Source organism: Pleurodeles waltl, chromosome 10 (genome assembly GCF_031143425.1).
Source record: "Pleurodeles waltl isolate 20211129_DDA chromosome 10, aPleWal1.hap1.20221129, whole genome shotgun sequence".
Lineage (NCBI taxonomy): Eukaryota > Metazoa > Chordata > Amphibia > Caudata > Salamandridae > Pleurodeles > Pleurodeles waltl.
In genome coordinates, this window is record NC_090449.1 from 469,551,204 (window position 1) to 469,695,382 (window position 144,179).

Below are 144,179 nucleotides of genomic sequence, written 5' to 3' on the forward strand. Positions count from 1 at the left end.
CATTGGATGCAGGCTGGTTTTCGTCGTTGGATTCTGCCAACAAACCTTGGCTCACGCAAATGTAACGGTTGGTGGGAAAAGGCACTATCTGGGCTCAGGAGGGACCTGGGGGTCTCAACTTGGACTGACGAGACAGTGGGGGCTCTCAGCACTTCAGAGAGCCCTCAGAAGACCAGGCAGCACCCACAGGCATCCCAGGACATGGGGACAAAGGAGTTGCAAATTGCAGTTGTCGCAGCACTGCACAAAGGGATCCCACGCCACTGAAGAACAACTCAGGGAGCTAAGCATCACAGGATAGAGTGATGGGGACCTGGGCTACGCTGTGCATGAAGGATTTCTTGAAGAAGCACCCAGAAGCCCTAGGAGCTGCAAAACACACAGTGCACAGGGGTACTGTCTGGCTCAGGGGCAAGCCCTCATCTCCACCAAATTTGGACAGCTGGACCTTTGGACAGTCAGGATCACTTCAGTTCATCACCTGTGTTCTAGGGACCATGCTCGTTGCCAGGAGAGGAGACCAGAGTACTTGTTGTCGCTGCAGAGAGGTGCCTACTGAAGCAGTAAGACAAACCTTACACAGGACTGCCACTGCAACCTGAGTGAACTAACGCACACATTATTTCACAGCCATTTTCACTGCACTTAAGTAACTTATAGGTCACCTATATGTCTAACCTTCACTTGCTGAAGGTTAAGTGTAAAGTTACTAAGTGTTAGGGCACCCTTGCACTAGCAAAGGTGCCCCCACATTGTCCAAGGCCATTTCCCCGGACTTTGTGAGTGCGGGACACCATTACATGCGTGCACTAAATATAGGTCAAAACCTATATGTATCTTCACAATGGTAACTCCAAATATGGCCATGTAACATGTCTAGGATCATGGAATTGTCCCCCCAAGCTAAATCTGGTATTCGGGTGCCAATGCCATGCATGGAATGGGGCTCCACTATGGACCCCGGGTACTGCCAAACAAGCTCTCTGGGGTTTTCTCTGCAGCTACCGCTGCTGCCACCCCACAGATGGGGTTCTGCCCTCCTATGGTCTGGGCAGCACAGTCCCAGGAAGGCAGTACAAATAATTTCCTCGGAGAGAGGGTGTTATACCCTCTCCCTTTGGAAATAGGTGTTAAAGGCTGAGGATGGTTAGCCTCTCCCAGCCTCTGGAAATGCTTTGAAGGGCACACATGGTGCCCTTCTTGCATACGCCAGTCTACACCGGTTTAGGGAACCCCCAGTCACTGCTCTGGCGTGAAACTGGACAAAGGAAAGGGGAGTGACCACGTCCCTGTCCATCACCATCCCAGGGGTGGTGCCCAGAGCTCCTCCAGTGTGTCCCAGACCTTTGCCATCTTGGATCCAGAGGTGTGAGGGCACTCTGGAGGCCTCTGAGTGGCCAGTGCCAGCAGGTGACGTCAGAGACCCCTCCTGATAGGTGCTTACCTCACTAGGTGGCCAATCCTCCTCTGAGGGCTATTTAGGGTCTCTCCTGTTGGCTTTTCCTCAGATAACGACTTGCAAGAATTCACCAGAGTTCCTCTGCACCCCTCTCTTTGACTTATGTCAAGGATCCCCCACTGACTGCTCCATGAACTGCAACAAAGTAGCAAGAAGACTAACAGCAACATTGTAGCGCCTAATCCTGCTGGCTTTCTCAACTGTTTCCTGGTGGTGCATGCTTTGGGGGCTGCCTGCCTTCATCCTGCACCGGAAGCCACGAAGAAATCTCCTGTGGGTAGACAGAATCTTCCCCCTGCTTCAGCAGGCACCAAACGTCAACGTCACCAGTACTCTAGGACCCCTCTCATCCTGATGAGCGTGACCCCTGGAACACAGGTGGTGGACCCAAGTGACCCAGGCTGTCCAGTGGTCCAACTGTCCAAATTTGGATGAGGTAAGTCCTTGCCTTCCCTCTCCAGACAGTAATCCTGTGCTCCGCGTGACCTGCAGCTACAAGGGCTTCTGTGCACATTTCCACAAAATCCTTCGTGCACAGCCAAGCCTTGTCTCCAGCACTCTGTCCTGCAATGCTCAGCTCCCTGAGTTGATCTCTGGCTTTGTGGGACCCTCTTTTGCAGTGTTGAGATGACTGCTGTGTTCAGACTTCTTGAACCCATGTTCAAGTGCTTCTGTGGGTGCTACCTTCTTGTGCATGGGCTCTCTATATTGCTGAGGGCCCTCTCTGTCTCCTCTCCCAAGTGGCGACATTCTGGTCCTTCCTGGGCCCGGACAGCACCCTTTTCCTTCAACTGCAACTCTTACAGCTAGCAAGGCTTGTTTGTGGTCTTTTGCCAAAGAAACAACTCTGCGTCCTCCAGCACTCCGTGGGACATCTTCTGCATGACGGAGAAGTTCCTAGCACCTTTTGTTGTTGCATAATCTTCAGCCTCTTCCATCCAGAGGCAGCCGTTTGCACCTTCACCCAGGGTTTAGTGTGCTCCTGCCCCCCTGGACACTTTCATGACTCTTGAACTTGGCCCCCTTCCTTTGCAGGTCCTCAGGTCCAGGAATCCGTCTTCAGTGCTTTTCAGTCTGTTGTGGTCTTTGCTTTGCTTCTTGGCCTGGCTTATAGTGGGTACCTTGTGGTACTTACACCCTGTGCCAGGTCCAGTTATCCCTTATTAGTAGAATAGCGGTGTTTCTAGCAGATTAGGCTGATAGAAGGTAGCTATGGCAAAGCAGCTTAGGCTGAACTAGGAGACATGAAAAGCTCCTACAATACCACTTATATCATATAGCACAATGTCATAAGAAAACACAATACACAAAGTTACTAAAAATAAAGGTACTTTATTTTTATGACAATATGTCAAAAGTATCTCAGTGAGTACCCTCAGTTAGAAGGTAAGTAATATACACAAGTCATATGTACACAAACCCAAAACAGGTAAGTAATAGTAAGAAAAGTAATGCAAACAGTGTAGAATTACAATAGGATGCAATAGGTGAACATAGGTCCAGGGGCAACACAAACCATATACTCCAAAAGTGGAATGCGAACCACAAATGGAGCCCAGACCAATGGGAGCTTGTAGAGGGTCGCTGGGACTGTAAGAAAACAGTCAGGGTGTCCAAGATACCCCTCCCCAAGTCCCTAAAAAGTAGGAGTAAAGTACACCTACTACCCCAATAGGACACAATAGTAGTGATAGGGGGATTCTGCAAGAACCACAAACACCAGCAAAGCACTGAAGATGGATTCCTGGACCTGAGGGCCTGCAAGGCAAGGGGACCAAGTCCAAGAGTCGCGATAGTGTCCAGGGGGGGCAGGAGCCCAGGAAACCCCAGGTAAAGGTGCAAGAAGGCTGCCTCTGGGTGGAAGAAGCCAAGGATTCTGCAACAACGAAAAAGGCTAGGAACTTCTCCTTTGGATGGAAGATGTCCCACGGCGTTCTGGAGGATGCAGAAGTATTTTCACGCAAAAATACTGCAAACAAGCCTTGCTAGCTGCAAGGTTTGCAGTAGAGGTTTTTGGGTGCTGCTGGGGACCAGGAAGGACCAGGATGTCGCCCCTTGGAGGAGGAGACAGAGGGGCCGCTCAGCAACTCAGAGGTCCCCCACAGAAGCAGACAGCACCCGCAGAAGTACTGGAGCAGGCACTTAGAAGATTTGTGAACCGGAGTCTACACAGAGTCACAAAGGAGGGTCCCACGATGTCAGAGTCCAACTCAGAGGGCTGAGCACTGCAGGACGGAGTGCTGGGGACCCAGGCAAGGCTGTGCACAAAGGAATCCTTGGAGAAGTGCACAGAAGCCGGAGCAGCTGCAAATCACACAGTACACAGGTTTGCAGTCTAGCGTGGGGAAGCAAGGACTTACCTCCACCAAACTTGGACTGAAGGATCACTGGACTGCGGGGGTCACTTGGATATAGCTTCTGTGTTCCAGGGACCATGCTCGTTGAGATGAGAGGGGCCCCAGAGGACTGGTGATGCAGAAGTTTGGTTCCTGCGTTAGCAGGGGGAAGACTCCGTCAACCAACAGGAGATTTCTTTGGGATTTTCAGTGCAGGGTGAAGGCAGACAGCCCTCAGAGAATGCACCACCAGAAAGCAGTCAAGAAAGCCGGCAGGATTAGGCGCTACAAGGTTGCTGGTAGTCGTCTTGATACTTTGTTGCGGTTTTGCAGGTGTCCTGGAGCAGTCGGCGGTCGATCTTTGGCAGAAGTCGAACAGGGAAGTGCAGAGAAACTCTGGTGAGCTCTTGCATTCGTTATCTGAAGAATACCCCAGAGGAGAGGCCCTAAATAGCCAGAAAAGGAGGTTTGGCTTCCAAGAAAGGAGGATTGGCTACCAAGAAAGGTAAGAGCCTATCAGAGGCGGTCTCTGACGTCACCTGCTTGCACTGGCCACTCAGAGCAGTCCAGTGTGCCCCCAACACCTCTGTTTCCAAGATGGCAGAGGTCAGAGACACACTGAAGGAGCTCTGGGCACCTCCCCTGGGAGGTACTGGTCAGGGGAGTGGTCACTCCCCTTTCCTTTGTCCAGTTTCGCGCCAGACCAGGACTGGGGGATCCCTGAACCGGTGTTGGCTGGCTTATGCAGAGATGGGCACCATCTGTGCCCATCAAAGCATTTCCAGAGGCTGGGGGAGGCTTCTCCTCCCCAGCCCTTCAGACCTATTTCCAAAGGGAGAGGGTGTAACACCCTCCCTCAGAGGAAATCCTTTGTTCTGCCTTCCTGGGCTGGGGTTGCCCAGACCCCAGGAGGGCAGAATCCTGTCTGAGGGGTTGGCAGCCGCAGCAGCTGCAGTGGAAACCCCGGAAAGGCAGTTTGGCAGTACCCGGGTTCTGTGCTAAAGACCCAGGGGATCATGGAATTGTCCCCCCAATACCAGAATGGTATTGGGGTGACAATTCCATGATCTTAGACATGTTACATGGCCATGTTCGGAGTTACCATTGTGACGCTATACATAGGTAGTGACCTATGTATAGTGCACGCGTGTAATGGTGTCCCCGCACTCACAAAGTTCGGGGAATTTGCCCTGAACGATGTGAAGGCACCTTGGCTAGTGCCAGGGTGCCCACACACTAAGTAACTTGGCACCCAACCCTCACTAAGTGAGGGTTAGACACACAGGTGACTTATAAGTTACTTATGTACAGTGAAAAATGGCTGTGAAATAACATGGACGTTATTTCACTCAGGCTGCAGTGGCAGTCCTCTGTAAGAATTGCCTGAGCTCCCTATGGGTAGCAAAAGAAATGCTGCAGCCCATAGGGATCTCCTGGAACCCCAATACCCTGGGTACCTCAGACCCATATACAAGGGGACTATATGGGTGTACCAGTGTGCCAATGAGAATTGGTAAATTTAGTCACTAGCCTACAGTGACAAATTCAGAAAACAGAGAGAGCATAAACACTGAGGTTCTGGTTAGCAGAGCTTCAGTGATACAGTTAGGCACCACATAGGGAACACATACAGGGCACATACTATGAGCACTGGGGTCCTGCCTAGCAGGATCCCAGTGACGCAAGGGATAAAACAAACATACATACAGTAAAATTGGGGGTAACATGCCAGGCAAGATGGCACTTTCCTACACAACCTCACCCCCACAAACGAAGGACAATAAACTGGCCTTATCCAGATGAGTCTTCATTGTCTACGTGGAAATATCTGGAGAGTCCATCTGCATTGGAGTGGGTACTCCCAGGTCTATGTTCAACTGTATAGTCCATTCCCTGTAGAGATATGGACCACCTCAACAATTTAGGGTTTTCACCTTTCATTTGCTTTAGGCAAAGTAGAGGTTTGTGGTCTGTCTGAACAATAAAGTGAGTACCAAACAGGTATGGTCTCAACTTTTTCAGTGTCCAGACCACAGCAAAGGCCTCCCTCTCTATGGCAGACCAACTCTTTTCTCTAGGGGTCAACACTTCCGCTGATAAAAGCAACTGGTTGATCCTGGCCCTCAAAATTCAGTTGTGATAGTACTGCCCCTACCCCTAATTCAGATGCATCAGTTTGAACAATTAATTTCTTGGAGTAACATGGGGTTTTTAGGACAGGTGCAGAGCACATGGCCTGTTTGAGCTTCTCAGAAGCTTTCTGACAGCTAGCTGTCCATAATACCTTCATAGGCATTTTCTTGCTAGTGAGATCACTAGAGGGGCTGCTATAGAGCCATAATTCTTGATGAATCTCCTATTCCTGTGAGGCTTAAAAAGGCTCTCACCTGGGTCTGAGTTGTAGGGGGAACCCAATCCATGATAGTTTGGATTTTCCCCTGTAGTGGTGCAATCTGTTCTCCACCAACCAGGTGGCCCAGATAAACCACTTTCCCCTGCCCTATCTGGCACTTTGAGGCCTTGATAGTGAGGCCTGCCGTTTGCAGGGCCTCCAAAACTTTCCATAGGTGGACCAGGTGATCATACCAGGTGAGCTAAATACAGTAATATAATCTAGATATGCTGCACTGAAAGCCTCCAACCCTTGCAGGACTGTATTCACCAACCTCTGAAAAGTGGCAGGTGGATTTTTCAAACCAAAGGGCATTAGTGTGAATTGGTAGTGCCCTGCAATGGGAGAAAATGCAGTCTTGGGTTTAGCATCTTCTGACAATCTAATCTGCCAATACCCTGCAGTTAGATCAAAAGTGCAAAGACACTTGGCAGAAGCCAGTGTATCAATGAGCTCATCTGTCCTGGGTATAGGGTGAGCATCAGTTTTTGTTACCTGATTGAGCCCTCTGTAATCTACACAAAACCTCATCTCTCTCTTTCCATCTTTGGTGTGAGGTTTTGGTACAAGCACAACTGGGCTAGCCCAGGGGGTTTCAGAAGATTCAATCACCCCTAAATCCAACATTTTCTGCACCTCTTGTTTAATGCAGTCTCTGACATGGTCAGGCTGCCTATAAATTTTACTTTTGACAGGCAGGCTGTCTCCAGTGTCAATTGTATGTTCACTCCAGGATGTTGTAATTGGTACAAGTGAAAAGAGGTCTGAAAATTGGCTTGGGAGATTGATGCAGTTGTCTTTCTGTTCTGCAGTCAGATAATCTGCTAAAACTACTCCCTCCACTAAGGCATCTGCTTCAATGGCAGGGAAGAGATCAGGGAGAGGGTCACTCTCTTCTTCCTGTCCCTCATCTGTTTCCATGAGCAGGGTGAGATCAGCGCTGTCATAGTAGGGTTTTAGGCGGTTGACATGAATCACCCTAAGGGGACTCCTGGCAGCTCCCAGGTCTACCAAATAGGTAATTTCACCCTTCTTTTCAACTATGAGATAGGGTCCACTCCATTTGTCTTGGAGTGCTCTTGGGGCCACAGGCTCCAATACCCACACCTTCTGTCCTGGTTGGTTCTGGATCAGGACAGCCTTCTGGTCATGCCATTGCTTTTGCAGCTCCTGGCTGGCCTGAAGGTTTTTACTGGCCTTTTTCATATACTCAGCCATTCTGGATCTTATGCCAAGTACGTAGTCCACGATGTCCTGTTTAGGAGCTTTTAAAGGTTGTTCCCAACCCTCCTTCACAAGAGCAAGTGGACCTCTTGCAGAGTGGCCAAAGAGGAGTTCAAAGGGGCTGAAGCCCACTCCTTTCTGGGGTACCTCCCTGTAAGCAAAACGGATGCAAGGTAACAGGACATCCTATCTCCTCCGGAGTTTTTCAGGGAGTCGCATTATCATACCTTTGAGAGTTTTATCAAACCTCTCAACCAGACCATTTGTTTGTGGATGGTAAGGGGTGGTGAATTTGTAGGTAACACCACACTCCTTCCACATTGCTTTTAGGTATGCAGACCTGAAGTTGCTACCTCTGTCTGACACCACCTCTTTAGGAAAACCCACCCTGGAAAAGATTCCTAGGAGGGCCTTTGCCACTGCAGGAGCTGTAGTGGTCCTTAAAGGTATGGCTTCAGGATATCTTGTGGCATGGTCCACTACCACCAAGATAAATCTATTGCCTGAAGCAGTAGGAGGGTCAAGGGGGCCAACTATGTCAACCCCTACCCTTTCAAAGGGCACCACAAACACTGGAAGTGGAATTAGAGGGGCCTTTGGAGTGCCACCAATCTTGCCACTGGCTTGGCAGGTCACACAAGATTTACAAAAGTCTTTTGTGTCCTCTGACATATGAGGCCAGTGAAACAAGGGGACAAGCCTTTCCCAAGTTTTCGTCTGGCCCAAATGCCCAGCCAAAGGAATGTCATGTGCTAGGGTGGGAAGAAACTCTCTGTACTGCAGGGGAATTACCAATCTCCTGGCAGCTCCAGGTTTTGGGTCCCTTGACTCTGTGTACAGGAGGTTGTCTTCCCAGTACACCCTATGACTGTCACTGACATCCCCATTTTGCTGTTTGACAGCTTGCTGTCTGAGACCCTCTAATGTGGGACAGGTTTGTTGTGCCACACTCAGCTCTTCCCTGGCAGGCCCCCCTCCACCCAAAAGCTCAGCAGTGTCTGCTGCCAGCTCCTCTGGTGTAGGTTCTGCACAGGGAGAGAATTCCTCTTCCTCAAAACAGGAATCATCTGTAGAGGGAGGGATAATGGGTTGGGATTTACTCTTCTTAACCCTAGCTTTAGGGAGCACTTTGTCCATTGTTCCAGGATCCAAGTTACCCTGTCCTTTTTGCTTTTTGGCCTGAGCCCTTGTCAAAGCAAAAATATGCCCAGGAATGCCCAGCATTGCTGCATGGGCCTCCAACTCCACTTCTGCCCAAGTTGATGTCTCCAAATCATTTCCTAGTAGACAGTCTACAGGTACATCTGTGGCTACCACAACTTTCTTTGGACCAGTACCCCCCCCCAGTTGAGATTCACAACAGCCATGGGGTGGCTAAGAGTGTTGTTATGAGCGTCTGTCACTTGGTACTGCTGACCAAGTAGTTGTTGATCAGGGTGGACCAGTTTTTCTATCACCATAGTTACACTGGTTCCTGTGTCCCTGTAGGCCTCAACCTCAACACCATTGATTAGGGGAAGTTGCTTGTATTTACCCATATTAAGGGGACAAGCAACCAAGGTGGCAAAATGATTGCCACCATCAGAAACTAAAACTCTGTGGTCTCCCTAACAAGACCAACCCCAACTACATTGCCAATAGTGAGACCAGCTACACCCTTGGATTGGTTATTAGTAGTAGATTTCCCACCACCACTGCTATAGCTAGGGGCACTAGAATTTGCAGCAGGGGTTGTGGTGGTGGGAGGTTTGGTGTTTTTCTTTGGACAAGTGGAATCACTTGCCCAATGGCCTTTGACTTTACACAAATAACACCAAGGTTTTTTTGGTTGATTATTAGAAGAGGATCTGGACCCACTACCCCAGAGGATTTTTGTGGGCCTGATGAAGACTCAGAATGCTTACTTTTGTCCCCACCCTTCTCAGAAGACTTACCATCCTTCTTCTTGCCATCCTTGTCACCCCCTGTATGAACCTTTCTGTTCACCCTTGTTCTGAACCATTTGTCTACCTTTCCCAATTCTTGGGGAGAGGTCAGATCAGAGTCCACTAGGTATTGGTGCAACAAGTCAGACACACAATTGTTAAGAATATGCTCTCTCAGAATACGATTGTACAGGCTTTCATAGTCAGAAACTTTACTGCCATGCAACCACCCTTCCAAGGCCTTCACTGAACAGTCCACAAAATCTGTCCAGTCTTGAGAAGACTCTTTTCTGGTGTCTCTGAACTTAATCCTGTATTGTTCAGTGGTTACGCCAAATCCACCCAAGAGTGCATCTTTCAAAACGTTGTAGTTATTGGCATCACTTTCTCTGACAGTAAGGAGCCTATCCCTACCCTTTCCAGTGAAAGATAGCCACAAAATAGCAGCCCACCGCCTTTGAGGGACCAACTGTACCATACAGGCCCTCTCAAGTGCAGCAAACCACTTATTAATGTCATCCCCCTCCTTGTAAGGGGGGACTATCTTGTGCAGATTCCTGGAATCTTGATCTCTAATAGGATTGCTATCAGAAATACTGCTGCTGCCACCATGGGGAACTAACCCCAACCTCTGTCTTTCCCTCTCTATGTCTAGGGATTCCCTATCTAAGGCCATCTGCTGCTGTTTAAGCTTCAGTCTGGTCTCTTCAACCCTCAACTTTTTGAGTTCCCTTTCTAACTAGTTATCCTCAGGGTGGATGGGTTGGGAATGTTTGGACACAGAGGAAATGTGGGAAGTTTCAGAGGGAGACCTGTCCCTAACTATCTGGACCCTAGTAACCTGGCATCTAGGGGTGAAGGATGCCCTACTGTTGTGGGAGCCTCTATCACTACCAGTATCACTACGTGCCCTGCTAGGGGCAGGACCTGGTAAGAGCCCTCCCCAGCTTTCTCATGGAACTCCCCTGAGTCAGACTGGGTAGCTTCTCCATTTTCTAACCTTTCCTGAGATGGGCCAGACTGGTTCTGGTCATCTACAATGAGCATGTTAAAGAGAAACTCTTTTGTAGGATTCTTACCTATACTCAAACCTCTATACAGGCAGAGACCCCTACAACTTTTAAAGTTTAAACTTTCATATGTTGCATTAACAGTTTTGGGAGTGGGCTCTACAACAGACATGATAGCATAGGTTTAAGGATAGTGAGAAAGAAAAAACTTTTAGAACTTTTAGAAAGCACAGAAAACAAAACTTTTTCAAACTTTGGGAAAACTTTTAGAAGTTTTCACAACCTTTCAGAACTTTGTTTAAAGTTTTAGAATAGAAAAGTAAACTTTTTTGGTTAAGTGCACATATACTGATCTATTTGGTATATGATTGTCTTATGAAAAGTACCAAATGACAAAGTGGTAAAGCAGTTGCAAGTACTTATCCCACCGCTGCACCACCAATGTAGGAGGCTGGCCTGGCTTATAGTGGGTACCTTGTGGTACTTACACCCTGTGCCAGGTCCAGTTATCCCTTATTAGTAGAATAGAGGTGTTTCTAGCAGCTTAGGCTGATAGAAGGTAGCTATGACAAAGCAGCTTATGCTGAACTAGGAGACATGCAAAGCTCCTACTATACCACTTATATCATATAGCACAATATCATAAGAAAACGCAATACACAGAGTTACTAAAAATAAAGGTACTTTATTTTTATGACAATATGCCAAAAGTATCTCAGTGAGTACCCTCTGTTAGAAGGTAAGTAACATACACAAGTCATATGTACACAAACCCAAAACAGGTAAGTAATATTAAGAAAAGTAATGCAAACAGTGTGGAATTACAATAGGATGCAATAGGTGAACATAGGTCTAGGGGCAACACAAACCATATACTCCAAAAGTGGAATGCGAATCACGAATGGACCCCAGACCTATGGGAGCTTGTAGAGGGTCGCTGGGACTATAAGAAAATAGTCAGGGTGTCCAATATACCCCACCCCAAGACCCTGAAAAGTAGGAGTAAAGTACACCTACTACCCCAATAGGACACAATAGTCATGATAGGGGGATTCTGCAAGAACCACAAACACCAGCAAAGCACTGAAGACGGATTCCTGGACCTGAGGACCTGCATGGCAAGGGGACCAAGTAAAAGAGTTGCGATAGTGTCCGGGGGGGCAGGAGCCAGGAAACCCCGGGTAAAGGTGCAAGAAGGCTGCCTCTGGGTGGAAGAAGCCCAGGATTCTGCAACAACAAAAAAGGCTAGGAACATCTCATTTGGATGGAAGATGTCCCATGGCATGCTGGTGGTTGCAGAAGGGTTTCCACACAGAAATACCGCAAACAAGCCTTGCTAGCTGCAACGGTCGCAGGAAAGGTTTTTGGGTGCTGCTGGGGACCAGGAAGGACCAGGATGTCGCCCCTTGGAGGAGGAGACAGGGGTGGGGCTCAGCAACTCAGAGAGCCCACACAGAAGAAGGCAGCACCCGCAGAAGTACCAGAGCAGGCACTTAGAAGATTTGTGAACCAGAGTCCACGCAGAGTCACAAAGGAGGGTCCCACAACATCAGAGTCCAACTCAGAGGGTTGAGCACTGCAGGACGGAGTGCTGGGGACCCAGGCTAGGCTGTGCACAAAGGAATCCTTGGAGAAGTGCACAGAAGTTGGAGCAGCTGCAAATCACGCAGTACACAGGTTTGCAGTCTAGCGTGGGGAGGCTAGGACTTACCTCCACCAAACTTGGACTGAAGGATCACTGGACTGTGGGGGTCACTAGGATATAGCTTCTGTGTTCCAGGGACCAGGCTCGTTGAGATGAGAGGGGACCCAGAGAACTGGTGATGCAGAAGTTTGGTGCCTGGGTTGGCAGGGGGAAGACTCCGTCAACCCACAGGAGATTTCTTTGTGATTTCCAGTGCAGGGTGAAGGCAGACAGCCCTCAGAGCATACACCACCAGGAAGCAGTCGAGAAGGCCGGCAGGATTAGACGCTACAAGGTTGCTGGTAGTCGTCTTGCTACTTTGTTGCGGTTTTGCAGGCATCCTGGGGCAGTCAGTGGTCGATCCTTGGCAGATGTCGAAGAGGGAAGTGCAGAGGAACTCTGGTGAGCTCTTGCATTCGTTATCTGAAGAATACCCCAGAGGAGAGACCCTAAATAGCCAGAAAAGGAGGTTTGGCTACCAAGAAAGGACGCTTGGCTACCAAGAAAGGTAAGAGCCTATCAGAGGGGGTCTCTGATGTCACCTGCTTGCACTGGCCACTCAGAGCAGTCCATGAGCCCCCAACACCTCTGTTTCCAAGATGGCAGACGTCTGGGACACACTGGAGGAGCTCTGGGCACCTCCCCTGGGAGGTACTCGTCAGTGGAGTGGTCACTCCCCTTTTCTTTGTCCAGTTTTGCGCCAGAGCAGGGCTGCGGGATTCCCTAAACCAGTGTAGACTGGCTTATGCAGAGATGGGCACCATCTGTGCCCATTAAAGCATTTCCATAGGCTGGGGGAAGCTACTCCTCCCCAGCCCTTCACACCTATTTCCAAAGGGAGAGGGTGTAACACCCTCTCTCAGGTGAAATTATTTGTTCTGCCTTCCTGGGCCGGGGCTGCCTAGACCCCAGGAGGGTAGAATCCTGTCTGAGGGTTTGGCAGCAGCAGCAGCTGCAGTGGAAACCTCAGAAAGGCAGTTTGGCAGTACCCAGGATCTGTGCTAGAGACCTGGGGGATCATGGAATTGTCCCCCCAAAACCAGAATGGTATTGGGGTGACAATTCCATGATCTTAGACATGTTACATGGCCATGTTCGGAGTTACCATTGTGACGCTATACATAGGTAGTGACCTATGTATAGTGCACGTGTGTAATGGTGTCCCCGCATTCACAAAGTCTCGGGAATTTGCCCTGAACGATGTGGGGGCACCTTGGCTAGTGCCAGGGTGCCCACACACTAAGTAACTTCTCACCCAACCTTCACCAAGTGAGGGTTAGACATATAGGTGACTTATAAGTTACTTATGTGCAGTGGTAAATGGCTGTGAAATAACGTGGATGTTATTTCACGCAGGCTGCAGTGACAGGCCTGTGTAAGAATTGTCAGAGCTCCCTATGAGTGGCAAAAGAAATGCTGCAGCCCATAGGGATCTCCTGGAACCCCAATACACTGGGTGCCTCAGTACCATATACAAGGGAATTATATGGGTGTACCCGTGTGCCAATTAGAATTGGTAAATTTAGTCACTAGCCTGTTAGTGACAAATTTGGAAAGCAGAGAGAGCATAAACACTGAGGTTCTGGTTAGCAGACCCACAGTGATACAGCTAGGCACCACACAGGGAACACATACAGGGCACATACTATGAGCACTGGGGTCCTGCCTAGCAGGATCCCAGTGATACAAGGGCTAAAACAAACATTCATACGGTGAAATTGGGGGTAACATGCCAGGCAAGATGGTGCTTTCCTACAGCCCTCACTGGCAGTTTACCATGCTGCCATTTCTATTGATCCTTCCCCCTCAGACATCTGAGACTGGGGGTATGGCTCTTCAGAGGCTAGCTCTGTTCCCTTAGGGTTCATATGGGTAAGTTGTGGAGAACATTCAACACTCCAGGAGATCCTGTATGTTAAGATACTACAATCACCATTGGAGTAAATTTGAATCTTGGATTAGAGACAGAGATTTGTCTTCTACCTCAAGTGAACCAGTCAAGAATTTAGATTTTTTAGAGAGATGGCTTCAGGCCCGGTTTGGTGGTCTTCACTATTGGACCCCATTGGGCAGCAATACCAGCTTTCAGGGGCACTGTTATTTCTTTGATCACTCTTTTGGCTTCTTGTCTACTTAGAAGTTTTTTCATCCATAAACCGGTTGCTCGTTGTCCTATTTTGTTATGGGATCTCCCTTTAGTTCTACATGCATTGATGGGGCCCCCTTTTGAGCCCTTGGAGTCATCATATCTCAAGTTCCTCTCTACAGAGTACTATGCTTGGTTCCCATCTGGTTGGGCCATAGGATATGAGAGACTGGAGCTCTATCTTAATCCCCTGCCTTCTTGAGGTTTTGTGAAAACACAGTTATTCTAAGACCAAGTCTGCTTTTTCTCCCCAAGATAGCTTCAAAATTTCATATTAAGTAGGACATTATCTTTTCTCCTTTTTATCCCAGTATCTCTTTGGAATAGGAGAAAAAACTTCATACCCTGGACCTTTATAGAGCCATATATATGTATCTAAAAAGGAGAGATCCTTTTTAAAAGACATGTTCTCTGCTTTCACATTTGTCCTTTAAGGGAAAGGTATTTGCCCTACCACTTCTATCTTGTTGGATGAAGATGGTAATTGTTAAATCTTATGAAGTCTTGAATGTACATTTGCCAGGTCACATCTAGGGCAGATCAACTAGATGGATGGCATCCTCATGGAGGGTCTTCAAGAGAGCTTCACTGAAAGACATTTGTTTTTTGGTGACTTGTGCATCCCCCTTATACTTTTATGTTACATTACTGTCTCCATTGGGGGATTGGGTGATTGCAGTTTGGTTTGCAGGTATCATCTGTTCATCAACTTTAATTTTGCTGTTTTCAAACCCTTTAGTGAAATCATGGGTGTAGCATCAAGTTTTAAGTGGTCTCAGCTTCCTCCTAAATTTTGAGGGAAGAAATCAAATAATCAATTACTTTCAGCTTGGATATTGTCTCACTGTTGTAAGGACTGTGATAGGAAAATGAATGAGAAGGTAATGATCTGTTTACTTGCCGGTAATCTTCATTACTCCGAGCCCAGGTCTTCCACAGTCCGGTACCCCTTCCACCCTCACCCATCATTTAGTGATTCTTTGTTTCTTGTACTAACTCTATTTGCCTACCTTTGTATATCAGGAAGTAGTCATCCATAGTTCCTCCTTTTATGCATGATGTGGCCATGCATATTGGGGCCATATTGGAGGAACTTTTTTGTTGGGCTATGTTTTCAAGCTCTGTGAGGTAGGACAGCTCACTGGGTAAGGACAGTGAGAATGAATGCCTGGACTCAGATTACTGATGATTACAGATAAACAACCGGATCATTTACCTCACAGAGTGAAAAAATGCTACACAGAGAGAATCTGTCTCTTTGTGGACAGTCTTCGCTTGCAACTCTTGTGCGCTGCAGTACCCCAAGACACTTGTAAGTGTAAGCAATTCATGATGTAATCCTCCGCCACCAGGGCACAAGTCAGGGGTACACAGCGTCCACCCACTATTTTCACAGGGTGGACGGCATACACCCTGCAGGAAATGGGCCCTACTGAAATATGCTGAACTTGCCCCGATGTACTTTTCACACACCGAAACACCGGAACACATTCAGCAGCACCTGCATGTTGTTTGCTTTTGTTTCGAGCAGCAGCATGCAGGCGGTGAGGAGGCTTTCATATTTTAGACTCCAGCTGGGCCCATAACAAGGGCCGAATTTAAGGCGCCATTATGTCTCCTTTTGGTTCACTATCCTGACTTGGAGCTATCTGAGCCTCCCACCTAGATGCAAATGCAAGGGAAAGGAAACAAAGGCCATAGTTTGTTGTTATCACTTCACAGGTACTTGAGGGGCATGCTTTTTAGGTTATTCAATCACCATATATAAATTATGCATGCACTGTAAGAATGCCAGATGTGTTGGTCTGTTCCAGTCTTTACACAATTAACAATTTAAGTATCACTTTTTTGTTTCATTCTTTTTACAGCACTACTCATCCCAATGCAGGGTGTCAAAGTGCTTTACATCACACATACATAAAATACATTGACAGTAAATCATATAACTGTGTAAATAAACGTACAAAATGTGTTACATAAGACAGTGAGGGTTACAAGGTGTAGGAGTCACAGGTACTTTATAGCTCACTGTGCTATATTAGGATTACAATTTATGAACTGCGAGTAACAAAGGAGTCTCTGTGTTAAAAGCAGTAACTCTCTTACCTAGCTATATAAAATAAAAATCTATCATTTGCATGATGTGCTTTGCAGGAGACACTTTAAGTCTCTAAGTTTCTCTGATTCAAAATTGTGATGAAAGAAAACACAGGTCTCTCCAGCAAATGTGTTATCTTCAAGGGTTATCTTACTATTATTACTGTTACCGAGGATTTACTGGGCACTCAAAGATCTGTGCAGCAGGTGCCTTAACCCTGTGAGATATTTGAAAATGTAGACTTTGCAACCAATTTTGCAGAATAGATTTAGGGCCAGATGTTGCAAGATATGCTTTTGCGAGTCTGAAATTGAGAGTCGGTGCGACTCGCAATTTCAGACTCGTAAAAGCATATGCAGAATGTTGTCTCAGACACCTTCTGCGACTCGCTATGGGGTTGCAAAGACCCACCTCATTAATATTAATGAGGTGGGTCGCTTTTTGCAACCCCATAGCGAGTCCCTGCACTCACAGGGATGGTGGCCTGCTGAAGTCAGCAGACCTCTATGTCTGTGACTGCTTTTTAAATAAAGCTGTTTTAAAAAAAAAAAAAATGTGCAGCCCGTTTTCCTTAAAGGAAAACGAGTTGCAAAATGAAAAAAATACCCAAACCATTTGGTTTCGTTTTTTCAGAGTAACTGCCTGCTCTGAAAAAATATTTTTGTCGACATTCACAAAGGGGAAGGGGTCCCATGGGGACCCCTTCCCTTTTGCAAATGAGTTACCACCAAGTGTGACACTGGTGGTAACTGCGAGTTGCTTTGCGACCGCATTCGCGGTCACAAAGCAAGTCTGAACTGCGATGTGAGTCGCAAATAGGAAGGGAACACCCCTTCCTATTTGCGAGTCGCATTCCCAAACTGCGAGTCAGTACAGACTCGCAATTTGGGAATGAGCATCGCGGGAGGCCGTTTGCATGGCAGAAACTGCGTTTTTCGCAGTTTGCGACAAGCAAACAGGTTGTTACATCTGGCCCTTAGTGCTATATTTTTCAATGTTGCCAACTTATTTGTGGCAGAATTTCTAAAAATATATATAAATTCAGGCCCACATTTTTTGTCGGGGTTGCATCACTTTTTTGGCACAACCCAGACGCAAAATCTAATTTGTTAAATGTCATAATTTGCTCAATTGTACCCATGATAGACCTGCAAAACATGTGTGAAGTGTTAAGATGTATGTCAGTTTGCGTGAAGTCATAGGTTGTGATGTCACTTCCTGTGATGCTGTGACATCATGCTGTGATGACATGCAATATGATATCACTTGTATACTGCCTAACTTAGTTATTCCCCCAACTTCATTTTTTGTGACTTGTGCTCTGTCCTCTGCTCTAAAGATAGAACTAAGGTGTTGATTTTTAAATTATGATCTTTCGTGGCAATCGGATCCAGAACGTTTAAATGTGAAGGATTTATTAGCGCCACGCGCATCTGTAATGAAGCAAAGCCTCGTTATGTTTCTGGTAATCCTGGATAAACGCTCTACTCTGATCCTGTTCCCTGTAGCTGACATTAAAACAAACTAGGGGCCAGATGTAGAAAGATTCCAAATTGCGATTTGCAATTTGCGAGTCCCTGCGACTCGCAAATTGCAAGTCGCAATTTGGAATGCAGAAAGGTGTCTCAGACACCTTCTGCAACTCGCTATGGGGTCGCAAAGACCCACCTCATAAATATTTATGAGGTGGGTCGCAGTTTGCGACCCCATAGCGAGTCTAGGCACTCACGGGGATGGTGGCCTGCTGGAGACAGCAGACCACCATCTCCGTGACTGCTTTTAAATAAAGCAGTTTTCTTTTTCTCTTTGCAGCCCGTTTTCCTTAAAGGAAAACGAGCTGCAAATAGAAAAAAATACCGGAACCTTTTGTTTCGGTTTTTTTCAGAGTAGGCAGTGGTCCATAGGACCACTGCCTGCTCTGAAAAAATAATTTTGTGAGCATTCACAAAGGGGAAGGGGTCCCGTGGGGACCCCTTCCCCTTTGCGAATGAGTTACCATCCACTTCAAGTGGATGGTAACTGCGAGTTGATTTGCGACCGCTTTCGCGGTCACAAATCAACTTAAATCGCGGTGCGAGTCGCAAATAGGAAGGGAACACCCCTTCCTATTTGCGAGTCGGAAACACATTTTGCGAGTCGGTTCCGACTCGCAAAATGTGTTTCTGCATCGCTTGAGGGCTTTTGCACCTCGCAAACGGCGTTTTTCGCCGTTTGCGAGGTGCAAAAGCCTACCTACATCTGGCCCAAAATGCTTTAGGAATAAAAGTGGCCTCTCTCCTCTTCCCCCACAGAAGCTCGCTAATCCCCTGGGGCTACATGTGTTTTTCTTTTGGGAAAGGCCTTCAAAACAGAATGCGAGGGAAATGTAGGAGCCGTGATTAGGTGAACAGAGCTTCATTTCAGGGACTGCAATCACCAGAAGGGCGTGTCGCCGTGAGACAAAGAGCTCGGTAGACCGCTGCAGGTGAACCCTTCAAGAAGGTACGTACTAATCTAGTCTTTTTGGATGGGGCGAGGCGAGTTTGGTCTAATCTTGAGAATCTTACGTTTGTTTTATATATTTTGGCCCTATTTGAGTCACCCCGTTATTTGAGTCTTCATCGGGCCTCTCACATCACTGGCTTGGCTGTGTCGTGTGTTCCTCTGCCGCGAGCTGACATGGCTGCTTGTTAGCAGATGAAGGCGTTGATCGGGGATCTGTCACTGTCACTTCCCAAGGAGAGATTTTCCCGGTGCGTTTAGACTTGAGTAAAGAAACGCACACACACATTAAAATGTTCTGGTCCTTTACCACCACGGATTGCGCCGCAGGTGGAAGTGAGAAGCGGTTACAGTAACGCTATACAGCCGAAGGTCATTTTGGGGTACTTACGCTGTAAACCGATTCACTCTGCTCGGTACAGAGCTGTAATTGAAAACAAGCATTGGCATAGCCAATAGGTTTCGCCTGTACGAAATCTTTTGGTTTTGTCAATGTTTTTTTAGACATCTCACACAACAGCGCTAGCTGCTGTGCAGCATGTCTAAAAGTTTAAAAAAGAAAACGCTATAACGTGGCCAGCACTGGTCTCATTAAAGTTTTAAAGTTTAGCGGGGACCAAGTTATGGTGTTTCTTTTTGAACTTGTAAGACGTGTAGCGCAGCACCTATCACCGCTGTGTCACAGAACTAAAGAAACATTGACAAAACCAATAGATTTCGTAGAGGCAAAACACACACTAGAGTATCATCTTAGCTCGTAGATATGGTTGCCTTTGTACATTCCTTAACTAAAGCATCATTGTCGATGGGTTGAGCAGGGTAAAACCTGTGAGGCAAGAGAAAAAAGATGATGATGCTATCAAGAAGATGCAGATGGAAGGGGTTTCAAGATTTTATTTTTTATATTTGCAGTTTTACATAGCGCAAACTCAAACCCGAAGAAACTGAAGCACTTTACATGCCCGTCTGTTACGTTACACAAGAAAAATTTTTGGTAGGCACAGAGCGATTGAGGGCCATATGTAACATGCCTTTTTGCAGTTGCAAACGGCATTTGAGACTGCAAAAAATGCAATTTGGTATGTATGAATTCCAATTTGCGATTCAGTAACATGTTACAAATCTCAAGTTGGAATTGCAAATACATACCGATTCCGTGTTAGGAAGGGGCGTGTCAAGGGGGACCCTTCCTAATACCGAATCGCAGCAGTATGTAGGAATGCTATGTGACCGAAATGCGGTCGCAAAATATTCACATTTTACTACCCCTTTGAAAATGCATGCAAAAATATTTTTTAAGAGCAGGCAGTGATCCCAGGGTTCTCTGCCTACTCTTAAAAGATTAATGGAAAGCTTTTCATTTTTATTTTTTAAATGCATCCTGTTTTCCTTTACGGAAAATGGGCTGCGTTTTAAAAAATAGATTGCTTTATTTAAAAGCAATCACAGACATGGTGGTCTGCTGAGCCCAGCAAGCCACCATCCCTGTGATTTTAGCGTTTCCTAATGGGTCGCAAATTGCAACCTACCTCATGAATATTAATGAGGTAGGTCGATTTCGGAGCCATTCAGAAAAGCTAAATGAATCTCATGGAGTTTCATACATTTAAATAGCAATTACGTAATTGTGATTCCCAGAAAATTGCAATTAGGGAATCACTATTCAAAATAATGATACATCTGGCCCTAAGTGATTTGCCAAGAATCACAGGATGTTGAGCTGACGCTGAGACACTAACCTGGTTTCACAGCTACAAGGTCAGCAGCTCTAGCTGTTAAGCCACATCCTCTAATTATTGCTATACTGTAATCTTTAGTGCAGTTAAAAAAAAAAATAAAAAAACTCCAAAGTGCATTAATTATACATGTGGACCAGGTTATAAAATAGAACACAAAGCGGTGTTGTATCAATGTCAATGCCAACTTTATAGTTTAGTTAATAAAAAACAATACAGACAATATGTACAACTTGTTATAAATAGGGGGTTTAGAAAAGGAAGTTACTTTGCTGTAGACAGGCGTTAAAAAACTAAAAGACTAGAACACTGATCAAGTTAGAAACTAATAGAATCAAAATTCAGATATACCGCATCTACCTAAGGACTGACCAATCTATTAAGTGCTGCATGCAGAGGGTCACCTTTGTGGCATACAGTTTATGATCGCTAAGGGGGTTACAGCACAAGAGTGCAGTCACTAGAAAGGACTTAACCAGTAACTAAAGTGCTGCTTGCGGAGGTCCACCTGTGTATCAAGCTGATTGGTTGTTTTAACGATGCTTGGGGGCATAGTCTGTTATGAGTTTTGGGTGTAATTGATGGAGTTTGAGTTCCTTTTGTGAGTTTGAAGGAGAGCTCTAAGTTCCTTAACATATTTAGCGCATCCTGGCAGCGATGTTGAGTCAGTTTGGGAGATGCAGAGTGAGGAAGCCGCCAGGCAAGTGTTAGCCCCCTATGTGGAGAAAATAGGTTTCAGTAGGGTCCTCCTTGTGGCATCTAGGGAGGGGCAACCGCACAGAAGATGCAGCTATGATTCACATTTGAAGTTGCCCAGTCTGCAAGCCCCCTCATAGGCTGGGCTGGCCCAACCTGGGTTGAAATCTGTTATTAGTAGACCAGGCAGTCTCATGCGCAGGATGTCACTGCACACCCAGCTGTTAATTTGATCAGCAAGGCAGGGTTGAGGTCTCCCTTCCAAATATGAAGTGTTTAGTGGAAGGAGGATGTCTGAGGTGTTTAGAGAAGCAATGTCTTTCTGGTATGAAAATAGACACAGCTGCCTGTTGATTAACTTTTTCCAGGTTGAAAAATGGGTTGAGTTCATAGTAAGCACTGAGTCTTCGATTTGAAACGTTACTAGAGTCTTCTGAAGTTGCTCAGACCATGGGTTCCCAAGGCTTTCAAAGGTTTCCTTCAGGCAGGCCTTAAGTGGGTTCTTCTGTGCCTTCAGTACTCAGAGATAGTATTTCAAAAAGTCAGAGTCTCAGGTTAGCTCTTGAAGAGTCAGGCCAAATTCTAGACGAATTCGAAATCTATGAAGGGACCTGCCTAGGTGAAATATTCTTTTGTGGCCTGAGGACTGTTTGAGCTCCAGGCTGGAAGCACAGGCACCGGGAAAGGCCAAGAGCCCGTAATGAAGGGCAGGAAGAAGGGTGGCCTTAATAACTTTAAGTACTGGGACAGGGATGGACTTTTTAGTTTCATATTGAGGCAGGCAAGACCATATGTGATCTCTGCAGCTTTCTTCTTTAGGGACCATATAAGGGCTAGAGGGTTGGCGGTGTCTGTAAACCAGACCCTCAGATAGTTGTATTTTAATGCCGATTCGATTGTTAGTGGCCCCAAGTGCCAGGAGAGATATTTCTTGTACCTTTGTCGCCTGAAAATTACCATTTTGATATTATCCTGGTTTAACATTAGATGATTTTTAACATTGTATACATGAAGGCTGCTCAGAGCTCCCTGCATTCCGGTAGTGGTGTAGTCCATTATCACAATACCGTCTGCATATTCAAGGGTGTGCACAGACAAATGGCCTAAACGAGGGAGGGCCAGGCCACTGTTCGCCAGTGCGTTGCCCAGGTCTGTAATGTACTGGTTAAAGAGCAGGGGGCAAAGGATACAGCCTTGCTTCAGCCCTCCTTTAGTGATGATTTTTATGGTAACAGTGTGTGGCCCTTTTGTTATGCGTACCCATGTGTTTGAGTAAAGCGAGATAATGTCACCCAAGTGATTTCAGGGGATCCCCCACGTTGTTAACTTTCTCCATAACATGGGGCCGTCTACTTTATCAAAGGCTGCACAATAGTCAGTGAAGCAGCAGAAGAGTAGAAGTTGCTTGCTTGAGGCTGCATGAGGGCCAATAATGGCAAATAAGATGATGTAATCTATGGTCGATGAAGCAGCACGGAAGCCTGTCTGAAAAAATGGGACAATTTTGTTGTCCTGAATCCAGGCTTCTAGCCATTTCAGAAGTAGACAGGCATATGTTATAGCCTTGAGGTCCAGTAGGACGACCAGGCAATAGTTGGGTGGCTTTGTAGGTCTCTTTTCTAAATATGATGCACAGAATGGCGCCCCTCCATGCATCTGGAATTTGGGAGCAAAGGAAGGCGTGGTTAACGAGGGGAGTTAGTATTGTTGCGCAGTCCTCCAGGGCACATCTGAAGATCCCTTTGGGGAGTCCGTTTGGTCCTGGCGCACCAACTTCTTTCATTGCTTTGATGATTTTACTTATCTGGATCAGGGTGGTAAAGACCTGTTGATGCCTTGTGGGCTGGTCAGTATTCCCCTGACTGTTTGTGTAAACTAATGCAGGTGGATGGCCAGAGTACAGTGCAGTTACGTGGCTTACTCAGTCTCCTTCAGAAATGCCATTGCACCTGGTTGCACTTGGGACTTTTAATTTATTAATGTAATTCCAGAACTGGGCTAGACATCTTTCCTGGAGCATTTTGTGTATCATTAACCACTGCTTTTCTTCCAAAGTTCTTTTTGCTTCCCATGCAAGCTTTTTATGTTCTTTCAGCTGTTTGATGATCTCTTTTGCAGAGTTGAGTGGGGAGATGAGCTTATGACGACACACTGAGGTTTTTAGGATTCTCCTTGAAGAGATAATTACCTTGCTGTAATGCAGTTTGGGCTCCTTGTGCCATTTCCCACATGGATGTTGCGTATGGTCCCAGCTAATTTGCAAAGTGCCTGTTGATTCCATGACCAGTCTACTTCACCTGGTTCTGAGGTCCTCTCAGGTGGTATTGGGGTCTGTGATCGTTTTGCATAGCCATTTGGTCATCATTGAGGCATTCGTGAGCCTCCAATTAATCCTCCAGACTAAGTTGGATTCTTCGTCCTGTGTTGAGGACCTCACAGCTTGGTGCCTAGCCGCCAGGTGAGCTCCTAAGTTTACAGTTAGGATCAAGGGATTGTGATCGCTCTCACACCTGTTAGGGATATCAAGACTAACAAGATGGTTCACTAAGGATTCCTACAGGAAGATGTCGTTGATAGTTGAGATTCCTTTAAAGGTGGAGAGGAACTGATGGTGGGGCGTTTTGGCTTTAAGAACTTGCTCGTCTGAGGTTATTTTAAGGGTATTTAGGTGATTGTTCATTATTTCTTGTTCTTTAACAGTTCTTGTTCTGATGCAGGAGTTTTCCAGACCGCTGATGTTAAAGTCCTCCGTCAGCATGAGTTAGTGTGTGCCGTATTTGAGCAGTATGGTTTCAAGACAGTTACAAAGATTGATAGTTAGGTGTTAGGTTGCAGTGTGGAGAAGCAACATGGATAAGCTAGTGGATGACTGTCCATATATTGCGGCATACTAAAACTTCATAGGCATTGTAGTCAGGTAGGTAATGCATCATAATGCTATAGTCATCCCGTGTTTGGTGCAATGCAGACCATGCATAAGTGGACACAAATTGACTCACACAGTAAGAAATCACCATGCTTGTCCTGGCCAATCCTGCAAATAAAAAAAGAACGCATTTCTGAGTGAAGTGCACATTGTGCCTTTCTATATATAGAGTTACTTAGGAGAGTGGCAGGTGCTTACTAGTTCTAGCAAAACTGTCTGGTGTGTTCGCGCTTAACATTAATTTGTAGCCGTCAGAGAATGCGGAAATCATCTGAGTTATATGAGGTATAACAAGTAGGGGACTTACTATAGTCGACCATTGGGGGGGGGCGGACTATTACTAAACATTGGTATTGCACATGATTTTAAAAAACGCAGACCTAACCACAAGATTCAACAATGTTGTAGAGTGTGAGGAACTAGAGGGCTGACTCTATTTGGCCATAATAGTGGTATGCTGAGATCGGACTAACATCTCATATTGAAAAAACAGGGTCAAAGAACTCTCTTGTATGTCAAGGGAGCTGTTATTGTAGTTGTACATAATGAGTAAAGGGTAAATTAATAAGCAAATTAAGAAAAATAAAGAGGCGAGATTTTAGTGCCACTAGGGTGTGCTATATTAGTTGTAATAGGTAGAGTTAAGTATATATAATTTACAATGGGTGTTCACAGGAGAACTGTAGTGTAGAGGACCAGTGGGGCTGCAGAGCCACAGTGAATACTTCCTTAAAAGTCAGCAACTGCACCCCATGCTGGACAGCTTGCTCTTCAAAGCCTTCCGGGAAACAAGGTGCTGGCGTGTGAGTAGCTCCTGTAGCCTTTCAGGCAACAGACAGAAATGTAAAGCTACGAACAAACCCACACGAAAGGGAGGGGCTTCACACACCAGAGCGGGTGCAATAAAAAACATGCAGAGGACAAGCATGCTTCAAATGCATGCAAGCAGGGAGAGATTATTAGCACGCTTCAAATGCATGCAGGTGGGGATAGATTAAGTAAACCTAAACAAAAAAGGTAGTACAGAGGAAACCAAATAAAATAACTTCCACCCATCAATACAGATGACAAGGAGCACTTGAGCATCGAGACACTGATAAGAGCAAACAAAGGAGGAACAAACATTGGTAAATACCGGAAATAGTACTACAGCCAATAGAAACAGAGGAAAATTAAGTGGCAAGCACTGAAACCAAGAAAAAGCTAGGAAAGTAAGGGGGCGGGATGTAAGCCCCTTTTAAGGTTTATATTAAATGCAGTAGATTTCACAAGCACAGCACAAATGCTGTGCAGGCGAAACCTACAAAATTACTCTGGCAAACTACAAATTAAGTCAGGGTGTGGGAGAGGACAGGGGTGGAGTCATGAGGATCAGAGCTTGAAAAGCAGAATCTGACTGCCAATTTAAACATTTATTTTAAAATAATCTCCTTGTCTAAGCAGGTCAGCGCCATCTCCTCCTCCTGCTACAACACCCTCCACATTCTTCGCAGAGTTTACAAATGGATCCCAACAGAAACAAGAAAAACAGTAACCCAGAGCTTCATCAGCAGCAGACTCGACTACAGCATCGCCCTCTACACCGGTATCTCATCCATCTCCTCCAACGCCTCCAACGCATCCAAAACGCCTCCGCCCGACTCATCCTCAACATCCCTCGCCACTGCCACATAACCCCCCACCTAAGAGACCTTCACTGGCTCCCTGTCAACAAGAGGATCACCTTCAAGCTCCTCACCCACGCACACAAGGCACTCCACAACACCGGACCATCATACCTGAACAACAGACTCAGCTTCTACACCCCCACCCGGCATCTCCGCTCCGCTAACCTCACCCTTGCCTCCATCCCCCGCATCCGACGCAAATCTTCCGGCAGCAGATCATTTTCGTACCTCGCCGCCAAGACCTGGAACACCCTCCCGCCGGATCTACGACAGACCCAGGACCTTCTTTCCTTCAGAAAACTCCTCAAGACTTGAAACCCTCACGGGTATGTAGCGTGCTTTACAAATTGATTGATTGATTGATTGCAAATAATTTGCCAACCAGGTCAAATATGACGGTAAGTCTGTTGTAGCCTATTTGACTGGTCACAAAGAGGCTGCATTTTTAAAATGTCTTATAGGCTTAAGACAGCTTCTGCAGAGAGCATTGTGGGTGCAGCACTTTTGAGGGGATTATAATAGTAGTAAGATAACTCTGGTGGTTAGTGTGCCTCCTGCAAGTCACAGTGTGTAACATGCAGATCACCAATTTGTTTTTTATTCAGCTGGGGAAGTGGGTTACTGCTTTTGACTTGGAGATCATTCTCCTCCTTGCAATTCATAGGTTGTAATCCTTCTAATATGATGCAGTGGTCTATTTACCAGCATTATGGAGCTGCATGCAAACTACAAATCATTGCTTTCGATTCTTATTGTTTTTGCTTCACAGTCTGTTGTTATGATACGACTGCAAAGAAGGATTAATTTAGGAAGTAATAAAGTCTTGTTAGTACAAATAACCATCATCTCTGCATTAAGTTTTAAATCCTGACTTTTTGTTTTTCCACACTGTTCGCTCTTAACATATAGGTCATTATGACCCTGGTGGTCCTGCCCTGCCACGCCGGCAGTGGCGGCCAGACCGCCGGCAGCGTGGCAGTGCAGGACCGCAAAATTATGACAAAGGTAGCCGTTCACCACATGTACCACCAGGTGGGTAGGACCGCCTGGCCGAAGGTTGTCCACCTTCAACCCGGCAGTCCACCTAACAGCGCCTTCGGTATTTTGAGTATCCTTATTGACAGAGATTCAGTGGCAGCAGCCCTGCCACAAAATCCTCAGTGGTAAGGATACTGGCGACAGGAATACTCATTCCTGTCGCCACTACAAGACTCCCCAACCCCCCTCCATGTCGAAACCCCCTCCACCCTCTGACCCCATCAGAAGCCCCCACCCCCAAGCAGCGAAACCTCTCCTCCTCCATCCCCGTATTGTACCCCCATCCATGCATGCACACACCACATATACATACATGCACACATCCACGCTCACTCATTCACATACACGACCACAACACTCCCCCCAACCCCTGCATACAGGCAGTCTTACAGGCACACAGACACTTGCACACACACCCACAAACACCCACAACACCCCTCCCACTCCTGCCATTCACACACACACACACACCCCTATTCACGCACACAACACCCCCCCCTCCTCCCCTGTCAGTCGATCACCTTACCTTGAGGTGGTCCAGGAGGTAATGGGTTCCATGGAGCCTGCTCCGCCACCAGCACCCCACCAACACAACACTGCTATGGCATCTACAATGTAGAAATACGGAGGGGCAGTTGTGGTGACGTGGTAGTGGCGACGGAGCAGGCTCCACTAGACCGCCGACCGCCAGTATGGCTGCTGGCGGCTTCCCCGCCAAATAGTGGCGGAGAGCAGCCAGCAGCCATAATATCGCGGTCTGGTGTTGGCAGACAAGTGGCGGCGTGACTTTGGCGGTCTGCAAAACAGACCGCCGACTTCATAATGAGGGCCATCATGTCTACACATATAGATATTATGTGATTCCTACACCTTATAGGCTATAAACCTCTTTGTCTTCTGTAAGATTTCCTGTACATCGATTTACAAATATGTATGATTTATTGTGCTTGTGTGTGTGATGTAAAGAGCGCTGACACCCTACACTGCGGTGATTACTGCTACAAAACAAATAAATAAATATGTGTCATTTACGTAAATATTTGTGTACAGGCATATACATCTACATTGCTTGCATACCGAGTTGAACAAAATAAAAAACTTTCCTCCAAAATATAGTTTCTCCTAAGTACGTGTGATGTGAGAACACACTGTGGGGCAGATTTATGGAAAGCAGCGCCACTTTCCCTGCACCCCTTAGTGCCACCATGTGTGCGCTGTATTTAAAATACAGTGCACCATGGTGCAGGGTAGGGGGAAATAGCATAATTTTTAATTTCATTTTTGCTATTGATGTACTCTGCAGGAGTAGCACCAAAATATTGGCGCTATAGTACATAGGGGCCCATTGAAAATAAAGCAAGACCTCTTTTAACGCCTGCTCTGAACAGGCATTAAAAGTGCCGTAAAAAAATAGATTATACAGTAGATTTCCTTGCATCATTTTTTCCACCCCCCCCACCCTAACGGGGGAGTGCCCCCTTTGTATATATTATGCCTGGCATAATGTAGAGCAAAAGGTTACAAAGTGGCGCAATGCATGCATTGCGCCACTCTGTAAATATGGCACAGGGATTTCATCCTCGTTGGGCCACATTAATGTCAAATAACGTAAACGGGCAGAAATCCTACCTAAATTAAAATATGGCAGTCTTCGGACCACCAGCACTGGTGATTTTTTGGTGGCAGCGGCTTCGGTGTTTTTGGAAAAAGACCGCAGAAGTAGTAAGGACTACCTTAATCATCTGATTCTTTCAGATTTTGTTCTCTCAACCATGGGTGTAGAATCCCCTGGATTGCGTGTGTATGGATGGCATTCGCTTCCCTGAAGAGAGGGGACATTTTGTTTGATCCTTATTCCTTGTCCTCTTGAGAACTGAAAAGTATCAAGAGTTTGTCCCTTGAGCGAGCTTTGCTTTCCAGGGAACAGTGTGAGTTGCAGAAATGTTCAGTGAGGGGACACATGCTTGTAAAAACTGTACAGGGCATGGAGCCCTACATAAGCCTGGTACATAGCCTGCAAACCAGGATTTTATTGGCTAGTTTCAGATTTAACCAGCTACATTACCTTCTTGCCATACCTAGGGGTTGGACTAATATGGTGCTAAGACTGCCTTGTGATTGTGACAATAAGTCTCCACAGGACACCTTAAACTTTTTTATACTTTGTGATTATTGCAAAAGACCTTCGAAGACATTTTTAGCTCCCCTGCTAAAGTCTCTTAAATGTACACAAATACGCCCTGTCCTTGTTTACCTGCAGATGCTCCCCAATGAATTTGTATTATATGTCTTGTCATGTTTTTTACGTGCTGCATTAATGTCCAGGCAGTCTATGCCTGATTAATTTTAGGACTCTTATCAATGTACTGTTTTTATTCCAATTTTTATTGTAAACCTGGATTTTAAAGTTTTTTTTTGCATGTACGGCAACATGTTGTTAGGGTTTTTAAAATATATTTATTGTATTCTTTTATGGTTGTTGCTGCAACCGAATAGAGATTTTTTGATGATGATGATGAATGAGAGTGAGACCATTGTTGATGAGTTTTAGGAAAAATGAATGAGAATTTGGCGATGATAATTGAAAGAGTAGCATGGGAGTGTGACAAAACATATTGTGCTGTGTGACCTGTGACTCGATTTCGTTTTCATTTTAAGTGGATAACAGAGATATATTTTACACATGTTATTTTACATGAATTACAAAATTACTATTATCTTAATTAATCTTACGAAATAAAGAATCTTACAATTTTTCTATTAAGAGGCATCGTTTATCGAGGAAGGGAACTTAATCGCCAATATGGGACTACAACTACTATGGGTAGAACTCAGGCCCCACATCCAATATGAGGGCTCTGAAAGTTGTGTAGTCACATTCACCAAAGATTCCAACAGAAAAACTCTGTCTTAGGACCTCTCTGTGCCTTTTACTGCAGTCTACTTCTCTTGTACCACGCAGCTGTTGTCACTTTGTGTCAGAGACTGCATATCATTTCCAGGTCAGAAATGCCAGCTTAAGACTGTATTCCCAGAGCAACAGTTCAGAAATCACCTCTCAGAAATCCTAAAGGAGGGCTATTAAAGTGCTGTGGTATAAGAAGACCACCATTGCCTCTAATGAAAGCAAGTACTTTGGACCCCTAGTCCCTGCTTTGGTCATAAAAACAAACAATAATTCTGGTCAACTGAAACTCTTAAACCACTAGACGTGCTTTTGATAGCTACGCCCCGAACAAATGTGCAATCATTTTTTATCATGGAATGCTCCCAACTTGGCTCCTCATCACTCCTCTCCCAGCTGTTTTGACCCAGCTCTGTCAAGTACCACGCATCAGGTCTTCAACTAACGCATTTTAGTGTGGTGGTCCTTATCAACACACTAAAATGCAAAGTCACAGACGTATAGCACCTTCTGAAGTTGCTGACAAAGGGGAGATGTGAGCGCCGCTATTATCACTCATTGAACAAAGCACAGATTTGGGCTACTCTGGCAGCTGCAGAATGTGTGACAGACTGCTCTACACTGTGCAGTACACTGCTGCTGTGCCCTGGTGTTGAATTTGTAATTAAAAGTCTAGTGTAATGGCATCTGCCAGGTGAGTCCGGGTGCGCCAGTCAGACTCGCTGGTTGAAGCACCGTGGCGGCATTCACATGACATCATGGCATCACAGGACTGCAAAATTGTCCACGTGCCTTCGAGACAGGGCTTCGTGGGCAGGGCCAACAACGGTATGAGCGGAAGATATGTTTAGGTCGAGAGTTAGCATTCGGCCTGATGTATACTAAAGTATACAATGGAGTGAGTTCCAGCGTTCTGATTTGTTCGTTGCAATGTCCTTCAAAAATCCTTGCTTGCTAGTGGTCAGTTTGCCTCTTTGTCCTGCCTTTTTTCACTTTGGGAGCAGCACAAAGTACTGTGTAATTACGCTATGTCCTGTTTATCTCTTCTGTAAGGGACTTTGTTTTGGCATTTGCCTGTTTCACCTCAACAGTGTGGGTGCTTATTCAATCCCTCCTCCCTACCAGCTCCCTCTGTAAACATAAACCAACTGCAGAGGGGGGCTTTTCCAGGGCCAGTTCATCTTCGCTCTCTTCCTTTTGTTGTTTTCAGTCTGTCTGGAAATAAAAGTCCAGTCAGTAATTTACAACTCTATGAGCTCTAACTCGAGCAAACACAAGACTATTGCATTCCAAGAGCTGCAGTTTCTGTTGCAGCCGCTTAAGCTGCCTGTCTCCTGTGCGTGCTCCGCATTCGGACTCCTGTGACCGTACTGCGTGATCAGGACCGAGGATGGAGGCCCACGTCCTCCTGCTGCTGTCAACCTCCTGGCCCGACGAGCCCTGAATGAACGGGCATGGGGCGAGCGGCTGCCCCCTGCCCTCCCAGCGCTGACCGATACCCCAGCCCACTCCTCCTGCCGCTGCTGCTATTCCTTTGGCTCTGCTTGCTTGCGGCAGGTATGTGTAATTGTATTTATTTAGCGCTTACTGCCCATGACGGGGCTTCGAGGGCCGACTGATGAGCATTTATGGTCTAGGGCGGTAGTGTTTTTCTCATCGACGGGTGAAGTCTAAGTGGTGGTGTGTTGATGCATAGTTGGGGTGGCGTAGAGAGGTGGGATATCAGTACCAAGGTTTGTGGCCTGGGTGTCTTGCTCAGAGAGGCGCTTTGAAAGTGCCCTGCACCCCTTGCAGCTGCATCTCTGTGGTGTTTTTTTTGGGGGGAGCGGTGTATGCGCCTTCGACTGTGGGGGTGCATTGTTGATTTACTTGACGATTCAGGTGTGACACCAGGGCATGCTTGCAGATCCCCTTCACTCCGCTGTAATCCTCCAGAGCATGGATCCGGATCCTCCACTGGTAAAAGGCCTCTATGCGCAGCTCTGTCAGCCCTTGTATTACGGGAGCACCAGTTTGGGTCGATTGCATGGCTAAAAAGTGTTTTGAAGGGGATTCCAGCTGCTGTTAAGTGATGTATATATGTATATATATAAAACACATCAGTCATCATGTTTGGAATTTAAGGGCTTTCTACTTGGAACTCGTGTTAGAAAACATGTGGATTCAAGGTGTGAGCGTGGCAGCTTAAAGTCACGTGAGTCTGACAAAGAGCGAGACTTCTTCGATGTGCGAGACATAAAGTGTCTGGGTTATAAGGTGAAAACTAGACCAGTGAGTTCCTGACGCCGCATTACAGCACGTATTTGAAGCACTCAACACATACAAACTTGGACTTGTGGTAATCGCTTTCAGATTGTGTTGTCAATTCTTTTACAGAATGCTCAGCGCGTTTCCCGCTGTTATATATATGTTTGGTCTGGGTTCGATGTGAGGGTTCAGAGGGAGTACCCCTGGAAAATGAAGGTCAACCCTAACGAAATCGCCTTTAAAAAATTCTCAGACTTACTGCATGCAAATAAGCTGCAGCTTGCGTTTAGAGACAAACTCCTGTTGCCTTTGTTTACCTAAATCCTCTCCCCCAATTGTAGCATTCCAGTACTCTATAGTCTTAATGATTTTAGGGTCCTTTTTCCTACACTTAATACGTGTCGTCACCGGAAGGGGTTTCACCGGCGATGCTGCATGTGGCGAGGATGCACTGACAAGGGCCTGGTTAACTGAATAAACTGCTACTTGCTCGTCTCTTTCAAGGTTTTCCTCTGCTCTATGGTTGGTTTGTTGTCTCAGCATAAACAGTGTTAAATATTTGTTTCTATAATTACCCAAGTGTTGCATTGCATGCAGTGCACATTCATGCTATTTTCATTGCACATTTATGCAGACATTTTTAATGCAGCGGAGACGCTCATGAAGCTACTGTTCTACGCCTTTTAAATAGTACTTTGAATTGAGTTACGTAAACAGCCATGTGTTTTATTAATGTGGATAAAATTACAAGATAGACGTGAAACAGTGGACTATCTCAACACATCTAATGATATCGAGGGCAGTTAACAGACTCGGTGGATCTCCTACGTTTTGCCCCCCTCCACGCTGCAACAAATGTAATTTAAAAAAAGACACTTTCAATAGGCCAACATTTGCTGTCTGAGACAAAGTAAAGAATCTTGAATTAATCGTGTATGTGGGCGACTTAATTGCAGCCCGAGTGTGAGTAGGCATCGGTGTGCACTGCAGACATTAGGGTAATTCCAGGCTCCGCAGGAAGGATGTAGGCCCCAAAGAACATCAACAGGCTTCGGAGAGCTGCGTTAATTTGAAAGTATAACCTTAGGCAAGAAATTAACGTTGGTCTTCACACTTCTAAAGTCTGTAAACATCAGCTTATAGCGCTGCAGGCACCAACACAAAACTATCACTAAAACCAGTTGTCAAACCTTCTGCCATTGCTCAGAGAAGGCGTCACACTGAGTGACTGATAGATGGCCATGCTAGGTAAAGCAATTTTGAATTAGTTTGCAATTGAAAGCAGTCTTATGACAAGGGACCCGTTTATTCTCTGATGCGACCTGGACAACATAGACAATATCAGCAAAAGCAAAGTTCATAATAGGAACACTTACACTACTACTAATCAAAACAACAATTATTATAATTATTATTATCAGTATTATTATTAATAATATTATTCTATTTTCATGTAGTGTTTCATACCAGTTTCAAAGCGCTGTAGCGAGAGGCTTCACTGTTTTCCACCCTATTACTAGGTATAATGCAGAACCACTGGAATTATATAGCAGAGAAGACCAAATTATGCAGCATGGTTGAAAAATTTCTGTGGTAAGAAAAGTCCAGTTATGCATGTACAAAACTAATAGTTCTAACTCAAGCAAATGTGAGACCTATTGCATTGTAAATGCTTGTTTTAAAGTGTAGTTTTACAGATCGCCACTGCCTGTGTCATCATTGCCTCTCATCGAAATGCTCCCTCCCCTTCGACTGGACCAGGCTGCTGGAGACTTGTCACCGCAGGGCGGAGCTAGTCTCAGGTCTGTAATATTCAGACGTATTGAATCAAAAATATATTTAATATTACAGCGTTACAGCTTCAGCCTGAGCCTGTAGCTCACTGCTTTCCTCAGGCTGCGGTAGTGCCACTGCGTGCTGGGCAGTGCTTAGCTCTCAGCTGACAGTGAGTGACTGGGGCCAGCTGCCGGAGTCTGTTCCTGGTCAGAGCCAGGGGCGGTTTCTCTTTTAGTGCTGAGGGGCTGCACTCCTTTGAAATTCATACACATTCATATGAAAAATATTACAAAGATCAATTTGTTTAGAGGTACAGTAGTATCTTTAAACAAATTGATTCATTTAAGTCTCAGCTGTCCATCCTAGGATGCCTGGCCAAACTTGCTTTGAAGCGCGAGACGGAAGCCAGGCAGTAAATCAGCTTTCTACACTGTGACGCAGGAAGCAGGGCTGACTGCTCTAAAACCCTTGATTTCCATTGTGGTCTATGGCAGTATTCACTATAGGCCAGTGATGCTTCAAGCATCATCATTTTGGGCATTGGAGTCTTCATCCCTTTGTGACGACAGCCATCGGTCATCCAAAGACATAAGTCCCACCCTTTCCCCATTCATCACGCAGTAGGAGTGGATGCAAGCACATGTGATTTAGGGCCACATGTAGAAAGGGTTTTGAGCCTCGCAAACAGCGAAAAACGCCGTTTGCGAGGCGCAAAAGCCTCTCCGGTATGCAGAAATGCATTTTGCGAGTCAGATCCGACCCGCAAAATGCATTTCCGACTCACAAATAGGAAGGAGTGTTCCCTTCCTATTTGCGACTCGCAATGCTATGCAATTCCATTTGCGACCGCGAAAGCAGTCGCAAATGGAATCGCAGTTACCATCCACTTGAAGTGGATGGTAACCCAGTCGCAAACGGGAAAGGGGTCCCCATGGGACCCCTTCCCCTTTGTGACTGGAATTGAAAATGTTTTTTCAGAGCAGGCAGTGGTCCAATGGACCACTACCTGCCCGGAAAAAATCCGAAACTAAAGGTTTCGTTTTTTTTTCAAAGTGCAGCTCGTTTTCCTTTAAGGAAAACGGGCTGCACTTTGAAAAAAAAAACTGCTTTATTAAAAAGCAGTCACAGACATGGTGGTCTGCTATCTCCAACAGGCCACCATCCCCGTGAGTGCCCAGACTCGCAATGGGGTCGCAAATTGCGACCCACCTCATTAATATTAATAAGGTGGGTCTTTGCGACCCCATAGCGAGTCGCAGAAGGTGTCTGAGACACCTTTCTGCATTCCAAATTGCGACTTGCAATTTGCGAATCGCAGGGACTCGCAAATTGCAAGTCGCAATTTGGAGTTGTGCTACATCTGGCCCTTAGTGCCTTGTCTTAGTAACGGGAAGTGTTATAATGCTAATCTTTTGTTATTTTTTTTGTGCTGAGACCCCTTGTTACGCTAACCACACCTGGCTGCAGATCACTGGCTCCTTTAGAAGTGGAGCTTCTGTATTTGTTCCTTGTGCAAAGGTTACAAACCACAAGCAGGGTTCATGCTCCCTTGCAAAATGGATCCAAAAATCTGAGTCAAGCGCAAGGGGAGAAAGATGTGGTTATAGCATAAGCAGTTATCTGCTGTATGGCGTTAAAACTGGCCCTATCTTCATGCCCTTAACATTAATGCCACAAACATGGATTGATATGCAAACAATGAATGTTAAAATGTATGCAATGTGTGTCAGCCATTTAGTTCCTCTCATTTCACATGTTTTACTTAATGTTGCATTCCCCAAGAGAGTTAGCTGTTTCATCTTGCTGTGTTTCTGTGCATTGTATTACTCTTGCATAGTGCATACATTGACTCACATCACCACTCCTGTAGGCTGTTAATATCATGGTAACACATTTGTTCAACTACAATCAGGTTACAAGGGCCCTAGTGCCCTTCCATTTCTGGTGCTTTCCAGCAGTTTTAAGATCGTAGAGTTTCCCGTTGCTCAAGTCGTTGTAATTTCTGATATTTCTATATGTTTCCCTTATCTTCATTGCATGATTTTGCTCACAAGAAAGTGTCACTCATAGTTGTTAAATGCCACTCATAAATACACTGAAATTATGAAAATGTCACACATAAGCAATCTGAAACCTTGGCAGCTATGTTGACCTAGATATGCAGAGAGCATAGACCATCAAGGAAGCAAAGCAGCAGCTCTTGACTGTATGTTCCACCACACCAAGGGCATCAGATGCACCCAAAAATCCCAACAAGTCTTAAAACTGCACAGCATTGCAAAAATGCAAAACAGAGGCAAGGCTGGGGTAAGGGTGGGGTCACTGTGTGTCAGGTTAGAGCCTGGGCTAGGCCTCCCCTTCTATTTTCCTAGCATGTGAGAAATGTCAGGTTCTGACAAACCGGTCTTTCTGCAGTTGGGACTGGGTTTTGTTTAGCTTATAGTTGATGCATGATACAACTTTAAGTTGTCAACATCTGAAATGATGAGGTCTTAGTTAAACCACACCACTAAAGTGTTTCTGGGAAAAACTAATCTACAGGGTGGGTGGTGTCACCAGTCCTCAATATTAACACGTATCAACCCTCTTCTCCCCAGTCCAGCTGAAATTCCATCTTCTGGTAACCAGGTCATGGATAAAGCCACATGCAGTGGCAACTGAAACACTAAGGGACAGATTTAAGAGCCCCTAGTGCCTACTTGCACCACACTAGCATCATTTTTTGATGCTAATGTGGCCTAAGAAGGCCAAAATCACAGCGCCAAATTTACAAAGTGGCGCAGTGCATGCATTGTGCCAATGTGTAACCCTTTGCCCTACATTATGCTTGCACCAGGCATTATGTAGGCAAAGGGGGTGTTTCCCTGTTAGGGGCTACAAAAAAAATGGCACAAAGAAATCTAAGGGATTTCTTTGCGTCATTTTTTTCAGCACTTTTTACGCGTACTCAGAGCAGGCATTAAAAGGAGGCACACCATTGTTTACAATGGGCCTCAATGGTCTTTGCAGGATTAGCGTCAACATTTTTTACGCTGATCCTGAAAAGTTCAGAACTAGCGTCAAAAGTTTTGATGCTAGTCCCCTAACTACCACCATGGTGTGCTGTATCTTAGATACGGTGAACACATGGTGGCATTAGGGGTGTGCTAAGGGGTGCAAGAAAAGTGTCACTCTTCTGAGTGCAGCGCCACTTTTCTTAAATCTGACCCCAAGAATTTGCCTTCAGTCATCCTAAAATACAAACACTTCACTTTTTGTCCGGTGAACTCATTTGTCAGTGGGATGAGTGGGCTTGTACCAGTGTCAGGCGACTCTCTGGCATGCCAAAGGGGTTTGAGGGTGTTGAACAAACAGCTGATGTGGATGTTATAATAGATCCTCCATGTGTTCAGAAGTCTGATCCTTTTTGCTCCTGTTTTTAGAGGACCTTATTGCACAGGATGATATTATGCCAGGTGAGACATACAGAAGACCCATGTCATATTCCAAAGATCCAAAAAGTCTCAAGGCAATAGTGCTGTGGTATAGGAAATGAAGTCGCTCAACATCATTGCTGATAATTCTGGTGAGGGGGCAGGGTGTCTGAATTTACAAAAAATCCTCATCTTTGTCATGCTTGGCAATTGGGCAATTTGTTCAAACAAACTTTGACTGGTAAAAGCTGTGCTTCCCAATATCAGGAGGCAACTAGTGTCTGATAGGAGAAAGTTTCAAGCTTAAAGTTAACAATATCTGGACTTGTCCCAAGAAGGTTGGGGGAGTCTGACCTAATGCTTCTAGTGAACATATGCCACCTACACAGTTACAAGCTCTCGATAAGGCTTTTCACCTGAGCTCATGTCATCCATTTTAACTACTATTTGTAACCAAAAACCACAACACACTTGAGATGACCTTCAAGTGTGACTCAAAGTCCAACAGCTACCTTGCTTGGGTTGCTTTCTCAGACCTCTTCTGCTCTCTCCATGGAGAAGCAAGGTGTTCCTCACTGTACAAACGTGATGCAATTCCTGGTGTACTCTGCAATGGGACATTTGGAAAATTGACGTCTTAATTTGCACGTCATTGATGTGGTTCAGCAAAGCTAAAAAGTCTGAAGAAGCTTGTATTCTCCTATAGAAGGGAAGTGGCTCAGTGGTTTGGGGGTTACTGCCCCTTTGTTGGCAGGATCCCAGTTAATTTTTACATGCTGGGCTACAGTTTATGTTGGTCCTTTGAGCAACAAGGCATTGGGTCTCGGCTTTGCCGATTTCTTTTAGCCATGTTTTGATGCAGCTCAGCTTGGCTGAAAGGAAACAAAAAAAATAAAAGCGCTATCACACTTTCAGCACTGGTCACTTCATCCATCAATCAGTAATTTTGTAAAGCGCGGCAAATCACCCATAAGGGTCTTAAGGTGCTGGAGTAGCTAGCTGCTGAATGGTGATCAGTTCATTCGAACAACCAGGTCTTGAGTCCTTTTCTGAATTGCTGGAGCAATAAGGTGGTCCCGAGGTGCAGGCAAAGGTTGTTCCAAGCTTTGGACGCCAGATGAGAGAAAGTGTCCTCCACTGTTGGTTTGGCAGATCCAGAAAATGTCTGCGAGGAAGAGGAAGGCATGTGGTTAGTTGGTAGAAGTGCATGCTCATGTTGATGTATGCTGGTCCTGCGTTGTGCAGGGCTTTGTATGAATTGATCAACATCTTGAACTGGCATCTCTTCTGGATCAGGAGCCAGTGTAGCTTCCTAGGGAGGGAGTGGGATGAGGGTCCATCTGGGGAGGTCAAGCATAAGTCTTGTCGCTGAGTTTTGTATTGTCTGTAGTCTCTTCATGCGGTGTGCGGTGATTCCTATGTCGAGAGTGTTCCAGTAGTTCAGCCTTCTTGTGATGAAGGCCTGTGTGACAGACTTTCTAGTGTCCACTGGGAGCCACTTGAAGATCTCGTAGCATGGGCAGGATGTGGAAGCAGGCGGCTGAGACTGTGTTTACCTTTTATAAACATAGATAGCTTGTTATCCAAGATGATACAGAGGTTGCAGGTGTGGTCTGTTGGAGCGGGAGATGGGCCATGCTCCATTCCATGGTGCGGTTTTATTCCCAAAGATGAGTACTTCTGTCTTGTCTGTGTTCAGCTTGAGGCAGTTGCCCTTCATCCACTCGGATGTTTACATTTGTGGAAGTTGGCTGTGGTGGTGTAGGGGACTTCTGACAGTGAGAGGGTGAGCTGGGTGTCGTCAGCATAAGAAATTATGTTGAGTCTGTGTGATCTGACGTTGTTGACCAGGGGGGTCATGTACATTTTGAAGAGGGTGGGGCTGAGGGATGATCCCTTCAGGGATGCCACAGATTATCTTTTTGGATTCAGAGGTGAACAGTGGTAGACAGATTCGCTGGGTTCTTCCTCTGAGGTATGAGGCGATCTATTTCAGAGTGTGTGTCCTTGCATTCCGATGTGGTTCAGTCTGTTGATCAAGATATGATGGGAGACGGTGTTGAACGTGGCTGATAGGTCCAGAAGGATGAGAGCTGCTATTTTGCCATGATCTAGGAGAGCCCTGATGTCATCGGTGGCTGCAATCACAGCTGTCTCGGTGCTGTGATTAGCTCACAATCCTGATTGAGAGAGATCCAGGAGGTTGTTACATTCCAGGTGTTTGGTGAGTTGCTGGTTGATTGCCTTCTCAAGAACCTTCACTGGTAAGGGTATCAGGGAAATAGGTCTCTAGTTCTTAGGTTCTGCTGGGTCAGCGGATGGTTTCTTCAGGAGTAGCCTTACTTCAGCATATTCTCAGTCCTCAGGGAAAAAGGCCAAGGTTATGGAGGTGTTCAGGACTTTCTTGAGGTCTTCAGCAATGGTCTTGCTTCCGAGGTTGAAGAGGTGGTGGGAACAGGGGCCATGGATGCTCCTGAGTGCATAGAGTTCATGATGGTGATTGTGGCTTGCGTTGCGATAGGGTCCCAGTGGGTGAGCAGGTGTTCGGGTTTTGTGTTTGTTTTCATAGATGACTGAGATCTTGTCATGGAAGAAGTCAGCCAGGGTGTCACATAGTTCTTGGGAGTGGGTGATATCATTCTAGGCGGCTGCAGGGTTGGAGAACTCCTTCACAATGACAAAGAACTCCTTGTTGCCGTTTGTGCTAGCTTCTATGCAGTCTGTGAGTGTGTTCTTCTTTGCCTCTTTCAGTGGTTGAGGGCTGTCTTAAAGACAGTGAAGTCTCCTGTGTTTTTGCTGGTGTGTCACTTCCTTTCAAGTTGCTGGCAGTCGCAATTGGTGGTTTTCAGTTCTGCTGTGCAGCAGCTGTCTCTTCTGGTAGGTTATTTGGAATGGCTGGCTAGGATCCACTGGGAGAAAATTGTTGCAGCCTGATCTAGGGCCAGTGGTGTGTCTGGGACACAGGAGTTGAGAGCATTGTTCCACTGGGCTTCTGAAACTTTCTTCCAGTCTCTGGGCTTGGTGCCCATATTGGTAGCCCCTGAGATGAATTGGAGCCTGTAGTGGTCGGTCCAGGTGAGCTGTGTAACGTGGTTATACTTGACTCTGTTGCTGGATGTAAAAATGAGGTTGAGCATGTGTCCTCTGTGTTTGTTTGTTCGGTCCCAGTGTTATCGAGTAGCCTTCAGGAGTGGCGATAGCGATGTCCGGAGTGGAAGTGGGGTTCAGCCATGTCTCTGTGAGGAAGATGACATCCAAGTTGAGGGATGAAATCATGCCCCAGATCGCTGTGGTGTGTTTGCCGAGAGATCGTGCATTGTGTAGAATGCACTTGAGTTGTGGTGTGGCAGTCTTAGTCAGTGTGGTGGACATGATTGTGTATGCAGTGTCTCTGGTGTTGTTGGTTGCTTCAGTGCTGCAGCTTAAGCGGCAGTGCTGGCATGAGAACAGCCCTCTGGTGGTGTGTAGAGGTGTGTGACAGCAATGGTTAATGTCAATGCATCCAGAATCTAGGGTTCGGTGGTCATAAGCAAAAACTATTTGCTTTGCTAGTGCTTGTTAGAATTTTAAATATTGGATCCAGAGTTCCCTTGGTGCAAATGACTGTTGGCTAAAGAAACAAGGTCAGGCTAAAAGTGACACATAGGACATGGGGCTGTTTAGCAACTGTGAGGATGGCTTTCTCTCTGTGGCCTGATTGTGACTATTTCAGAATAGGGGCTGGTATTTATCGCACCTAATAAATACCGAACAGCCGTGGAAAGTAAATAACTCCTATTATGAGTTTTGGAAGGTGAAATGGCTCATGATATGCAAATTCAGTATTTGTCATACCAACATTCACATAGTTTGCATTTTTTTCACACACCTTACCCCAATACATTGTGGCAGGTTTAAGCTGCAGCAATATATCAGGGGAAAAAAGTGGGTTGTGATAACCTTAGAACTCAGAAGTCCGATCCGTAGGGAATGGAATTCATCTCCAAACCCTGAAGCAAATAGGGCTTAAACACACACAAACACACACACACAAGGGTATATATATATATATATATATATATATATATATATATATATATATATATATATATATATATATATAATATATATGTTCACTGAAAAAAACAAAGGTTACTGGGATGTTATAGTTAGGAACTAGAATTAAAAAACATAAAAATTCACTTAAAAAAACAAAGGTTACAGGGACTTTATAGATAGGATCTGAGTTTGCTTGTGCAAAACCATAGAAATCCACCATTTTTAGTTAGTCATCTCAAGTAATTATGCACAGTTATCTGATCAATACTTTTTCTGCACATGTTACAGTGCCATTATCAATGATGTTATCAAAGATGTAATGAGTGGCGTAATTTGTGGAGCAATTAGCAGTGCATGGTGAGGACCTGAGTTATAGTTACCTTGGTACACGAGTTATAGTTACTGGATAATCTGGGATAATCCTAAAAACACACTAGACAGCAATGGAGTTGCTGCACTACTACTCATGGACCCCTCAGCTGCCTTTGACACAGTTGATCATGACACTGTGATACAAAGACTCTGCAGAGCCAGCATAGAGGGGACTGCTCTCGACTAGAACACATCCTACTTTCAAAACAGAACTAATGTCATATATACTCCCCCTTTCCCATCCAATCCCTTCTTCACAAAAGGCTCAATGATCTCACCCATGCTTTTCAACATCCACCATATGCCGTTACCGGTAATCATCAATGAATTTCAACTCACATGCTACAACTATGCAGATGACACACAAATACTCCTTAAACTGGAATGCCCCAAAGACATTGCAAACTCACAAATTTTCAGTTGCTTCAGAGCTGTTGATCAGTGGATGAAATGGAGCCATCTCAAACTGAATACTTCTCTGTGCCTGTAACCTTTGTTTTTTTAGGAGAATTTCTATTTTTTCTTTAAATTCCATTTCCTAACTATAACATCCCTGTAACCTTTGTTTTTTTCAGTGAATTGCTATGGGATTTTTTAACGTAAAGTTATTTTCATTACTATATGTTAATTTAACTACCACCGTCCACTGTGTTTGACCGTGCGCAGCAGGGGTTTACTGCCAATCCACTAGGACCACTCAACCATGAGAGTATGAGAGAGAGAAAGTGAGAAATTGAGAGATAGAGAGCAATTTAGAGAAAGATTTGATGGAGAGAAATTGATAGAGGGAGACATAGAGTTGTTTTAGGCATTGATGAATGATATACTTAGAATGAGATATTTCTAGACAAATTGAAAAGAAAAATGTTTTTGTCAATTACAAAAAAATGATATCACTCTCCATATGTAACTTAAATATTTATAGGTGTAAAGAAACTAAAGCAGAAAATGACCCCAGACTCACCTAGACTGGAAACCTTAACCTCTTCAGTGTGGGCATAGGCCAGTGACCGACGCCCGCACTACCTCCCTGGTGCGGGTCACGCATCGCACCGGAGGATTTTTTTTTATTAAAAACCCTGGGACACCCAGAAGATTTTCCGTGTCTTCCCTTGACCCACCACCCTCCCCTTTGTGACATCAGCACGCCGAGGCGCACTGACGTCACTATTTGTTTTACAGCCACATCCTGCTCCGGTGGGGAAAACAGGCCCAAACGGACCTTCCCGATGTTCGGGAAGGCCTCATTTGAAAGGGGAGATTCTCCCTTTCAAACAAGGCCTTCCTCAATGGGTTTCCTAGCCTGGAAACCCCCACTAGATACCAGGGATTTCACTTGGGGGGAGGGGCACGGCCCTCTCGGAAAACGGGCTGCACACCCCAGGGAAATCTTTTTTTTTTAAAGGCGCTTTACCCCTGGGGGAGCGCAATCGCACACAATCGCGCCACCCCAGGGGTGTAAAAAAAGAAAAAAAAAAAAAAAGAAAACCAAAATGAAATTGACAGGGGGTCGTCCGTGACAGGGTAACCCCTCTGGGGCCTATACTTTTTTTAACAGCTGTATGGTTTCCCTGTTGGCCACTATGGCCCCCAAGGAAACCATGCAACTGTTAAAAAATATATAGATCTATATAAATATATATATATATATATATATATATATATATATATATATATATATATATATATATATATAGATATATATATATAAATATATCTATAACAGGAACGCCATAAAGACATTTCAAACTCACTTATTTTCAGTTGCTTCAGATCTGTTGATCAGTGGATGACATGGAGCCATCTCAAACTGAATACTTCTCTGTGCCTGTAACCTTTGCTTTTAAGAGAATTTGTATGTTTTTTTTTAAATTCCATTTCCTATCTATAACATGCCTGTGACCTTTGTTTTTTTCAGTGAATTGCTATGGTTGTTATTAACGTAAAATTATTTTCATACTATATTTTAATTCAACTACCACCGCCCACTGCGTTTTGGCGTGCACAGCAGGGGTTTACTGCAGGGCAAAATATGTATTATGTGAAACTGTAAAACTACTATTATTTACCCCCTCAATAGTTAAAATTAAGGTACAATCGCTTATCCCCACTGGCATTCGCCCAATGCTACGTATACATAAATCTGCTTTAGTTTTTGTAACAGAAATCACAAATTGTTCTTTCTTGTCAGAGTCTCATATTTGTGAAGACATATCGTATTGAAACATTGTCTGGTTGCTTCTCTTCCCATTCCCATTTAGTTCCTTCGGCTTGGGGATACCCATCTTTGTCTTGGTAGCATACTTTATTAAGGCGGAAAATAAGTCCGCCCTCTGTACGTTTTCCAGATGCAAACAAAAGCGTATACCAAGCTTGACAAGAACCATTGTGTGAAAAAGGAAGAGGAATGAAAGGTGTTCCTCCTTTCTTTTGATGTGCAGGTATCATTTCACATACCCAACAGTTAGTAGTATTTGTAGCATTATGAGTATGATGCAACATCTGAATGAAAGTATTATTGAAGTACGATTGACGGTGCTTCTGCTCAAGATAGGGAAGCGTAAAGTAATAGTGATTCTCTGGTACTGGAGTTGTGGCAAAAAAAACTAACGAGCAGGAGCCATCTTTTCAACAAACCAGGTGATTATTGCCATATCCACCAAAACAGCAACAAACCCCATAGTAGTAATGATCACTTTGCTATTCATTTTAGCAACAGTGATAATCAACCCTTCCAGAAATTAATTAAAAACAATCGTTGGAGCTCTTATCCCTGGGCAGCCACTGATTTCTTCACCATGGGCCAAGACGGGTGTCACTACTCTAATGCATGGCTGATCCCTCCCGCTTGCCACATTGGCTCTCCGTTTCGCTAACCCAGGGCAGTAGCTCAACCAGTTTTCTCCAGCACTACGGGGTCTTTCCTCAGTCTCAAATTATATCGCGACACTCCAGAAATCGTATGGTCCGGGAAGAACTCCGGAGATTTGTCAGGTGATATAGCATAGCCTTTCTCCGGAGTCAAAATCTCTCGATGATCTGTCAGCACAGCAGGTTACACCAAGGTAGGTAGCACTCTCTTGCAGTGAGTACTATGGACCCAATTCTTTCGGTTTATCACTCAAACTGCTGTCCTTGGTTCCAAGCTGCTTGATCTTTCAAAGGACTTAATCATCACCTGGTCACCAGGTCGGAGTTCATGGCCTTCACCTGTAGATCTGTCAGGAAGTGCTTCTCGAACCTGTTGATGAATAGAAACCAAATTGTCAGTTAACTGTGCCAAATAATCATTCATCAGGACACAAGGTACTTCATATACATAATTTGGCTTAGGAACTCCCCAAATGTTCATTGGCCTTCCAAATACTATTTCATAGGGGGTAAGGCCTGTTCGAGAGTGTGGCACTGACCTAATAGACAATAATGCCAACGGTAATGCATCCAGCCAAGTTAAAGATGTGGAAGCCTGTATCTTCGCTAACTTCAGCTTCAAAGTAGCATTATACCTTTCCACCAACCCTGCTGATTGTGGGTGGAAAACCACATGGAACTTCTGTTTGATCCCTAATCCTTTCAGGACATACTTAATAACTTCCCCAACAAAATGAGGTCCGTTATCATTCCATAAAAGTCTGCAAACACCAAACCTAGGGAAAAATTATTTCAAAAGCACCTTTGCTGTGGTAATGGCAGTATTATCCTTTGTGGGGTACGCCTCAATCCATTTACTGAAGGCACATACCACCACCAAGACAAACTTTAAATTGTTGCAGCGTTCAAGCTGAATATAATCAATTTGTAGAACTTCGAAAGATGCAGTTGGTGTAGCAGACCCTCCCACAGGAGTTTGTGTCCCTTTTCCAGGATTGTATTGTAAGCAGATCAAGCAAGACTGTACTACTCTCTTAGCCGGACTGAAAATTTCTGGATGCTCCCAAACTTGCGTAAGCAACTTTGTTATTGTTGAAGCTCCAACATATGCCAGCCCATGTGCCATCTGAACCATAGGTTGTACAAAAGCTATAGGCAATTTCCATTTATCCATCTGCTTATTCCGACCATTGCACACATTCTTTCACAGAAGCAGATTTCTGTATATCTAATACGTCTTGTTTAGCATTATGCCAACTTTCAGCTTGTGACTTCACTACATACATAGAAGTAGTACTTGGCTACATCGCAGTCTCACGTGCTACGCGGTCCGCAAGGGCATTACCTTGCCCTATCTTATCGGTAACTCTCTTGTGTGCACTACATTTCACAATAGCTGTTTTCCCTGGATATGTCAATGCAGTCAAGGTTATGCACTAATTCTCCGTGCATTATCTGCATCCCGTGGGATGTGAGAAAGCCTCTCTCCTTACAAAGCAAACCAAAATCATGAGCCACTCCAAAAGCATAGCGACTGTCTGTATGAATGTTCACACATAAGTCAGTACTAAGCTCACCTGCTTGTGTCAAAGCTATTAGTTCAGTTGCTTGAGCTGACTTCTGTGGTATACGAGCTGTCTTCACTACAGTGTGTATTGTGGTGATTGCATATGCAGCTGAGGTCGTACCGTCTGTCAACTTCAAACAAAACCCATCAACCCACAATTCCCCGTCTACATCTGGAAGGGGCGTAGCTTGCAAATCAATACGACCCTTTGTCTGTTCTTCGGTAAGGAATATACAATCATGTGTTTCTTGTGACTGAGGCTGAGTCACCGGATATGGCAACAAAGTGGATGGATTTAGTGGTGCACATCTCTTCAGTGTAATGTGAGGAGCCAGCAATGTCAATTCATATCCTGTCAGGCAAGCGCTAGTTAAATGTTGCGTCTTTGTTTGATTTAAAAGAGCATCAACCGCATGGGGTACTAACACCAACAGCTTATGTGACAAAACCATCCCTTCACTCTGACGTATTGACACAGCTGTTGCCGCAACTGAACGAAAACACCCAGGCAACGCTCGAGCGATGGGATCAAGTACTGCTGAAAAATATGCACAGGGACGCTGCTTATCGCCATGTGTCTGTACTAAAACTGACAATGCACATCCATCTTTCTCAAGTACGTAAAGTGCAAAAGGCTTCGTGTAATCTGGAGTACCTAACACTACTGCTGAACAAAGGGCTTGTCGTAGCTGCCGGAAAGCAGTCTCACATTCATCTGTTTATGGGAGGGGCATTGGAGTATCTTTAGTCAAAAGTGCTAGCAAAGGTTTGACAATGTGTGAAAACTCTAATATCCATTGCCTACAAAAAGAAGTAAGACCAAGGACTGCACAAACATCTTTCTGAGTAGAGGGTACTGGTGTGTCTAAAATTGCTTGAATACGATCTAATGTAAGTGCACGGCCCTCCTTAGACAAAAGGTGACCTAAATAGGTTACCTTTGGTCTACAATATTGCAATTTCTTTCATGACACTTTATGATGGTGTGAAGCAAGAAAAGAAAGTAAGGACACAGTGCACTTTTCACATTGCTCAGGGGTATCAGCTGCTAACAAAATATCATAGACATATTGTATGAGAGCCACACCTTCAGGCAAAACAAAAGAATCAAGTTGTCGTTTTAACGCTTGACTATAAATACTAGGACTCTCAGTATAGCCCTGAAGAACTCTGAAAAATCTATATGAACGTTTATTCAAAGTAAAAACAAACAAATATTGGCTGTCAGGATGAATAGGAATCGAAAAGAAAGCATTCTTCAAGCCTATCACAGAGAACGTAGTTGCTGTCGGGGGTACGTAGTTGGTGTCGTGATGTCAGATACCACAGGATATTGTGGTATCACAATCTTATTCACTTCTCGTAAATCAATAATGAATCAGTAAATCCTAGTATCAGTATCCTTTTTCAGAATAGGAAGAATCGGACTGTTGCAAACATTATACGGAACTTCCTCAACAACTCCAACTGCAATAGGATCATGCACAATTCGTGTGAGTGCTTCTTCGCCCTCCTGTGAAATTTTGTATTGAGGCAAACATGGCAATACAGCTCCCTCCTTAACACTAATATGTACCGGTGGAATAATCATTTGTCCCACATCAGTATCTGAAGTAGCCCACAAAGTACTAGGGAGTGAAGCTAATGCAATATCAACTTTAACAAGACAGACTCTTTCCATCACAGGATGATTATCATTCAAAATAACACGCACCCCTTCAGGAGAGCATCGTATTGTAGCCCTGAAATACTTGAGAATATCAAGACCCACAATATTGTCTGGTGTATTTGGAAAAATCACAAACGGACATGGATCAGTACATTTATCAACATGGAATGCAAGTGGTTGTGACAATGGGCTAGGGGAAGGTGTTCCATCGAAACCTATCGATGTAATGGTTAAGCCAGAAAGGGGAGCACTTGGAACCAATTGTTTAGACAAGGCGCTACGAGTAGCTCCTGTATCAACCAGAAACTGATCAGTAGAACCCAAAACATGTGCTATAACATAGGGACCCCTCTGATCTACTGATTCCTTACCCCATCCTAGGCAATCCTATGCATAAGCAGAATCTTGGAAATCAGGCTGCACATAGTTAGACATCTGGTATTGGTTCCGTCTATCAAAAGTGTTAAACCCATCCTGCCTTCGTACATTAGCATCAACCCTAGCATGATCATTCGTGCTTCTTCTAGGCCCTGAATCTCCTGAGCGATTTCTCATTTGTCCCCGACCACGTGAACACTGCTGAACACGTAGTGCTGGACATTCGGCAGCCCAATGCCCACATTTCTTACAATACGCACACTGATCAACAGACAAATTCGAACGAGTGTAAGAAGAACCATAAGATCCACGTCCACCTCTATCACTACCTCTAAAAGGCGGACCATAAGCTTGAGCCAAAATAACCTTCGTCTTTAATCTTTTTATCCTCACTACCTTTTGCTTCTAATTCCTGACGTTCATAATACTGAGCCATAGTCAAAAGAGAAACCGGAGTAGAGGTAGTCCATGAACTTTCACTAACTTTTAGATGACTAGCTATTCCTGGTAACAGATTTGCGACATATTTATCGCCGAACAATTGTCTGCCCACATCATCTGACAATAACTGGCCGCTAAAATCATGAAATGCTTCTTCAAAGCGTGTAAAGAAATCAGAGACTGATTAATCTGGCTTTTGCTTACAAGAAGCTAAAACAGTCCAATCTATCCTTTTAGGGGGAATAATCGTTTTTAATTTAACTAATATGGTTGCGGGAAGATCTAGAATCAACTGATACGGCTTTTTCGCAGGTTCCCTATCCCCGTCCATCTGTTCTAATTCTTTCCATGACGCCCCAAAAACTACACAATCATCAACTTTACTAGCAGTTCTCCACATATCTGGCGGTAATATCAATCCGAAAAATAAATCAATGTCAGCCAAAGTCATAGTACAAGAACTAATTGCTCTCTCAACTTCCTCATAAAAGGTGGCTGGATTTTTCCGCTGGTCAGGTAATGCTGTTTTAAGTGCCATTACATCTGCCCTATTCCAAGGAGTATACACCCAATAATAAATAAAATAACCGTTAGCATCAACAGAAGTTTTATCATCACTTGTACCCGATCCTTTAGGAGGAACATAAAAAGGCGCGGCCTCCCGCATTGGTTTCGCGTGAACTATCATAGTCTTATCTGTTCCGAAGATGGAAGCATGTACCCCGCAGGTCTGAGATGTCTGTGCAACTACGTCCACGGCTCTTTTCTCCTCTTGCAAACGGACTGCCACAACACATAATTTCACCAAACGCCTGTTTGCATCAGCCACCTGGGAGAAAACAAAAAGACCATCACGCATTTGCTTATGATCAGCTGCTATGTCATCGGGCTCTAAGTCATCAGAATATTTCTGAAATAGTTCAATAACTTCTGTGCCAAATGCCTCAGTAAAATATAGCTGCTCCTTTTCCATCTACCCTTTCATGTTGTCTAAAAGTTCAGAAACAGAGACAACGCTACAAATTTCTTTACGAGCAATAGATCTAAGCATAAGACAACATTTATTAAACCTCGTGAGGTGGTACTACAGTTCAAACAGTACCCTTCGGCAATGTTTGAAGTAGCACACTGAACTAAGAGAGCATGGTCCTTTTCTACCCACGCAGGGGCTAAAAAGAAGGTGGTACAATTATAGAAGCAAGACTTATATACATATAAGGTCATATGGAAATGCACAGTCGACAGGTAGGAGGGGCTAACAGTTTTCAAGGACTAGTAGACACATTACTGTTGGTTACTAATTACTAACAGCTGCAGACCTTACAGGGCATGTGCAAAGTGGGAGATGCTAAATATAACTTGTCACTAGACAGATTTTCAAGAGTAGTTAACAGGAAGGTAGGACAGAGCACATGGCGAGCACAAGGCAGCATGTGGCAGAGAAAATGGCTGCCATGAATACAAATGGATTCCGCTAAATGTTCGCAATAGTTGCTAAATACAAGATGTCTTCTGCTAATGCTTAATCTAATCGCTACTAAATTACAATACTACCTCCCTGGTGTGGGTCACGACCAGTGGCCGACGCCAGTGAGGGGGTTTAAAAATGTTAATTAAAAAACCCTGGGAGACACAGAAGTTTTCCTGTTTCCCCTGACCCCACACCCTCCCCTTTGTGACATTAGCACGCCGAGGGGCACTGACATCACTATTTGTTTTACAGCCGCTTCCTGCTCCGGTGGGGAAAACAGGCCAAAACAGGCCTTCCCGACGTTCAGGAAGGCCTCGTTTGAAAGGGGAGATTCTCCCTTTCAAACAAGGCCTTTCTCACTGGGTTTCCTGGCCTGGAAACCCTCACTGGATACAAGGGATTTCACTTGGGGGGGGAACGGCCCTCTCGGAAAACAGGCTGCACCCCCCGGGGCAATTTTTTTAAAAAAAAGGCGCTTTACCCCTGGGGGAGCGCAATCGCGCACAATTGCGCCACCCCAGGGCAACCCCCTGTGGGGCCAATACTTTTTTTAACAGCTATAGAGATAGATACATATATCTATCTCTCTCTCTCTCTCTCTCTCTATATATATATATATATATATATATATATATATATATGGGTATATATAGCAATCACTTTTGTCAACGCGTGTGTGGTTTCCCTGGGGGCTGCGATTGGCCCTCAGGAAAACCACACCCACATATAAAAGTGATCTCTTTATATATATATATATATATATATATATATATATCACCAGTTCTCTTGCAGTTGCAGCTTGCGTCTTCAAAGCTATGCACATACTTCAACTGACGCGTTTCAACTGTAGCTTTTAGGCAGCAATAAAAAAGCCAAGTTACTCTTGTGATTATGTTTCTGCTAGAAAAGGATCTGACTTTTGTCTAGTGGCAGTTTTGATGCCATAAAGTAGCGCAGAAGGTTTATATGCCTACTGCAAGGATCAAAACTGTATAATATGTGAATAACTGAGTGGAGTAGTAAAGCCAGCCATTACCTGCACTATAATACAAATGAAATGTATGTGCGAGGGGGCTATGGAGAGATGATATGCACTTCTGCTGGGTGGTAGTGAGGGAATCGGAGGAGGAGGTAATGGGAGTGGCAGAACCAATAATGATTGCTGGACTGGGCACTAGAGGCACTAAAGACTGTGACGATTGATATGTGACAAGGTGAAGTTTTTTTGAGTGTCTTGAGAGAACAGGCTGATTGAGGGAAGACGCAAAGGTAAGGTGACCTCTGCTGTTGCAGGTATCACACACACCCACCACCAATTTTGTGACTATCTATGTAGGCTAGTGTTTTAGAGCGACAGTTTAGCCAGTAGCAGAGATGGCATCTCGTTGGATGACTGCTGCTCAAGCCCTAACTAGGGTGATAGAGGACATCTCTGATGTAGGATCAGAGACTTACACAGCAGATACTGAGACAGCATCTGAGGGATGGGACAAGGACGCAGACTCTGGGAGTGATTTTCCAGTCGGAGGAGCTCCATTCGATAACTCCTCTTCCAGTGATTATGAGGGAGGTGATGAGGACAGTCCTCCTGTCCCTTCGCAAGCACAGTCTGTGCAGCGGGACAATAGCAGGTTAGCCCAACCCAGAGAGCAGGTGCATGCGGCAACAGGCACAGAGAGAGTGCTCTCTTGGGAGCTCCCCAATTTAATTCAACCCCAAATTCCACCACCCAAATCGTATTGTGGAGACATCAAAACTATCTATCACAAAACAACCTGGTTTTGTAAGGCAGGCACCTGTATTTTTCGTCCTGGGCTCTGCGGCCATATAGGGAAATCTACCAAGCCCAGACATTTCTGGAAACTAGACATCCAGGGGAGTACACAGAGGTGTGACGTGTGTGGATTCCCCAAAGTTTTCTTACCCAGAATACCCTGCAAAGGTGAAATTTTGAATAAAAATTAAATGTTTTCTTGCATTTCTGTCACACAAACTACTGGAATATGCTGGGATCCACAAAATTACTACCACCCAGTGTTTCCCCACCTGTCCTGCTAAAAACGCTACCCTACTTGAGTGCCTGTACCTAGTGCCTGCGTCAGCCCAGGGTTAACAGTTGCCCTCATATGAGGACCAACATTGACCTTTGTGTGATCATTTCCTGACACGGGCACTAGGCCTACCCACACATGTGAGGTACCATTTTTATCGGGAGACTTGGGGGAATGCTGGGTGGAAATGTGTGGCTTCTCTCAGATTCCAGAACTTTCTATCGCCGAAATGTGAGGAAAAAGTGTTTTTTTGCCAAATATTGAGGTTTGCAAAGGATTCTGGGTAACATAACTTGGTGAGAACGCCACAAGTTACCCCACACTGGGTTCCCCTAGCTATCTAGTTTTAAAAAAGGCATAGATTTGGTAGGTTTTCCGAGGTGCCGGCTGAGCTAGAGAACAAATGCCACAGCTAGGCCGTTTCCAAAAAACACAAAAATTTTCAACGAAAAAATTTGATGTGTCCATGTTGCGTTTTGCAGCGTTTCCTGTCGCGGGCACTAGGCCTACCAACACAAGTGAAGTACCATTTTTATCGGGAGACTTGGGGGAATTCTGGGTAGAAGGAAATTTGTGGCACCTCTCAGATTCTAGAACTTCACCGAAATGTGAGGAAAAAGTGGTTTTGTTTGCCAAATTTTGAGGTTTGCAAAGGATTTTGGGTACTAGAATCTGGTGAGAGCCCCACAAGTCACCCCATTCGGAATTCATCTAGATGTCTAGTTTTCAAAAATGTATAGGTTTGCTAGGTTTCCCTAGGTGCCAGCTAAGTTAAAGGCCAAAGACCACAGCTAGGCACTTTGCAAAAAACAGGTTATTTTTCTTAGGAAAATGTGATGTGTCCACGTTGTGTTTTGGGGCATTTCCTGTTGCGGGCACTAGGCCTACCCGCACAAGTGAGGTACCATTTTTATCGGGAGACTTGGGGGAATGCTGGGTGGATGGAAGTTTATGGCTTCTCTCAGATTCCAGAACTTTGCAGCACCAAAATATGAGAGAAAAGTTTTTTATTTGCCAAATTTTGAGGTTTGCAAAGGATTCTGGGTAACAGAACCTGGCAAGAGACCCACAAGTCAACCCATCCTGGATTCCCCTAAGTGTCTAGTTTTAAACAATGCACAGGTGTGGTGAGTTTCCCTTGGTGCCGGCTGAGCTAGAGGCCAAAGACCACAGCTAGGCACTTTCCAAAAAACACTTCAGATTTCAATGTAAAAATGTGATGTGTCCATGTTGCGTTTCCTGTCGTGGGCAGTTGGCCGACCCACACAAGTGAGGTACCATTTTTATCGGGAGACTTGAGGGAACACAGAATAGCAGAACAAGTGATATTTTCCCTTGTCTTTCTCTACATTTTGTCCTTCCAAATGTAAGACAGTGTATAAAAAAGACGTCTATTTGAGAAATGCTTTGTAATTCACATGCTAGTATGGGGACCCCGAAATTCAGAGATGTGCAAATAACCACTGCTTCTCAACACCTTATCTTGTGCCCATTTTGGAAATACAAAGGTTTCCTTGATACCTATTTTTCAGTCTTTATATTTCACTAAATGAATTGCTGTTTACCCGGTATACAATGAAAACCCATTGCAAGGTGCAGCTCATTTATTGTCTCTGGGTACTTAGGGTTCTTGATGAACCTACAAGCCCCATATATCCCTGCAACCAGAAGAGTTCAGCAGATGTAACAGTATATTGCTTTAAATAATCTGCCATAGCTGAAAAAAGTTATAGAAGAAAACGAGACGGGAAATGGCTGCTTAATTTCAATATATTTTTATTTTAGCTGTTACTTTCTGTAGGAAAACCTTGAAGAATCTACACAAATCAGCCCGTGCTGAATTCAGAATTTTGTCTACTTTTCAGAAATGTTTAGCTGTCCGCGATCCAGCATTGGTTTCACACCCATTTCTGTCACTAACTGGAAGGAGGCTGAAAGCACAAAACAATTGTAAAAATGGAGTACGTCCCAGTAAAATGCCACAATTGTGTTGAAAAATTTGGTTTCTGATTCAAGTCTGCATGTTCCTGAAACAGAAGATGGGAAGATGGTGATTTTAGCACCGCAAACCCTTTGTTGATGCCATTTTCAGGGGAAAAAACACATGCTTTCTTCAGCGGTCATTTTTCCAATTTTTCTGAAAAAAATTAAATTTAGCCGTATTTTGGCTAATTTCTTGGCCTCCTTCAGGGGAACCCACAAGCTCTGGGTACCTTTAGAATCTCTAGGATGTTGGAAAAAAAGGACGCTACCAGTTAAGCATAAACGCAAACTACACCAAATAGCCAAAAAAGGGCTCAGCACTGGGAGAGTGTGGGGGGGGGGAGGTCCAGCAGCTAAGGGGTTAACCTTAAGTGTATATGTCTGAGACCTTAACATCTAGGCCAAAGGTGACTCCTTCCTGTGCAGTGACCAGACTTAGTGGGTTATTCCAACTTTGGAGGAGGTGTTAATCCGTCCCAAAAGTGACGGTAAAGTGACGGATATACCACCAGCCGTATTACGAGTTCCATAGGATATAATGGACTCGTAATACGGCTGGTGGTAAATCCGTCACTTTTCCGTCACTTTTGGGACGGATTAACACCTCCTCCAAAGTTGGAATAACCCCCTTAGTTATGCCATTCTACACACAGATTCTGAGGTGGGAAAACTCCAATGTTCCCTTACTAGGAATATTAAACAGTTAAAACACTAGCAAATAAACAGACACACTGTCATGACATACTAGGATTTGAACCTTCAACCTACTGACAGTCCAAGAATTCTACCATTTGGCCAGAAGTGACCCTGGTGTCCTGTCCATCAAAACTTAACTATAATATTTGCACCACACATCTCGCTAGTTTGACGCTTTGAAGTCATTTTATGGAGTGATCATGGCAATAAGAATCTCTCTCTCTACTCCATTCCATTATGGGATGAAATGTAGAGAGAGAGTGACAGGACCATGGGGGAGCCTGAAAGCACCCACTGTCCTAGCCAGCTTTCAAATCCTGCGGGAGCCGGCATTGCTCCCACAAGCTGGGAACTGCTTTAAGTTGCAGCTCCCTGCTTGCGGGAGCAATGTTTTCATCTATTTCCCTGTACACATATTTATGTGCAGGGAAACAGATGAAAACTTTTCTTTCTGCAATTGGGAGCTGTTTGACAGCTCCCACTTGCAGAAAACAGAGTGTTTGCTCTGACTTGTCAGGAGCTGTCAAAGCTCCCGCCAAGTCAGAGCAAACAGCTATGTCCCGGGTTTGGGCACCCTCGGACATAGCAAGAGCTGGCCCTGGGGGTGGCAGTCCCCAGGGCCATCATTACCTCCTCGAGGGAGGCTGCGCAGTCCCCTTCCTATATGAAAAGCCCTGGGGAGTTGGTGTTCCCTAGGGCTGCGGGGGTCCGTGACAGACCTCTTTTTTTCTTTTAATTTAGCCCCGGGGAGGTGGCAGTCCCTGGGGCTGCTGGAGTGGAGTGGAGTGGGGTACACTGTGGTAGATTGGAGTGGAGTAACTGGGGTAATGTGGAGTGGACTGTGGTAGTTTGGCGTGGAGTAGGATAGATTGAGGTAAGTTCAGTGGAGTGGGATCGATTGGAGTGGAGCAGAGTGGGATAGATTGGATTGGAGTGGGTAGAATAGATTGGGGTGGTTTGAAGTGGAATGGAGTTAGTTAGATTGGAGTGGAGTGGGGTAGAATGAGGTGGAGTGGGGTAGATTTTAGGGATTGAGTAGAGTAGGGTGGCGTAGTTTGGAGTTGAGTAGGTTTGAGTAGGTTGACTGGAGTGAACTGGAGTGGAGTGGGGTAGGTTGAAGTGGAGTAGATTGGGGTAAGTTGAAGTGGAGTAGATTGGTGTAGATTGAAGTGGAGTAGAGTTGGGTAGATTGGAGTAAAGTGGGGTAGATCATAATTGAGTGGGGTAGATTGTGTGGAGTGGGGTAGATTTGAATACTGGGGGTGGAGTAGGTTGGTGTGGGGGAGACTGGGGTAAATTGGAGTAGAGTGGAGTGGAGTATATTAAAGTGGAGTGGGGTAGATTGCAGTGGAGTGTCGTAGACTCGAGTGGAGTGGGGTAGATTGTGTAGAGTAGAGTGGGATAGACTGGAGTGGAGTGGAGTAGGTTGGAATGGATTGGAGAGGGCTAGATTGGAGTGGAGTGGGGGTATATTGAGTAGAGTGGAGTGGGATAGATTAGAGTAGAGTGGAGTAGGGTAGATTGGAGTGGAGTGCAATGGAGTGAATTGGAATAGAGTGTAATGGAGTAGAGTGAAGTGTGGTATGCTGGATTGGAGTGGGGTACATTGGGATAGATTGGAGTCGGGTAGATCACAGTTGAGTGGGGTGGATTGTGTGGTAGAGTGGAGTTCAGTGGAGTGAAGTAGGTTGGAGTGGGATAGACTGGGGTAGAGTGGAATGGGGTACATTGGGGTGGAGTGGTGTGGGGTAGATTGCAGTGGAGTGTGGTAAACTGGAGTGGAGTGGGGCAGATTGTAAGGAGTGGAGTGGAGTGGGGTAGACTGGAGTGGAGTGTATTGGGGTAGACTGGAGTGGAGTGGGGCCAATTGGAATTGATTAGGGAGGGCTAGATTGGAGTGCCGGTAGATTGGGGTAGAGTGGAGTGGGGAAGATCAAGCTAGAGTGGAGTGGAGTAGATTGAAGAGGAGTGCAGTGGTGTAAATTTGAGGAGAGTGGAGTGGAATAGAGTAGAGGCAGGTAGACTGGAGTGAAGTGGGGTAGATTGGGATAGATTGGTGTGGAGTCTAGTGGGGGTAGAGTGGAGTGGGGGAGAGTGGTTGGAGTGGGGTAGACAGGGGTAGAGTGGAATGGGGTACATTGGAGTGGAGTGGAGTGGGGTAGATTGCAGTGGAGTGTGGTAAACCGGAGTGGAGTGGGGCAGATTGTAAGGAGTGGAGTGGAGTAGGGTAGACTGGAGTGGAGTGTATTGGGGTGACTGGAGTGGAGTGGGGCCGATTGGAATTGATTAGAGAGGGCTAGATTGGAGTGGCGGTAGATTGGGGTAGAGTGGAGTGGGGAAGATCAGGGTAGAGTGGAGTGGAGTAGATTGAAGAGGAGTGCAGTGGAGTAAATTTGAGTAGAGTGGAGTGGAATAGAATGGAGTAAGGTAGACTGGAGTGAAGTGGGGTAAATTGGGCTAGAGTGGTGTGGAGTCTAGTGGGGTAGAGTGGAGTAGGGGAGAGTGGCGTGGAGCGGAGTGGAGCAGTGGCCTTTAGACTACATCTCTTGCACCTAAGTGCATATGAATATAGGGCACCTAAAAGCACTGTCAAAGGAATTCATATGAGAATGAGTACTTTGGCACAGGTTTTAAGAAGAAATGGAAAAACTGCTCAGCTGCACAAAACTGAAGCGCCTTAAACAGACACATACTTTGTATTCGCAGAGACAAGGTGAAATATATGTGAGATTGAGGACACAGGTCTTAGGAAGTGAATTATTTACAGCACTGAAGCCCTTTAAAAAGCCTCATACTCAGATTTGAAAAGGCACAGATGTCTTGAAAATGTTTATAATGCTTAGTGGCATCCTGGCCTAAAGCATGTGACTGAACTTCTTGTCAGGAAAGACTATAGAAGTCTGGTTTCAGACTAGTGCACGCTTGAAACACACATATTTTGTATGTGCAGAAAAGAGGCACAGCCTACAAACATCTGGTCATATGGATTAGTTTAATATTCAGTGCCATTTGTTTGGTGCTAGAAAAGGAAGAGACAACGTTTAAAACAAAGTCACAAATTTCTTTAATAGACAGTTCCATTTGTTTGGTGCTGTAAAAGGAAGCGCTGAATTCCAAAACAAATTAAGGCAACAAACAAACAAACCTATAGGATGGAAGTTAAAAGAAACACAAATATGTAGCATGGAAGTAGAAATGATGGACAGAAAACAAAAAAAGTACTCTGAATCTGAGTGCGAGCAGTGGAAGGACATTAATTAAATGAAATCAATTAGTACCTGGTCTATGCTCTGGAGACATAAAAGGAAGTGATGTAAGGCATATTGTGGCCAATAGGAGGCAGTTAAAAAGAATGGCAGTCTTCCAGCAAATGGTTAGTAATGGGCGGGCTCCAAACTGTGTATAATACACCTTGCAGCAACAAAGCAGGCATACTGTCATGCAGGATCTAAAATGGGTTTTTGCCTATGTAAAACAAATGTAAATGTGCAAATAACTTTGAGTTTCAGGGCCACTGACTCTGACACTGCAAATCTAGATGCAGAGATTAGAAATTAACTGACACACAGGGGGAGACATTGGGATAAGAAACCAGGGATTTTATTGTTACTGAGACTCTGACACTGGGAGAATGATGCACTGATACACACAGAATAGGACTTGAGGTGACTTATACGCATCCTGACCCCAGTACATAGCAGGAGCCAGCTCTGGGGGGTGGCGGTCCCCAGGGCCATCATTGGCTCCTCGAGAGGGGTCATGCTGTCCCCCTCCAATGTAAAGTAGCCCTGGGGAGATGGTGGTCCCCTGTGCTGCGGGGTCCGTGATAGACCCTGTTGCACCGGGCCCTTTTTGCTGGGTCATCCTGAAACTTTTTGCCTCCTTCCATCTAATTTATCTGACCAGTTTTTGTTGGCTTTAGGATTCTGGCCACTTTTTCCACTGCAGTGCTAAAGTGCTTGTGCTCTCTGTGTAAATTGTACTGTTGATTGGTTTATCCGTGATTGGAATATTTGACGTACTGTTAAGTCCCTAGTATAGTGCACTGGAGGTGCCCAGGGCCTGTAAATCAAATGCTACTAGTGGGCCTGCAGCACTGGTTGTGCCACCCACATTAGTAGCCCTGTTAAAACGGCTCAGACCTGCCACTGCGGTGTCTGTGTGTGCAGTTTTAAACTGCCAATTCTACTTGGTAAGTGTACCCACTTGCCAGGCCTAAACCTTCCCTTTTACTATATGTAAGGCACCCATACGGTAGGCGTTAGGTAGCCCCATGGGCAGGGTGCAGTGTATGATAAGGGTGGGACATGTACTTATGTGCGTTACATGGCCTAACAGTGAAATACTGCTAAATTTGGTTTTCACTGTGCACAGCCTGTCTCTCTCATAGGTTAACATGGGGGCTGCCTTTAAATATTATAAAAGTGTAGATTCCCTTTGAGAGCAGATATAAATGTGGAGTTTAGGGTCTCTGAACTCACAATTTAAGAATACATCTTTTAGTGAAGTTGTTTTTTAAATTGTATGTTTGAAAATGCCGCTTTTAGGAAGTAGGCATTTTCTTGCTTAAACCATTCTGTGACTCTGCCTGTTTGTGGATTCCCTGTCTGGGTCACTTTGACAGTTAGGCTGTTTGCACCTCTCTCTAGACAGTGACACAAAGTGGTCTGGGCTGTAGCCCGCATATCCTGATGAGCCATCTGTGCCAGGAGGGAGGGGAGGAGTGGTCACTCACTTCTGAAAGGACTGTGCCTGCCCTCACACAATGCAGACTCCAACCCCCTGGTGTGTGTCCGGGGCCTGGCCAAGGACGGATCTTGCAAACACTTGAGACTTTGCTTTAAAGTTTGCGAACTTCAAAGGCAGAAAGGGGCATAAGAAGAAGACCTAAAGCCCCATACTTCTGGAATCTTCCTGGAATCAAGAGTAACCTCTGCAAGGAGAAGAGCTGAAGAGCTGGAGGAGGAGTACTGTCCCTTTGCTGTGCTGCTGTGCTGGACTGGCCTGCAGTTGCTGCTTCTGCCTGAAAAGAGTGCAAAGGGTGAACTTTGCTGTGTATCCTGCTTGAGAAAGTTCTCCAAGGGCTTGGAGTAGAGCTTGCCTCCTGTTGGAAATCTCAGGGATATCAAAGACTTCAGTTTCATCTGCCTAAAGCACTGGAGAATGTGTGTTTTTTGCTGCAACAGAAGAAAAACCATTGTGTCGCCGCCAACGACGCCACTGGCCTGCACCGTGACCTGCCGACGCCGCACAGAGTTGCATTGCCCCACTTCGCACCGTTACCCTGGTCTCACCGACGCCGTCATCGAGCGACTTCACCGAGCTGCTGCTCGCACTGAGACCTGTGGGCCCCACACTCCGGCATCGCCTGCTCACACTGCAGCCTGGCATCCCCAATGACACCGCTCCTGCTGGTGATGATGCCAGTGCCTGCACTGTGGCCTGTTGACACCACTTGTGAGGAGCACGAAGCACCGCCCAGTCCCGCACTGCAGCCCCTGTCCACCAACGCCAGCACCATCAACTCCAGTGTCGTCACTAGGCATCACTGCCTGCACCGTGGCCTGTGGACACCGCTCGTGAGGGTCACAAAGCACTGTCCTGTTCTGCACCGCTGGCTTGGCCCTACCAATAACAGCGCTTCATCAACAATGACGCCGCTACCTCACATGACCTGTGGACACCGCACGTCGCACTGCCCGCTTCACACCCAGCCATGGTCTCCCTGACACCGCGGGACGCCGGCACCGAGCCGCTGCCTGCTTTGCACCACAGCCCCGATGCCTTCCACGCCAGTGCTCCTGAATCCATCAGCCTTTAGTTTGATCCGCAATGCGTGACTTTAAGGGCCTGACGACCCCCACACCGACTCCGGAACCGACACTGCAACGGCAGCGACGCCTCTCTCCGGAACTCACTGCAAGTATCATGACGCCTAGCAATTCCAAAGGTACTGTTTGCAGGTCTTTCCGACACTGTAGCTGGCCCACGACGCCGCAGCTGGCTTGAACTGTTGGTTTTGTTGATCATGACACTGTGATGGCCCCAGGTGGAGCTATCGACTTCAAGGAACTGTATTTTTGAGTAAATCTTGTAGAATTTATATTTTTATTACTGTATGTTGGATTTGTATCGTATTTGGTCTTATTTTAAATAGATAAATATTGGCTATTTTGTAAAAGTGGTGTGGCGTCCTTTTGTAGTGTTTTCACTGTATGACTGTGTGTTATGTGCAAATGCTTTACACTGAGATAAGCCTGACTGCTCGTGCCGAGCTACCAAGGGGGTGAGCAGGGGTTATCTGAGCGGGTATCCCCTTATCCTGACTAGAATAAGGGTCCCTACTTGGACAGGGTGCAAACCGACTGCCAACTAGAGTCCCCCATTTCTAACAGACCCCTTTTGTTCTTTAAATTGAGCCCCGGGGAGGTGGTGGTTTCCAGGGTTGTTGGGGGAGAGGGAGCCAGGCACCCGCATATCATTTCAAATTGAGCCCCGGGGAGGTGGCTGTTTCCTGGTGCTGCGTGGGAGGGGCTGGTGCCCCTACCCACATTCCTTATGATCTAAACCTCTATGCCCCCTGGATCTGGCCCACCTGGGGGCTTCATTTAGACAAGTGCTAGACTCCGTGCTTGTTTTTTTTAAACAAATTTTGCCAGATCCGTGGATGTGCCGAGAATCGCAGTGAAAATCTTTTTTAAAATGCTTTTTCGCCCTTGGGGAGGGAGTGCCTCTGGCACCCCAGCACCAGAGCTAATGGGTCAGGGTTCCCCTACCTTGGGCTCTTTTCTTTTTTTAATCTTTTTTCGTGGTACTGAATCCGAGTCCCAAAATGGCAGCCAACACTTCCTAGTTGAAGTGTTGGCAGCCAATCAGAGATCTGCATTTCCCTACATGAGCTTGTTATTATTTACAAACCCTTAGTGCCTCTAGATATCTATATTTCTTTTTCCTTTAATATCTCAAAAACTACTGAACGGATTCACACAAAAAAACAAAAAACACTTTCTGGACCAAGATGTACCTTTCTGCCATATTTAGTGTAATTCTGTTAAGCGGTTCGGGCTGTAGTCATGTCTAAAATGCTTAGCGGAATAATAATGGGAAACACACTTTTTTGAGCCCCCCCCCCTTTTCTCGGCCTGCTTGATAAATCACCCCAAAACTTCCCATTTCCCATGTGCAACAAAATTCACAGGAACACTTTTTAGGAACATTTTGTGAAGATTCGTTAAACGGCGCCAAAGATCTAGACGGGTCAAAAATAGCTTTTTCAATGGACATGTGGTCCTAACTATAACTACCTACTGGTGACTGCCAGTAGGTCATACACATATATATATATAAATATATATATATATATATATATATATATATATATATATATATATATATATATATATATAATCTTCAACAGATGGACAGATGGCCATCTGACGGCTGCACCGATCCCTTTGGTAGAATCACAATATCAAAACAAACTCACATCCAGCAAGCTCAAAATTTGTTTGTCAATTTATTTCTTAATACAGGTAACACAGTGTCCTGAAATGCGATGTCAACGCGTTTCAGCAGAACGCCTTCTACTGGACAAATCTGGCTACAAAGCCAGCATCATTTAAGTGCAAGTTAACAGTCCTTCACCATTATTCATTAGAATGTTTTAAAGAATTTTCAATTGGTAAGACATGGATATCTTGTAAATGTAACTTAAAAGAACCCAAATGAGCAATGCATAATTTTAGTTAGATCTAATATCAATCATGACTTGCCTATTTAATAAATAGTAATACTGCATATAATTTATCATCAATTCATCGATCTCATATATATTACAAAGTGTTAAAAATTACTATACACAGTTTTTAAACTAAACATAAATCAATCCCAAAAATCGGTAAATTGTGAGAGATTGGATATAACAACTTGTTGTAAAAAATTAATATTACAATTAATCCTTTCTAAAAAAAAAAACATAAAGGACATTTTAAAAAAAAAAACCTTTTTCAGTAAAAATTCATTATTATAATTATTAGATGATTACAAAGTAATTAATTAGTTATTTATCCAAATCTCAATTGTCATACATCAATTCCTTAATGTATAACTTTCTGTATGTAACATCAATCACTTGTACTGTATTTATAATGCAGTCTCTTCTATATCATCAAAACGGCCTCATATGGTAATGGGTCTCCATATCTAAAAAGCATTCAATCGGTTATGATCTACCGTGTATATCTATATACTGAGTGGCTTTATAGATGCATGTTATTGATCTGTATTTATGACAAGGCCCGGGCTTAAAGTGCTAGGTGCTAAGTGATACGATAACAGTATGTGCAAAACATGCATATAAAGTGCAATTAAATATTGGAAAACACTACTATTGTTAAAAGGATGTATTTGTTACTGTCTCTTTAATCCTATATCCTGTGAAAACTTCTATTGTCTGCATTTATTAGATTATAAGGAAGAGGTTATCCTAAAAACAATTACAAATAAAGACCTATAAGTTCATAAAAGGTCTATAAGTTCATAAGAATGACAATTTTTCAACATAACTCCTAAGAGTTCAACTGGAGATAGAGATAAATATAAAAAATTATAAAAAATTGTAAGAAATTGTTGCTCCTCTAGGATTTATGATAATAACAATTTTCTCATCTCCCTCCATAGACATCATTATGGTCATCAAATAATATAATGTACACTGTATTGTTTAAAGGGTTGGAAAAACCATTCAAAAATGTTTTCCTTTGTTCAAGCTCAGTACAATCAAAGGTTAGAATGTCATCTGAGATGGACGTAAAGCTCAGCATCAAGATTATGCCCCCAAGGAGATTCAGAACCCAATAATAAAATCATCTTCGATTCAGTTTGTCTGAGCTCTAATGTTCTATTTCCGGCTCTAGGGTTGTTTTTAATAGATTTAATACCATAAAAAGATAATGTGCTGCAATCACCTTGGTGTATGTCCCAAAAATGTTTAGCCAGGGGATAGGTCCTATCTTGATTTTTAATGGCTCTAAAGTGTTGTAAAAATCTAACTTTTAACTTGTGAATAGTACTCCCAATATACTTCTTATGACATCCACATTCAATAACATAGATCACAAATTCCGTGTCGCATGTGATTTGATCTTTAATGGCACAATAGCGACCATCAAAGGTTTGATATTCTTGCATGTTATGGGCATACTTACAGGCCTTACAATGGCCACATTTCCAAAATCCCAAACTTTTTTGGCTCAACCAGGATGTATTTACTTTCATCGAAAAATAACTTCTGGTTAAGTAGTCTCCCAGTGAGCGCGCTTTATGAAAAGTTATGGATGGATGTGCACCTGTATTGTCCCTAATAATGGGATCATTCTGTAAGATATGCCAGTTTTTTTGAAGTATAGTTCTTAATGAGTCATGTTGTTAATTGTACTGGAAGAATATTCTAGGTGGTGATTGTTTGCACTCACTATTGGTTGCTATGTTGTTAAAAAGTAACTCATCTCTATTTTTATTTTTAACCCTGTACTCTGCATCCAACAAACTTTTGAGAGGATAACCTCTACTTAAAAATCTTTCTACCATCGCCATGGCTTCAGATTCATATCTATTGTCATCTGAACATATCCTGCGAGCCCGCAGTAACTGACTGTAAGGTATGTTCCATTTTAATGCCTCCGGATGTCCACTATTGGCATGCAATATGGAGTTGCAGGCCGTGGGCTTGCGATATATAGTAGTCTCTAGATGATCATTTTCTACTTCCAATAGAACGTCTAGAAATGCAATGGTGTCTTTGCTGAAAATAGCATCCAAATGGATATTAAATTGATTGTCGTTTAGTACTTTATTCCAGCAATAGTTGTTCTGTGCCATCCCAGATAATGAACAAGTCATCGATATAGCATACCCACAGTACCACTCTGTCCTTATAGATGTTATTATGGTCAGACCAAGCCACCTCTTTCTCCCACCAGCCCATATATAAATTGGCATATGTTGGAGCAAAGGATGCCCCCATAGCTGTCCCTTGTTTTTGTAAAAAAGGAACAAGTTATGGGTTAAACAAAATTGTAGCATGGATAGGAGGATGTTGGTATGTTCAAGAAATTCTAAGGGCCGGGTTTGTAAATAATACCTACATGCCTGTAACCCATATTCATGTTTGATGGATGTATACAACGATGCAACATCCATAGTAACCAGTAAATAGACTTTGTGCCATGGGATGTCATATATCTTGGCTAAAAAATCATTGGTGTCACATAGATATGAAGGTAATTCTGTAACAAAGGTACATAAAAACAGATCTAGATACCGCAAGGTATTTTCAAGCAACGACTGATTCATGCTGACTATTGGTCTACCTGGAGGATGTGTCTTATCCTTATGAATTTTAGGCAAAAAATAAATGCATGGAATTTTCGGATGATCAACTTTTAAATACATAAACTCATCATAATCCATCAGTTGCTTGGTGTACCACTCATTCAGCATCTTGTGATATATCGCTTGATATTGAGTTGCAGGATTGATCGATACTTTTTCATAGTGATCTGTGTTCTTCAATTGTCGAGATGCTTCTTTGATATAATCAATTGTATCCATTATGACAATATTACCACCCTTATCGGAGGGTTTGATAACAATTGTGGAATTAGATTTCAGTGTATTTAAGTCTTTCCAATCTTGTTGAGTAAAGTTGGATCTGCTCATCATTCTCGATGTTTCGGATTGGCCTTTTCTGCGAAATTTGTCAATATCATTGATTACTAGTTTGCGAAACGTATCTATCAAATTTCCACTCGGTAATTGAGGGGTAAATCTGCTATGCAATTTTAGATGGCTATTATCACAAAGATTAGTTACAAATCCCATCTCGTTGAGTATAGTAGTACTATTGTTCGTATCATCATGTAAAGAGCATCCAGCTTCATTATTCTCACTTGCTAACTCAATTGTGAGCTGTCAACAATATTAAATCCAGAGGCCGCAGCCTTCATGTCGACATTCTCTGCCATTCGATTTATGTCTTTGTTGGAAAAATGTTTGATTAGACGTAATTTACAAACATATTTATAAAGTTCAATTCGAGTGTTGACATAATCCCACTGAATGGTTGGGCAGAAACTGAGTCCTAAGCCAAGTATATGTAGTTGATTATCAGTAAGGGTGCTGTGGGAAATATTCACAACAGTGCTCAAATGGTTGGATATGTTGATAAGAGGAGGGCTCAAATCTGTTTTTGGTATTGATTGCTTCTTCTTCTTACCCCGCCTCATCTTCCACCTCCTCTGCCACGCCTGCGGTTTTGACCAGGGGGTGGCGTGACCATTTGCATGAGGCGCATTTCCCCCTGAAAATCCAGTTTGTTTCGTGGTACCTCATCAGCAGAGGACTCTATCTCCGAACTGTCGTCTGCGGATATATGTTGTAAAGCACCACCCACCACATTTTTACACACATCTTTGGTTCTTGCAGTATCGTATTTTCGAGCAAACGTGTAGACCCTTCCATGCTCGTAATCCAACTTATCTCTATTGAACTTATGTGCTTTCCGTGATTTAATTTCTTCTTCCTTATATTTGATCCGTTCTTCCATTTTGGCTAATTGATTGGAAACTTCTTGTTGATTAGACATCTTTTCTAGATCTTTGGTTAGTTGTTCAATCTTGGTAATTTGTTCCTCCATTCGTCTTTTGGCTTGAGTGAATAAAGTTCCCATAAGTTTGGTTGAGCAGTCTGCTGTTTGCATTCTCCATTCCTCCAGTAGATCTGGATCCATATCGCCTAAAGTGGGTAAGATTAAAATACGTAGACCTCTAGGAACCCTGCCATTTTCGATGTATTTGGTTAATTAGGTCATTTCCCACCATTTTTTAAGTTCAGAAATTCGTGCTTTTTCTAATTGGCTTATGATACTGGAGGTGGTTTGTAGCTGAGCCGCCGGGGGCCCATTACTAATTTTGGAATTATCAAACAATTCAACTGCAGGTTGTTCTTGTTCCCACAATTTTCTCCGTTCGGCCATAATGGATAGAGCAAAGAATGTCCACAATATGTAATTACTTGTCACAGTTCAGTTTCATAGCCGCTTAACTGAAGGACTGAATATGCAGAATAAACGGATATAGGAATAAACTTTAAATTTACAGGACACTGTGTAAATATCCACCAATTTACAACTAAATACTTGTGTTGCTTGTTAGTTTTCTCTAATGACGAGATTCAAAGTTCGTTGTATTGTTTAACGGGAAAGCCGTATTCAAAGCGACCAAGTTAATTCTTTTCTGTTGTTTATTTTATTAGGAGGGCCGTGTGCCAATTTTCGATATAACACAGAAACGCCAAATGCGTAATAGTCTAACTGTAGGGAGAGCTGCAATTTTCACCTCACGGGCGTTCTCCAACACCCCGGGGGAAAGAAACAGTAGGTCATACACATAAATATATATATATGTATATATATATATATATATACAGTTTTCTCGGCAATAATGTTGCTGCAGATGTTACAGTGATATTATCAATGATATCAAAGAAGATGTCATAAGTGGTGTAATATCAGGGGTAATTAGCAGTGCATGGTGAAGGCACAAGTTTTAGTTACCTTAGGGCACGAGTTATAGTTACTTGAAATAACTATACCAGCTGAATTTCTATGATTTTGTGCGTGTAAAATCTAAAATTAACTCTAACATCCCGGAAACCATTGTTTTTTTTTGTGAATTTCTAAGGTTTTTTTAAATTCTATTTCCTAACTATAACTGCCATGCACCACCCCCTTCATCCTGCCCTGCATGGTCCAATGTGTTGCCACTGCCCTCCATTTAGATGATGTCCTTGCCTATTCCTCCTGCCCTCTGTTGCTCAATTATATGCCCCTCATTGCCCTCCTGCTAAGCCTCTGTGTTTTGCTTGCTGCCCCTACCCTAATTCTCCCTGCACTCCGAGTCTGTGTGCTTGCCCCTGCTCCCTCCTTTTTGCCCACCATGTTCCAACGACCTGACACTGACCCTTCTATCTACTCTGAGTGTTCTGTTGAGCTGCCACTGCCCCTCCCACCTACCTAGTGTGGTCAGGTGACTGCCGGCTGTCCATGCCACCTCCACCCTGCCTGTCGGAGTTCTATGTTCTTATCCCCTCCCTTCCCATCATCCATGGTCCATTTTGCTGCCACTACCTTCTGTCCTCCATGCTCTGTTGTGCTGCGACTGCTCCTTCTGCCTACCCCACATGGTCTGTTGTGAAGCCATTTCCCATGCCCTCTCTTGGCTGACCCTGCCCCTACCCATCCCTTCTATCCTCCATGGTCCTTTGACCATGCTTCTGCCCCCTCCTTCTTGCCCATGGCCACTGTACTGCCACAAACCCTCCCCCTTAACATACATGACCCTGGCACTCTCACCTGCCCCATGTGGTCAGCTTGCTGCCCCTGACCCCCTCCCACCTTCCCTCTGCTGTCTGTGTGTATGCCATTATAGTCTCACTGTTGCCCTCCATGGTGTTTTGTGCTTCCAGTGCCCATTCTGACTGCCCTCCATGATCAGCTTGCTGCTCGAGTCCTGCCCAATGCCTTCTGCCCTCGGTTTGCAATGAGCAGGTCCCTATCCCCTCCCTCCTGCCTTGTCTGGTCCATTGTCATGCCCCTGCCCCCTCCCTTCTGCGCTTCATGCTCCGTTATGCTGCAACTGTTCTACTGTCTCTCTGGTATGGTCAGCTTGCTGCCCTTGTCTGTTTCCCCTCTCCTCTCTGTTGTCTATGTGCATGGCCTTGCCCGCTCCTTATTGCTTCCCATGGTCCTTCATGCTGTACTGCCTCCCACTTGCCCGGTGTAGTGTATTGTGCTGCTGCAACCCTTGGCACCTTCCCTGTAATTTCAGTTTGGTTTGTCAACATTTTTAACTTGGCAAGATGGAGATTTTGAGAAAAATAAACCTGGGGAATTGATTTTCCCCATTCACTTACATTGAACAAGAGGCTTCTAGAGTCTCCTGCCTGAATCGGGTCTGTTGGCATGTATGGTTGTACTTCCTCTTCCTTCTGCCTTCAATTTTCTGTTATATTGTCACAGCCTCTCTTGCCTGTCTTGCATGGTTTGTTTGTTGCCCCTGACCCCTTTTCCCTGTTCCCCGCCCTCCAAGGCCTATTGTGCCACCACTGCCTCTCCCACCTGCCAAGCATGGTCAAATTGTTGCCCCTGCACCCTCCTCCCTGCCCTCAATTATCCGGGTCCATGCCTCTGACATCTTCCTTCCCATAGTATTCTAATGAACGACTAGATTGCTAATATTCTATATTTGTTACAAAAGTGTGTCAAACCTGGTGTAACAAAACTGTAATACCTAAAGACATTATAAAAATGAGAGTGTCTTATTCCCATTGAAAGTATGGACTGAGCACTAAAAAGCTAAAATGAGAACATATTTTCTGAGTTCTCAAATTACGACAAAAGTACTTTTAAATTATTTGCTATCTTTATGCACCAAAATGAATGTGTCCTTGTGTAATGTAACTGATGCTCTTGTAAAGCACTCCAGTACCTTCGGGTCAAGTCTGTGCTATATAAAACTGCACAAAAACTAATCAAATAAGTGTTTTGCACACTTCTGTCATTGGGCTATACTTGGGCTACCTTTGGGTAATATGTGTGTTGCATTTATATGTATTGTACAGGAATGCGTGATAAAGGCATATGCATGGTAAAAAATTGCGTGTTTTGGACCCTGTTGTAAATGCTCTTCCTGGGAGGAAACAGCATATCCAGTCCCCGGCTTCTATTTAATAAAACAGTCACCTGTTGTTATGGTGCAGTTGATTCAATTAAAGCAAAACAAAAAGAAGACTACAACTCCCAGAAATCACTGCTTTGTTAACTAAATGGATTCAGCTTGAAGATGCCTACTTGAAGACAAATAACAATCCTACTTGAAAGCTATCATCAAATATTAAAAAGAGGAGAGATCCAGCAAGTATCATACCTGCGACCAGTCTCTGCGTCCGACTGCTGCTCTGTCAACAGGTGAGTTAGTACGACGGAGACAACTCGCAGGCTGACGCGCCATTACCATAAAAACAAATGTTTAATTACTGGGGAAAGCCTTACAAGGTGTGTCTAGCCAAGGCCACCATAATTCAAAATAACAACCTCACGGCAGATAGCTTTTGGAATGTCATATGTCACGTCTAAATAAACCCGCCAGATCACTCCGTGTCCCAAATGCACCGTGCTCCCAGTGCCAGCCTATGCTTTTGTAAATTTGTTTTCAGGTCTGATAATCTTCAAACAAATGGACTACAAATCCCATAATGCATTTCTTTAGTGAAAGCTCACAAATCTACTTGTGCGGCTCCCAAGCCTCCGTGTGAGATGTGCAGCAAGAATTTGCTTTTTATAAACTTAAAACGTTTTTATTTATTTTCAGACTAAAGATCAATGGAAAAGGAAAGTAATCCATTAATTACGATCAAAATACCATGCAGTGGCATACACAATTCAATTTTTAGAGGAAGTCATTTATAATTATTGTACTAAACAGCACGTCTGACAAAATCCATTTATGTGCCGGGATCACATTGGAATAAACTCGTAAACCAACCAGGAGGATGTATTCAATTTAACAATCAAGGTTCTTGTAGAGCGAGGCTAATCACCCGTGAGGGTCTCAAGGTGCTGGCCTTGAGACAGAATGAAAAACAAATACAAACGCCCAAGGCAGATGTTAGGTGAGGTCTGTAAATGGGCTGCAGCAGATGTCATTGGTGTTTACACAGGATCAAAGGCATGTGCTTGCAAGAATTTGAAGGGGTAATTCGTGGACAATGATATATTGTTCATGGGATTGTGTAACAACTAGGGGGAAGCTGCAAAAAAGTACTTCAATCCGAGCATGAGTAGCAAAAGGATACTAATAAAGCAATTTATAAGTACTTGGACCATGCTCCTTTTAAGGGACAAAGACATGAAGACTAAGCAAAAGCCGGAAACACAGACCAATGAGAAGCATAGCCTCCACCCCACATTTACTGCAGGAACTCGCAAGACTGGCTCCAGCTAGACTTCTGGGGCCCGCAAGAACACCCCAAAAATTTGTTTTTTGCTTTTTGGCTCCTAGGCAGTTCCCTCTGGGACAGCCCCCACCAAGGGCTAGGGTGTCAGGGTATTCCTGCCCTGTCCCCTTTATGTTTATTAATTGAAAAGCACACTTTCTCAGGAAACATCTAGCTTTCTGCCAGATTTTGAGAAATTCTGTTTAGCTGTTTGCTCTGTCACTGTTAAGTATCCCCTAAGGAATTGCATAGGGATAAAAGTGTCTTGAGACCTCCCCTTTTTCCCAGCTCCCCTCAACAGACCCATGCAAAACATTCCAGGAAGGTGTTGGGGTGGATGAACTTTTTTTTTTAAAGTTTTGCGAAGTTTCATCAAACAGTGCCATAGTTATTAGCAAAAGAAAAAATGCTCTTCCCACGGAAACCCTGAGGTACGTAAACTGAATACCGACTACCACCACTGTGCAACATATCTCTCTCTCTCTCTCTCTCTCTCTCTATATATATATATATATATATATATATATATATATATATATATATATATACTGTGTGCTATATCACTAAGAGGAAGCTTGGATCACATGCACAACTTTTTGCGGGTATTTAAAGTTAATGAAAATGGTGACATACAGGTTGACAATGGCATTTCGCTGCTGCTGAAACGTGTTCTATTTCCCTAATGGTGCTCATTTGAAGTAAACTAAGGTAGCATGCGTATGGAGTGCTGTTTCTTCTTTGAAGCGAAGAAGTGAGAGAAAAAAAATATATATATATATATATATATATATATATATATATGTGTATATATATATAAATGTATATATATATATATGTGTGTGTGTGTGTGTTTTAACTGACACTTTAACCTAACTATAGTGTCACTTTAATCATTAAATTCACTGAAAAAACATATGTTTTTTCAGTGAATATAGTCATTAAACTGATGCTATAGTTCGGTAAGAGTTTCTGTAGGAAGGACATTTTTTCATTTGTTAAGACCTTTGACACTATTTGCGGAATCTTCGAGAAACTTTCCAAAAATAGTTCATCCACCTCCGCGCCCTCCTGGAAAATTTTCAGTGATCTCTCTCTCTCGCTCTCTCTCTCTCTCTATATATATATATATATATATATATATATATATATATATATATATATATATATGGGTATATATAGCAATCACTTTTGTCAACGCGTGTGTGGTTTCCCTGGGGGCTGCGATTGGCCCTCAGGAAAACCACACCCACATATAAAAGTGATCTCTTTATATATATATATATATATATATATATATATATATATATATATATCACCAGTTCTCTTGCAGTTGCAGCTTGCGTCTTCAAAGCTATGCACATACTTCAACTGACGCGTTTCAACTGTAGCTTTTAGGCAGCAATAAAAAAGCCAAGTTACTCTTGTGATTATGTTTCTGCTAGAAAAAGATCTGACTTTTGTCTAGTGGCAATTTTGATGCCATAAAGTAGCGCAGAAGGTTTATATGCCTACTGCAAGGATCAAAACTGTATAATATGTGAATAACTGAGTGGAGTAGTAAAGCCAGCCATTACCTGCACTATAATACAAATGAAATGTATGTGCGAGGGGGCTATGGAGAGATGATATGCACTTCTGCTGGGTGGTAGTGAGGGAATCGGAGGAGGAGGTAATGGGAGTGGCAGAACCAATAATGATTGCTGGACTGGGCACTAGAGGCACTAAAGACTGTGACGATTGATATGTGACAAGGTGAAGTTTTTTTGAGTGTCTTGAGAGAACAGGCTGATTGAGGGAAGACGCAAAGGTAAGGTGACCTCTGCTGTTGCAGGTATCACACACACCCACCAGCAATTTTGTGACTATCTATGTAGGCTAGTGTTTTAGAGCGACAGTTTAGCCAGTAGCAGAGATGGCATCTCGTTGGATGACTGCTGCTCAAGCCCTAACTAGGGTGATAGAGGACATCTCTGATGTAGGATCAGAGACTTACACAGCAGATACTGAGACAGCATCTGAGGAATGGGACAAGGACGCAGACTCTGGGAGTGATTTTCCAGTCGGAGGAGCTCCATTCGATAACTCCTCTTCCAGTGATTATGAGGGAGGTGATGAGGACAGTCCTCCTGTCCCTTCACAAGCACAGTCTGTGCAGCGGGACAATAGCAGGTTAGCCCAACCCAGAGAGCAGGTGCATGCGGCAACAGGCACAGAGAGAGTGCTCTCTTCGGAGCTCCCCAATTTAATTCAACCACAAATTCCACCACCCAAATCGTATTGTGGAGACATCAAAACTATCTATCACAAAACAACCTGGTTTTGTAAGGCAGGCACCTGTATTTTTCGTCCTGGGCTCTGCGGCCATATAGGGAAATCTACCAAGCCCAGACATTTCTGGAAACTAGACATCCAGGGGAGTACACAGAGGTGTGACGTGTGTGGATTCCCCAAAGTTTTCTTACCCAGAATACCCTGCAACGGTGAAATGTTGAATAAAAATGAAATGTTTTCTTGCATTTCTGTCACACAAACTACTGGAATATGCTGGGATCCACAAAATTACTACCACCCAGTGTTTCCCCACCTGTCCTGCTAAAAACGCTACCCTACTTGAGTGCCTGTACCTAGTGCCTGCGTCAGCCCAGGGTTAACAGTTGCCCTCATATGAGGACCAACATTGACCTTTGTGTGATCATTTCCTGACACGGGCACTAGGCCTACCCACACATGTGAGGTACCATTTTTATCGGGAGACTTGGGGGAATGCTGGGTGGAAATGTGTGGCTTCTCTCAGATTCCAGAACTTTCTATCGCCGAAATGTGAGGAAAAAGTGTTTTTTTGCCAAATATTGAGGTTTGCAAAGGATTCTGGGTAACATAACTTGGTGAGAACGCCACAAGTTACCCCACACTGGGTTCCCCTAGCTATCTAGTTTTAAAAAAGGCATAGATTTGGTAGGTTTTCCGAGGTGCCGGCTGAGCTAGAGAACAAATGCCACAGCTAGGCCGTTTCCCAAAAACACAAACATTTTCAACGAAAAAATTTGATGTGTCCATGTTGCGTTTTGCAGCGTTTCCTGTCGCGAGCACTAGGCCTACCAACACAAGTGAAGTACCATTTTTATCGGGAGACTTGGGGGAATTCTGGGTAGAAGGAAATTTGTGGCACCTCTCAGATTCTAGAACTTCACCGAAATGTGAGGAAAAAGTGGTTTTGTTTGCCAAATTTTGAGGTTTGCAAAGGATTTTGGGTACTAGAATCTGGTGAGAGCCCCACAAGTCACCCCATTCGGAATTCCCCTAGATGTCTAGTTTTCAAAAATTTATAGGTTTGCTAGGTTTCCCTAGGTGCCAGCTAAGTTAAAGGCCAAAGACCACAGCTAGGCACTTTGCAAAAAACAGGTTATTTTTCTTAGGAAAATGTGATGTGTCCACGTTGTGTTTTGGGGCATTTCCTGTTGCGGGCAATAGGCCTACCCGCACAAGTGAGGTACCATTTTTATCGGGAGACTTGGGGGAATGCTGGGTGGATGGAAGTTTATGGCTTCTCTCAGATTCCAGAACTTTGCAGCACCAAAATATGAGAGAAAAGTTTTTTATTTGCCAAATTTTGAGGTTTGCAAAGGATTCTGGGTAACAGAACCTGGCAAGAGACCCACAAGTCAACCCATCCTGGATTCCCCTAAGTGTCTAGTTTTAAACAATGCACAGGTGTGGTGAGTTTCCCTTGGTGCCGGCTGAGCTAGAGGCCAAAGACCACAGCTAGGCACTTTCCAAAAAACACTTCAGATTTCAATGTAAAAATGTGATGTGTCCATGTTGCGTTTCCTGTCGTGGACAGTTGGCCGACCCACACAAGTGAGGTACCATTTTTATCGGGAGACTTGAGGGAACACAGAATAGCAGAACAAGTGATATTTTCCCTTGTCTTTCTCTACATTTTGTCCTTCCAAATGTAAGACAGTGTATAAAAAAGACGTCTATTTGAGAAATGCTTTGTAATTCACATGCTAGTATGGGGACCCCGAAATTCAGAGATGTGCAAATAACCACTGCTTCTCAACACCTTATCTTGTGCCCATTTTGGAAATACAAAGGTTTCCTTGATACCTATTTTTCAGTCTTTATATTTCACCAAATTAATTGCTGTTTACCCGGTATACAATGAAAACCCATTGCAAGGTGCAGCTCATTTATTGTCTCTGGGTACTTAGGGTTCTTGATGAACCTACAAGCCCCATATATCCCTGCAACCAGAAGAGTTCAGCAGATGTAACAGTATATTGCTTTAAATAATCTGCCATAGCTGAAAAAAGTTATAGAAGAAAACGAGACGGGAAATGGCTGCTTAATTTCAATATATTTTTATTTTAGCTGTTACTTTCTGTAGGAAAACCTTGAAGAATCTACACAAATCAGCCCGTGCTGAATTCAGAATTTTGTCTACTTTTCAGAAATGTTTAGCTGTCCGCGATCCAGCATTGGTTTCACACCCATTTCTGTCACTAACTGGAAGGAGGCTGAAAGCACAAAACAATTGTAAAAATGGAGTACGTCCCAGTAAAATGCCACAATTGTGTTGAAAAATTTGGTTTCTGATTCAAGTCTGCATGTTCCTGAAACAGAAGATGGGAAGATGGTGATTTTAGCACCGCAAACCCTTTGTTGATGCCATTTTCAGGGGAAAAAACACATGCTTTCTTCAGCGGTCATTTTTCCAATTTTTCTGAAAAAAATTAAATTTAGCCGTATTTTGGCTAATTTCTTGGCCTCCTTCAGGGGAACCCACAAGCTCTGGGTACCTTTAGAATCTCTAGGATGTTGGAAAAAAAGGACGCTACCAGTTAAGCATAAACGCAAACTACACCAAATAGCCAAAAAAGGGCTCAGCACTGGGAGAGTGTGGTGGGGGGGGAGGTCCAGCAGCTAAGGGGTTAACCTTAAGTGTATATGTCTGAGACCTTAACATCTAGGCCAAAGGTGACTCCTTCCTGTGCAGTGACCAGACTTAGTGGGTTATTCCAACTTTGGAGGAGGTGTTAATCCGTCCCAAAAGTGACGGTAAAGTGACGGATATACCACCAGCCGTATTACGAGTTCCATAGGATATAATGGACTCGTAATACGGCTGGTGGTAAATCCGTCACTTTTCCGTCACTTTTGGGACGGATTAACACCTCCTCCAAAATTGGAATAACCCCCTTAGTTATGCCATTCTACACACAGATTCTGAGGTGGGAAAACTCCAATGTTCCCTTACTAGGAATATTAAACAGTTAAAACACTAGCAAATAAACAGACACACTGTCATGACATACTAGGATTTGAACCTTCAACCTACTGACAGTCCAAGAATTCTACCATTTGGCCAGAAGTGACCCTGGTGTCCTGTCCATCAAAACTTAACTATAATATTTGCACCAAACATCTCGCTAGTTTGACGCTTTGAAGTCATTTTATGGGGTGATCATGGCAATAAGAATCTCTCTCTCTACTCCATTCCATTATGGGATGAAATGTAGAGAGAGAGTGACAGGACCACGGGGGAGCCTGAAAGCACCCACTGTCCTAGCCAGCTTTCAAATCCTGCGGGAGCCGGCATTGCTCCCACAAGCTGGGAACTGCTTTAAGTTGCAGCTCCCTGCTTGCGGGAGCAATGTTTTCATCTATTTCCCTGTACACATATTTATGTGCAGGGAAACAGATGAAAACTTTTCTTTCTGCAATTGGGAGCTGTTTGACAGCTCCCACTTGCAGAAAACAGAGTGTTTGCTCTGACTTGTCAGGAGCTGTCAAAGCTCCCGCCAAGTCAGAGCAAACAGCTATGTCCCGGGTTTGGGCACCCTCGGACATAGCAAGAGCTGGCCCTGGGGGTGGCAGTCCCCAGGGCCATCATTACCTCCTCGAGGGAGGCTGCGCAGTCCCCTTCCTATATGAAAAGCCCTGGGGAGTTGGTGTTCCCTAGGGCTGCGGGGGTCCGTGACAGACCTCTTTTTTTCTTTTAATTTAGCCCCGGGGAGGTGGCAGTCCCTGGGGCTGCTGGAGTGGAGTGGAGTGGGGTACACTGTGGTAGATTGGAGTGGAGTAACTGGGGTAATGTGGAGTGGACTGTGGTAGTTTGGCGTGGAGTAGGATAGATTGAGGTAAGTTCAGTGGAGTGGGATCGATTGGAGTGGAGCAGAGTGGGATAGATTGGAGTGGAGTGGGTAGAATAGATTGGGGTGGTTTGAAGTGGAATGGAGTTAGTTAGATTGGAGTGGGGTAGAATGAGGTGGAGTGGGGTAGATTTTAGGGATTGAGTAGAGTAGGGTGGCGTAGTTTGGAGTTGAGTAGGTTTGAGTAGGTTGACTGGAGTGAACTGGAGTGGAGTGGGGTAGGTTGAAGTGGAGTAGATTGGGGTAAGTTGAAGTGGAGTAGATTGGTGTAGATTGAAGTGGAGTAGAGTTGGGTAGATTGGAGTAAAGTGGGGTAGATCATAATTGAGTGGGGTAGATTGTGTGGAGTGGGGTAGATTTGAATACTGGGGGTGGAGTAGGTTGGTGTGGGGGAGACTGGGGTAAATTGGAGTAGAGTGGAGTGGAGTATATTAAAGTGGAGTGGGGTAGATTGCAGTGGAGTGTCGTAGACTCGAGTGGAGTGGGGTAGATTGTGTAGAGTAGAGTGGGATAGACTGGAGTGGAGTGGAGTAGGTTGGAATGGATTGGAGAGGGCTAGATTGGAGTGGAGTGGGGGTATATTGAGTAGAGTGGAGTGGGATAGATTAGAGTAGAGTGGAGTAGGGTAGATTGGAGTGGAGTGCAATGGAGTGAATTGGAATAGAGTGTAATGGAGTAGAGTGAAGTGTGGTATGCTGGATTGGAGTGGGGTACATTGGGATAGATTGGAGTCGGGTAGATCACAGTTGAGTGGGGTGGATTGTGTGGTAGAGTGGAGTTCAGTGGAGTGAAGTAGGTTGGAGTGGGATAGACTGGGGTAGAGTGGAATGGGGTACATTGGGGTGGAGTGGTGTGGGGTAGATTGCAGTGGAGTGTGGTAAACTGGAGTGGAGTGGGGCAGATTGTAAGGAGTGGAGTGGAGTGGGGTAGACTGGAGTGGAGTGTATTGGGGTAGACTGGAGTGGAGTGGGGCCAATTGGAATTGATTAGGGAGGGCTAGATTGGAGTGTCAGTAGATTGGGGTAGAGTGGAGTGGGGAAGATCAAGCTAGAGTGGAGTGGAGTAGATTGAAGAGGAGTGCAGTGGTGTAAATTTGAGGAGAGTGGAGTGGAATAGAGTAGAGGCAGGTAGACTGGAGTGAAGTGGGGTAGATTGGGATAGATTGGTGTGGAGTCTAGTGGGGGTAGAGTGGAGTGGGGGAGAGTGGTTGGAGTGGGGTAGACAGGGGTAGAGTGGAATGGGGTACATTGGAGTGGAGTGGAGTGGGGTAGATTGCAGTGGAGTGTGGTAAACCGGAGTGGAGTGGGGCAGATTGTAAGGAGTGGAGTGGAGTAGGGTAGACTGGAGTGGAGTGTATTGGGGTGACTGGAGTGGAGTGGGGCCGATTGGAATTGATTAGAGAGGGCTAGATTGGAGTGGCGGTAGATTGGGGTAGAGTGGAGTGGGGAAGATCAGGGTAGAGTGGAGTGGAGTAGATTGAAGAGGAGTGCAGTGGAGTAAATTTGAGTAGAGTGGAGTGGAATAGAATGGAGTAAGGTAGACTGGAGTGAAGTGGGGTAAATTGGGCTAGAGTGGTGTGGAGTCTAGTGGGGTAGAGTGGAGTAGGGGAGAGTGGCGTGGAGCGGAGTGGAGCAGTGGCCTTTAGACTACATCTCTTGCACCTAAGTGCATATGAATATAGGGCACCTAAAAGCACTGTCAAAGGAATTCATATGAGAATGAGTACTTTGGCACAAGTTTTAAGAAGAAATGGAAAAACTGCTCAGCTGCACAAAACTGAAGCGCCTTAAACAGACACATACTTTGTATTCGCAGAGACAAGGTGAAATATATGTGATATTGAGGACACAGGTCTTAGGAAGTGAATTATTTACAGCACTGAAGCCCTTTAAAAAGCCTCATACTCAGATTTGAAAAGGCACAGATGTCTTGAAAATGTTTATAACGCTTAGTGGCATCCTGGCCTAAAGCATGTGACTGAACTTCTTGTCAGGAAAGACTATAGAAGTCTGGTTACAGACTAGTGCACGCTTGAAACACACATATTTTGTATGTGCAGAAAAGAGGCACAGCCTACAAACATCTGGTCATATGGATTAGTTTAATATTCAGTGCCATTTGTTTGGTGCTAGAAAAGGAAGAGACAACGTTTAAAACAAAGTCACAAATTTCTTTAATAGACAGTTCCATTTGTTTGGTGCTGTAAAAGGAAGCGCTGAATTCCAAAACAAATTAAGGCAACAAACAAACAAACCTATAGGATGGAAGTTAAAAGAAACACAAATATGTAGCATGGAAGTAGAAATGATGGACAGAAAACAAAAAAAGTACTCTGAATCAGAGTGCGAGCAGTGGAAGGACATTAATTAAATGAAATCAATTAGTACCTGGTCTATGCTCTGGAGACATAAAAGGAAGTGATGTAAGGCATATTGTGGCCAATAGGAGGCAGTTAAAAAGAATGGCAGTCTTCCAGCAAATGGTTAGTAATGGGCGGGCTCCAAACTGTGTATAATACACCTTGCAGCAACAAAGCAGGCATACTGTCATGCAGGATCTAAAATGGGTTTTTGCCTATGTAAAACAAATGTAAATGTGCAAATAACTTTGAGTTTCAGGGCCACTGACTCTGACACTGCAAATCTAGATGCAGAGATTAGAAATTAACTGACACACAGGGGGAGACATTGGGATAAGAAACCAGGGATTTTATTGTTACTGAGACTCTGACACTGGGAGAATGATGCACTGATACACACAGAATAGGACTTGAGGTGACTTATACGCATCCTGACCCCAGTACATAGCAGGAGCCAGCTCTGGGGGGTGGCGGTCCCCAGGGCCATCATTGGCTCCTCGAGAGGGGTCATGCTGTCCCCCTCCAATGTAAAGTAGCCCTGGGGAGATGGTGGTCCCCTGTGCTGCGGGGTCCGTGATAGACCCTGTTGCACCGGGCCCTTTTTGCTGGGTCATCCTGAACCTTTTTGCCTCCTTCCATCTAATTTATCTGACCAGTTTTTGTTGGCTTTAGGATTCTGGCCACTTTTTCCACTGCAGTGCTAAAGTGCTTGTGCTCTCTGTGTAAATTGTACTGTTGATTGGTTTATCCGTGATTGGAATATTTGACGTACTGTTAAGTCCCTAGTATAGTGCACTGGAGGTGCCCAGGGCCTGTAAATCAAATGCTACTAGTGGGCCTGCAGCACTGGTTGTGCCACCCACATTAGTAGCCCTGTTAAAACGGCTCAGACCTGCCACTGCGGTGTCTGTGTGTGCAGTTTTAAACTGCCAATTCTACTTGGTAAGTGTACCCACTTGCCAGGCCTAAACCTTCCCTTTTACTATATGTAAGGCACCCATACGGTAGGCGTTAGGTAGCCCCATGGGCAGGGTGCAGTGTATGATAAGGGTGGGACATGTACTTATGTGTGTTACATGGCCTAACAGTGAAATACTGCTAAATTTGGTTTTCACTGTGCACAGCCTGTCTCTCTCATAGGTTAACATGGGGGCTGCCTTTAAATATTATAAAAGTGTAGATTCCCTTTGAGAGCAGATATAAATGTGGAGTTTAGGGTCTCTGAACTCACAATTTAAGAATACATCTTTTAGTGAAGTTGTTTTTTAAATTGTATGTTTGAAAATGCCGCTTTTAGGAAGTAGGCATTTTCTTGCTTAAACCATTCTGTGACTCTGCCTGTTTGTGGATTCCCTGTCTGGGTCACTTTGACAGTTAGGCTGTTTGCACCTCTCTCTAGACAGTGACACAAAGTGGTCTGGGCTGTAGCCCGCATATCCTGATGAGCCATCTGTGCCAGGAGGGAGGGGAGGAGTGGTCACTCACTTCTGAAAGGACTGTGCCTGCCCTCACACAATGCAGACTCCAACCCCCTGGTGTGTGTCCGGGGCCTGGCCAAGGACGGATCTTGCAAACACTTGAGACTTTGCTTTAAAGTTTGCGAACTTCAAAGGCAGAAAGGGGCATAAGAAGAAGACCTAAAGCCCCATACTTCTGGAATCTTCCTGGAATCAAGAGTAACCTCTGCAAGGAGAAGAGCTGAAGAGCTGGAGGAGGAGTACTGTCCCTTTGCTGTGCTGCTGTGCTGGACTGGCCTGCAGTTGCTGCTTCTGCCTGAAAAGAGTGCAAAGGGTGAACTTTGCTGTGTATCCTGCTTGAGAAAGTTCTCCAAGGGCTTGGAGTAGAGCTTGCCTCCTGTTGGAAATCTCAGGGATATCAAAGACTTCAGTTTCATCTGCCTAAAGCACTGGAGAATGTGTGTTTTTTGCTGCAACAGAAGAAAAACCATTGTGTCGCCGCCAACGACGCCACTGGCCTGCACCGTGACCTGCCGACGCCGCACAGAGTTGCATTGCCCCACTTCGCACCGTTACCCTGGTCTCACCGACGCCGTCATCGAGCGACTTCACCGAGCTGCTGCTCGCACTGAGACCTGTGGGCCCCACACTCCGGCATCGCCTGCTCACACTGCAGCCTGGCATCCCCAATGACACCGCTCCTGCTGGTGATGATGCCAGTGCCTGCACTGTGGCCTGTTGACACCACTTGTGAGGAGCACGAAGCACCGCCCAGTCCCGCACTGCAGCCCCTGTCCACCAACGCCAGCACCATCAACTCCAGTGTCGTCACTAGGCATCACTGCCTGCACCGTGGCCTGTGGACACCGCTCGTGAGGGTCACAAAGCACTGTCCTGTTCTGCACCGCTGGCTTGGCCCTACCAATAACAGCGCTTCATCAACAATGACGCCGCTACCTCACATGACCTGTGGACACCGCACGTCGCACTGCCCGCTTCACACCCAGCCATGGTCTCCCTGACACCGCGGGACGCCGGCACCGAGCCGCTGCCTGCTTTGCACCACAGCCCCGATGCCTTCCACGCCAGTGCTCCTGAATCCATCAGCCTTTAGTTTGATCCGCAATGCGTGTGACTTTAAGGGCCTGACGACCCCCACACCGACTCCGGAACCGACACTGCAACGGCAGCGACGCCTCTCTCCGGAACTCACTGCAAGTATCATGACGCCTAGCAATTCCAAAGGTACTGTTTGCAGGTCTTCCCGACACTGTAGCTGGCCCACGACGCCGCAGCTGGCTTGAACTGTTGGTTTTGTTGATCATGACACTGTGATGGCCCCAGGTGGAGCTATCGACTTCAAGGAACTGTATTTTTGAGTAAATCTTGTAGAATTTATATTTTTATTACTGTATGTTGGATTTGTATCGTATTTGGTCTTATTTTAAATAGATAAATATTGGCTATTTTGTAAAAGTGGTGTGGCGTCCTTTTGTAGTGTTTTCACTGTATGACTGTGTGTTATGTGCAAATGCTTTACACTGAGATAAGCCTGACTGCTCGTGCCGAGCTACCAAGGGGGTGAGCAGGGGTTATCTGAGCGGGTATCCCCTTATCCTGACTAGAATAAGGGTCCCTACTTGGACAGGGTGCAAACCGACTGCCAACTAGAGTCCCCCATTTCTAACAGACCCCTTTTGTTCTTTAAATTGAGCCCCGGGGAGGTGGTGGTTTCCAGGGTTGTTGGGGGAGAGGGAGCCAGGCACCCGCATATCATTTCAAATTGAGCCCCGGGGAGGTGGCTGTTTCCTGGTGCTGCGTGGGAGGGGCTGGTGCCCCTACCCACATTCCTTATGATCTAAACCTCTATGCCCCCTGGATCTGGCCCACCTGGGGGCTTCATTTAGACAAGTGCTAGACTCCGTGCTTGTTTTTTTTAAACAAATTTTGCCAGATCCGTGGATGTGCCGAGAATCGCAGTGAAAATCTTTTTTAAAATGCTTTTTCGCCCTTGGGGAGGGAGTGCCTCTGGCACCCCAGCACCAGAGCTAATGGGTCAGGGTTCCCCTACTTTGGGCTCTTTTCTTTTTTTAATCTTTTTTCGTGGTACTGAATCCGAGTCCCAAAATGGCAGCCAACACTTCCTAGTTGAAGTGTTGGCAGCCAATCAGAGATCTGCATTTCCCTACATGAGCTTGTTATTATTTACAAACCCTTAGTGCCTCTAGATATCTATATTTCTTTTTCCTTTAATATCTCAAAAACTACTGAACGGATTCACACAAAAAAAACAAAAAACACTTTCTGGACCAAGATGTACCTTTCTGCCATATTTAGTGTAATTCTGTTAAGCGGTTCGGGCTGTAGTCATGTCTAAAATGCTTAGCGGAATAATAATGGGAAACACACTTTTTTGAGCCCCCCCCACTTTTCTCGGCCTGCTTGATAAATCACCCCAAAACTTCCCATTTCCCATGTGCAACAAAATTCACAGGAACACTTTTTAGGAACATTTTGTGAAGATTCGTTAAACGGCGCCAAAGATCTAGACGGGTCAAAAATAGCTTTTTCAATGGACATGTGGTCCTAACTATAACTACCTACTGGTGACTGCCAGTAGGTCATACACATATATATATATAATATATATATATATATATATATATATATATATATATATATATATATATATATATATATATATATAAATCTTCAACAGATGGACAGATGGCCATCTGACGGCTGCACCGATCCCTTTGGTAGAATCACAATATCAAAACAAACTCACATCCAGCAAGCTCAAAATTTGTTTGTCAATTTATTTCTTAATACAGGTAACACAGTGTCCTGAAATGCGATGTCAACGCGTTTCAGCAGAACGCCTTCTACTGGACAAATCTGGCTACAAAGCCAGCATCATTTAAGTGCAAGTTAACAGTCCTTCACCATTATTCATTAGAATGTTTTAAAGAATTTTCAATTGGTAAGACATGGATATCTTGTAAATGTAACTTAAAAGAACCCAAATGAGCAATGCATAATTTTAGTTAGATCTAATATCAATCATGACTTGCCTATTTAATAAATAGTAATACTGCATATAATTTATCATCAATTCATCGATCTCATATATATTACAAAGTGTTAAAAATTACTATACACAGTTTTTAAACTAAACATAAATCAATCCCAAAAATCGGTAAATTGTGAGAGATTGGATATAACAACTTGTTGTAAAAAATTAATATTACAATTAATCCTTTCTAAAAAAAAAAACATAAAGGACATTTTAAAAAAAAAAACCTTTTTCAGTAAAAATTCATTATTATAATTATTAGATGATTACAAAGTAATTAATTAGTTATTTATCCAAATCTCAATTGTCATACATCAATTCCTTAATGTATAACTTTCTGTATGTAACATCAATCACTTGTACTGTATTTATAATGCAGTCTCTTCTATATCATCAAAACGGCCTCATATGGTAATGGGTCTCCATATCTAAAAAGCATTCAATCGGTTATGATCTACCGTGTATATCTATATACTGAGTGGCTTTATAGATGCATGTTATTGATCTGTATTTATGACAAGGCCCGGGCTTAAAGTGCTAGGTGCTAAGTGATACGATAACAGTATGTGCAAAACATGCATATAAAGTGCAATTAAATATTGGAAAACACTACTTTTGTTAAAAGGATGTATTTGTTACTGTCTCTTTAATCCTATATCCTGTGAAAACTTCTATTGTCTGCATTTATTAGATTATAAGGAAGAGGTTATCCTAAAAACAATTACAAATAAAGACCTATAAGTTCATAAAAGGTCTATAAGTTCATAAGAATGACAATTTTTCAACATAACTCCTAAGAGTTCAACTGGAGATAGAGATAAATATAAAAAATTATAAAAAATTGTAAGAAATTGTTGCTCCTCTAGGATTTATGATAATAACAATTTTCTCATCTCCCTCCATAGACATCATTATGGTCATCAAATAATATAATGTACACTGTATTGTTTAAAGGGTTGGAAAAACCATTCAAAAATGTTTTCCTTTGTTCAAGCTCAGTACAATCAAAGGTTAGAATGTCATCTGAGATGGACGTAAAGCTCAGCATCAAGATTATGCCCCCAAGGAGATTCAGAACCCAATAATAAAATCATCTTCGATTCAGTTTGTCTGAGCTCTAATGTTCTATTTCCGGCTCTAGGGTTGTTTTTAATAGATTTAATACCATAAAAAGATAATGTGCTGCAATCACCTTGGTGTATGTCCCAAAAATGTTTAGCCAGGGGATAGGTCCTATCTTGATTTTTAATGGCTCTAAAGTGTTGTAAAAATCTAACTTTTAACTTGTGAATAGTACTCCCAATATACTTCTTATGACATCCACATTCAATAACATAGATCACAAATTCCGTGTCGCATGTGATTTGATCTTTAATGGCACAATAGCGACCATCAAAGGTTTGATATTCTTGCATGTTATGGGCATACTTACAGGCCTTACAATGGCCACATTTCCAAAATCCCAAACTTTTTTGGCTCAACCAGGATGTATTTACTTTCATCGAAAAATAACTTCTGGTTAAGTAGTCTCCCAGTGAGCGCGCTTTATGAAAAGTTATGGATGGATGTGCACCTGTATTGTCCCTAATAATGGGATCATTCTGTAAGATATGCCAGTTTTTTTGAAGTATAGTTCTTAATGAGTCATGTTGTTGATTGTACTGGAAGAATATTCTAGGTGGTGATTGTTTGCACTCACTATTGGTTGCTATGTTGTTAAAAAGTAACTCATCTCTATTTTTATTTTTAACCCTGTACTCTGCATCCAACAAACTTTTGAGAGGATAACCTCTACTTAAAAATCTTTCTACCATCGCCATGGCTTCAGATTCATATCTATTGTCATCTGAACATATCCTGCGAGCCCGCAGTAACTGACTGTAAGGTATGCTCCATTTTAATGCCTCCGGATGTCCACTATTGGCATGCAATATGGAGTTGCAGGCCGTGGGCTTGCGATATATAGTAGTCTCTAGATGATCATTTTCTACTTCCAATAGAACGTCTAGAAATGCAATGGTGTCTTTGCTGAAAATAGCATCCAAATGGATATTAAATTGATTGTCGTTTAGTACTTTATTCCAGCAATAGTTGTTCTGTGCCATCCCAGATAATGAACAAGTCATCGATATAGCATACCCACAGTACCACTCTGTCCTTATAGATGTTATTATGGTCAGACCAAGCCACCTCTTTCTCCCACCAGCCCATATATAAATTGGCATATGTTGGAGCAAAGGATGCCCCCATAGCTGTCCCTTGTTTTTGTAAAAAAGGAACAAGTTATGGGTTAAACAAAATTGTAGCATGGATAGGAGGATGTTGGTATGTTCAAGAAATTCTAAGGGCCGGGTTTGTAAATAATACCTACATGCCTGTAACCCATATTCATGTTTGATGGATGTATACAACGATGCAACATCCATAGTAACCAGTAAATAGACTTTGTGCCATGGGATGTCATATATCTTGGCTAAAAAATCATTGGTGTCACATAGATATGAAGGTAATTCTGTAACAAAGGTACATAAAAACAGATCTAGATACCGCAAGGTATTTTCAAGCAACGACTGATTCATGCTGACTATTGGTCTACCTGGAGGATGTGTCTTATCCTTATGAATTTTAGGCAAAAAATAAATGCATGGAATTTTCGGATGATCAACTTTTAAATACATAAACTCATCATAATCCATCAGTTGCTTGGTGTACCACTCATTCAGCATCTTGTGATATATCGCTTGATATTGAGTTGCAGGATTGATCGATACTTTTTCATAGTGATCTGTGTTCTTCAATTGTCGAGATGCTTCTTTGATATAATCAATTGTATCCATTATGACAATATTACCACCCTTATCGGAGGGTTTGATAACAATTGTGGAATTAGATTTCAGTGTATTTAAGTCTTTCCAATCTTGTTGAGTAAAGTTGGATCTGCTCATCATTCTCGATGTTTCGGATTGGCCTTTTCTGCGAAATTTGTCAATATCATTGATTACTAGTTTGCGAAACGTATCTATCAAATTTCCACTCGGTAATTGAGGGGTAAATCTGCTATGCAATTTTAGATGGCTATTATCACAAAGATTAGTTACAAATCCCATCTCGTTGAGTATAGTAGTACTATTGTTCGTATCATCATGTAAAGAGCATCCAGCTTCATTATTCTCACTTGCTAACTCAATTGTGAGCTGTCAACAATATTAAATCCAGAGGCCGCAGCCTTCATGTCGACATTCTCTGCCATTCGATTTATGTCTTTGTTGGAAAAATGTTTGATTAGACGTAATTTACAAACATATTTATAAAGTTCAATTCGAGTGTTGACATAATCCCACTGAATGGTTGGGCAGAAACTGAGTCCTAAGCCAAGTATATGTAGTTGATTATCAGTAAGGGTGCTGTGGGAAATATTCACAACAGTGCTCAAATGGTTGGATATGTTGATAAGAGGAGGGCTCAAATCTGTTTTTGGTATTGATTGCTTCTTCTTCTTACCCCGCCTCATCTTCCACCTCCTCTGCCACGCCTGCGGTTTTGACCAGGGGGTGGCGTGACCATTTGCATGAGGCGCATTTCCCCCTGAAAATCCAGTTTGTTTCGTGGTACCTCATCAGCAGAGGACTCTATCTCCGAACTGTCGTCTGCGGATATATGTTGTACAGCACCACCCACCACATTTTTACACACATCTTTGGTTCTTGCAGTATCGTATTTTCGAGCAAACGTGTAGACCCTTCCATGCTCGTAATCCAACTTATCTCTATTGAACTTATGTGCTTTCCGTGATTTAATTTCTTCTTCCTTATATTTGATCCGTTCTTCCATTTTGGCTAATTGATTGGAAACTTCTTGTTGATTAGACATCTTTTCTAGATCTTTGGTTAGTTGTTCAATCTTGGTAATTTGTTCCTCCATTCGTCTTTTGGCTTGAGTGAATAAAGTTCCCATAAGTTTGGTTGAGCAGTCTGCTGTTTGCATTCTCCATTCCTCCAGTAGATCTGGATCCATATCGCCTAAAGTGGGTAAGATTAAAATACGTAGACCTCTAGGAACCCTGCCATTTTCAATGTATTTGGTTAATTAGGTCATTTCCCACCATTTTTTAAGTTCAGAAATTCGTGCTTTTTCTAATTGGCTTATGATACTGGAGGTGGTTTGTAGCTGAGCCGCCGGGGGCCCATTACTAATTTTGGAATTATCAAACAATTCAACTGCAGGTTGTTCTTGTTCCCACAATTTTCTCCGTTCGGCCATAATGGATAGAGCAAAGAATGTCCACAATATGTAATTACTTGTCACAGTTCAGTTTCATAGCCGCTTAACTGAAGGACTGAATATGCAGAATAAACGGATATAGGAATAAACTTTAAATTTACAGGACACTGTGTAAATATCCACCAATTTACAACTAAATACTTGTGTTGCTTGTTAGTTTTCTCTAATGACGAGATTCAAAGTTCGTTGTATTGTTTAACGGGAAAGCCGTATTCAAAGCGACCAAGTTAATTCTTTTCTGTTGTTTATTTTATTAGGAGGGCCGTGTGCCAATTTTCGATATAACACAGAAACGCCAAATGCGTAATAGTCTAACTGTAGGGAGAGCTGCAATTTTCACCTCACGGGCGTTCTCCAACACCCCGGGGGAAAGAAACAGTAGGTCATACACATAAATATATATATATGTATATATATATATATATATACAGTTTTCTCGGCAATAATGTTGCTGCAGATGTTACAGTGATATTATCAATGATATCAAAGAAGATGTCATAAGTGGTGTAATATCAGGGGTAATTAGCAGTGCATGGTGAAGGCACAAGTTTTAGTTACCTTAGGGCACGAGTTATAGTTACTTGAAATAACTATACCAGCTGAATTTCTATGATTTTGTGCGTGTAAAATCTAAAATTAACTCTAACATCCCGGAAACCATTGTTTTTTTTTGTGAATTTCTAAGGTTTTTTTAAATTCTATTTCCTAACTATAACTGCCATGCACCACCCCCTTCATCCTGCCCTGCATGGTCCAATGTGTTGCCACTGCCCTCCATTTAGATGATGTCCTTGCCTATTCCTCCTGCCCTCTGTTGCTCAATTATATGCCCCTCATTGCCCTCCTGCTAAGCCTCTGTGTTTTGCTTGCTGCCCCTACCCTAATTCTCCCTGCACTCCGAGTCTGTGTGCTTGCCCCTGCTCCCTCCTTTTTGCCCACCATGTTCCAACGACCTGACACTGACCCTTCTATCTACTCTGAGTGTTCTGTTGAGCTGCCACTGCCCCTCCCACCTACCTAGTGTGGTCAGGTGACTGCCGGCTGTCCATGCCACCTCCACCCTGCCTGTCGGAGTTCTATGTTCTTATCCCCTCCCTTCCCATCATCCATGGTCCATTTTGCTGCCACTACCTTCTGTCCTCCATGCTCTGTTGTGCTGCGACTGCTCTTTCTGCCTACCCCACATGGTCTGTTGTGAAGCCATTTCCCATGCCCTCTCTTGGCTGACCCTGCCCCTACCCATCCCTTCTATCCTCCATGGTCCTTTGACCATGCTTCTGCCCCCTCCTTCTTGCCCATGGCCACTGTACTGCCACAAACCCTCCCCCTTAACATACATGACCCTGGCACTCTCACCTGCCCCATGTGGTCAGCTTGCTGCCCCTGACCCCCTCCCACCTTCCCTCTGCTGTCTGTGTGTATGCCATTATAGTCTCACTGTTGCCCTCCATGGTGTTTTGTGCTTCCAGTGCCCATTCTGACTGCCCTCCATGATCAGCTTGCTGCTCGAGTCCTGCCCAATGCCTTCTGCCCTCGGTTTGCAATGAGCAGGTCCCTATCCCCTCCCTCCTGCCTTGTCTGGTCCATTGTCATGCCCCTGCCCCCTCCCTTCTGCGCTTCATGCTCCGTTATGCTGCAACTGTTCTACTGTCTCTCTGGTATGGTCAGCTTGCTGCCCTTGTCTGTTTCCCCTCTCCTCTCTGTTGTCTATGTGCATGGCCTTGCCCGCTCCTTATTGCTTCCCATGGTCCTTCATTCTGTACTGCCTCCCACTTGCCCGGTGTAGTGTATTGTGCTGCTGCAACCCTTGGCACCTTCCCTGTAATTTCAGTTTGGTTTGTCAACATTTTTAACTTGGCAAGATGGAGATTTTGAGAAAAATAAACCTGGGGAATTGATTTTCCCCATTCACTTACATTGAACAAGAGGCTTCTAGAGTCTCCTGCCTGAATCGGGTCTGTTGGCATGTATGGTTGTACTTCCTCTTCCTTCTGCCTTCAATTTTCTGTTATATTGTCACAGCCTCTCTTGCCTGTCTTGCATGGTTTGTTTGTTGCCCCTGACCCCTTTTCCCTGTTCCCCGCCCTCCAAGGCCTATTGTGCCACCACTGCCTCTCCCACCTGCCAAGCATGGTCAAATTGTTGCCCCTGCACCCTCCTCCCTGCCCTCAATTATCCGGGTCCATGCCTCTGACATCTTCCTTCCCATAGTATTCTAATGAACGACTAGATTGCTAATATTCTATATTTGTTACAAAAGTGTGTCAAACCTGGTGTAACAAAACTGTAATACCTAAAGACATTATAAAAATGAGAGTGTCTTATTCCCATTGAAAGTATGGACTGAGCACTAAAAAGCTAAAATGAGAACATATTTTCTGAGTTCTCAAATTACGACAAAAGTACTTTTAAATTATTTGCTATCTTTATGCACCAAAATGAATGTGTCCTTGTGTAATGTAACTGATGCTCTTGTAAAGCACTCCAGTACCTTCGGGTCAAGTCTGTGCTATATAAAACTGCACAAAAACTAATCAAATAAGTGTTTTGCACACTTCTGTCATTGGGCTATACTTGGGCTACCTTTGGGTAATATGTGTGTTGCATTTATATGTATTGTACAGGAATGCGTGATAAAGGCATATGCATGGTAAAAAATTGCGTGTTTTGGACCCTGTTGTAAATGCTCTTCCTGGGAGGAAACAGCATATCCAGTCCCCGGCTTCTATTTAATAAAACAGTCACCTGTTGTTATGGTGCAGTTGATTCAATTAAAGCAAAACAAAAAGAAGACTACAACTCCCAGAAATCACTGCTTTGTTAACTAAATGGATTCAGCTTGAAGATGCCTACTTGAAGACAAATAACAATCCTACTTGAAAGCTATCATCAAATATTAAAAAGAGGAGAGATCCAGCAAGTATCATACCTGCGACCAGTCTCTGCGTCCGACTGCTGCTCTGTCAACAGGTGAGTTAGTACGACGGAGACAACTCGCAGGCTGACGCGCCATTACCATAAAAACAAATGTTTAATTACTGGGGAAAGCCTTACAAGGTGTGTCTAGCCAAGGCCACCATAATTCAAAATAACAACCTCACGGCAGATAGCTTTTGGAATGTCATATGTCACGTCTAAATAAACCCGCCAGATCACTCCGTGTCCCAAATGCACCGTGCTCCCAGTGCCAGCCTATGCTTTTGTAAATTTGTTTTCAGGTCTGATAATCTTCAAACAAATGGACTACAAATCCCGTAATGCATTTCTTTAGTGAAAGCTCACAAATCTACTTGTGCGGCTCCCAAGCCTCCGTGTGAGATGTGCAGCAAGATTTTGCTTTTTATAAACTTAAAACGTTTTTATTTATTTTCAGACTAAAGATCAATGGAAAAGGAAAGTAATCCATTAATTACGATCAAAATACCATGCAGTGGCATACAAAATTCAATTTTTAGAGGAAGTCATTTATAATTATTGTACTAAACAGCACGTCTGACAAAATCCATTTATGTGCCGGGATCACATTGGAATAAACTCGTAAACCAACCAGGAGGATGTATTCAATTTAACAATCAAGGTTCTTGTAGAGCGAGGCTAATCACCCGTGAGGGTCTCAAGGTGCTGGCCTTGAGACAGAATGAAAAACAAATACAAACGCCCAAGGCAGATGTTAGGTGAGGTCTGTAAATGGGCTGCAGCAGATGTCATTGGTGTTTACACAGGATCAAAGGCATGTGCTTGCAAGAATTTGAAGGGGTAATTCGTGGACAATGATATATTGTTCATGGGATTGTGTAACAACTAGGGGGAAGCTGCAAAAAAGTACTTCAATCCGAGCATGAGTAGCAAAAGGATACTAATAAAGCAATTTATAAGTACTTGGTCCATGCTCCTTTTAAGGGACAAAGACATGAAGACTAAGCAAAAGCCGGAAACACAGACCAATGAGAAGCATAGCCTCCACCCCACATTTACTGCAGGAACTCGCAAGACTGGCTCCAGCTAGACTTCTGGGGCCCGCAAGAACACCCCAAAAATTTGTTTTTTGCTTTTTGGCTCCTAGGCAGTTCCCTCTGGGACAGCCCCCACCAAGGGCTAGGGTGTCAGGGTATTCCTGCCCTGTCCCCTTTATGTTTATTAATTGAAAAGCACACTTTCTCAGGAAACATCTAGCTTTCTGCCAGATTTTGAGAAATTCTGTTTAGCTGTTTGCTCTGTCACTGTTAAGTATCCCCTAAGGAATTGCATAGGGATAAAAGTGTCTTGAGACCTCCCCTTTTTCCCAGCTCCCCTCAACAGACCCATGCAAAACATTCCAGGAAGGTGTTGGGGTGGATGAACTTTTTTTTTTAAAGTTTTGCGAAGTTTCATCAAACAGTGCCATAGTTATTAGCAAAAGAAAAAATGCTCTTCCCACGGAAACCCTGAGGTACGTAAACTGAATACCGACTACCACCACTGTGCAACATATCTCTCTCTCTCTCTCTCTCTCTCTCTCTATATATATATATATATATATATATATATATATATATATATATATATTTGTATATATAAATATACTGTGTGCTATATCACTAAGAGGAAGCTTGGATCACATGCACAACTTTTCGCGGGTATTTAAAGTTAATGAAAATGGTGACATACAGGTTGACAATGGCATTTCGCTGCTGCTGAAACGTGTTCTATTTCCCTAATGGTGCTCATTTGAAGTAAACTAAGGTAGCATGCGTATGGAGTGCTGTTTCTTCTTTGAAGCGAAGAAGTGAGAGAAAAAATAAAAATAAAAAAAATTATATATATATATATATATATATGTGTATATATATATAAATGTATATATATATATATATATGTGTGTGTGTGTGTGTTTTAACTGACACTTTAACCTAACTATAGTGTCACTTTAATCATTAAATTCACTGAAAAAACATATGTTTTTTCAGTGAATATAGTCATTAAACTGATGCTATAGTTCGGTAAGAGTTTCTGTAGGAAGGACATTTTTTCATTTGTTAAGACCTTTGACACTATTTGCGGAATCTTCGAGAAACTTTCCAAAAATAGTTCAATCACCTCCGCGGCCTCCTGGAAAATTTTCAGTGATCTCTCTCTCTCGCTCTCTCTCTCTCTCTCTCTCTCTATATATATATATATATATATATATATAACATGAAAGATTGTCCTGAGAAGCGTGTTTTCGGCGCACTTGTTACTCCGGTGGTGCAGGTTTTAGGCAGGACAGACCATATTGTCAGAAAAGGATTCTCTTTCAGATTCAAAACAGAGAAGAACCGCACTCCATCGTTGTGCCATGAATCATTCAGTTTAATTCCATTAGAGAAATCTCGACAAAGCTTTAGATCCCTTCACAGCACAGAATCGGCCCTGATTGCAGTCATGGAAGAGGCCAGAAGGCGGCTGGTTCATGGGATTGCGTTGGCTTTTATTCTTCTTGACCTTAGTGCTGCCTTCAATACTGTCAATCATGATATATTACTTTTGAGAATGAGGGAGGTCGGAATCTCGGGTAGTACCCTGGGACGGATCTCCTCTTTTTTGGAGGGTACGTTGTTTCAGGTACTTGATCAGCCTTTTCTCTCCAGCTGTGTGAAGTGCAGTTGTGGAGTGCTGCAGGGTTCATCGCTTAGTCCGACACTATTCAATATTTATATGTTCCCTCTTGCAGAGATAGTGAAGCCTTTTGGTCTCTCGTTGGTGTCTTATGCAGATGACACTCAGCTGGTAGTATCATTGTCCACCAACTCCAGCCCCAACTGTTCATCACTCGCCCTATGTTTGCAGGCGGTGTTGGATGTCAGAATGTAAGCTTAAGCTTAATGAAGACAAGACCGAAGTAATGATATTAGGATACAGCCCTCGATTGGGATCCAATCCTTCTATTTTGGAATCCTTGTAAAATCTGACCCCCCCCCCAAGGAAAATATTAAGAGCCTAGGACTCTAGCTCGACCCACGTCTTACCACGGAGCATCATGTTAATAAGATCTCCTTCACTTGTTTTGGCTTACTTAGGCTCTTAAGGTTTTTAAAATTCTTCCATTTGTTGCGAAAAGACTCATTGTTCAGGCCCTTATCATTTCCAGATTAAATTATGGCAATGCATTATATATTAGCTCCCTGAAATACGTGACTAGAAAGCTGCAGGTGGTGCAGAATGCCTCTGCCTGTCTTCTTTTAAATATACCGAGACATGTCTCAGCCAAAGCGGCTATCTCTTCCCTCCATTGGCTACCTGTGAAGCAACACATAAAGTTGAAAACCTTGTGTTGTGTCCATAGGGCCTTACATAATAGAGGACCCCCTCTGCCAAGGGCATTGGCGTCCTTCCATAGGCCCGTCAGACAGTTTAGGTCCTCATAAGCAGCTTTGGTCTCAGTTCCCAGAGCAAAAAAATCCAGATGGTTCCACGGCCTACCTTGGAGCCAAGTTATGGAATTTACTGTCTCTTCCCCTTCGCCTTACTAGCCATGAATTTTCCTTTCGCCGACTACTTAAAACCTGGCAATTCAGAGTATAACCACTAGACTATCACTTACAGGTCTGCTATCAGTGCTGGGAGGCCTCTGGGTAGTCATGCCCTTTATAAAAGACCATAACATAACATATATATATGCTTTTTCAGTGAATATAATTGTTAAAGTGAGAGTATAGATAGGTAAAAGTGTCAGTTAACATTTTAAACTCTAAAATCCACTTAAATTCACAAGTTATAGTTAACTGAAGTAACTATCACTCGTACCCCTGTCATGCTCAGAGATGTCAACAACGTTGCCAATTCAGATGTCATCAGTGATGTTATCAATAATGTCACAGAACATGTAACAAGTGATGTAATATGTGAGGTCTTAAGCAGTGCACATGGAGGGTGTGCATTTTAACTGACATTTTTGCCTAACCATAACATCACTTTAACTTTTTCAGTGAATTGCTGAGTTTTTGTTGTTGTAATAAAATAAAATATTATTACAATACCTAACAATAACATAATTTAAACCTTGTTTTGTTCTGTAAATTTCTGAGGTTTTTTTATGTAAAGTAGCAATATAAATAAATGTCAAATTAAAACCAGCATTTTTATTTAAAACTATTAACGTGTTTGATTCTTTCTATAACACTATTCAGGCCACCTAATGAAGCATAAAACCAACTAAAACCAACCCAGTGAGGCCCCACACTCTAGCTGAAGATTATACAGCTCCGGCTCGGGGTGCTTACAGTAACCCAGGAGACTTGCTTTTTTTTAAAAAGCTTTCTGTGGGTCTGCTGTTCTCCTTGCAGCCCCTGACAACACTTTTTTTTAGATTATTGGTGGTACCCTTGCCATTCCTTGAGGTACTTCAACAAATGAATTATATACATTTAAACCCCACTCACAGCATTAGGTGGGGCTCCTAGGAGAGAGCAGGGAATATTAATGAGCGACCTCCCCACTTCAAAAGGGAAGCAGTGAATTTGTAAATATTTACTTTTTAAGAAAGAAATATGGCTGCCCCCGTCCTACTCAAGGCACCCTCAGCCATTCTTTTTTTATTAAAAATAATGGCAGCATGGGGAGCCCACGCTTGCGCTGCCAGTGTGTTTTTAATTTTTGTTTTTGTAGGTGGGTTCCTCAGTCTCACTTGTTGCATCCACAATATTCGCAGCATAGGAGGTTGTGGGGGGAAGCCCATAGGCCATGTCGGCTTCCTTACCAAAACCCTTTTCTGGGTGACAGCAGGAACCGGCTCTATTGCTTTGCTTCCAGCTGGCAGGAGAAGCTTTTGTTTCTGCTCCCGCCGGGTGGGAGCAAAGCTTTGTTCCCTGGCCCAGAGGGTGCAGGCAGGGAGTTCAATTTATATTCCCTGCCTGCACTCTCTCATACAGGGGACAAGACAGTGACTTGGGGTTCTCCTCTTGCCCCGGGTGATGAGGTTGTTGGGCTGTCCTATGGCTCAATGTAGTGGGTCTCCTTCCCCAAATTACACATCGGACCCTGGGTGCCTGGTGTACCCAGGACCTTAAGATGACTCAGGGAGTGGCTGCCACACATCCCCCTTCCACTAAAAATTAAATTGCCCAGGGGATGGGGTCTCCAGGGCCTTTAAATGGCTTGGGGAGGAGGGTCATACGCCCACACTCTCAATACATGTATGTTGTGATGACCCTCCCATACTATGGCCTACCTTGGGGAGATTTTATTTGAAAAGTGCATGAGCCTGTCCTTTTTTATTTCAACACTATCTATGTTACTGCTAAAAAAGAAAACACATTTTTTTTCTCCAGCCTTGGTCCCTCCGACCCCACTTCACCAGGCCTAGGAGGTCAGGGTATCCTATCTTGCTCCCTATACATGTGGCCAGGTCCTGCAACCAACACCCCCACATAGATCCGACCCCATGCTGCGCTCGACCTTTGGCAGGGTTTCATATATGAATGGGTGTATTTCTTTTGTCTTCCTTGGATAGTAAACTTTGGGTGGGATGCAAACTATAACTGTAAGTTAGAACTGTACGATTATGAATTTCTAATGTTTGTGTAGCTAAGTTGGTTTTGTATAGAAATACTAAATTAAGTCTTCTTAACTAGCCTTAAACCTTTGTTCTTTATTGATTTTGTAAAAAAAATTGTTTCCAACCATATAATGTTTATTATGGTATTAAATCTTTAAAAGTTTTGTTTAGGTACCACAGTACTTTTGCGAAAGGTTAAAGTTCATTGTGAATGTCACCATTATCTGCGTGATAATTTTGCTTTTAATAGCGGTTCCTTGATAGTACAGCAGTCCCTGAATAAAGTCTGAAAATTATATTTACACCAAAGGATTGTATTTGAGACAATAATCATCCTCCTTTCAAAATGGCATTGTTGGTATGATGTTGTTTCTTAATGGCCAATCATCTATTTTATCACGTCAAAATACTTTTTTTATTTATTTCAATAAGTACTCTTGTACTTTCTGAATAGTTTTGAGAAAGTACTGCGGTTCGTCATAAACATTATCAATATATGTAAATTAATAAAAACACGTTTCTCTAACTGTATAGATTTTGGTAAACTACCTAATATTTTCCTATACATTACAAAAAGATTAAGAAGCTATATTTCATGCTAAAGCACAGAACAAAGAGAAAGAGGAGTCTAAACATTATGGTTTTTTTTTTTTTTTTGCCAGAGCTTGGATTAACCAATAATATTGTGTTTCCTCATTGCCATAGACTGTGGTATGCCGTGAATGTACCATTGTTTAATGCAGCCCAACATATCACTACGTTTTTGTCCCTTGTTACTTAAAAACAACTGAACAAATTCAGATCAAATAACAAAAGAGGACCGTTTCCACGCCATTATCTAGATTCCTGCCAAATTTCATGTAAATCCGTTTGGCCATTTTATCGCTACGTATGTTTAAAAGGTCTATAGAAAATGCATTGATAGAAAAACCTATTTACCAACCCCCTTTTTCTTTTGCACCGCCTTAACTAATCACCACAAAGCTTTGCCTCATCGTGCAATGTAGAGAAAAAACAGAACACATCTGCAACGTATCCTTGTGATTCATCGAATGGCGACAAAGGTATTAGGAAGTAACAATCTGAGGAATTCCTATCTCTGGAAATCCTAACTATAATTGCATAGTGGGTACTACCACTCTGAGATATATATTCATCTTTGTAGGTGGGCCCATCGGTTTTATTTGTGGCTCAGTATGTGCCCTCCCGTAAAATTAAAATTCACTTCTAGAGTTGCCGTTGGACAGAGCAAATAACATACATATCAGGCACTGATGTTCAATTATTTACAAAGCAAAAGAGGAGCAACATCCCTCAAGGAGGCTGACGTTGTAATCACAACAAATGGTGCTGTTGTTAAATCTGATCTGATAGCAAAAGGTAATGACTGACTGTAATTGCATAGGTTGTTCCCTTGTGAGCATTAGAAGCCAATACAAATCCTCCTGCATCTGACTGGTGTTTAAGTTATGATCACAGAGTCCTGGGTTGCATTTAGAATGTCTACACTGGCACTTCAAGTAAATGGTTATGTACTTTGCCTCTCCATTCCTGCCTTCATTCCACAAGTCCTGGTGTCCAGCTCACCAAGTTGATGGCAAGCACATTTAGGAGGTCCTCACCTCTCCTGGCTAATATTAGTTACTGGCAAACAGTCTCTGTCCACTTGAGTTTCCCTTTTTATGGTCCCCAAGGTGAACATACCGAACATCTCTGTTGCAGTTAAGATATTGGCCCCTTCCTTTAGCAACAGATTTGAAAAAGGGTGTGGTTTAGAGGTATAGCCTGCCTCCTTGGCTTTCTAGGGGAGTGCGTTGACGATGTATTGTGTTTCTTACTTCCAAGGCTAGGCTTGAGTTCATTTAAGCCTGTTTTGTTACTGTTATGGCTGTATTCGAATCAGGCATATTTTGTGAAAAGTAAGTGTCTTACTCTTATGTAGGTATGTATTTTAGCACGTCTTTCCCAAAACCCTACCGTAGATTTCCCTTAACCCACCCATTTTATAGTAATTGTTCCCCCTTGTCACAACACTCTCCTCTGTCCTTCCCACATTTATGACTAAATACTTTACTTTCTACAAACATCTCCATATTGAAAACATAGGCAAGGCAGAGGTGGAGATCCTCAGCCATTGGTTTGCGAACTGCATTTTCTAGTAAGTGAAATAGCACTCCTGGAGTACTACTTTACATATTCCCAAATGCCTCTTATAAATCGGGCCCCCCATTCTCAACACGTCATGGAAACAACCTTAACTATGTGAATACGTTTGACTGTAACCTCTTTGAAAAGACAATGGTGGAACAGGTGTGGATCATCGACACCCATCCTTTTGAATTCTTAACCAACCGGGTATATGATCCATCATAAGTGAATAAGAACTCCTTTTTCTAAAGACTGCCGTAAGGATGCATCTGACTTTTTGAAGCACATGGAACATGTAAAAAACCATTTAGAGCGCTGGATGTGAAGAATCCATTTGAGGCTCCTTGCATTTTTAAACATGCAAGGATTAAATATAACAGCCTAAGCCAACACATTTTTTACTTTTCTATATGGTGCTTTCTTTGATTCTTACCTAGCTAAAAAGTGCAAACTATGAACAATTAGGACTAGAACATATACTTCTAATGCAAGAGGACTGATGCAACTTAACTTTTCTTAATCACAGGTTGCTTCATAGTGCTAAATGGGGCAGTCCAAGGGTGAAGTATGCAAAACTATATGACGAAGGCTGTACCATCTATGTAATGAGTTAGCATGAGATCTTACAGAGATGACTGTGACTTAGGGAGATACATTAAAAGTGGACTGTCAAGGGACTCGGATCACAATGCACCTTTTGTTTTAAGGTTTTAGGGCCTGAATACAACTTTGGTGGTCTGGGGGACTGCTATGGCAGCAGCAGCGGTGGTCCGACCACAGCCATCTTTGTGGTCCAACCGCCATATTACTAAGTTGGTGATTTGCTGAACTAGAGATAGCTGGAGTCCCACCAACACCTCCAGCCATCGGCTGACCACCTTGATGGTGGCTGTGGAAAAGCAGCTGTCACAGGGCGGTATAGACAAGGGTACCACCGTGCACATTACCATGTGCTTCTCTGTGGAGCTGACTGTAGCAGGGGGACAGCGGAATCAAAGGAAATGAGGTACTATCTCCCCCATTTCGTTCTTTTCCCTTTAAACTTTAAAGTGTGTCTCTTCATCCAGGGCCCCTCCTTCACTAAAACAACTTCAGCCCTGAAAAAAAGAAAATTATACAGGTAAGTACAATTTGCATTTTTCTACCATTGACTGGACTAGGCATATATGGCCCACTCTCCAGCAGTGGAATGGTACATGCACAAAGTATTTATACACGTGTGCATGACACATGTGTACCTTTGGTCAAAATGTATTCACCTGCATGGACCCAAATATAAAAATATACCTTGTATTGCTGACCATGTCCCACGCCGGTCTACAGCCATCATGTACACTGCCACTGGGCCAGCAGTAACATTGTAATAGGGCGGGCAGGAAGCCGTCGACTCAGCGGTCTTTTTGGGATCACCGCCTTCGTGGTGTGGCAGGCCGACCACCAAACTAATAATCTGGCCCTTAGTCTTTGAATATTCTGCCATAAAACATATACATGTAGCGCTCTTAACAATTAACCTGCCTTTATTTGTACAAAAAAAAAATGTTTGCCTGGACGAACTAGAAGGACAATTCAGAAGTATACAGTCATAACCGTTGTTGCCAATTGATACGGTACAGCTCACACATTAACCCCATACTCCTGCCAATCAAACAAACAGAGGTCACCTACCCATAGAAGGGAGGAGAAAAGGTAGATAGTTCCCAGGTAAGCAACTATTGATGGAATGTTCTTAGCTGTTTGCCATATTGACGGAGATTGCACTTAATGGAGATAGTTTTAGACTTTTTTAACCCTAAAACCCTGCAACATTTTTTTAAGGTACGGCTGGAAGGGATTGCGTTAAAGGTGCAGTTACCCCTAGTCGTTTAGAGAATACCATACATTAAAATAAAAGAAAATGGAGATGTCCTAAGATTTAAACTGGGATAATCCAGCTGAAGTTTCTCATTTGACAACTGCATCAACCAAAGTAAATAAATAAATATGTGTTGCTAGGAGTTTTTTATCTGTCTTCTTTTCCAGGGTGTTGGACAGCACATTTCCCTACCTAGAGCATCAGAGACCTTTGGTGGCTCTACACCTGCTGCTGGCAAACATGTCGGAAAATGTGGGGGATCACAGTTATCAACCCATAGGTATTCGGCAAGATGTGAGTTTGTTGAGAGTGTGGTTGTTTTAGGAGGGCAGATGGGTCATTGACAATATACTGCAATGTTTCTATGTTGCTCAGACAAGAACACGAAAAAGAAACCACTAGGTTGGAGTGTTGAGAATAGATGGTTCTGCTCAAACACCATGAACAAGTAGGAATGCAAGGGAGAAATGATGGAGGTCATTATTAGAGTTTTTAAGTACTTCTTTGGCACAAGAACACACTGCATATATGATTTTTATATCTCTTTTTAAATCAGAAAAGGAAAATTATCTGTTGCTCTCTGTGTAATTCCCATTGGCTAAATGACTCCTGCATGACAAAGACCACTTTGACACATTTTGACAGCTTCCTTGGCAGTCTTGTAAGGAATAAGCACCAGGAAGCACCTTGCTGAGAAGTTATGTAGGACATGTGAAGGAACACACTTTCGTATAATTTGGCACCTTAATGAAGTATAAGTTTACAAACTAAGAATAAAGAAGCACAGGTCTAGAACAAAATCAGTTTATGTATGTGCTATACATGAAGATAATTGCCCTCAAAGAGAAAGAAGAAAGAGATATTAGAGAAAAGCAGCAGAAGATGGAAACAGATCTTTATGAGATACAGTGTGGCCTGTGCGACAACTAGAGAAAAGACAAAAATGGGGAAGATAAAGTGTGGAAATAGGATGGAGATAAAAAAATATAAAGAAAAGGTAAATTTATTAATGGTTGAAAAAGCAAGTGATGAAGAAGTAAAAGTTACTAACAGTTCTTGTGTTTCAGGAGGCTCCAGTAGTTTATGATGGACCAGTGAGGATGGAGGCTCATGAAGAGGTGTTGAATGAGCATTGTCCCCAACTTGGTGATATCAGAAGAGAAAAAGTAGAGTTTCTGTTACATAGCCAGTGCCTTCCACTCCATGACCCACTGACATTTGAAGATGCTGCCATATTTTTCACAAAAGAGGAGTGGAATGAGTGGAAGGAGTTTGAAGAGTGGCTTCAAAGAGAAGGCCTTAGGGAATTTCCTTCTTTTCGCACCTTACACGGTAAAAAGCACTTTTAACATTTGAAATAAAGAGCCAACCCTTTTGAATAAACATGTTCACTACAATCTTCTTTGCTGCATCTTGATCACCTTTACGGTGTTCACAATAAGTCATGTATTAATCTTTTACAAAGAGAACAATGTGCAAAGGGACAAATTGGAATGTTACTATGTGGTTCAGGTTCTGGTACACATTTAAGCACCATAAGATTTAAATGACATCAGGACTAAACTGTTTAAAATCTCTGTCCATGGACAGGTTATATTTAGTAAGTCAAGACTCGGTTGAGTTACTTTCTTAGCAAACCATTTATTCTAGTCATGTAAGGCACTATGGGGCTCATTCATTCGGAAACCGCCGAAAGACCGCACTGCGGTCAATAGCCCGCGGGGGTCATTTTGACTTTCCCGCTGGGCCGGCGGGCGATCGCCAGAAGATCGCCCGCCGGCCCAGCGGGAAAGCCCCTGCAACAAGGAAGCCGGCTCCGAATGGAGCCGACGGAGTTGCAGGGGTGCGACGGGTGCAGTAGCACCGGTCGCGATTTTCACTGTCTGCATAGCAGACAGTGAAAATCTTTGTGGGGCCCTGTTAGGGGGCCCCACGACACCCGTTCCCGCCATCCTGTTCCTGGCGGGTTTTACCGCCAGGAACAGGATGGCGGGAAGGGGGTCGGAATCCCCATGGCGGCGCTGCAAGCAGCGCGCCGCCATGGAGGATTCTCTGGCCCAGGGGAAATCCGGCGGAAAATCCGGCGGGAAACCGCCGGATCCCCTTTTCTGACCGCGGCTTTACCGCCGCGGTCAGAATGGGCACTGAAGCACCGCCAGCCTGTTGGCGGTGCTTCCGTTGCCCGTGGCCCTGGCGGTTTAGGACCGCCAGGGTCAGAATGAGGGCCTATATGTTTTTGCTGTACATTTTACTTTTTAGGATTATTTTTTGGTAGATGTTTGTGCCAATAGTTTTATGTTTATTTGTTTTCATGGTTATGCATGAATTTGCCATTTATTTATACATGTTTATTCTTATATGTTTATAACTTTTGCCTATACATTAAAGTTACGTTTATGTCTTTGCATTATTTTGCAGTGTTGTCTTTATTATGTTTAAGATTTGTTAATGTTAGGAATTGATAGTAGATGTGATATTCCAGATAACCATAATAAAAAATCAAACAAAATGTTATATTTAGCAAAGACTACTAAATAGACAGCACAATGAGTAGTCAATTCGATGCTTAAAGCTGAGGAATGCTCTTGATAAGTCCCAATAAACCTGACTCTGAATTTTGAGTACCAAAGGACAGGTTTGCAAAGCACAGGATGTAAAAGTCAGAAATCTACTCATGAAGGTTTAATTCTGTGTTTTTGATGTTTTACTTTTATAGGATTCATAGGTAATCCCGGGATTAGTTGTGAAAATGTACAGCAGTTGCTGATTTCCAGGAGACATTCCATGTGAAAACTGTACGAATTTTGAATTTTGTTCAGGTAGAACATTTTGCATAAATAACGCGGCTTGTAATGTAACTTTTTTACTTTCTACACAAGTAAGGTGCTTTCATCTCCCTTTATTTCCACCTCCCTTAAATATGGCAATCTTCTCTTCTTTCTCTTCATTTTCCATTCCTAGAAAAGAACTTTCTCTTACCTTTACCAAAAGTAAATATATTTGTGACTCTTGGGTGGGGAAACTATCAGCACATTGATTATGTTTGTCAGAGACAAAGTAGGAGTATGTGTTAACCATGTGTGAGCAACCCTGAAGCCAAGTAGAGCAGAGGCTGGATTGAGAGTGGAGACAAGTAATGGCCTAGTTCTTTTCAGAAGGTGGTAGTGCTGTGTCAATGCATATATATGTATTTTCTCTAAATTGTTCCCTGAGCTCTTGTACACATATGTACACTATTATGTATGTGTTGTGTATGTGGCTGGGGTTGTGTTCTTCCTTGAAATAACCTTTCTCACCTTGGAAGCAAATCCTTGTGTTGAAAACATAAAATGTGTTTCGTGCCCCCACTATAAAGGGTTAATCTTCTCCTGATTATGACTATTCCTGACATAATGTTTACACTGGCATAATATTGGTAAATTATGACATATGTTGGGTATCCTTGGACCAATCATGGCATAATGGTAGCTATCCTTGCCATATAGTGAGCATGCTTGGTCTAACTGTGATTAAGTTGATGACATTTATAGCTGTTAGTATTTCCTAAGTGCCAGCGAGCACTTTATGCTATGACTGTGATCTCATTAGTCATGTGGAGGCATTTTAGATTGATAAAGCTCTCCCGGTATGTCTGTTAGTAACCCTGTCTTATGCATTGAGATGATTGATGTTTAACTATCATGCAGTCACAATTTTGTATTCAGAATATAGATTACCAGAATATCATGAAGGTAAGTATCATTAGGTAACTTGAATGGTATTTACATTCTGAACTCCACATCTATTTATCTTGAAGATACATGTGTCTTCAAGGTATGTAGGTGAGGGATTATGAGTAGAATGTCTATACTTACGTATATATACATATGTTCATAATAGTGTATTTGTCAATATTCTGGATATGATGCATTGGTGTGAAAATATTTTTTCACTCGATAATGTGACATAAACTTGGGTGGTCCTTACTAGTAACACTGCAAGGTGTGTTAACTATTGGGATTGAAATAGCTCTTGTTATAGAAAAGTTTGGAGGCCCCCTGCTCCAGAGGTAGGACAAACAAAGAATAGGAAGGAAATCTATTAAATAAAGAGCAAGAAAATGAAATAGAAAAGAAACTCATCCAATCACCGGCTAGGTGCACTATACATATATATTGTAATGCACTGAAGGCAATAGATCTTCAACGACAGGTGACTAAAACTGTCTGTAGACAAAAACTGAGCATAAATAATCCACTTCTTACATATGAATATATGTGAAAAAAGCCAGAAGATCAAAACAGCACATTTATTGTAAGTCCTTTCAACTTATTGCAGCAGGTGTTACAGGAGCCACCTGAGATGATTAAACACAAAATCATTTTGAACACCAAAGACCATAACAGATATTAAAAATGGTTAAGGATGTTACTAAGCTTGGTAGGTAATAAGAGAGTGGCAGATCATTACAACAGCAATGGTGAGCAATTGATTAAGTCTGTGTTTCTGTGTTTGGGTTGGACGCAAGGCCTGTGGCCAGGCCCTGTAGCCAATCCTTATATGCCCCCACAACGACGCTGTGCATCGCTTTTGGCTGTGTGCAGGGGAGGGTTGGCCACAGGGCCTGGCCTATAACCAGGCCCTGTGGTCAACCCCCCAAAGGCGGCCTACCTGCAGCCCCCCTCCCTGGGCCGCTTTTGACCACACAGACACCATCCCCCGGGGCCTGGTGCATTTTGTTGAGGAGAGGAGGCATGGGGCCCCTCTCCCTTAGATGCACAGCAACATATTTCAGGGGGAAGAGGGGCATGCACCCCCCCTTCCCAGGCCAGTTTCAGCCCCAGGGACCCCACCTTGGGGCCAGCACCATATTTAATAGGGAGGGGAGCACCTAGACCCCCTCCATGGGAAGACTTTCTCCCCATGGGCCCTATTCCCCGGGGTCTGGTGCATTTTTTTATTGGATGAGGCACATGGCCTCGGGGCAATTTTGGCCCCGGGGACCGCAGGACCTGCAATTATACTTACAGGGGAGGGAGGCATGCTGCAACAGGGGAAGGGGGCCTGGACAACAGAGGGTATGTGACATGGTGCACACCCGGGGCACCCACCCCACTATGGTTGGGTCCCTTGGAGGGGCCCCCGAGCTCCCGCAGCCCCAGCTGACTCCATGCCTCTAGCAGGAGCCGCCATTTCTCCCGCCCGGAGAAGCACCTAAAAATGCTGCTCGCTGCGGGAGGGAGCAATCTTTTCATCTGTTTTCCTGCCCACTTCACTGCGGAAAAGGAAACAGATGAAGAGTCTGTTTCCAGTGAGCGGGAACAATTTTCATGCTCCCGTCTGCTGGGAGTGGTCTCTGGGCCTCATTTAATAGGAAACTGTGCAGCGCGGTGCTGCAAGCAATAGTGTGGCGCCCAGCATCATCATTTGCAAAATGCAGTGATGTGCCCTATTTACAAGAATACAGTGAACCCCTGTTTTTCCCCTGCGCTAGTGCTAAATCAGCTGTCTGGCTCCAACGCAGCCACCCAATGTGGCATGGCACAAGGATGCCTGTGTTGCGGGGGTGATTGTTTATGTGCAAGAGGGAACACATTCCTGCACAGAAACAGTCATTAATGGTGATTTGCTCCTTCTATGTGTTCTGCAGCACACATAGAAAGAGTAAAAACAAAGAGAAATACAAATATTTCTCCTTGTTGCTTCACTATAACGCCACCCCTAGTTCTTGATGCTGCCTTAGATTTACGATTTCTTGTAAAGCCTGGGCAGCATCACAAAGCAATGGGTGTTGTGTGGGTATGTCCACAGCAACACCCATTGTATGCCTCTTTGTCGCAGAACACTGCCTCAGGCGGTCCATATTTACAAGGCTTTGTTAAGCCATGTAAAGTGGCTTAATGCGGCCTTGTAGATATGGAGCAGGGCACAATGCCACCTGAGCACCGCTAACAGCGACACTCCGGGGGCGCAAGGGAATTGTAAATGAGGCCCTTAGTGTTTACTCCCACTTGGCAGGAGTTTAGAAATTGCTTCTGCCAACTGAGACCAAACACATGTTTCACTGTCCATTCCAATATAGACAGGGTAAGCGCCATGTCCCAGGGGTAAACGACCTGGGGCCTGGATTTGAGCCGGCCCTGGAGTCCCCAGGGGCATTAATAGCTCAGGGAGGGGGTGGTCACATGTAATGAGGCCCTTAGTGTTCACTCCCACTTGGCAGGAGTTTTGAAATTGCTTCTGCCAACTGAGACCAAACACATGTTTCATTGTCCATGCCAATATAGACAGGGTAAGCGCCATGTCCCAGGGGTAAACAACCTGGGACCTGGCATATGAGCCGGGCCCTGGAGTCCCCAGGGGCATTAATGGCTCAGGGAGGGGGTGTCACATGGCCCCCTCCCCTTTCTAATTGCGGTGGGGCCCAGAGGGATGGGTCCCTGGAGCCAAAATAGGCCGAGAGAGGGGAACAGCATGGCACCCCGTCTCCATTATAAATATGGCTGGGCTCCGGGTTATGGGGTCCCCAGGGCCAAAATCGACCCAGAGAGGGGGGCTTCATGCGCCCTCACCCGTTTTTAATACAGCTGGGTCCTAGGGGGATGGGGTCCCTGGGCCAAAATGCACCACACTCCCCCAGTATATATTGCTCCCAGAGACCTGACCCACCCAGGGTTTTTTTTTTAAAAGTGCAGAAAATCATGCTTGTTCTTGTTCTTTTTTTATTTTTTATTTTGCCACGGATCCTTCATAAATTCAAGGCAAAAGATAAAAAAAAGAAAAATGGCTTCTGTGGGACCCCACCATCAGGTTTAGGGAGTCAGGGTATCCCTATCCTGCCCCCTTGTGTTTTTGTGCTTTTTTTCTTGGAACTCGGAGTGAGTCCCATGTTCCAAGATGGCTGCCACAACTGCCTAGTTGGCATTGCTGTTGGCACATGGATCCGTGAATCCACTGCGGAAGAGCTGCATTTCTAGATACACAGAAATCCTTTTTCTGTAATAACTCCAAAACTACTTATCAGATTTACACCAAATTACAAAAAATTATCTTTATGGACCAAGTTCTAGCTTTCTGTCAAATATGGTGGAACTGTGTTCAGCGGTTAGGGCTGTAGTGGTGTCTAAAATCCCTAAGGGAAACTACCTTTAAAACATTTTGTGACATCCCCCCTTCCCTCCGCTACAGCTTAATGCATCACACCGAAACGTTTCAGACAGCAGCTGAAGTGACTGGCACACTAGTTTTGAAAAGTTTGTGAAGATCCGTCAAACGGACTAAAGTTAATAGCAAAACAAAAAATGCTTCACCTGTGGAAACTAGATCTAACTATAACTACCTACTGGCACTTTACTGTATGCTACTCCACTCCACTTTACTCCACTCTACAACATTACACTGTATGATATTATCCTTCATTCTACTGTAGGACCCTCCACTTAACAACACTCCACTCAATGACACTGGACTCTGCAATCTGAAACACATTTTTTTTTAAACATTAAAGTTCAATCAAAAAAAATCAAAGGTTAAACCGCCGCTATAGCTAGGAAAACTTTATTCTTTCTATATAAACCAAGCTTAAATACAGAAACACTACACATTTTTAAGTTATAGTTATACCTTAAATGTATAACTTAGTCACCACCTTTAAATTACTCTAACTTTATTGTGTCTATGTAAACAAAACTACTGCACCACAGACACCTTTGACTAATTCCTAAAGAGTCAAAGGTGAACTCTTGAGTACGGCCTGTCAATGAGCATTCCCTAGATGCTGCCACCATTGAGAGGGGAATAACCCAAACCATGTTATAAGGAAGAGGGTGGCCCAGGGATTTTCCTTACAACTACTAGAGCCCCGGAATCAGGAGGAAGGTGGTATTCCTTTGAATGTGTTGAGCTAGAAATAAAATATGTATTTACTTATAAAACTAAGCATACGAAGGAACGCTGTTTTATTGTTCGTACTGTGTGCACTTTGAGTTACGAGTTATGTTCACTTACCTGTATCTAAACTTCTCCACTCCCCCCCATGAGGGATCCTTTGACTGCACATCCACAGCTACCACTGAGGGTCAAGTGCAGTAGGTGTACTTGGCCAAGTTGCTTAGGATCCATAATAGGTCAGGTCACAGGACATCAGGAGTAAAAGGCCTCAACCATGATGGTTTGGTCTAGTAGCCTCTGCATTCCCAGTGGTCCACTGAAAGAGATCTGACAATTGACCACAGTGGCTGAGGCTCCTAACATTTAGGAACCAAAGACACAGAGTTGCCATTAGCAATTTTCAATACGTGCCAGTACTGGAATAAATTAATTTTTTCCTTCTGTGCACACATATGACACGTATTGGCAATGGAGAACTCAGGTTTGGGAATTGACCTCAGCACCTTATCTATAGATCAGATAAAGGATGGAGGATTATCAGAAGGGACATAGAGTTTTTTCTGATTGTTGCCAGTTTGAAATACTAGATGAAATGGATGAAGATGTAGTTGACTCTGGGGAAGGAACCATGGTAGGAACCCAGGAAAAGCAAGCTGTGGATTCAGGCTCTAGGATCCCCTTAACACAGATATATACCAGACACACGCCAAGTGTGTACTTTTGTCAGGGAGACCAGATCCTCAGGGCATGTGCACGTTCCCAACATGTCCACCACTAGACAGCTCCAAAACTCTGATAGAAATATCACAGAGCCTGAGAGAGTCCAAGTGGGGGGAAAGGGGATTAGGTAGGGAACAGCTGGGAAGGAGACCTGTAGGAAGCAAAAGGTTAAACAACACAATATCAAGATATAATCACAGTTACTTTCACTGTACTGTAATCAAGGATAACCTAAGAAATTACTATCACTAGACCTCAAGAACTCTGGGTACTTGGACAAAAATCAAGAATGGTTAATACAATGTTTCTTATGGGCTTTTCATGAAATGTCACATACTGTCTAGGGGTACAAGAACCTTCCAGAATAATGTTTCAGAACAAACATTGCATTTCAAACATGAGGACAAAGGCAATCTGAAACATTCTCAGGAAAACAATAGGAATTGTACTAGGAACTTAATTCTCACAAAGAATGTCACATTTTGAGTTTAGCGTCTTCGCAGAAAATCCAGAAGCCCAGGATAAATGTGTGCACTTCAACAAACATTTACATCCAAGTTTAATTGCCATGAAATGATCGCGCACACTGTTGCCGATCTTAACATCAAGTTTTATATGTTGGGAATGAAACAAACACACTGTCAATTCTAACAGGGATATGCAAATGCAAAGAAATGATCGCGCAAGGTTTTGCCGATCTGAACACCAAGTTTTACATGCAGGAAATGAATCGCGCACACTGCCTATTCGAACAGGAATATGCAAATGGCAAGAAATGATCGCTCAAGCTTTCGCCGATTTGAACACCAAGTTTCACATGTGGGAAATAAATCACGCACACTGCCGATTCTAACAAGAATATGCAAATGCCATGAAATGATCGTGCAAGCTTTTGCCGATCTGAACACCAAGGTTTACATGCTGGAAATGAATCGCGCATACTGCAGATTCTAACAAGAATATGCAAATGCCATGAAATGATCGCGCAAACTCAAGAATCTCTGAGAACGTGGTCGGGGGCCCAGCCCGACCTCCGCCTTACCACCCTGCTCAAGGATCACCAATATAATGTGGGGCAGGCCTGGAACATCAACATAGGCCTCCGGAACAGGAGCTCAGGAAGTTGCTGCTGCTCTGCACCGGAACCTCTGAATAGTGAGCACGTGGAGTGGGCTGGCTCCCTTATATAGAGTCTGGCCCAGCCCACAGACCACACCCAGTCATGCTGCAGAGAAAACTTCTAGAAGGTCCTAGAAAGGGACCACACCCTAACACACTCAATAAGTCTGCAGCAATACCTTGCAATTGAACAGTTATTGCAAACATCATTAATAGTATTTTTCAAGGTTAAAGTCTGCAATGCAAAAAGTTGACAAACTGCATATAAACACAATGCATGAATTATGTTCTTGCATAAAGGCTGGGTTTTTGCATTTTCGTCGTCTGTAGAGCGTGCACTGTCCTGTTCACCAAGTCCCTCACCACCTTTAGTTTCTAGATTATCCCAGGTGTGTACACCACCTTGAATGTCAAAGGTGCTACTGTCCCCAGTTCCAGAAGTAAATCCCTTGGGTAGGGTGAGTCTAGTAGAGACCCTGGGCTTGCAGTTGGCCCATTCATAAAGGTAAGGCTGAGGAAAATTAGAAAGCCAGATAGTGAGAGAGGGATAAGCTAAGACTAGGTCACCAGGGAAGAAGAGAAGAATATGCGTGAGAAACAGAAGGAATGGGCCTTGCAAAAAGAAATTGCAAGAGAGAGAAAAGAAATGGAGAAAGAGAGAGGAAAAACAGACAGAGTAGGGGGTGAAACACAAGGGAGGTTGAGGTTGCTTGTAAGGTGCAGGCCTTAGATGAGTGTTGACGGTAGCTGTCTTAATGGGGCATATTCCATCGGACAGGACAGCCATTATTGTGATGATGCCTGTGGCAGACCAAACGGTCTGCCACAGGCATCATGGGCAATGGTCTTTGAGCGAATGAAGAAAGGTCTGATTAGGCAGTTTGGAATGAAACTGACTAAATACTTGCAGAAATTCTATGACTGCAAAAGAGCAGATGGTGTTCCGTTTGCATCTTGATGTATTGTGTGATTGGAATGAGTGTGTAAGAGGGAACGTGAGCAAGGATTTTCAGTCCCTTAAACAGCAGATGGTTATAGAGCAGCTCAAGTGGGAGCTCTACCTCACTTAGGCAATACCTGTCTGATCTGACAGTGAGGGATCCAACAAAACCTGCGGTGTTAGCTGATAAGTGGTTGGGTAACAGGTTTCACAAAAAGCTGGACCAGACTAGTTCTAATCCACAGGGAGAAAAGAGCTCTCCACAGACTGGTTCCAAACCAGAGGGAAAGGGCCAGGGTAATTCTCATGGAACTCAAGGAGGGCCCAGGAAACACTGGAATGGTAATAATGTATTCAGGAAGGAGCATCATGTGAGGGGAAGGCAAGGAAACCCTTCTAAGTGAAAGATGGTGACTTGTTTTAAGTGCAACAATGTGGGGCATTACAAAAAAGAACGTCAAGAGAAGGTACTTCACCCAGCAATAACATTGATAGCAAGCATGTTACACATACAGTGACCATGTTACAGTGACCGGTTGCGCTCAACATTTGGGAGAGAAACCCAGATGCTCTGAAGAACTTTCGTCCTATAACAATGGGATTTGTGCATGAAGTTAGTATTAAAGGGAGTAAAGTGCCTGCCTAAGGGATACTGGAGCCTTTTGCACCATGGTTGAGAGGCAGTACTTTAAGTCTGAGGAGATACTCTCTGAAACTAAGGATACAGGATTGGTAACCAGTGGAGAGGGCATGGAGTATCTGCTTGCCAGGGTTTAGATAGAGCTCAGTGGCAAGGGGCAGTTATTGATGTTGAGGTAAGGGAAAACCAAGGAGCTGGATGCCTCATGGGCAATGATTTGATTTCCCCTTACTTGGCGCCAGGACCAGAAGCCTTTATGGACTGGAGAATGTCAGCTGTGTTAACCAGAGCACATAATGCACTTCAGTCTCAGAGTGAGGCTGGGATCATCTCTGATTTGCAGGGACCTAGAGAAGGTAGTTTGCGAGAAAGGGCAGTCTCCAGGGAGGGAGTGGCCGTGGAGGTGATTGCTTCTGCTCCAAAGTGAGGGAAGAATGAGGCTCCTAAAACAGGCTCTTTGCTGGAGTCTAGGTTGCTTTCAGAGCTGCAGGTTTGTTAGCTTCTGAAGGCCTACATGGGAAGATTTCGGCAGGGTATAGGAAGAGTGCCCACGCTTGTGGGATTTTGTAAGGAAGCCCAGCAAAGGAGTGGCTGGAAAACACTATGTTGACTGGGAAAATGGTCTACTTTATGGTGAACCAGTAAATCCTGAGCCAGTAACTAGCAAAACACTAGTGCTTCCTTTGGTGCACATGAAGTTCCTGTTTCACTGGCCCATAGAGTGCTCTTAGCAGGACACTTAGGGATTAGAAAAACCTAGGATAGGTTAGAAGCTTTGTTCTATTGTCCAGAGAAGTGCAGAGACACAGAGGGCATCTTTCAACATGAGTGGTAAGACAGGAGAAAGACTAAAGCACTGTTGATGCCTCTACCGGTTGTAAGTTTTCCATTTGAGCAGATGGGAATAGACATCGTTGGCCCAATTGAACCCCCTTCACAGTCAGGAAATAAGTGCATCTTGTGTGTGGTGGATCACACCACAAGGTACCCTAAAGCTGTACCTCTAGGGAGTATGAATACAAAGGTGGTAGAGAGAGCTCTCCTAGGGATCTTTTCTAGGGTCAGATTTCCAAGGGTGGTCATTTTCGACCCAGAAACAACCTCATCTCTTCTTACATGAGAAAGATGTGGAAGCAAGCTGGTGTACATACCACTTCTCCATGGCAAACCACCCACAAGCCAATGGTTTGGTGGAGCTGTTTAAAAAAACACCAAAGCGCATGATGAGACCTCTGCCAGAGAACCTCGGGAGGGATCTTGTATACCTACTGAGATATTTCACAAAAGGGAGTAGGGCTCTGTCCTTTTGAACTTCTGTATTGACACCAGGTCTAAGGTCCACCCGCCCTACTAAGAGAAGGATGAGAAGGAACCTCCCCAGAAGGATGTGGTGGACTCACTATGAGATTGACTTCAGGAAGCTGATGGTGCCATACATGAGTCAGGCAAAGAAAAACCTTTAGTCTAGCCAAATGTAAATGAGGTAATGGTATGACCAGAAAGCTACGATGACTGGGTGTCACGAAGGCCAGGAGATGGTGATACTGAAGCCTGTTTACCCCACAGCTTTATAGGGAAAATGGTGTGGACTACACAAAGCAGTTCAGAAAGTGACTGAAGTAAACTACTTGATGGACACACAGGCCCCAAAAAAACAAAGAGAGTGTTCCATGTGAACAGGCTGAAGTCTTTCCTCTGGAGATACTAGACGCTGAATGTCATGGCTATGGCAGAGGAAGTGAAGGAAGAGAGTGAGCCTCTTCCTGACTTGCTGCATAGCGACACGAAGGATGGCATTGTTGAAGGGGTTCAGTTAGCCCCTGAGTTAACGCCTGAGCAGCAGAGAGAGTGTAGAGGGGTGTTGGGACTGTTTGCCCACCTCTTCACACTGACTCGAGGGTTGATTCCTGTCTGTGTATATGACAAAGACACAGGTGACAGTTTGCCAGTGAAGGGCAGAATGAACAGAATTTCTCACCGAGTTCAGGGATGCATTAAGGTGGAGGTTACCAAGATGTTGGACCTGGGAGGCATTGAGAGTTCTTGTTGTCCTTGGTATAGTCCTCTGGTTCTGTTATGAAAGCAAGGATCTACTAACTTGCTGTTCTGTGTGGACTACCAAGCGCTCAATGAGGCAACCAAATCTGATGCCCATCCAAACCCCAGAGCTTGTGGATCCGTTAGGTGCTGCAAAATACTTGAGTGCCTTGGTTCTGTCCAGTGAATATTGGCAGACCGCTTTTGCACCAAATTCTAAGAAGAACACTGCATTTTCTGTGCCAGTGGGGCTTTATCATTCTATGGTGGTGGCCTTTGGGTTGATAAATGCTCCTGCTATCTTTCAATACCTGATGAACCATGTTTTTGCAGGGCTAGAAGAGTTCTGTGTGGTCTACTTGGATGATGTGGTATTCAGAAATTCATGGAAGGATCACCTGAGGCACTTGCAACAGGTGTTGGCAAGGGCACAGGAGGCAAAACTGACTATGAATGCAACTAAGTGTCAAATGGGGCAATCTTCTGTGTTCTACCTTGGGCATGAGGTGGGGAATGGGAAGATTCTCCTGTTGGATGCCAAGATTCAGTCTGTGATGGAGTGGAAGGTACCTAGTACCCAGACTGAAGTGAGGGCCTTTTAAAGACTCACTCGGTATTACAGAAAATTAGTGGAGAACTATGGAAATATAGGTGTCCCATTGGCTGCTTTGACCTCTAGGAAGCAGTCCAGGAAAGCAATTTGAACTAGACAGTGTGAATAGGCATATAAGGAACTGGAGAAGGAACTATGCACTGCACCAGTACTGAAAGCTCCTGACTACAGCCAAGCATTCATTGTACAGACAGCTGCCTCTGACAGAGGAGTTGGAGCAGTGTTAGCTCAACTGGATGACAAAGTTAGAGAGCGTCTAGTAGTCATTATTAGTACAGGATTTCTACCAAGCAAGAAGAACTAGGTGGCTATGTGAAAATGTGCTTTGCCATACTGTGGGCCTTGCATACATTACACCCATATTTGTTTGCCAGTAAGTTTGCATTGCATACAGGCCATAAGCACTGAAATGGTTGATGGCAATGAAAGGAGAGTTGTTGACATGGTCTATTATTTCTTTGCAGGGTTAGGCTTTGTAGTGGAGCACAGAGCTGGATTGAGCCCTAGGAATGCTGACAGACTTTCCTCTGCCACCACTGTGGCAAGAGTTTGCGTTGTTGCCAGAATGGAAAGATTTCCCGCACACTGAGATCTGCATGTGGACAATTTTGTGAGGACCACAAAGACACTGCATGGAAATGTCACACCCTCACTGTGCTCCATTCGGTAGCCTGAGTATCTAATCCACCCCCACTCCCTTGAAGGGAACACTGACTTACCATGTCTTCAAGGAGCAGGACTAGCTATGATCACTGGGTTTAGCCACAAGCTGGCTCGAGGGAGAGACCATGCACCTGCTGAGTGCTGTCGCTTGTACCACACATAGCCTGACTTTACCGAAAAGGATCAGCACTTGTGAGCACCTGCGGAGAGGCCACTCGTTGCCCCACTGAACACTTCCATACCGCCGGGGCTTATAAAACTAGAATTGGGCCTGTGGGGCCCTGGGGAGCATGCTGCTAACACTGGTATGGTACTGTAGGTACTTTTGACTAATTCCTAAAGATTCAAATGGAAACTCTTGAGTACGGCCTATCATTGAGCATTCCCTTTATGTGGCTACCAGTGAATAGGGAATAACCCTAACCACGTTATAAGAAAGAGAGTGGGACAGGGATTTGCCTGACAACTACTAGAGCCCCGACCTTAAGGGTACTGTGTTACTGCTCATGAATGTCTTTGTTCCTTTGAATGTGTAGAGGTAGAAATAAAATACTTATTTTTGTGATAAAAATAAGTATTGGATTGGACATTAATTTATTGCTCATACTGTGTGCACTTTGAGTTATGAGTCATGTTCACTTACCTGTACCTACACTGTGCCCCTCCACAGCTTCCACTGAAAGTCAAGAGCAGAAGGAGCACTTGGCCCAGTTACGCAGGATCAATAGTATGTAGGGCCCCCGGATACCAGGAGGAAAAGGCCTCACCCACCACAGCATGGCCCAGTATCCTCTGTGCACCCTGTGTTCCTCTGAAGGGAGTTCTGACAGTTCAAAACAGGATCAACCACCAGACTAGAGAGGACTGTGTAGGCAAAATGAGAGGATTTCCTTCTCTCTGCAAAGACTCACACAATATTTTATAATTATATTTCTCAGTGGTCACACATTAAGGAAGACACAACAACATGTGAAGGTGAAACATTAATTATATGTTTTGCAAAAACATGCGAAATGGCGCAAAACAAATTCTTTCATGCAGTTAGCATAATAGTAGAGGTGGTATGGTGAATTTAAACAGTGGTCATTAAAACAATCTTCACTGTCCAGTGTAGTCTTGAACTTGAGCTCTAGTATTAAGTGCATCGTTTAAAAGAAAGCCACCATGTTTCAGTCAGATATGTAATAATTTTTTCAGCCTTTCAATAGATGGCAAGAAACAACAAAAATGATTTATGATGGCGTGCAGTATTGAAGAAACATGTCAATATATCTAAAACTATTGGTGATGTGCACAAAAGTATTCATCAAAACTGGACTACCTTGTTATGTGTGGACTTCCATAGGTACCTTATTAAGGAATTGCCATTTACTCTAGAAGGAGAAATCAATTTGAGTCCACATACAGTATGCACATTATTACATACAATATTGCACAATGTCCTGCCTGTGTTATGCTTGAAAAGAAATTAAACTTTATTTAAAATGGGAAAGAAGATAGCAACTAATCAGAGTATGAACAAAAAACATGAATCTCGTAACTCTTTCAGAAGCTGGGATGTAGGTCTTCAGAGAAAATTAACCACTGTGTTAACTGTTTATTATTTGGGCTCATTAGGACTCAAGATTCTTTAAAATAACTCAGCTCTGATGATCCCAATAGCTTAGCTATATCTTGTAGGAGCACTATAGGATGTGTTTCCTCTCATCCGTCAGTGCATATGACAATATATCTCTGATGTCTTGCTTCTGGGCTAGATACACCTAGAGTAGAGCAGAGGCTGTCCCAAACAAACACACAATGTTGCAAAGCTGTGAACGTAAAACATCTGTGTCAGTAGGGATACCATCGGAGTGTTAGGGCTGGAAATAAGTATTACTGTTGAAAGTTAATGCAAACTCTATTTGGGAAACACAGTATGTGAGACATGGTAATAATGAGGTGCCATCAAACAAAACAACAAGGGTCCGGTTTGGTCTGGCATTGGACATAGTTCAGTTAAATGTGACAAAAAGAGGTGCAAGGGTGATAGCGCGTCTGACCTTAATAAGTAAACTTACAAGGGGACGCGAATAGGTTGATGAACCTTTTGACTTGCAATTAAGATGTTCTTACCATAGCTCCAGTACATGCAGATCGATAATCATTACCAATGCACAACATCAGTAATCAACAACAATCAATAACAGTAATAATCAATGGAGTCAGTAATTGTCACGCACCATGACCTTTCAGTCATGAATAACCACACCTTTTAATAAAAGTTAGAGTTTTTATTTCCCTATAATAACAATGCTAAGGTCATGTAGATTAATCTCAAAATCAAATGAAACACATACAGAAACAATACTGGCTGTCCAAGGCGGTGGAAGAAATGTAATCTAATCAAAGCTTGAACTACGACACATTCTAAGGCTATGGTGGAAATTAATAACAAAGACAACTGAGTGAAAGTGATTATATACATTTAAGTTCAACAGAGAAATTCATCAAGCATTATTCCCACTTAACCTAATTTCATTAGTGAGGATCCTTAACTAACACCAGATTAGCTTCAGCATGGTGGGCTTCATGCAAAACAATTTAGTAACACAAATTTGGAAAAACATCTAACTATGTCTCTATCAAAACAGTGCAGTTGGTACCTAAAAAGAAAAAGCAAATATGCATCATAATCAACAGTCTAATTTATAATACCTATCCTCAATGTGGATCAGCAAGCAGAGTCAGTCTTCGTCCTCAGGACATCAGTCGATCAGCAAGGCAATCAGGATTCAGCACCAAAGTTCAGAAAATGCAAAGTCTTTAAGCTTTAAAGTTAAGCACATCTCTTGTCAAGACACATGAGTAAATATTGACCTTTCGGCCAGCAAGAAAATGGGCAATGAATCTATGTCAAAATGCAAGAATGCTGGGTCCTTCTCAGTGCAGTTCTGTTAAATTAAAACTACTAAAACTACTTCTCAAATCCCTATTGGTCAGTTAATTGCATGATCACACTTTGTCCAATAAAACTAAAATTCCAAATCTATGAATTCTAGCATTACTTCATTCACATGTCAGGGATTGGTTTGTCTTGCAATGTCCTCACCATCTGGCTTTTCAGGCAACAATATTGTTACAGTGTCCACTCCAGTCAGTATCTCCATTGTTCTCCTCCTGAGAAAGTCAGTTTAACATACATTACACCCAAAATGTTACATTAGCAAGAACAGAATCTTCTAGCAATCAGTTCTCATGAGAAAAGACTTCAGCTATGAGCACATTTAAATAATGGAAAATGGAAAATCACCGTTTAACTCTCTAGGACAGCCATTTATTAAACGTTAAGAAATACAACTCTGACATGAGGCCTTGCAAGTAGGCCAAGACACTCGCTAAATTAAGGCCTCCAATTAGTAAAGCTAGAGCATAATGCATTGCCCTTAATATGACATATTACTACATTAGTCAAACATATATTCAACTTTTTACAATATTAATCCACTAGTAAGTATGCTTTGTTGACATTAGCAGCCACTCATCATAATAACATTTTCACATGCGTGCATTATTTTTCTGTCCTTATATTTTCTACATAGATCCCTTATTCAAAATACCTGAACACTCGTTAATAATTTTTATTAATATACCTGCGCTACCCATACCTCCTCTGATGACTAATGTGTCATTACACTAACTACCACCACAAATTTTTGCAACAGCTAAAATTCTGTCAATTCAATCCCTTCATCCCCTTTTAATTATCTTCCCTATACACTTTTTCCCTTTTCTTTTCTTCCCTCCTCTGATTATTCTTTGACCTTTTCAATGTAATCCTTTTGCATAATTTACATACTCCCCATATTCCAATTAGACAAACCACAGTAATTAATATCCCCTGCAAGATTTTCAATAGTATCCCATTCCAATTGTTGCTGAGCCAATTTCCCACAGAAGCAAAACCTTTGCCAACTTTTTCCCAAACACCTGGTTCTTTTAATTCTTTCAAATCAGCACTTTCGTTAGTCAGATTAGTAATTAAGCTTCTAATTTCCTTACTATTATCAGGAATCTACGAACAACAATGCTTAGAATTAATCATTCTACAGACTCCACCAACTTTCCCTAAAAGAATGTCTAAAGCAAGACAATTTTGAAGAGTCATAGCTCTATCAGCAGCTAACTCAGTATCTATCAGGAGTATGGCTCCTGAAAAATTTGTCAGCATGTTATCCACAATAATAGACAACTTTTGGATCTTTATCGAATTCAGAATTACTCCCACTGAAGGAATCACCACTCCAAATATATCTCCCATTTTACCAGAAGAGGACTCCCTCCTCTGTCTCTTATGATGTAATTCTGTCACTTTTGGAAACTTCTTCAAATCATCCATTTGATAAGTCTTTCGGAAAAGTATCCCCAAATAACATGTCCCATATCATCCTCTTGGAAGATGGTAATAAGCATTAAGACCACAGATATAATAAATTCAGGGAATCGCTGGGTCCTGTCCATTCAACATAAACATCCATTTACTCTGAAGGAAAAACACATGCCTGCATTCACTCGTTCCCACAAACAAAGTGTCAGTGCGCGATTTAAGCCTGTATAAGCAAAGTTTCCCTATGTTTTGCGCATCTAAAGCTAATTTTAATTGCGCTATAAACATAATCATTCCTGTAAGTCCTTTTCCCTAAGCCTTTTTCTAACTTCTCCTTCAATGCCTTTCTCCTGTCATCTGTGTCATCTAAAAAGCTTTTCTGTAAAGGTGTAAGTAAGCATGTCAGGTTATGTCTATGCGAATAAGCTGTGCCAAACGTCAATGTAGGTTCAACGAAACCTCTAACTTTTACTATGTCATTATCCTTAGCTACTCTACTCCAATAGCTAATTATAGGAACAAATGAAAACACAACATCATAATTTGAGTAAAAGTACTGAATGTACTCCTGGTTGTAAAATATTGTTAGTAGCAGACTACAACTTATTCCATACGTTAATGGCAAGCTATGGGAGGTAACTCCTTCCTCAACTGATGAAGGAATCTACGTACACACATAACAATTCTTCACATCCATTGTCTCAGCGTACTCACTCAATAAGCAATAGAAGACATTAGAATAAAGTTCTCCTTGCTCATTAGTATCTCCAAGCAAATATTTCTCATCTAACCGAAACTTTTCTACTGCCGTTAGTGCAGTAGTTGTCTCAAAAGCAGAAGTATGGTTGGCTTCACTCTTATTAAGAACAGACATACCCACAATCAACACGACAAACAATATTCCACACATAATCGCCAAACCAATACACATATATTTACAGCGCATAGTATTCCCACCCTGTTGACTAATGTTACTCATGATCTGTAAAGAATCAGAAAGCAGAAGAAAATTTAGAAAAACTGCAGTAAAAATCAAAAATAGACAACTCTTCTTTCAGCAGTTATTTACAGTCTCACTTCCAGGATCCCTTTGTCAAATTCAATAAGCAGCTTGTCAAAATCAGGTTTCAAAAGTCAAATCAGGTTATCAGTGCTTCTTCCGGTTACTTTCAACAGTCTCTATTTCAAAAATGTTCTTTCAGATTGTTTCAACAGTTCAGTTCATCAGCTTGCTTCAAGTGCCAAAATACTGACCCGGAATGTCTCTATCAAACCAAAAAGACAAAAATTCTTGTTGCCATTTACTTGTAGTTGCATACGCCTATTCAGGACCTGCGTATCTTCAACTTGCTATTCTCTTTCTTTTCAAGTTTCCATCACCTTTCAGTTCTCCTTCACTTAGATCTTCTCTCCTTGCTGTATCTACTTCTTCTTCTATTGTTGTTTCAACAACCATTTCCTTCCCTCTTTTTACTTGCGACTCCGGCCACTTATCTCCTTTCAGTGGACCTTTTGTCAGTGTTCTCTTCAGAGTCGAACTTGAGCCTTCTCCTTGTTCTGCTGAGTTTTCTCTTGACGGACCTGCAATTGGTTCAGGAGGAGTGAGATCACAATGCCTTTGATCCACCTCAACTCCTTTCCCTTCTGGGTCTGGCAATTGCTCTATTTGTCTCTCAAGATCGTCTGCTTCTGGGAAAGCCCTCCTCTGACTAGGCTCTCCTGCTGCCTCAGTTGAGATAGGCTCTCCGTCACCCTCCTGGAGGTTTTCTCCTTCGTCTCTCACAGGAGTGACAGAACTGTTATCAACAGGCTCAGATCCGGTCTCAATTTTCCTTTGTTCTCTTTCCAGCCTAGAGACTTGTTTTGCTGTCGTTGGTACTCTCATCAACTCTTCTTCCTCATGATCTAGTGGACATGCCACTATCTTTGTGTGACTCGGATGAATCCAGTTTGGAATTCCAGCGCAATTCACAGCTGTGGTAGTTGTCAGAACTACTTGATACGGTCCCTTCCAATGAGGCTCCAAACATGTTTTCTCACGTGTTTCCGGACCAGAACCCAGTCGCCAGCTCTCAGATTGTGCCCTGGGTCATGGATCGGTGGCAGCGTGGTGGCTTCCACCTGCTGAGAAAAAGAGCGAATCACATCAGCCAGACCTTTGCAGTAGTCCAACACCATATCATCTGTAAGATTGACAAGTGCATTTGCAGGCACCGCTGGCAACCTCATAGCTCAGCCTCTAAGGATTTCATGCAGTGACAACCCTGTCTTCCTGTCGGGTGTGTTTCTCATTGACATCAACACTAAAGGCAATGCGTCAGGCCATTTCAAATTCGTGGACGCACACATCTTTGCAACTCTTGACTTCAAAGTACCATTCATCTCTTCCACTAGTCCTGATGCTTCAGGGCGGTAACTACAATGCAACTTCTGCTCAATGTTCAGTGCTGCACACAATAATTTAATTACTTCATTGTTGAAGTGACTTCACCAATATGATTCTAAAGAGATCGGAAACCCAAAACGCGGCATCAGTTCCCTAAGCAGTAGTTTCGCAACTGTGAGACTATCATTTCTCTGTGTAGGGGATGCTTCAATCCAATGACTAAAAATGCAAACAATCACCAACACAGATCTCAAACCTCCACACACAGGCATCTCAATAAAATCCATCTGCAATCTGCTGAATGGACCTCCTGCTCTTCCAATGTGGCTCAAATTAACCACTGTCCCTTTTCCTGTGTCTAGTTGTTGGCAAATGACACAATGATGGCAAACTGCTTCAGCAACTTGTCTAAAGCTTGGGTTAAACCAATCATGTTCAAACAATCGAATCATTGCATCCCTCCCAATATGTGCTTGATCATGATAGTACCTAGCCATCTGAGACAACATACTATTTGGCAAAACCAATTGTCCCTCTTCTGAAACCCACAATTCATCTTGTCTTTGCACACATTTCGTTTTGCTCCGTGAACGTTTTTCCTCCCTGTCAGAATTATTTTGTAACATTTTCAATTCCTCCAAAGTGTCAATTACTTTCAATGCATAGCTTGGACATGTTTCATCTTCTTTAGATAACAGTTCCAACTTGTCTTTAAATGATATACAGTTCAAAGCGCAAAACCTTGCGACTTGATCTGCATATCCATTTCTCAATGACACAAAGTCCTGCAACATCAGATGTGCACTGCATTTCACCACGTAATGTTTTTAGGCATTTGAATAGCATGTAACAATTTGTTAATTCTCTCACCATTGGACCAGAAGAGGTCTTGAAACCCCTCTATGACCACAACTGGCCAAAATCATGGACTGTTCTAAATCCATACTGGCTATCTGTATAAATTGTAACTTTCAGCAGAGCAGAAACATGGCACGCTCTAGTAAATACTACCAGTTCCGCAACTTGAGCAGAATACCCTCCTCGAAGCCAAGAAGCTTCCAAAATACTAGTAATGGTGCACACAGCATATCCTGCTCTCAGTGTCCCTGCATTGTCTCTCAGACAAGAACCATCAACAAAAATAATTTGGTCATTTTCTTGCAATTGGGTGTCTATAATGTCAGGTCTTGGTTTTGTGCACGTCAGTTACTTCAAGACAATCATGCTCAACATCTTCCATCTTTTCAACGTCAACATTTTCATTTGGAAGTAAGGTTGGCGGGTTCAGCACTGTACATCTTTTCAATGACACATTTTTTGACCCTAGATTACTCGTTTCATATCTGGTCAACCTCGCATCAGTTAAATATTGGGTTTTCATCCTTGTAAGTAGAAACTCAATAGAGTGAGGGACCATTACAGTCAGGGGATGTCCCATCACAATGCCTTCACACTGGGCAAGGTTCTGACCAACTGCTGTAACTGCACGCAAACAGCCTGGTAAAGCTGTTTCAACTGGGTCCAAAGTAGCTGAAAAATATGCTACTGGGCGGTTTACACCTCCATGGACCTGTGTCAAGACAGACAAAGAACATGCATCACGCTCATGACAAAACAATGTGAACGGTTTTGTGTAATCAGGCATACCCAACGCTGGAGCCTTGCACAGACTCTCTCTCAAAACAGTGAACGTTTTCATTCCAACCTGGTCTAACATTATAGGATCAGTGACTTCCTTTGGAGTCAGCTTCTGCAATGGTCTCGAAATGACTGAAAAAATGTGAATCCATTAGCAACAATAGCTTACCATCCCTAAAAACATCCTGACATCTCTCTGTGAGGTTGGGGGATTTATCTTCAATATGGTTGTAATCCATTCTCTGGATATCTTCCTTGAACCCTTCTCAATCTGGTGACCCAAGTATTTCACTACTTTTTGACAGTATTGCAATTTAAGCGGAGACACTTTGTGACCATTCTTTCCCAAATGGTTCAACAGGGCAATCGTATCATACTTGCACTTGTCCATAGTTTTGGACGCAATCAGCAAGTCATCAACGTACTGTACCAAGGTCAACTGGAAAGGCAATTCCAATGACTCCAAATTCTTTTTTAAGACCTGATTTAATATGGAAGGTGACTCTGAAAACCCTTGAGGAATTCTGCACCAGCAGGAAACTTGATCCAGGAATTTGAAACAAAAGAGAAATTGATTATCATCATGAAGAGGCACAGAAAAGAATGCTTGTGACAAATCAATGACAGTGAACCACTCAGCATCTCATGGAATCTGAAACATTATCACAGCTGGATTTGGCACCACAGGACAACATTTGACCAAAATCTCATTTATTTTTCTCAAGTCCTGGACAATTCAAACCTTCCCACAGGGCTTTTGCAAACCCATTATCGGTGAATTACATGGACTGGTCAATACTTCCTTCAAAACCCCTTGCTTTACAAAGTCTGCAATTATATGGGCAACCTCCATAAGGACATCTTGTGGCATGTGGTATTGTGGAAGTTGAGGAAAAACTACATTCAGCTTCACAGTAACTTTAACTGGCTAAACTTCCTTTATCAGACCTACTTCCTTTCCTGTTAGATCCCACACTTTCTCTTTAACTGTTCCCTGCAAATCAGGATGAAGCTCTTTCACTTTGAACATTGGGAAAAATTCAGTCAGAGGGTACTCCTCATTTATAGTCTCACCTTCTATCTCTGGGGCTTGGTCATCTTCATCATCACCACTATTTGTCTGGACCTCAGTTCCCTCATTTGAAAAGGTAATTGAACACTTCATTTTACACAGCAAGCCTCTTCCCAGTAGGGATAGTGGACTTAAATCTCAGACTATGAATTTGTACAATCCCCGGAAGTTGCCAATCTCAACTTGAACTGGATCTGTAATCGGGTTTGTCAAATAATGGTTCCCTTCTCCCACAACCTGAGCTATTCTACCTGAAAGAGGCAAATGTGGAACTTCCACACTTCTCACTGTTAAGCGTGTAGCTCCAGTGTCAACCAAGAATGAAACTCTGTGACCCATAACCTTTCTCTTCCCACAGGGACCTCTTTGATCTACTTCTAAGGAAGTTGCAAGCACACACGGCTCCTCATCTGAATTGTCACTCGTCCAGTCATCATTTATTCCATTCTCACTGTGAAACTGGAATTGGTGCACTGTGTTATTACTTTGGTTAAGCCTCTGACCTGTGACCTGTTGAAAAAGCATCATCTGTTGCTGTTACATCGGGGCTTAAGGTATTTGAAGTTGCTGCCTAGGTAACATGGGAACCTGTGTTGCATTGGCGGCAACTGTGTCATTTGTACACTTGGCATTTGCACCTGCTGCCTGGGCTGAAAATTCTGCACTTGATTCACATCATTCTGAAAATTTGGATTAGGACCTCTCACTTTCAGTCCTCTCAAGTTCTGTAATGAGTTGATGTCATTACTCTGCTGAATGACACCTTCCTGCACCATCATTGAACACTCCTGTTTCCAATGTCCAACGTCTCCGCAAGTGTGACATGGCAATAATTTCTTCATTACCTGCACATCATTCTGAGCCCCTACAGTACCTAGGTCTGGACCACGATTCACATTTCCTGCGCGACCTCTACCTCTCATCTGGGGCTGAAACATCATGTTTCCCTGCTGCTGCTGGGATAACAACTGCTGAAAATTCCCTTGCACCCCCGTCTGAGCTGCTTTAATCTGTATCACCATCACCTTCTCTTTCAACTTTTTCTGCTTCAACTCAGTCTCATCACTACAGTATTTCGCATACTACAACACCTCATCAATCGGTTTTGCTTGCCAGCAAATCAAATGATGGATGATTTCAGGTCTCAATCCTTTCACAAATCTGAACACAAAATGGAACATGTCCTTCGCATCAGTTGTTTCTGTACCACTATAATGCTTGAATGCCTGCAACAATCTCTCATAATACGCATGTATCGACTCCTTCGCATCCTAAGTTGTCCTGTCAATTCTCTGCCAATCAATATTCATGGACGAAATTCTCATTTTCAAAAATTCAATCACCTTATAGTAATATTTCATTACCTCAGGAGACGGTACACCTGTATTTTTGTCTCTCTCCGGTTCACTTGTCGGCCAATCTATACTCCTCTTACACTCGATCCACAGATCTGCTGGGACTACTATTTCTAGTAATGTGTTCAAGTCTTCTCATAGGCACTTTGCGACTTTCACAAACCTGTCTGTCTGCTGATACAATTCTACTGGCTTCCCTCGCAATTTTGGATAATCATTTGTAAATGATACAATGCCACTTCTACTCCAGGGGTCATGAACAAAATTCCCTCCTGGAATTTCCCTCATTGGTAAACTTTTCACTGGATCTTTATCCTGCTGCACATTTGCAGTCAGCTCCAAAGAATCCCTTTTCCTTTTGTCTCTCTTCTTTACCCATCTGCCTTCCCATTTGTCTAATGCTTTCCCGGTCTGGGCACTTTGAAGCAATTCCTTAAAGTGTGCCTTCATTCCGGCAGATCTCATGTGTTCAAAATCTTTAGCCTCAAAATCTAATCTGTAACTCCTTTTTAAATGCTTCATTTTCTCTATTTCTATGCCGTACTTCTCTGCCAAGTCCGCTAATTTCTGATGCACATTGCTCACTTCTCTCGTAATCTTCGGGCACAAATATCTCAATTCTGCCTCTGTGTAGGATTCTAACCTGTTCACCCCCATAGTTCCCTCAATGAGTTCGCATGCTTCCATGCTTAGCCTAGCAAAATTCAAATCCCCCTCTCCCTTAGGAGTACTCCTTGAGGTATTCAGCTCATATAACCATTCAGTCAACTGCTAAGCTGTCAGTCCTTGCAGTGAAATGTTAATTGCTTGGACGGGTGGCACCTGTTATGCAGCTACATTCGGGGTCTGCAGTGTCAACAAATTCAAACTCTGGCTAACGTTTGACCCTACCATAGTCTCTGGAAGTGTTACAGATGGACTAAGGTCTCACAATGATCTTGATCCGTCAAAAGTCTATCCCACAGGACAGACTACTTGAACATTTTCATTATGTCCTCCCCTCATTATACTCTGAGACATTGCTCCCTGTTCACCTACAGTCGTTTTCTTTTGTGCAAATAAGGGTACAGCCGGACCAACAGTAATAGGTAGCGATATAGCATCTGGGGCTGTTCTGGTACTTACACTCTGTGGGAGAGTAACTCCCATGTTCTGATTCATTGTCAGAGTCAAATCTGACTGTGTCCCTGTTACTGGAGTAAATCTTGGCATTACCTGTGGTTGAACTTAGGGCAGTAAAAGTGGAGTTGGTTCTGTCTGAACCAACATCGGTCTCGAGTGAACCTGTTCTGTAGGCGCCATTAAGTTCAAAGTCGTTTCCATAATGGGCACATCAGGGTAAAAATTCTCTGAACCTGCGGCGGATGCACCTGGTTTTTCACTACAAGAGTAGTAGGCACATTAAGACCACTCTGCATCACATTCTGTGTCAGGCTAGCATTAACGTGCATCGGACTCATTGTCCCAGTAACCTGCGTCGGGGCTGTCAGATCAGCACTGGTACTTGGACCACTCTCATGTGCTGTATATGGTGGTGGGAGATTTTCTCAATAACTGTGTAATAAACTCATCCTCATTTGATTCCTCCTCCACTGTTGAAGACTTTCTACCTTCCCTACTTTCGGATGTGCTTCTGTTAGTCTTTCTAGCAGCTTTCCTTCCTTCCTTCTCATTGTCCTGCGTGATTGCCGGAAACAACTTAATTCCATGTAAAGTCTCCATCTTCCAAACTCTTTGAGCACTGTCCCACCTGGCCTCTGTTGAAGTATTTTCTGTCTTTCTCATCCTCCTATCGAATTTCTGTTGCTGTTGCTGTCTGGCTACTAGCTCCCAAATCGCGAATGCCTCAAACTGTGCTGGTCTCGGAAGGGGCTTCGATTCATATAGCACCATCCTTAAAAGCTCCAAAACCCTCAAATTGAACATCCCATTTGTAGGAAACGCTAAGTTCCCATCCTTCTCTATCAATTTGCACCATTGCTTTAGCCAAAGACATGGCACGACTCCCTTCTCTTCCATCATTATGTAAGTTGGTGTACCTTCTGGCGGTGTAGCCTCACCTACACTCGTTCTAATGTACGTATCTCCCCTTAAGGAACTCTTTAAAGCTTTGAAAAATGTCATCTTTTTGACCTTTTGCTATTCAAAATCAAATCAGGAAGTGACTTTTAATCCCAAGATTCTTTTCACCCACTTTCTCAACCAATTGCCTCTCACGAATGGCTGCCAATCCATATGCAACCCTTCTCACTAACCGACCTATCCCAGCGTGGCTTCAATGACGTCACACTCACATGTACTGCGGCTGACAAAGACTTGCGGCTTGTCCTCCCAAACTCCGATTCACACAAACTAATGCAAAAATTGCGAGCACTAATCAAAACCAAAACCCAAATCTGCTAATTTACTACAGGAAAGGTAACACAATCGCTTCAGAAACCTTACGGATTTTTCCCTGACGACTCTTCCCGCACTTACAGCTAGTACTCATTTCTCAGTCTCCCAGATTCGCAAGCAAAATTCAACGTGCAAATTTTACTCTCAACTGATCAATGGGTCTGTTCTGGTGCACACAAGACTTGCCAAATCTCAGTAGAAATGTCCTTTCACTCTCTTGGACTCACACTCTGATTTGTTGACCATGCTTTGATCAACCTACTAAACCAGACAGATTACAACATAAAACCAAGTGTCTCATACACTTTTCAATATACTCCAGAGTCTTAGGCCACATAGAGTCTGTACATCAACAACCACGTGGACAATTTTTTAGCACAAAGCGCCACACACATATGAAGTTCGATGACTTCCCTACTCTCACACTGCAGAGTACGCACACTCCTTCTACAACTTCATTTGGAGTATGCAAACTCCCTAAACCCTCACAAACCTCACAATTCACCTGCGATTTGCATAAGTTGTGCAAGTGCAACCTACTTCATTCTCTCTGTCACTAGAACACCGAGAACATCCTCAAACAACCATTAGCAGGATCCAGGATACTGGGAAAGTCATTTCTGGGCCTAACGGAAACATCATTTTCTCTCCAATTAGCATCATTGAAAAATGAAATCCAAATTTCAGTAATAATGAACCTTCACCTCTGTTCCTATCTCTGGACATCTATCATGGGCTCTTAAGGTGACAAACCTTCACCTCTCTCTACCAACACTATTAACACCTGATCCGGCGGTGCTCGCGGCGGTGCATATGGCGGTGCTGGCCGTGGTGCAGGTGCCGGTGCTGCCAGTGGTGAAGGGAGGTTCCAGCCCTTCTCCTGCAGCCTCAAACGGCTGCCGACTGGGGCTGCTGTTGCTGACAGTAGTGGTGCTAGTGGCAGCGCAGGTGGCGGTGCTTGCGGAGGTGCTAGCGGTGGTGCAGGTGGCGGTGCTTATGGCGGGGCTGCTGGCGGTGCAGGTGGCAGGGCTGGCAGTTGTGCTGATAGCCACCAGGCCTTCACCTGCGGCCTACGACGGTTGAAGTGTCTTGCCTGATGTTATCTGCCCCTTCCTTACCTTGGCAGACTGTGGTGTGACCTTGGGTCTGGCAGCTGGAGTTTTTGAGGAGGCCTTGCTGGGTGGTTCATGCTCCTTGCCTTTTCTGCATGCTGTCCCCTTGTTCACCTTGGCAATGGCGGAATGGTTTTGTCCTTTGCAGGGGTTGGTGGCACACTGGCAGGTGCCCCCTTTGAGCCTCAGTGAGTTGCAGGTATCACAGCGGACGGCGACTTGGTGGCTGAGGTGCTGGCCTGGGTTCTGGACACCCCAGCCCTAGGGGAGGACGGTGGGGGGAGGGGGAGGGAAGAGGCCAATGTTTGCTAGGAAAAGCTTCTTAGGGACACTGGGGCGGGAAGAGGAGAGGGTTTGGGAGTGGAGGAAGAGTGAGTGGTTGTAGGAGGTGTCTGCTGAGTTTGGGTGCAGGTGCATGGGCTGGATGCTGTTGTGAGGTGGATGCCTGTTGGGTGGGTTGGTGCTTGCGTTTGTGTTCTTTGGGAGGAGGGGTCACAGACACACTGGGAGAGGACACAGGGGACGTGTGCATGGATGTGGGGGTGGTGACTGCTTATGAGGGGTGTGTTGTGATGGGCATGCTGGTGATGGAGGTAGTGGATGAGGATGTAGTGCATGCAGGTGTGAGTGGAGACGCTACTGGGAGGGAGGTGGACGATGAGGAGGAGGGGGACACAGTGGAGGCAGTGGATGTTGGTGTGTCTGCATGGGGATGGTGCTTGTGTGAGTGCCTGTGAGATGAAGTGTGGTGCGTGTGTTTTCCTGAGCCACTTCTGGGTGTTGATTTGGGTGAATGCTGGTTTGAAGGTGTGCTTGGGATAGGCTGGGGTTGAGGTGATTGGGTCTGGGTAGAGGAAGTTGGAGGGGGAGGCTAGAGACAGGTACAAGGGCTGCCTTCAGTGTTGAGGCCAGAGCCTGAAATGCTCTCTGTTGGGCCACCACGCCAGAGTGAATGCCCTCCAGGTATGCATTTGTTTGTTGCAAATGCCTCTTGGCACCCTGGAAGGCATTTAGTTTGGTTGACTGCCCAACAGTGAGGGATCTCAGGAGGTCAATAGGCTCCTCACTGAGGGCAGCAGAGCTGACTGAGGCAGGGCCTAAGGTGCCTGGGGCGATGGAGATGTCCACCCTCTTGGGTGAGTGGGCACGGGAAACACGCTGAGGGGCTGCTGGGAGGGTGGTGTTGGTAGGGGGGTGGCAGCTGTACCTGTTGTTGGGGTGGGCACAGAGGTGTCCGCCACCGCCAGGGAGCTTCCTTCGGAGGAGTCGCTCTCTGTGGTCTCCCCTCCTGTCCCCGTCGTGGTGCTCCCCTCGCCCTCCGTCCCACTGGTGCCCTCACCATCGGTGGATTCAGCCTCCAGGCCCATGTGGGATGCAGCTCACTCCGTCGCCGGTGCCTCTGCTCCTCCGCCAGATGATGCTAATGCACACAAGGACAGGGTGACAAAACTAAAAGGGGGGGAGAAAAAGAGGATAAACTTCGTCAATGCCAGCAACAACACCACTGTTGGCGTACACAACACACAGGGAGCAGCCCTATGCACTAGGCCATGCACTACCAGTTACTAAGATAGTCACCAGCCCATGGGGTACAATGCCTCCCGCCATTAGCTGCACACCTGAAACCCACAGGACCCTGCCCAGTAGTAGATGCCGACTAACACTATTGGGGTAGGAGTGCTTCAGAGCCTGCCCAACAAGGGACCTACTCTGCCATCTTCGCCCTGACCAAGAGGCACCCATAGCCCACATCCCCCACCCAGGTAACTCTTAACGCGCACAAAGTCAGGATTCAGAATCTGTACTCACCCCCTTGTGGCTGCTGTGATCCCTTCAAATGCCCATCCAACTCCGGATAGGCCACCGCCAGGATGCAGAACATCAGGGGGGTCATGGTCCGACAAGCACCCCTTCCTCGTTGGGAGGCCAGCCCCAGCTGGGCCTCCGCTGTCTTCTTTGCCCAGTGGCGCAGGTCCTCCCACCCTTTGCGGCAGTGGGTGATCCGCCTGTCAAAGACCCCCAGGGTCCGCACCTCCTTGGCGATGGTACGCCAAATACCCTTTTTCTGGTGGGTGCTGACCTGCATGGAAAGGACAGCAGAAAAGTGAATTAGCCAACCGTTCGGACCGTCACACTTATGGCCCACTAGATCCCTCCCATCCCCTGATCACACATATATTGACCACCTTACATGCAGCACTCTGGCCAGAACGCCTCTGCCCCCCCTACATGTGGCTTACACACACAGCACTCCATCGATTCATGGCCCACGCATCATGCTCACATTGTACTCACCTGTTTGTCTGGAGGACCGTACAGTAACGTGTACTGGGGTAGGACCCCATCCACCAGTTTCTCCAACTCCTCCGCAGTGAAGGCAGGGGCCCTTACCCCAGACACATGAGCCATTGTCGCTTCCAGACACAGGTCACAGCAGCACTTGCAGTGTAGGTCCTCTCCTGTTGAAGGTCAGGTAGCAAGTGAGTGAACAGATAGAAAATGGCGGTACTTCCGCTGCGGTGCATACCGTCACCGCTGGTGTACATCGCCATTGGCTCCTGGAACCCATAGGTCCCAATGATAACCAATGCGAAGTTGTGTGGCGGTCTTCGACCGCCTACTGCAACAGCGCACAACGCCAGCTCATTTCCACTTGTCCCTCCTCACAGGTCAGGCAGCCGCCATTTCAGGGGGGCACATGCCATGGCACCTAACTGCATCACAGCAGACATTGGCACAGCAACTGATTGTCGGATTCACATACTGGTTCTGTAAGGGAAAAAATTCATCATTAGTGCAATACATGTGTGACTATGACCCTCTGCTCACTGTTTTTTTCCATAGGCTTCAACCGTGAGGCTGAATATGAGATGGTGACATCCTCCGGTGTATAGACCCCTGGTGGACCTTGCAACAATGGAGGACAGACACATTATCATAACCTACAGACTTGATCGTGCCACAATTCAAGAACTGTGTGCCCAATTGGAGCCAGACCTGATGTCAGCTATCCACCAGCCCACAGGTATCCCTCCCTCTAGTGCAGGTCCTGGCAGTGCTCCATTTCCTGGCAAGTGGTTCCTTCCAAACGACAGTGGCCATGGCATCAGGGATGTCTCAGCCAATGTTCTCAAACGTGTTGACCAGAGTGTTGTCAGCCCATCGTATTCCTCCAGGTGGAGGATTTGGCCACAGTGAAAGCTGTCTTTTATGCCCTGGGCATTTGTCCCCCCCAGAGAAATGAACAAGTGTTCAGGAATAGAAAAAGCTATCACTCTATGAATGTGCAGATGGTGTGTTTGGTGGACCAGTACATCTCCTATGTGAATGCCAAATACCCTGGCTCTGTGCATGACGCCTTTATCTTGAGGAATAGCAGCATCCCATATGTGATGGGCCAACTCCAGAGGCACCGGGTGTGGCTAATTGGTGAGCCCAAGGTCCCCAACAGTATAAGTTAGTGTCTGGGTATGGGGTTGTCCCTAAGGGTTAGTGTGTGTCTAACAGTTGTCCCTCGATATTTGCAGGTGACTCTGGTTACCCCAACCTCTCATGGCTACTGACCCCTGTGAGGAATGCCAGGACAAGGGCAGAGGAACATTACAATGAGGCACATGGGCGTACAAGGAGGATTATTGAAAGAACCTTCGGCCTCCTGAAGGCCAGGTTCCGGTGCCTCCATCTGACAGGTGGATCCCTGTACTACTCACCCAAGAAGGTGTGCTAGATCATCGTTGCATGTTGCATGTTACACAACCTGGCCTTGAGACGTCTGGTGCCTTTTCTACAGGAGGATGAGCCTGGAAATGGGCATGTGGCAGCGGTGGAGCCTGTGGACAGTGAGGAAGAGGAGGCAGAAGAAGAAGATGTTGACAACAGAAGCAATATAATACAGCAGTACTTCCAGTGACACACAGGTAAGACACTGTAACTTCACTTAACTTATCAGTTATCTGTTGGACATTGTACATGGCAGCCTGATTTCCCTATGTTTATGACCACTTACTGTACCCTTTGGCATCTCTATTTTCAGATCTCTGTGGCCCACTCTGGCTTCTGCTATGTGTAGTGCTGCCCACCAAAGGTCATTCCAAAGTATATTTGACTGTACATATGACTTGCAATGCTTTGATAATGTTGAATTAATACATATTTGAATCATTTGACAGACTCCAGATTTGTATTTGTTCCAAGGGTGTTTATTTATGTGCTCATAAGTAGAGGTGAATGTGTAATGGGCTGGGCTGATGGTGGAGAAAAGTCCAGGGTAGAGTCCAGTCTCTTGGTATCACAGGTGCATTGTCCATTGGGGCATAGGAAGGGGAGCAATGGCAGTACAAGGTGGACAGGGTGACAGAGTGGGACAGAACGGTGACAATCAGGAGAGTATTATTTTTCTGGCTGGGTCTTGGCAATGTTCTCTGGCTTCTGCCTGGATCGCAGGGACCGTTTTCAGGGTGGTTCTCCTTCTGCAGGGATGGGGTGCTGGTGGCCTGTTGTTCCTGTGGGGGGGCCTCCTGTCCACTAATGCCAGCGGAGGTGGAAGGCTGTTCATTGGTTTGGCTAGTGTCAGGGGCCTGTTGGTGTGCCAATGCCTCCATCATGGTGTTAGCCATGTCAGCCAGCACCCCTGCAGTGGTGACCAGGATGGTGTGGATGTGTTTGAGGTCCTCCCCGATCCCAAGGAACTGTCCATCCTGCAGCTGCTGGATCTCCTGCAACTTGGCCAGTATCTGGCCCATGGTCTCCTGGGAATGGTGGTATGCTCCCAGGATGTTGGTGAGTGCCTCCGGGAGAGTGGGTTCCCTGGGCCTGTCCTCCTCCTATCGTACAGCAGTCCTCCCAGCTTCCCTGTTGTCCTCAGCCTCTGTCCCCGAACTGTGTGCCCACTGCCACTGACCCCAGGTCCCTGATCATCCTGGGTTTGTGGGGTTGCCTGGGGATTGACACGACCTGAGGACAGTGGCATGGGCCCGCTGGGTGGGTGCTGTGCTGGTGTTTCCTGAGGGGAGGCTCTCTGGTGAGTTGGGACTATGGCAGGGTGTAGGAAAGTACCATCTTGCCTGGCATGTTACCCCCAATTTTTACTTGTGTGTCAGTTTGTTTTTGCCTGTCTCACTGGGATCCTGCTAGGCAGGACCCCAGTGCTCATAGTTGTGGCCTGAATGTGTTCCCTGTGCGGTGCCTAACTGTGTCACTGAGGCTCTGCTAATCAGAACCTCAGTGCTTATGCTCTCTCTGCGTTTAAAATTGTCACTACAGGCTAGTGACCATTTTTATCAATTCTAATTGGCACACTGGAACACCCTTATAATTCCCTAGTATATGGTACCTAGGTACCCAGGGTATTGGGGTTCCAGGAGATCCCTATGGGCTTCAGCATTTATTTTGCCACCCATAGGGAGCTCAGACAATTCTTACACAGGACTGCTGCTGCAGCCTGAGTGAAATAACGTCCACGTTAAAGTTACTAAGTCTGAGGGCACCCTGGCACTAGCCAAGGTGCCCCCACATAGCTCAGGGCAATTTCCCCGGAGTTTGTGAGTGCGGGGACACCATTACACGCGTGCACTACTTATAGGTCAATACCTATATGTAGCTTCACAATGGTAACTCTGAATATGGCCATGTAACATGTCTAAGATCATGGAACTGTCCCACCATGCCAAATCTGGTATTGGGGTGCCAATCCCATGCAACCCCGGGGCTCCAGCATGGACCCCGGGTACTGCCAGACCAGCTCTCTGGGGCTTTCACTGCAGCTACCGCTGCTGCCAACCCACAGACAGGCTTCTGCCCTCCTGGGGTCTGGGCTGCCCAGACCCAGGAAGGCAGAACAAAGGATTTCCTCTGAGAGAGGGTGTTATACCCTCTCCCTTTGGAAATAGGTGTTAAGGGCCTGAGAGGAGTAGCCTCTCCTGGCCTCTGGAAATGCTTTGAAGGGCACAGATGGTGCCCTCCTTGCATAAACCAGTCTACACCGGTTCAGGGATCACCCAGCCCTGCTCTGGTGCGAAACTGGACAAAGGAAAGGAGAGTGACCACTCCCCTGTCAATCACCACCCCAGGGGTGGTGCCCAGAGCTCCTCCAGTGTGTCCCAGACCTCTGCCATCTTGAATGCAGAGGTGTGAGGGCACAACGGAGGCCTCTGAGTGGCCAGTGCCAGCAGGTGACGTCAGAGACCCCTCCTGATAGGTGCTTACCTGACTAGGTGGCCAATCCTCCTCTAAAGGCTATTTAGAGTCTCTCCTGTGGGATTCTCTTCAGATAACAAATGCAAGAGCTCACCAGAGTTCCTCTGCATCTCCCTCTTCGACTTCTGCCAAGGATCGACCGCTGACTGCTCCAGGACGCCTGCAAAACTGCAACAAAGTAGCAAGAAGACTACCAGCGACATTGTAGCGCCTAATCCTGCCGGCTTTCTCGACTGTTTCCTGGTGGTGCATGCTCTGGGGGCTGTCTGCCTTCACCCTGCACTGGAAGCCAAGAAGAACTCTCCCGTGGGTTTACGGAATCTTCCTCCTGCTAACACAGGCACCAAACTTCTGCTTCACCAATCCTCTGGGTCCCCTTTCATCGTGACGAGCGTGGTCCCTGGAACACAGGAGCTGGATCCAAGTGACCCCGACAGTCCAGTGGTCCATCTGTCCAATTTGGTGGAGGTAAGTCCTTGCCTCCCCATGCAGGACAGTAATCCTGTGTACTGCATGAACTGCAGCTGCTAGGGCTTCTGTACACTTTTTCAACGAACCCTTCATGCACTGCACAGCCAGGTCCTCAGCACTCCGTCCTGCATTGCTGAACTCGCTAAGTTGACCTCTGGCTTCGTGGGACCCTTTTTTGTAGTGTTGAGATGACCGCCATGCTCAGTTTTCTTGAACCCGTGTTCAAGTACTTCTGTGGGTGCTGCCTGCTTCTGCGTGGGCTCTCTGTGTTGCTGAGCGCCTCCTCTGTCTCCTCCTCCAAGGTGCGACCTCCTGGTCCTTCCTGGGCCCAGTCAGCACCCATTTTCTTCAACTGCGACCTTTGCAGCCAGCAAGGCTTGTTTGTGGTCTTTCTGCGTGGAAACAACTCTGCATCCTCCAGCACACAGTGGGACATCTTCTGTGCAAAGGAGAAGTTCCTGGCATCTTCCATTGTTGCAGAATCTTCAGCTTCTTCCACCTGGAGGCAGCTATTTTGCACCTTCATCCGGGGTTTAGTGGGCTCCTGTCCCCCGGACACTTTTGTGACTCTCAGCTTTGTCCCATTCCTTCACAGGGCCTCAGGTTCAGGAATCCGTCTTCAGTGCTTTGCAGTCTGTTGTGGTCTTTGCAAAATCTCCTATCACATCTTTACTTTGTTTCTGGGGAAGCAGGGTAACTTTACACCTACTTTTCAGGGTCTTGGGGTGGGGTATCTTGGACACCATTAGTGCTTCCTTACACTCCCAGCAACCCTCTATACACTACACTAGGCCTGGGGTCCCTAAGTGGTTTGCATTCCACCTTCTTAGTATATGGTTTGTGTTACCCCAGGCCTATTGCATCCTATTGTATTCTACAGTGTTTGCACTACTTTTCTAACTGTTTACTTACCTGATTTTGGTTTGTGTGTATATTTTGTGTATTTTACTTACCTCCTAAGGGAGTATATCCTCTGAGATATTTTTGGCACATTGTCACTAAAATAAAGTACCTTTATTTTTAGTAACTTTGAGTACTGTGATTCTTATGATATAGTGCTATATGATATAAGTGGTATAGTAGGAGCTTTGCATGTCTCCTAGTTCAGCCTAAACTGCTCTGCTATAGCTACCTGTATCAGCCTAAGCTGCTAGAACACTACTAATCTACTAATAAGGGATAACTGGACCTGGCACAAGGTGTAAGTACCATCAGGTACCCACTATAAGCCAGGCCATCCTCCTACACAGGGGAACCGACTGTCCAGAGTTCGCTGATGGGCCAGGTTGGTCATCCTGATCTAGGTGTGCAGAGCTGCTGTCGTCACTGTGGGCCTCTTCTGGGGGGTGACTGGATGTAGCTGGCACCTCCTCTCCGTAGACGTTGAGTAGGGGTCCTGTGGGGATGCAAATGCAGTGTTAGTGTATCTGCGTGTGCCATCTTGTGCATGGGTGTGTTTCCCTGTATGATTGTGATTTCCCTGTCAGCTTTGCCTTGTGTTCATGGTGATTTTGTGGGCTGGGTGAGTCTCTCTACTGGGCATGCTGTGGTGATGAGTGTCCATGCAGGTCTGTGATTGGTGTTACATACAGGGCTTGATATTGGGATGGGTGGGTTGTGATAGTGGGGTATGTGTGAGGTGGTGGAGTGATGGGGGTGAGGGTAGGGGTAGGAGTTTGTGATGGCATGCAGGTGGGGGGATAAAGTAGTAAATATGTGATTTACCAGAGTCCAGTCCTCCTGGTACTCCTGCGAGGGCCTTAGGATGCACTATTGCCAAGATTTGCGCCACCAATGTTGTTATTTGTGGGGGAGGAGGTTGGGGTCCACTGCCAGTCCTCTGTACGGCTACCTGGTGTCTTGCAACCACGGAATGCACCTTCCCCCGTAGGTCGTTCCACCTCTTCCTGATGTCATCCCTAGTTCTTGGTTGCAGTCCCGCAGCGTTGACCCTGTCCATGATCCTCCGCCATAGCTGCATCTTCCTAGCAATGGACATCTGCTGCACCTGTGATCAAAATAGCTGTGGCTCTACCCGGATGATTTCCTCCACCATGACCTTTAGGTCCTCCTCTGAAGGGAGGATGTGTGGGGTGATGTGTGGGGTGTTATGTTGTGAGATGCGTGGATGGTGTATGGGTATTGTTCCTCTGATTGAGTGGGTGCTCCTGGCTTGTCTCTCTCTGCTTGCTATCTTTTTTTTGCGCTGTAAGGGGTTGTGGGTAATGTGTGTGTGTGTTTTATAGTTGTGTGGGTGTGTGGGTGTGGTGTGTGTATCCGTGTCAGGTGTGTGTAGTTTAAATTGTTCAATGTGGTGTTGTTTTCTAAGTGTGTGTGTATTTTGAGCGCAGCGGTGTGTACCGCAAATGGTTTACCGCGGTTCAAAGTCCGCTGCGGTGATTCGTGGGTCATGATACTATGGACGTATTCCTCTTGGCGTAACGGTGTGGGTTTTGCTATTGCCAGTTTATCACTGACCTTTGGTCTGGCGGACATGTGTGGGTGTCTGTATGGTGGCGGACTTCTCGGTGTGGGTCATAATACCCGTAGCGGAATACTGCCGCGGTCACCGTATGTTGACGGCCGTCAGCACGCCAGTAGGAGGCATTTACCGCCCCGATTGCAATGAGGGCCAAAGTCTTTAAGCTTTAAAGTTAAGCACGTCTCTTGTCAAGACACAGAAGGAAATATTGACCTTTCGGCCAGCAAGAAAATGGGCAATGAATCTATGGAAAAATGCAAAATGCTGTTGTATGAAATACAATGCATCTCATTGCAGGTCTGTTAAATTAAAACTACCAAAACTACTTCCCAAATCCCCATTGGTCAGTTAATCGCATGATCACACTTTGTCCAATAAAACTAAAATTCCAAATCTATGAATTCTATGAATTCAACCATTACTCCGTTCACATGTCGTTGATTGGTTTGTCTTGCAATGTCCTCATCATCCGGCTTGTCAGGCAACAATATTGTTGCAGCTTTCACTCCAGTCAGTAGCTCCATTGTTCTCCTCCTGAGAAAGTCAACACACATTACACCCAAAATGTTACATTAGCAAGAACAGAATCTTCTAGCAATCGGTTCTCATGAGAAAAGACTTCAGCTATGAGCACATTTAAATTATGTAAATTGGAAAATCACAGTTTAACTCTCTAGGAGAGCCATTTATTAAACGTTAAGAAATACATCTTTGACATGAGGCCTGGCAAGTAGGCCAAGACACTCGCTAAGTTAAGGCCTACAATTAATAAAGCTAGAGCATAATGCGTAACCCTTAATATGACATATTACTACATTAGTCAAACATATATTCAACTTTTCACAATATTAATCCACTAGTAAGTACACTTTGTGAACATTAGCGGCCACTCATCGTAATCACATTTTCAAACATGTGCATTATTTTTGTGTTATTATATTTTCTACATAAATCCCTTATTCAAGATACATGAACACTTGTTAATAATTTTTATTAATATACCTGTGCTAGCAAGGGCCGGCTGGGCACTTTTCGGTTGGCACTAAACAGTATGTTTGACTTCAAGTGAAAATAATTCAGTTTTTCATTTGTGGTCAAAAAGTAAGAATGCACTTAGATAAAAGGCATTAGAGGCTGTCCACACACGAGGTCGGACACTAGGGTAGGGTCTGGCTGACAGAAAAGAGGTTACTTAATACTAATTCTGCCAGTACAGCAGAGGGATGTGCTCCACTGCACTGCTAGATTACAGCCTGCAGCATTTACGTATCTTTGCCTATCTGTCAGTGATATCTGTGTTTTCAGAAAAGCCATTACAGTGGCCGTCCCCCTATAGGCAATGACGCTTTGCTGTGTGAGTGCTATGTTTAATGTACCGATACAAAACAATGAGGCAATACCCACTAACCCTTTGACGGGGTCATTAACAGAAATAATACTATATGGCCACTCCAAGGGGGAAGTAATCCTAAACTTCAGAGGTAAATTGACTATAAACAATTAAGTTCATCCAATCTTTGCTCAATTAATTTTAGATATTTTATTTCTTTTATTAACTTATTTGACTCCTTCAAAAAAATCTTCAACATACAATGCACATTATTAGAAGCAAGTATAGAGTTATTTACAATTATAGGTGCTCCTAAATATTGAAACACAGTGAATGAGAATATTGTGAAAAAAAGTGGTAGTGTTATCTACAATATATACAAGACGTGGTTAAAATCAATGTGAACTTCTAAAGGCTCCATCAGTCCAGGAAGCCTTGAAGTCACTTAGAATTATACAATTTCAATCCACATTAGGTTTTGTGTCGACGTTTCGACCCTATGTATAGAAATAAATCAAAGGGGCCAAAAAAACAAGAAGCCAAAAGTCTTGCACTCCATGCTTTGGTACAGTGGCGTTTTGTAGATGAGTTTTGTGTCATTTCAGCCAGACTCCGAGAACAATCCATTTACAATGGCCCCTTTCCTCACTACTGCTAATGAACAACAGTGATTCATCTAGATTAATTTTGTAAAAGGCTTTTTACAATTTAGGAAAAGTCATAAAAGGCTTGTTGTGTCTATTTTGCTAATAATAGTGCAATACTTAACAAAATACACCAAATTCAATCAAAATATAAAATTCAATTTATGTTACAGTTCATAAATATAGCTAAATACAAAAAGTGAAGGAGTGTGAATGGGGCAGTGCTTTAACCTCTTAGCTGCTGGGCCTTTTGCCCCCCCCGTGCTGAGCCCTTTTTTGGCTATTTGGGATAGTTTGCGCTTAGGCCTTCATAACTTTTTGTCCACATAAGCGATCCACACCAAATTTGCGTCCCGTTTTTCCAACATCCTAGGGATGCTAATGATACCCAGAGTTTGTGGTTTTCCCTGGAGGAGACCAAGAAATTAGCCAAAATACAGTGAAAATTTCGTTTTTTTTTTTAAAAATGGGAAAAAAGGGCTGCCGAAGAAGGCTTGTGTTTTTTTCCCTGAAAATGGCACCGACAAAGGCTTTCTGGTGCTAAAATCACCATCTTCCCACCTTTCAGGAACGGGCAGACTTGATCAGAAAACCACACTTTTCAACACAATTTTGGCATTTTACTGGGACATACCCCATTTTTACTATTTTTTGGTGCTTTCAACCTCCTTCCAGTTAGTGACAAGAATGGGAGTGAAACCAATGCTGGGTCCCGGAAAGCTAAACATTTCTGAAAAGTAGACAAAATTCTGAATTCAGCAAGGGGTCATTTGTGTAGATCCTACAAGGTTTTCCTACAGAAAATAACAGCTGAAATAAACAAATATTGAAAGTGAGCTGAAAAAAACAGCCATTTTCTCCATGTTTTACTCTGTAACTCTTTCCTGCAATGTTAGATTTTTAAAAGCAATATACCATTATATGTGCTGGACTCTTCCGGTTGCAGGGATATATAGGTCTTGTAGGTTCATCAAGATCCCTAGGTACTCAGAGCCAATAAATGAGGTGCACCTTGCAATGGGTTTTCATTCTATACCGTGTATACAGCAATTCATTTGCTGAAATATAAAGAGTGAAAAATAGGTATCAAGAAAACCTTTGTATTTCCAAAATGGGCATAAGATAAGGTGTTGAGAAGCAGTGGTTATTTGCACATCTCTGAATTCCGGGGTGCCCATACTAGCATGTGAATTACAGGCCATTTCTCAAATAGACGTCTTTTTTACACACTGTCTTACATTTGGAAGGAAAAAATGTAGAGAAAGACAAGGGGCAATAACACTTGTTTTGCTATTCTGTGTTCCCCCAAGTCTCCCGATAAAAATGGTACCTCACTTGCGTGGGTAGGCCTAATGCTCACAACAGGAAACGCAACATGGACACATCACATTTTTACATTGAAATCCGACGTGTTTTTTGCAAAGTGCCTAGCTGTAGATTTTGGCCTCTAGCTCAGCCGGCACCTAGGGAAACCTAGTAAACCTTGGCATTTTTTTAAACTAGACACCTAGGGGAATCCAAGATGGGGTGACTTGTGGGGCTCTGACCAGGTTCTGTTACCCAGAATCCTTTGCAAACCTCACAATTTGGCTAAAAAAACACATTTTCCTCACATTTCGGTGACAGAAAGTTCTGGAATCTGAGAGGAGCCACAAATTTACTTCCACCCAGCGTTCCCCCAAGTCTCCCGGTAAAACTAATACCTCACTTGTGTGGGTAGGCCTAGCGCCTGCGACAGTAAATGCCCCAAAACACAACGTGGACACATTCCATTTTTTTTTACAGAAAACAGAGGTGTTTTTCGCAGAGTGCCTACCTGTAGATTTTGGCCTCTAGCTCAGCCGGCACCTAGGGAAACCTACCAAACCTGTGCATTTTTTAAACCTAGAGACCTAGGGGAATCCAAGATGGGGTGACTTGTGGGGCTCTCACCAGGTTCTGTTACCCAGAATCCTTTGCAAACCTCACAATTTGGCTAAAAAAACACATTTTCCTCACATTTCGGTGACAGAAAGTTCTGGAATCTGAGAGGAGCCACATATTTCCTTCCACCCAGCGTTCCTCCAAGTCTCCCGATAAAAATGGTTCCTCACTTGTGTGGGTAGGCCTGGTGCCCGCGACAGGAATAGATCACACAACGGTCAATGTTGGTCCTTACATGAGGCAGCTGTTGACCATGGGGTGATCCATTCCTGACGCAGGCACTAGGTGTAGGCACTCAAGTGGGGTAGTGTTTTTATCAGGACAGGTGAGGAATCACTGGGTGGTAGGAATTTTGTGGATCGCAGCATATTCCTGTAGTTTGTGTGACAGAAATGCGAGAAAAATAGAGTTTTTATTCAACATTTCAGCTTTGCAGGGTATTCTGGGTAAGACAACTTTGGAGAAGCCACACAAGTCACACCTCTGTGGACTCCCATGAATGTCTAGTTTCCAGAAATGTTTGGGTTTAGTGTGTTTCTCTATATGGCCGCCGAACCCAGGACCAAAAACACAGGTGCCTGCCTTACAAAACCAGTTTGTTTTGTGATAGATCATTTTGATGTCCCCACAATACGATTTGGGCGGTGGAATTTGGGGCTGAACTAAATTGGGGAGCTCCCAAGAGAGCACTCTCTCTCTCTGCTTGCCGCCGCATTCACCTGCTGTCTGGGTTGGGCTAACCCACTATTACCCCATTGCACAGACTGTGCTTGCGAAGGGAAGCAGGACTGTCATCATCACCTCCCTCATAATTTACTGGAAGAGGAGTTATCGTATGGGACTCCTCCGACTGAAAAATCACTCCCAGAGTCTGCGCCATTGTCCTATTCCTCAGATGCTGTCTCAGTATCTGATGTCTCAGTCTCTGATCCTATGTCAGAGCTGTCCTCTATAACCCGAGTGATGGCAGCAGTCATCCATCAAGATGCCATCTCTGCTATTGGCTAAACTGTTGCTCTAAAACACTAGCCTACGTAGACAGTCACAAAATCGATGGTGTGTGTCAGATACGTGCAACAGTAGAGGCCACCTTACCTGCGCTTCTTCCCTCAATAAGCACGTTCTTTCAAGACACTCAAAAAACACCTTGTCACATACCATTCGTCACAGTCTTTAGCACCTACTGCGCCCAGTCCAACAATCATTATTGGTGCTCCCACTCCCTCCTCCTCGGATTCCCTCATTACCACCCAGCAAAAGTGCCCTTCGTCTCTCCATAGCCGCCCTCCACCCCGCACATACATTTCATTTGTATTATATCGCAGGTAATGACTGACTTTACTAATGTACACAGCTATTTACATAAAATACAGAATTGCTCTTTGCAGTAGGCATATAAACCTTCTGCGCTTCTTTATGGCACTAAAACTGCCACTAGACAAAAGTCTAACCCTTTTGTAGCAGAAACATAATCACAATACTTACTTGACTTCTTTATTGCTGCCTAAAAGCTACAGTTGAAATGCGTCAGTTGAAGTATGTGCATTGCTTTGAAGACGCAAGCTGCAACTGCAAGACAACTGGTGGCAAATATATATATATATATATATATATA

General features: G+C 44.1%; 1 long non-coding RNA gene across 1 annotated transcript; it reads left to right on the top strand.

Annotated features, from left to right (window-relative positions):
- The first annotated feature begins 18,715 nt into the window (after nt 1-18,715).
- LOC138260774 (uncharacterized) lies at nt 18,716-101,913 on the top strand. The gene is made up of 3 exons (XR_011198981.1): nt 18,716-18,755; nt 100,760-100,886; nt 101,660-101,913. It is a non-coding gene; the product is annotated as an uncharacterized lncRNA (long non-coding RNA).
- The last annotated feature ends 42,266 nt before the right edge of the window (nt 101,914-144,179 follow it).